The 119,862-nt window shown below is 36.7% G+C and overlaps 3 protein-coding genes across 3 annotated transcripts; 1 reads left to right on the top strand and 2 right to left on the bottom strand.

The window, feature by feature from the left end:
- The first annotated feature begins 20,355 nt into the window (after positions 1–20,355).
- Positions 20,356–72,942, top strand: LOC139123099 (uncharacterized). The gene is made up of 3 exons (XM_070689089.1): positions 20,356–21,966; positions 53,769–54,063; positions 71,574–72,942. The coding sequence occupies exons 1-3, from the start codon at positions 20,667–20,669 to the stop codon at positions 71,749–71,751; spliced, it is 1,773 nt and encodes a 590-aa protein (XP_070545190.1). The 5' UTR covers positions 20,356–20,666; the 3' UTR covers positions 71,752–72,942.
- A 308-nt stretch (positions 72,943–73,250) lies between these two features.
- LOC139122391 (beta/alpha-amylase-like) lies at positions 73,251–82,238 on the bottom strand. Its single transcript, XM_070687771.1, has 11 exons — positions 82,085–82,238; positions 80,885–81,002; positions 80,178–80,352; positions 78,852–78,960; positions 77,613–77,750; positions 77,190–77,393; positions 76,560–76,691; positions 75,981–76,091; positions 75,535–75,645; positions 74,344–74,425; positions 73,251–73,708 (listed from the first exon to the last, which is right to left on the bottom strand). The coding sequence occupies exons 1-11, from the start codon at positions 82,178–82,180 to the stop codon at positions 73,551–73,553; spliced, it is 1,434 nt and encodes a 477-aa protein (XP_070543872.1). The 5' UTR covers positions 82,181–82,238; the 3' UTR covers positions 73,251–73,550.
- A 14,005-nt stretch (positions 82,239–96,243) lies between these two features.
- Positions 96,244–102,856, bottom strand: LOC139122389 (hematopoietic prostaglandin D synthase-like). Its single transcript, XM_070687770.1, has 5 exons — positions 102,412–102,856; positions 100,059–100,151; positions 99,360–99,475; positions 99,065–99,175; positions 96,244–97,039 (listed from the first exon to the last, which is right to left on the bottom strand). The coding sequence occupies exons 1-5, from the start codon at positions 102,548–102,550 to the stop codon at positions 96,869–96,871; spliced, it is 630 nt and encodes a 209-aa protein (XP_070543871.1). The 5' UTR covers positions 102,551–102,856; the 3' UTR covers positions 96,244–96,868.
- Positions 102,857–119,862: the final 17,006 nt, after the last annotated feature.

Below are 119,862 nucleotides of genomic sequence, written 5' to 3'. Positions count from 1 at the left end.
CATCGTTACCATGGCAGCATCGATATTATATTGACCTATCGTGGATACGCTGAAAATACACGCATAAGGAAATCATTGTGGCGTGCCGTATGTTTACAGTTGTCCGTCGTTTCATCAAGGGTAGTTCACGGAGATATATACCGGGCTTCGACGAAATCAATTTTCTTTTCCTTGAATTGGAGTCAACCAATTCCCAAGAAATAGAGCCCCCTGAAATATTAATCGACTTCGATTCATCCACGATCAATCGCATCGATATATTCAGAATTGTTTCATATCTTTGTTTTTTGAAGCGATTGTACTATCGTCTCAGCTGATTGCTATTGTATTCATCTTGATCTATCTTGTTATCATTGTGCAGCGATCTTCAAAATTATCTTATCATTTGACATGTCTTAGACTGTTTTTCTAACACCAACATCGTTCACAGTGTCACTCATTTAACTTCGGCAGTGTGACTTGACAGGCTTCTCAATCGGTCGTTAAGACATATCACTAGTGTACAAATACCAAAGTTTGTTAAGCATAGTATTATCTCCATGTCATAAAAAGAAAAAGTAAGTATCCACGAGAGACCACTCTGCCGCACTAATGTCTGAGCCTATCGTACACATGAAAGATCAAAATACCTTCTCATTCGACGCAGTTTGAGTATGAAATACGAGATTACTATTTGGGATGCTTATCATGACAGAGGAATTTGTCTATCTACAAACCGTACAAGAGTCATTTTAAAAGATTTTAGAAATTCTCTGCTTTGCCGTCTGAGATGAGGGAATGTTCACAGTGAATTGCGTGACCATGTCTCGACTTAACTTTCTGATACACGCGTCTATCAAATTATTTTGCTCCACCTTCAGGTAAAAATCGTGCATTGCTTTGTGATTCGTTAATGACTCTCAATTTTGATTGTGGCATCGCGTCTTTTGTAGCCCTCTCTGCAAAATGCTTGTCAACTATTGAAATATTTGCCCAGCTTGTTAAATTATTTATATTGTGAAGAAAACAGCCAATTGCGGTCTCAAACGTACAGCCGATAAAGAGTGTGTTATAACGATAGAAAATACTCTCCAAGTCTCATTCTAGCTTTCGCCATTTGAAGTTCTACAAGTAGTATTTGTCTTGTTAGCAATATTAGAGGTAACTAACATATCTGTCTATCCATCTATTCATCTGTCTTATATATATATATATATATATATATATATATATATATATATATATATATATATATATATATATATATATATATATATATATATATATATATATATATATTCGCGCTTGACCCTTTGTTCGTTTTGAATATACTCTTCAAAACCGATGTGCTAATTTAGTGGAAAAAATTCTCTCAGCTTACAGTTGAATTGCTACACTGCCATAAACGTAGATTGGAATTGATCCAATTGATGCCGCTGGGTAGAAGGATGATTTGTGGATATTTTTATCAGCCAGACATTCATCTTTGCCAGCCTGATTGCATTACTATGTGAATAGAAGAAAAAGTGCATTGGAAGCTTCAATTTGGTACCACAATGTGTTGCGTACTTTTCGATGGTTATGGGAGGCATCAATACCAGTCCACGTTGAGTATATTGTTCTCAGTTGTTGTGATATGCCAAAAAATAAAGACACCAATTATATATATATGGTCTTGAATGTAGTGTTCCACGCAGGCAGTCAAAACCACTTTGAAAAGGATGGTGTATGCTTTCAAAACACGCTACGCATCCTTTGAAAACGTGATAATGTAGCTTTGCTCGCATATATCTATTGATATATATATGTCGAATGGTGCCGCTGTTGTAGAAGTGGTCTTGCTCAGTACTGCTCGAGGACTACGCATGTTCAGAAAAATATCACGAAGGGTTAGTATTGGTACTTTGACGTATCTGGTTTTCAGTGACAGTCAATTTACTGAGTGGATGATAAAGGAAAATAAACTCACCTCGAGTCTTACGCTTCGTCATCAAAGGAAGATTTATTCACCGCCGACTTTAAGATTCACCAACACGCTTTCCGTTATTAAAAACGCTCATATTTCGATATCCTTAACAGTCATTCGATCACACAACAGTCAAAGAATAATTACTTGTGTCGAACAAGGAGTTGGGACATTCAACCTCTCCGTTTCCAGGGAAACGGCGCACCGCATCTCGCCATACCGAAGGGCGATCTGCTGTTAGACACTTTCATCATGTGCTAGAGAGCAGTCATTGAAATACCGACAGTGTTCCCGCCGGTTTTCATGTTTACGTTTTTGCTGAAATAGTTTCAGTTGATAACATTGGCAATTCTTCAGAAAAACACTAAATTCGGTGACTCCGTTTTCTTTAATCACGTGTACTCGTGAGATAGCGTGTCCGAGTGTTTGAGAAGATCTCAAATGTAAGTTAAAAATAACTTGTAGACTTCATTAGTATACGAGTGACTTGCATAAGCGAAATTCTTGTTTTAATGTCCTGAAAACATCGTTTGACCTTCTTGATGCTTCATGTCGGCTCAGAGTCTGACACATCCTTCAGTGACAGGGCTTTCTCCGCAACAACTTCAATTTAGAGGCTCCCTACGGTAAATGTTTCTGTTGGGCTTTCCGGTCTGTATGAGGAGTGGGAATCAAGAATTAATTACCGGATAAGTAGTATCCCTTAAAAGTCATGAAAAAACATTTTGAAGGGAAAGGTGCATTTTCAATGCAGGAAATTTCTGTCCTACGACGACTATTCAAATTCTCGTGTGCATAAGTGGGACATATCATATTCATACGCCTCGTGAGACCATATTCTCACATGAAGAAAATCGTTGGTTAAAACATTTACAGAGGAATATTATTTATCATTTTAGAGGTCAACTATATCATTCGGTACACATGCTGAAATCGGGACCGACAGATCAGTACTTAAATCTCGGTCGGAACTTCTACCTGGAATATATGCAAATGAGCTTACGATAACAGGTACTCTGCCCGCCTATTGGTCGAAGCGCTACAGATTAGCATTCAGATATGCAAATGTTATCAATAACTGTTGTTTCAGCATGCATATGGTGAGTCATAATCAATTGAAAATGTGCCTCAGATTGAACACCATATGACTCTGACATACTGTGTATAGCAGAGTTAAGCACAGTGAACTAACATTTGACATTTTCCCTATCATTTATCGAACTATTTCTGGGTCAGCCGTTGATTAAGAGAAGGTATTTTTGTTTTTAAAAACCAGGCCAAAGAGAGTAGTTTTATCCCTTAAATACGTCGATCACTATGCAATTGTTAATATTCTTGTCACTGAGTTGGGTTAACTTTGTGTAATGGAATAGCTTCGCTACTGACTGAGTACTGACTTCACCCGAATGAACACATGTTCTGCTCTACCTACGTAGGGTACAATGCAATATATCACCGGGCAAGGAGAACTCAGAACAATGTTGATATTTTTTTCAAGCCTTTGGTTTATCACTCTAAACAACAACAATATTAGACTTGGAGTAATGATGTCGGAGAAACCATCCACCTTTCATCGGACGATAAATAACTTTTCTCATTCAGTGTTATCGTTTCAGTTTTTGACACCGATATCGCTAGTAAAACAACTGAAACAGATGTGAAGCTATACTTGCCAAATTTTCTATGTAACGCTCGCTTGTATCGACGTTCCGTGTTTCCAGCCGCCCGCGGTAAGATCATCAATCATTCTTCCCGCTTAAGTGTTGAGAGTAAACGTGCTTATAACGCTTTCACCTGGTCTAATCTATAACTTGAAGCTGCATGGGGCGTAATGTGGCAGTGATTCATGTTCACAGGGCGAGACTACTAGCCGATGTTGACCAGGCGATGCCACATAACACCGCCAGCGTCTTTTGGAAAGTGCACGAGAAAACCTGGATCGCAAATTCACGTCAGACACGGTCCAACCAATACACTGAAATTCTCAATACGACACAGATATGTTTAAGCTCAAGCACGCCTGTATATAGGTTCAGAAAAAAGAGGCATCGGTCATTGGTAGTTTTCTGCGAGTAGAGCACTGTAATATCTGAATGGTCGGTTAATATTGCAGTCTCTTCATTACGCTAATTATTTATAAATATTTCATATTGGTTAAAAAAACAAACCCTGAAGCGAGGAATAGATCATTGAACACGTGCGCTGTGTGGAAATGCCACATTTCTTACGTCATTCAATAATTGATGTCCTGTACAGCAAGCGCTGCCAAGCACTCAGGTACATAAACGCATATAAATACTCAGGCATCGATACAGGCATTTGCATATTTTCAAATTGTCACGCACAGTTGTTTTCTAGCAGTAGTATATTTCAGGAAGTACAAGTTTTACGAGACGAAACGAGACGAAATATATCGAGTAATCCCGACCAACCTACGCAAATCAATTACTGCCTTTACATTGCTTTCACCTTCACTGGATTAGAGCCATTAAGGGAGATAATACGGAATTTGATAAAACAGAGGTCGGTTTCTGTTTTAATTGGTGAGTACAGAAGCAATACAATGTACCCAGACTGGTCGCGATTTCACGCACCGTCACTCGTCAGGTACGCGCAGCTGCTCGGGCAGATGAAACACTATAGCTGAAAACAGACGAATTATAGCAAACAACCGAACAACAAGATCGCATAAACTAAACCGAGTTCAAATACGTGCCCCGAAACTGAAAGACTTTTGCTAAAACTTTGTTTAAAGAACCTTTAAACTGTTTTCTTTCTAAATCAGGGATAAAAATCCAGGGTCACTGAGCAACTTCTCGTACTGGAGAAACACGTGACCTTAGCATTCAGGCCTATTGATATATTTTAAGGTAGAACGCGCCTCGGGGACAAATATTCGTACTCTCAAATTTCTCCATTTTGTTTCTGATCTACCACTTGTGGGGCTCATTTTAAAGTTCTTGGAGAAAAAAAACTTTTACCGTCTCAGGTTTTCGAAAATCCAAATTCCATTTTTCCCCATAGAGTTTTTTTTTTTGCTTCAAAATAATCTTTATTATGTACTTTGAGCTTGCCTTGCCTTTACAAAACTCAAAAATGCAGCAATTAAGTAAATGTTTTTTTTTGTTTTTTTTTGTTTTTAACTTTTTTTATTGGAGTTATCAAAAATTTTCAAATACATGTCTCATTAAATCTGAGAAAAAAAAAGACATTACGGAAATCAATAAAGTAATGATCATACATCATTATTGTGTATGTCTGTTGTGCTAGGGTCTTGGAGGGACGGCGTCCATTTTGAATTTCAGATATCGGTTTATGTTGGGATATTTGATTCTCTAGTACCAAATTTTGCATGGTTTCCTCCGATTTTTATTCTTGATTTTGACAGAGAATGGTTGAAAGATTCCTCGAGGAAGGTTTAAGCAAAAATTTAAGTCTTTCACTTTCGAGGCCCATACTACCATGAAAGTCAAAATACTGTTTGAGGAAAAAAATGAATTTTCGATTTATACGAAAACAAGACTGCTACACTTAACATACTCAACAAGCTTCGACATAACTCCAGAGTACAAAGGCAGAATATCAGCGAAGTATTATAAATAGTTGAAAGTCATAATATCTGTCCCTGACGCCAGTCAACTTCAATAAACTTTAAGTCATACTCTTTTGTAAATCAAATGCAAAGAGTATAGATCTATTTGATTTGCATGCTATGGGTGTACATACAATCAAGCCAATACCTCATATTACAGGAATAGTAATGTAGAAAACAAATAATCAGCTGTCGTACCGTGGCATTTGTTAAGTCTTTTCAGCATTGATGATGAACAAACTGATAGAGCAAATGAAGTAGGAATATTCTCCGATGCTAAAATAATGTTATCAGTGTCTGCTTGCCGGATATCAACCTCACCCTTATCCAACAAGGTACGTAAGGCAAATTGACTTATTCCCATAAGTCGTACATCGTAAACAAACGGGAACGAAACAGACTGAAAGATCATTTTTGTGATAACGATGTTTGGTTTGGTGAGTCTGACATAATCCGCATATGACATCGCAAGGAAATACGCTTTTATTGCCGGAAACAAATAATTACCAATGCCCTGTATATCTGTCCGCAATGCAACACGGTTTTTGCGCTTTCCTCCTGTAAGTTAAATTATCTCCTGGAATAGGATTTGAATTTCACAGTCCTGGTCCATCCACCATTTTTCTTAGTGCAAACAGAGCAATATTTTAGATTGAATTATGGATTTTAATCAAATTGTAAAATGATGAGACCATATCATTTAAAGAATACCATTTCCATCTATTGGAGCTTGTATACGACTCGCTGACTGCAAATTAATTGCACAGGTATACCTATTTAATCCACTTTTCATCTTCAGGCATAAATTATTGATTTCTGAGTTCAAGTTCAGTTACAGATCCTATGTCACTTATCTGTTTTCCATTAATATGTTTTTCAAGACAGAGCGCTCGCTTTGAACTCATCTTCCATTCTGCACTTTCTCAAAATCGATTTTGAAGATAATTACAGATACCATTCTAAGGTAGAATGCGCCTCGGGGACAGATATTCGGACTCTTAAACCTTTTCAATTCTTTTCTGATCTACTACTTGTGGGGGCTCATTTTGAAGTCCTCTTAGAAAGAAAAACTTTCACGGACTTAGTCTTTTGAAAAGTTGAAAATTTTATTTTTCTTCATAGACTTAACATATGGATGGCGGCCATTTTGAATTTCAAATATCGGTAAATCTTGGGTAATTTGTGTCTCTAAAAACCAAAATGTGCAGTCTTTTACTTTCGAGGCGCATACTACCTTAATATATTCAATGGATGTCTGTGTTCATACGCCATTGTTACTTTGTTTGCCAATCATATCACTGCAACTACTGAAAGCCAGACACGGAAGTTGATCCATATTTCGAAGAAAAAGAACGCAAGTTGCGTCAAGTTGTATCAAATGCGATGGGATATTTTAAGTGGTTTAAAGGTATACAGTCACCTGTAATCTAAATATGCCTATATATGGTCAAGGGGGCGTTCCTTGGTATTCAAAATGCCCATGTGAGGGCGCTGTTTTTAAAAAGGGGCCACCCGCTTAAAATCTGTGATTGGTTAGATTTTCTCTTTCCATGGTAACTGTGGCAGAATTAGCAAAAGTGACAGTATACTTTTAATGCGTGGAAAACGTCATTGACTATCGTACAGAGTGCAAGTCACATCGAAAAAAGTAACAATCATTTCCGTAGAAATATACGAAATATGGAAAAAGTGACTGCAAAAACGAGTCGACTTCTCTCTCCCTTTTAACGCTCTCACATACCGTTATCACAAAAGAAAGTTTCAAAATATTGCTCGAAATTTCCTTCAAAAATTTTTAAGAATTATTTTTCATCACAAAAAAAAAATCAAAAACATCAGAGTTGTCAAGTTTTAGAATAGAGTTATTAATACCTATAGCTCACTGACATCTGAAATTCGACATTGCGTACCGTTATTTGAAATATTAATGTAGTATGCACCTCAAAAGTGAAAGATTTAAAATTTTACTCAAACTTTCCTCCAGCAAACTTTCAACCAGTCACTGTAGTGTTCCACGCAGGCAGTCAAAACCACTTTGAATAGGATGGTATATGCTTTCCAAACATGCTACACATCCTTTGAAAACGTGATAATGTAGTTTTACCCGCATATTTATGATATATATGTCGAATGGTGCCTATGTTGTAGAAGTGGTCTTGCTCAGTACTGCTCGAGGATTGCGCATGTTCAGAAAAACATCACGAAGTGTTAGTGATGGTACTCTGACGTATCTGGTTTTCAGGGGCATTCTGCGTTAAAGTTTTAATTTTCACAAAGGCAAGGTAGTAAAAAGACTATTTTTCCAACGTCATAATTTGAGTGTACTGAAAGCTTTGCCGAGCCGTATTCGACTTTCAATAGTACTTCAATGCCGATGTAATGTTCTATAGCGTTGGCACAAACTGACCAAAAGTTCTGTCGCTAAATACTTGTATCTGGAATGGCCTCATATACTTGCCAGGGCTAGTTGCCGGCGAAAACAACGAAAGGCCTGTCATCTGCAGAGTACCCCCAACCCCCATCCCCGGTTGACAAGTGTCTTATCTTGTCCTGTTCGAATACTTTCAAAAACAGACTGTAGACATTTTTCACCTACCGAGTCTCGATTGACTTATTTTCATCGGCTATGTAGTTTAATCGGACGCAGAACCTGGTCAATGATTAGCTTATCCCACACAAAAAAGGGACTTAGTTAAGGAAGAAGGCAAAGTAACCAGACTTTAAGTGAATACTTCATCACGAGTAAGACTGTCCTGATAAGAATAACTGGATTAGCGACTCCAACCAATTTGTACGGTGTATGGTAACGCATTTACCAGTAATACAACATGATTTCAAGCCAAAGTAAGTAGTTGCCGCCACCGGCTATGTCACAACTTAAACGATGAAATGTCACCGTGCAAGAGATAGAGACTATCGATGTTGCGACACCCTGCAGGCAGCACACATATCACGCAATCCAAACGCATTTAAAAGTATTTATAGAAGCGAACGCGAAATTGGAATGTCTTCACAGTCGCAACAAAATTGAAACACTCGATCACTGCATCTTTCGAAACAGATAAAACGTGTTAATGGTCCCTGAAGAGCTTATTTGCTTACAGGGAGTCCGTGCAGATCAATACATCAAGGGCTTACCTCATCTACCTTGTACCTAGCTACCTAACGATGTACTTACATGCATGTATACATACATACATACATACATACATACATACATACATACATACATACATACATACATACATACATACATACATACATACATACATACATACATAGGCCTACATACATACATACATAGGCCTACATAGGCCTACATACATACATACATACATACATACATACATACATACATACATACATACATACATACATACATACATACATACATACATACATACATACATACATACATACATACATACATACATACATACATACATACATACATACATACATACATACATAGGCCTACATAGGCCTACATAGGCCTACATACATACATACATAAGCTTACATACATACATACATACATACATACATACATACATACATACATACATACATACATACATACATACATACATACATACATACATACATACATACATACATACATACATACATACATACATACATACATACATACATACATACATACATACATACATACATACATACATACATACATACATACATACATACATACATACATACATACACAGTACATGTCCTTTAACTTTATGACCCACACCTAATGGTTCGATGTTGGTACCCGTATAAGTTTTGTGTCAATAAAGATCATCGTCTCAATTTACTATTTTTATTCGAATCTAATGAAAGTTACCATTATCGTTTTAAAGGTTAGTCGATGCGATCATGCCGACGTTTTCAAAGCTCATCGAAGGTTTTTGTACGATTTTATCAGTCATTTGTACAGGAAGTACCATTGCTGTGACAGTTGTGTTTTTACGATGGTTACAAAATTTGCGGGTGAGCTGTTTGAACAGGACACAAAATGAGACAATTTTTTCATAGGTATCTTTACATCTGCCAAAACCATCGTTCATGACATCTCGGAAAAGGTTTGAAGATTTTTGCGATTCCATCGCTGGTAGCTGTTTCATGAGAGTAAATTTCAGCTCCGATATCCTATCCAAATACATGTTGTTGCTTATTATTCAATACCTTACTCCTGATTATACCGAACCCGGCTGTCCGACACTATTTGCTGTCAGTGTAATTACTCTAGTCAGCCTGCTGCGTATTACTATGCACACCGATATATAGATGGTCAAGGAGATGGTACATGGACAATGACCCTTGACTTGAATTTTGCAAACCACTGTCTTGAATAAAGTACTCTTGATCTGCACATATTACTGAAAAATACAATCAGAAACATTACAATAAGAGAATGTGGAAATACTGAATTATTTCATAAGTGCAAATTGATCTTGGATGAGTGATTGCTTTTAAATCCCTATGAAAGGTTAGCCTTACAGCGATATGTTGCTGTTCCCAAGGTTTTCTGAATTGTACGATAGAAGCGGCGAGCGAATTGTTCCTTTATTTTGTGGCAACGAACGGGTAAACTTTCCTCATGACTTTCTTACATGAATGCTAAATCACAGCAGGTATATCCTGGTTAAAAGAAACAAAACAAAGACGTCTAATATACAGTCCCATTTAAAACACACGATCAGCACAATTAAATGAAATAACAAGAATTTGATTGTTAGTCAAACATCAAAGAGCATTGCAGCGATTTCGTAACATCGTCGAAAAAAAATAACGGTGACGAAAGTAGACGCAGTGGTTACCGGCATCCTTCGAATCAGTAGTGTATGGTTCTTGCAGGGTATTAGGAAAAATGCACGATTGAAAATATTGTGTACTACATATACAAGGCTGCTGTGAACACAAAGTTAAAGTGGAATGCGCCTCGGGACACATATTTTGACTCAAACTTTTATAATGCGTTTTTGGTCTACCGCTTTTGGGGACATATTTTGAGGCTGATGGAAGTAAATACCGGCTTACTTTTGTAAAATTTTCCCCGTAGAGTTAGCAAAGAAGTTTTGAATATCTGATATCTGTAAGTATTTGGTAACTTGTTTCATTACTACCAAATTTTGCACGATGAACCCTCGATTTGTGTTCTTGATTTTGAAAGGAGATGGTTTAAACTTTCTCTGCAGAAAAATTGAGCAAAATTTGAATCTTTCAATCTCGAGGCGTGTACTGCTTTTAAGGTTAATGTAAAATGATGATCGGTCTTATTGAATATGAAAAAATGAATCAAATTAAAGACACCAAAACATCGCCAACACTAATTTTCTGATAGGTGCAAATGGTAAACATCATTTAGAGACTCTCGTTTCCAACGTCTTGGTGCTATAACTATACTTCCGGAAAAGTTCAAGTCAAATATGTAAAACCCTATAAGTGTCACAGAAGTCATATCAATGTCCGATGCATCTGAATATATATACATCAGTATGGCGCATGGACGTACATGTATCAAAACAACTCGTTGAATTATGTGCCTAACCTAAAACCCAACAAATCACGTACAATTAACCCTTAAATTGTAACGTTTTCGGTATTAATAAACTTAAGTCAATTATACATAATTGATTGATGATAACGCGTTAATATCCTATTACATAACCCCCTTTGAACTCACCGCGACAATTAGGCTTGTTGACATTCGTTGCACAGGAAGGCGTACCTTGTTAAGTACTTACGTCGCGGATTAGGAGCAAATTTGAGCTTCCTGCGAACTATATTTAAACACTCATTTCCTCCATTTTTTCAAAGAAACTTTCTGGGGATCTGTATGATCGACATTTACGTACAGGTATTATTCAAAACTGTTTTTTCTTGAAGAAGGGCCGTGTTATTTGAATTATTTCATTGTTAACAAAAGCATTATACAATATACCGTGGTCACCAACCAAATAATCCAGGCACATAAATAACTACCAAGGAAGTAAGCAAGCAAGTCAGACACTAAGTAAATGAGTGAATGAGTCAGTCAGTAATAAGTAAGTGAGAACTTAAACAAACAAACGTACATATATACAAACAAACAAAATAAACAAGTAAATAAATAAGTAATAAACAAAGAATAAAAGAAAGAAATAACGAAATGAATAAAGAAATGGCAATGATTGGACAAGCTTTGGCCCATCAACGGAGTGCAATGGCCAAGGGACCAACACTTACTTATTACCAGAGCATTCGACAAAGTGGAGGCGCTTTCATGACGGATCAAAGTATGATCAAAACATCTGAAATGTACACGTTTTATTTTTTTTTTTGTCAATAGAAAAGCCCAAAACACAGAAAGAAAACAGGAAATACCCTTAACAACATTATCATTCTCCCGAAGGTATGTTACAGGAAACAAACATTTTTTAATTTCCTCCTTACCACTTAATTGGATATAGGCCATTATATCAATATCTTGCAAAATGTCAAACGTTGTTAACCCCTTGAGAGCCAAAGTCAATTTTTGTTGCCTTTATAGAATATAACACAAACAACTTTTTTCAATTCTTGACAATTTTTTTTACAGGTTGTCCCCAAAATGTTGATCGAAAACTGTAGTCAATGAAAATTCATGACCTTTTGGTCCAAAACTGTCAAAAAATTTGCAGAAAAATTCATGAAAATTAGTAAAATGTTACTCTTTAATTTGGGGGGAAAATTACAGGACTCAAAGGGTAAGTGCCTTCGTAATGTGCGACCGTTTTTTTGTTACACTGTCTGTTTTGAAAATGTTACCTTCAAAGGCAGATTCCTGAATGTACTTCAAATTTTACGTTTCAAATTTAGTACTCGTTGCCTCGTTATGATAACCACTACAGTTCATTTTGTAGTTTACGTTTTAAGGTCAATTTTAACTATAGGTTTACCAGAATTTGAACGACCCGGATTTATGATGGGGCAACTTGTAATATATCGAAACATGTGGAGTAGGATGTACGGTATTTTGAACCCTTTGAGCGCCAAAGTCAATTTTTGTCGCCGTTATAAAATATACCCCAGTCAATTTTTTTCAGATTTTGGCAAAAATTTTGTTAAAAAATTGTACCCAACAAAACATGATGTCCATTTGGTCCAAAATTATCAGAAAAATTACGGAAAAATTCTTAATAATTGGTAAACTATTGCACTAAAATTTTGATGGGAAAAATTTACAGCACTCAGAGGGTTAAAGCACCATTGCCTACAATTGAAGAGCTGTTCGTATCATCATTTTGATGGATCCAATTGACTTACTTTGAACACGAGTCGATTACAAATGCAGTTGTTATTAAGTTAGAAGTGGAAACGTTATTTCACTACACCGGAAGTCTGCTTTTTAGCCATTTTTTGTGTCGCGCCAGCTCATTTACACATTACATACGGTCTGCACAAGTTAAGAAGAATATATCATATTATCTTGTGCGTTGCCTATTCTAGGATAAACGTTTCCTGAAGAATGAAACGCCAGAAAAACGTGATTTTTCCGTTTTGTACTCATGTCAGTCTTCTGAGGCTTTGTGTAAAAATAAGTAATAATTCTCACACAGCGTCTCACAAAGCGATCGCTACAGCGCCTGATAGAATCACTTCTTGAATTAGATGTATATTTTATATATATATATATATATATATATAATATATATATATATATATATATATATATATAAAAGACACGCCAAGCGAAGTAAATATATGCTTTGTTTAGTGTTAAATTATTGATGATTGTATTATCTTTGCTAAACATTGATAATTGTTTATGTATACCATCAGTATGGGATTACATAGCCGTCTTCTTTATTTTAAACCAAATCACAACCGTATTGCGTAGCTGTGACAGTTCACACGAAGTTCACCGCTGTGATTATTGCATCATTATGTTGAGCAAAACGACCGCACAAATCATGATATTAAACTTTCCACGTGATTTGGCAAGTAAATTTCCGTATTTAGATCTGTGTACCTTGTTGCATACTCCAATCTCCCAGACAGGTATGTTTTCCTTTTCCAGCTAGCGCCATGTTTAATTCCTTGTAGAATGGCGTTCCTCCCCACAGTCTGCTTTATGTGGGTGATTTACTTAATTTCAATCGCCATATTCCCTCCTGAACGAAACGCCTGTTTTAAAACACTCCTTCTCAGAATGAAATTGAACTATCAGTAAAATATTTTCGAACCAAGCGTCAAAAATTTACAATTCGTTACAAAGGTTGGCATATTATTCCTATAAAATATTTAATTCCTATGAAATATTTAATTATTTTATTATTCTGCCTCTTATAAATTTTAAAAACTTTCGTCGTTGTGAAATCGATTGGTGAAAAAATACCATGAAATATCATTTCTTCAATTATTTGCTCTTTATTTTGAGTCGCCGAGTTACTTATTGAGTGGTCAGCAACGCATGTAACTTTCCAGATCTGTGAAGCGTGTTAATTGGTTAATTTGTATTATAATGTGGCAGTGACGTCAACATAAATGGATGGTTGTCTGAACATGATCTCTGACATGGCGACATGATCTCTACAGGGCGAGTGGAATATTTTCTTGGTGTATCGAGTAGAATTTCGGGGGCGGGGGGTTTGAACAAGTGTATGTCTTACCATTGAACAGAATGGTTGTCTTGCTGTCATAGCCGACGATGAATTTCGTTTATTCATGCAAATAACCACGGTCCTTTTGTGGAGGGACCGTGAAATAACCACTTCACCATGAAACAGACTTTGTCAGGTGGCAATTGGAGTAACGAAATAACCCCTAAATTGACGTCACAGTAGTGGCTTTAGTTTCGATTGAGTTGCAGGCGTATTGTTGAGTACAAGTGAATCCCATTGACGCCTGCAAACAATTCTCGTTTGTCATTTATCGTATTTAACGGCGGTCTGTTTTCGTTCTACAAATTTCGCCATTTCGAAAGGCAACAATACTCGACCTTCTGATTACTATCAAGAGGTATTTCGATGCACAACTTACAGTGGGGAAAAATCGATGTCAACCCTGGCCTTAAACAAAAGGGTAGCGGGCAGATATATACGTAGAACATTGCTCTGTCTTTTTGTCAGCCGATATACAGTTGCTCAGAAAGTCATGTCTGATTACTAATTTTAGGTATTTAGAGCAACTTAAGGGGTCTGAAACTAAGGCTAGTTTGGCTGTAAGGAAATGATATCCAGGAGACCAATCAGCTACAATTTTCGTGGACACTGTACATTGCCTATATTTTTTCCTTTGTGGAATAACATATCCCTTGGGTCTTGGCTCTGTCTTTACACTCAGAAATACCAAAAACTACCGAAACGGCTACATTTTAAGAAAAGGCGAATTAATTTGATATTGTTATTGGAGTCATTTTTCATTTTAATTTTCTAATGGAATATGAAAGACATGCTCAATGCTATTTAATAATGTACGCCTTTGAAGTACCGTCCATGCCGAAATGATTAACTTCGATTTGCTTATTAACTCATTTCGACCAAGCCTAAGAATATGCTTGTATCATATCACAGCTCCATTAGATGTTACCTTGAATCCATAGAATACGCTGTTTTTCCCTTTTGAAATGAAGCGTCGAAATTCTTTGGGTTCCAATCGACAAAGAAGAGCCTTTACGGGCGTCTGCGTAACGTGTTGTATTATTGTTGGCAACTAAATTTCCAGACCGCGCTAAAACTAAGTTGTGAATAATGGCGTTGTGTACTGTGAACAGCTTAATGTGTTTTCAGGGCTAAATCTTCGGTAGATAAATAAGGGACTTCATATCTATTTTAATGGACCGAAATTAGAGAAAATGTTATCGAACTACAGATATTACCCTTTTCAAACGAACATGGTGTAATTCAAAATTTGGGGCACGACTGAGGACCTCTTCTGAGCCTCGTTTAATCAAACAGAAATACAAAGATCGTAAAACTACAATGGTGCACGTATCTGACTTATAGTTTCACCGAATAGGTATTGTTGTAGAAAGCACGACGCAGGGAGTCTCAATTAGCGAATCATTATTTTGACATTTCAAGCCTGATCACGATCATCGATGCGTACATTATGACGTTCTATGCTCTCATTTGCATTTTTTATTGTGATGGTTCAACCGATGACACAGGCATTGGTTATGTAAATAAGGTAAAAATACGTAGAAGAAAAGAAATTTTCTGCTTAGTAGATCAAGCAGAAATATACTTCTCTTCCAGGATATTACAATAAGGCTTGTATTCCTTTGTGTGCGATTCGGTTGAAAGAGAAATTCAAAACCTAGTCTCGACCCAAGGTAAACGGAAATGAATAACATTTTACAAATATGTGCTGGTACTCGCAAAAGTCAATATTTACAGTTCAGACTGTACATTCAGTCAAAGAGAAAATCCGGTAAAGTGATATTTCTTATGGGATAACCCTCTCCATCGAGGTGACGCATTCAACTGCCTCCCTATACGTTGATGTTCCGCTTGTGATCACTACTTCGGACAACGCAAAGGTGTCGGCTAGTTCCTGGAATCGCCAAGCAGCGTTATCACGTGACGGAGAATCTCTCATGCCCACTGACATAACATGACGGGTGCATACAAATGACTAAATAATTTTTACATTCAGGCCATAAAACTCCAAGGTATATCCTTCATAGTCATGTATTTATTTCATCTATTTTCATGGCTTGATCGCTTTCTAGGAATGGCTGCCAAAAGTGTTGTCGTCATGGATACATAAGCGAGATCGTGATACGGTTTCAGTCCATGGAATTGAAATGGAGATATATCACAACGACTGTCTAAAAATAGAAATTTCCTTGGCGATCTTGTCGATTAATTAATCGAAAAAAAACATTTCACCTACTTGAAAACTACCTGTAATGGACGAGAAAGGAAATGACGCAAAAGCGTGAAATAAAAAAAAATTAAACAGGTATTCGTGATTGGTCATGGATGTGGGGCTGTATCGTTATATTTGACGGTATAAAAGTGTGCTTTATATAGATATAGAGAATGCATAGTGTCATCCCTTTAAATCTATCATTTTAGTTGGATACACAATGAGGAATTCACACCGTGTTCTCTGTGCCCCATTGACCCACGACAACGAGGGTCAATGGTACACCAAAACAAAGAACAAAGCGATGCATCTGACCCAAGGAGACATAATTGTCTATCAACACTGCATATCATAAAGTTAGTGACACGATAAGCCAATTGACACCATCTTCGTCATTTCAAACACACATGCGGGTCACAAAATATGCACCAAACAGTTGCTATTTTGATATTTTAAGTGTGATGAAATATGGTCTTACCATTGCACACAATTAAAAAATATCGTGCATAAAAACGGTTTTGTATATAAGCTCGCTCTAACGTTTGTCGAGCTTTTCACTTTCTTGAAATAGTTCAGAAACAGTTCAGTACCCTATATTTATGGCGGGTACAAGAAATTATATTATCGCTTTCTTTATCGGTTCTTTCTTGTTGATTGAAGGTGTGGTGATCAAGTTGTAGACCAATCTACTTCCACATTTCATGTGGCTTGCATCAATTTTTCATAATCCAAACTAGACGAAACGGGGCCGAAATCGTGACATTGTGTCGATAACGGTAGCGTGTCTTTGAAATGATCAACCTGAAACATAAGAATGCAGAATTTGAAAGCGTTGTCGGATAAAAAAAATCGCTCATTGCACATCGCTTAGTGGATCGCCCCTAGATTGACACTTTTCCCAAGAGCTGTGCGACCAAGTGAAAATTTAGGTTGTTTTCAGGGTGAAGGTCATCAGCCATATTCTGCTATGTTCTATGACAAGTGTAATGATTTAGTGAGAATGCGCCACCATGATCATGACCATGTGGGTTAACTGTAAGTGAAGCCTTCACTGTCCAAGTTTGTCTTTCGCGCTAGTGCCATCACAATGCCGCCTCGTGACTTTTCGGTTCGAAATGCGTTTTATTGCTTATTGATTGGCGTTTACACAGCACCCGATTGGATACCAACAATGTTTACACACTGAAAGTACTCTTAGCTGTTAAATATGAACACCTGCTCGCCATCCCATGAGAGCTGAAGTCAAATATTGGGCGATTTGTGCACGATATGAATAAGTGTTACATGACAATCACACCGTCCATTGTACCTTAATCCCGGACAACCCGGAGAGAGTTGTTGACTTGCTCGTCTATTTTCTGAGCTCAATACATTAGAAATGATAACATTGGTGTGCAAGGACTTGCGCAATAACACGAAAGATTGTTACAATTCTTAGTAGTGCAAGTATTAAAATAAAAGTTATTAATTCTCAGCCTAAAACTCCTTCAGCGATAAAATGACAAAAAAGTTGTTTAGCGTAGCAAGCTAATTTATGATGCTTATAATCAAAGTAGTGCAAGGCACAGGCGGTACATGTAATAAGACACGATTAGTCGAACTGTGACTTATTCAATTTTAAAAATTGTATTTTGAAAGTTACGCCTAATGGAGCAGATGTGTTTTTTTTTCCTTATTTTGTTAATTTTTTTCACGTCATTATCAAACGATATAGGGCTTTTCATGTTATTTCACCTCATATCCCCAGGGTGTACATGTAGGCATTACATGACAACCTGATGGCTTTACTAAGTATTTTTGATTTACGACATTATGGCGGGTTTAGTCTGTTCATTGATATATCCCCTGAAAATATCAGTTCGTGGGCAGATATTGTTCCGTTTGAGCACCTTTGGCGGAAAGAAACAAAGAAGTTTGCAAGCGGGCCTACCAGCTTATTGTTTCACACAGACAATGAACAGCATTATTTTCACATACATAAACACCGGCTATTAGAACAATTGCCGTGAAAATGAGATCTCTACCCATTGATATCACCTACTATTACTCGGTGTACGGAACTAGATAATCCGATATCATTATGTGTCGCAGTTGTTATTGGACATGATCTGTCAAATGAATATGCCATCACAAACTGCGGCCTCTGTTCCTAATTATTGTGTTGGGTAAAGGTAACATCTGTATCAAGGACAAGGTCTATTGTATTTAATTGCGTGATACACCTTGACACATTTACATCCGTCTGTGTTGTCCGGTGTCAGTTGTGAGGTGCGGGCATTTGCGATAATGGTATTCAACTCTTCATCAGCGTGATGCGCTCCGAATTTCCAATCCATAAAAAATAGTGAACTAATGCACCTTGCTCGAGCTTGCGCATTTGCGCATTCAAAACGCTAAATTTGAGGACTTAATTAAACAAGAGTTCGCCGCGCGCCGCAATTATTTCCTATCAGTATTCATAACGCTGCATGCCATCAAGATCGAATTAATTTAAATATTAATAGAGAATTCAGCGTTTTGGTTATGATGACTTTTCACACAGTGAGCATTGGTGAAAGAGACACCCTAAATTAATTTGTCATCCTGCCAGAACGTACCGGTGTAGTAAAGCAGAGAATGTATGCAAATACACTTGCTTTACAGGTACCCTCATCAGGAAAACGTCCCAGCATGAAGCCTGAAACGAATAGTACAATCTGACAGGGCGGGAAAAAAATTGTAAATCGACGACAAAATATTTCTTTGTGAGTGTTAAATATTTATTAATTACAATTGTATCTCATGATTGATGAACTGGGCGAATCCATTTGACTTTCCATAGAAATATTGATTCTTTTGTCATAGTTTGATTCAAAGGATTAACATTTATACCGACCGCGCGCACAAACAGAATCACTATTAAATTGAGATGAAGAATTATGATGACTATTTGTCACGCATGAAATTAACAATATTACAAAATCTGCCCAGCTTCTTGGGCATCTGCTCTGCCTGTGTTCATCGGCACTGCCGGAGGCCTTAGCGTTTCTCTCATGAAATAAGAAACAGAAGTAGTTTTCGTCCTTGTTTAATCCAAGATGTTCTTGTTGAAGTCACGTCCGCTTGTGTTTCCTTGAAGTAAATGGCTGTTGGCTCTCTTAAAATCACGGACATTATTCCAACGTATGAAACCCATGGGACCGTTGTGCATCCAAAATGCGGGGTGCATGGGCCATGTTTTACGTAGAACTGTTGTCGACATTATAGTAGTTGAATCTGTTTTTCGTCGACAAACGTCTATAATTAACATAACTAATATCTTGAATGCAATATCCTCTACGGAAGCGATACCTCCCGTAATTATCTTTCTACAAACTACCAAAAATGAAAATAACACTTTTTATATCTTCGACACACTGTTTATGACTAAGGTTAATTCCATTGTTTAGGTCCAGATTCGTGCAATATCGACAACAGGATAATTTTGCCAATGACAAGAGCGTTTCATATTACTTAAATACAGATCAACATATTATCGCCAGTACTTTCGAAGCAGTCACTTGTTTCATATGCACTTGGATTACGTAATAATCGATGAAATGTTTATATGAATAATAACAGTTTTTAGAATGAACAACTCTTGATATTTCATCGCCTCTGTTTTTATTTGTAGAATACAACTAGGTCAAGTAACCTTTTAAAACATATAAAAAATATTAAAAACTTGAGACACCCGAATAACCCCTAAATCATGTCCCTGGAAACACCGGACTTTCAAACATGAAAATTGCCAACTGTGTTAGCTTTGAACTCCAGTGTCATTATTTACAACTATGATAACATATTCGGGACGTTTTAAAACAAACACGTAGCAAGCTTGACAGAATGCGGGTAGACTAGAGAGAAAGTGCCTTACATATATTACAAAGGGATCGACCCGTATTTTTGGTCCGACGTTAAACAAGGCAATTCCTTCGTTTACCGCAGGGCATCAACATTTTATTTTGACATTTGAGATGTAAGGGGCTGTCACACGTCCGTGGTGAAGAGATCGAATCGTTCATCGTCTACGGCTGTCATGCTGCCGAAACCCATTCCCGTTAATAACTGAGGAAGTTTGCTTTCTGCTACCAGCTTAGGGGGTCTGGTACACACTGCCGGCGTGAAATAGGAACACCGAGTCATTAGAGTTCAGTAGTCGCTGGTGCTGACGCGAAATTCGGTCGTTTAATGCGTGCGATGGATTGATGCAAGAAAAAAATATTATGGTGCGATGATCTGTTTCCGGCAGAATTCATCTCGAGATCGATGGTCACCAAGACACCCATTCTGAGTGATGTCTCTCACGCGAGAATGTTTCGAGTTGCCGTATGGTTAGCAACGCTCGTTGTGTCGGTATATGCTCCCGCGACGGGCCGATCGAGCTCTCACGGCGTTACCTATGGTGGCATATTTGACACTTCGTACACTGCCGCCAAAGTTCGCGCTACAGCAGCGATGGCGGGATCCTCTATTGCTATAGTAACGGAAAATTTTCAAAGGAATCCTAAAATGTCTCATTGGCCAAACAGAGGTGTCTTACAGACGGTTACACCTACGGATTATCTTTTCAGCGGGGATGCCACCACTTCGATACAATCAGGAGAACTCCAGTCAAGAACCATTCCCCTGCCAGAATGGTCAACAATCCACGCAACCAATGTAGAAACCACCAGCAGGATTGCAGGAAATCCTGCCCGTCAAACAGACACCTTGCGTCCGTTCTTGTATTCCTCCCCCGTCGTTGGGGAGTTCAGCTACGCAGGAAACGATGTCATTAAAGGCAAGATATCACCATCCCTATCTTTGACCTTTTCAACACCAGCCACCGTGCGGTCCCTCGGCGCACAGGGAGATACCATCGACAGCACCCTCCGACTCACCACACCGGTACATCCCGCTGCTGAGCATCAATTCACACAGTGGGATGCACTTCATAGCAATCACAAACACCCACCACCTTGTTCAAAACTGTGCCGCTCAACCAAGATATCATCGAGTTACGAAACACTTGCGCCGTCAGAACAAACGACGCGGACACATACTAATACAGTCAGGGTATCTCAAACACCTGGCTTGTCATTACCGGCTTTGCGTTCTGCCGTTGTGATTAGAAAATCGAAAGCAGTTGAAAATGTTTCAAAAGGTGCTATTCACAGGCGGGAAGCGGCAGACGACAGGAATTTACAAGTTTCTGCATCCACAGAGATCTTTATAGGACCTCACACTACACAGATTGGCATTGATAAGACGACAGAGGCCGATAGCGTTTCAACGAACCAAAGCAGTAAGTCTCTCATTGATATAGAGTCTACAAATATCGCCCGGATAAATACTATCGCCACCGCAATTGCCACACCGACGCTGCATTTGCCACTGCATAGCAACATCAGGGGTTATTCCATGAAAGCTAATGCGCCAAATGATACGAAGAGTCTGGGATTTGCCTTCGATCTCATGACCCGGAGCTCTGTTACGCATATTGAACAATCTGAAAGAAGTCCGCTCCACCCGACCGCAAGCAACGACTACTGGATGATGACAAGCATTGAGGTTGAACCCGAAAGAGGTACGTGCTCACGCGTCGTTTTTCTGTCAAGTATAATGCTACAATAGCAAGTTCAAAAGCTAGAATTCTCATTTCGGTTTCGAATCCCTTTCGACAACTTTCAATTACCGCTAAGAATATCCCGCGAAAAGCAGTATTAACATGAGCGTTCTTTTATTGGCTTAATTCGTCGGAATTTTATTAAACATCGCCGAAACTTGGAATGACTGATCGCATGTCAAGGCAAAATTAGCAAAATGTCAAATCAGCAGAGTGCGAAAATTCTACGAATTGCTTTATTTTCAATGAAAGACCGGTTGACGTCAGGCAACCTTTAGCTAGGGCAACCTTTTGAATTTCTCGGGGAGCTCATCACTACCTCCATATGGAAACAAGCTCGCGTCTCTGAAATGCATAGATAAATACCTCTGCAATCACATTGTGATATTAACGTAGGTGGCGTAAATTCATCACTGTAGGTTTGATTAGATTAAATTATATAATTCTATCGCCATGGACACACAATCATTCACACATAGAGATCTAAAGAGATGTAATATTTTATACACGTTATATATATATATATATATATATATATATATATATATATATATATATATATATATATATACACACACGCACACATACACACATTTATGTACACAAAAGTATGTTAATAAACTCAGTTCGTCATTGTGAAAAATAGCCTTACTTTAAAAGGGACGCAGTTGCTCATATCAATAAAAAATAAATACCCCGCAAAATCACCTCGTACTTCAAATAATGACAATTCATGATATTATATATGTCATAGAAAATCATACCCATCCGTATGTTGGGTTTGTATTTCTATAGATTAGCGATTGGCTAATAAAAATATTTGTGTTTGATAGCAGGTATATCTCCCCGAATAATTGATTTAAATGTCGTATCCGTAAGCTAGGTTGAGGATACCTTTTTGTAGATCACCTTTCAAGATGGCGTACAATATGATTCCTCAAATAATACCACATTGATTAAAGGTATACTGTCACCTGTTCCAATTTTGCCACATTTACCATGGAAAGAGAAAATCTAACCAATCACAGATTTTAAGCTGGTGGCCGCTTTTGAAAAACAGCGCCCTTCTTGGGCATTTTGAATGCCAAGGAACGCCCCTTTGACCATATATGGGCATATTTAGATTACAGGTGACTGTATACCTTTATCGTAATAATCACAGCGAGCGGCAATGTATCTTAATGGTACTATGCTCCTCGAAAACGAAAGACTTCAACTTTTGCTCAAATTTTTCCCAAGCAAACTTTCAATTATCTTTCAAAATCAAGAATAAAATGGGGTTACCGTGCAAAGTTTGGTAATGGAGAAAAAAAGTTACCCAATAGTTACCGATATTTGAACTTCAAAATGACCTCAACCCTGTGTTATCTCTATGTCAGAAAATAAAATTCTTTATTTTCATAATACTAGGGCCGTCACTCCAAGAGCTTTAAAATGAGTTTCCACATTGTCAAGTGGAAGGCCAAACGAATAATGTAAAACTTTGAGAGTCTGAAAAAATGTCCCGGAAGTATATTCTACCTTAAAAATGGATAATTCTAACATAATTGGATTGCCTAGGAAAAATGACGTACATTGCATAACAGATCATTAATCGTCACGAGCTTGCAAATTAATGGCAGTCATTAAATTATTGAGTTTTGGCGTTATTAATTAACACTATCAGCACCAGCATCGATAGCGCTACAGGCACCACCAACAGCAACGGCACCACCGCTACCACTTCTCGGAACGACGACGACAACCATCATCATTCATTCAATCGTTCATACATCATACAGTCATTCCTTCAACCTCTAGATTGCTAGTTGCAGACTTATTTGGAAGGGAAAGAAAACAGTGACAATGTCAGATGACAAAATACTTTTCGGTCATCATCATCATCATCATCATCATCATCATCATCATCATCATCATCATCATTGTAGGTAGCTGTTAGATCGGATTGTGTCAACTTCAACTGAATACTTTCTCTACGTATATGTGTGCGTTGTTCTAACAACTTTTAATCGGTTTCCTATGCAAATGCGACCAGCGTTTCGTGTTACATCAAGCGTTGATTCGAATGTTGGTATATCGTCATCAGTGCCAGCATATCTCGCCGTAAAACGACGAGAATAGATCAGATGTTATGAATCATAACAGCCGGCTCACTTGTTAGCGACGATATGATATCGAAAACAATCCGGTTTTGTTAAACGGATGACAGAAGTACCGCGTGATAGTTGTTTTGAGTTCAATATGCTTGCTGCAACCTCGTAATGATTTTCTACAGCTTTGCTAATGCATTTAGTATCACCAATGTTCAAGCGGTGATCGACAAATGGAAGATGCATTCCTGGAATCAAACAAGTTACAAAAACATGTTTGTGCCAGCATCAAAAATTCCACTCCAACTAAACATACTACATATGATAATAGAAGGCCACATGTACTGTTTGGGCCAGTGCCAGGATTGTCGAACAGTTTTCTCTTGGGAGTGAAACTTGCTAAGCAACTCAGTTGATATACCACCTATGGTTGTTAATGAGCTTACTGCTTTTACTTCAATTTGAAGAGACACGTGCCCTTAATTGAACCATGGGGAAATCTCTCATTTAGCTTTCTAGGAGGTTTAATAGTTCTAGAGACCGCAGCACGACACTTCCCAAATCAATAGCTATTTCGAAATGACAACGTATTTCTTTCGCTGGGAAGCTATAATTTTTAGCACTTTCCCCGCTCTGTTTTTTTAAGTAAGGCGATATTTTTTCGTAATGTATTTCCTAATAAACATAAAAATAGCTGTTTACCGGCCGCTCTTAAGTTAACGAGTACACATTTCATGAACTGTGGTCATCAATATGATAACGTACTCAGTCAGTGCCCGGATGTTAACGTGACAAGACCCAGATATAATGGGCCTGTTGATATTATACTCATTGAACATACTTTAACACTGAATAAAATAATGGGCTACTAAATTAACTATGGGACAAATTACAAAGACAATATTCGAAAAACTGTAATTCTTTGCCTCTAAATAATTTTCAAACCAACTTCTCCTTAAGCCGATCAAAAAAAGTAGGTAAACCTGTGACCTTAGTCAAAAGAAAGGAAAATAAATCTTAAAATACACCAAAATATATTTAAGCAATAAAGCACCCAGCGATGGTATACCACGAGATATTGACCAGTTCACGACATATATGCACGAGCGAAAGCGAGTGCATATATGAAGTGGACTGATCAAAATTGAGTTTTATACCTTCGCTGGATGTGATTTATTGCTATTATATCATAACAGTATATTGAAATTCTGGATAAAACATCAAAAAGAAAGGATTTTTGCACTTGCCGAAAGCTCGCGCGTGTGCCAACAGTGGTATATCGCGTCACGTCTCGACCAATCAGATCGCTGCATTTGCGCCATCAATATACTGGTATGATATAATACATAATATATTAAATAATAATATATAATACATATTATATCATAACAGTATATTGATGGTACAAATGCAGCAATCTGATGGTCGAGACGTGAAAAGTACCGTGGTATATACCACGGCTGGCACACGCGCGAGTTCTCGGCTAGAGCAAATATTCTCTTTCGACGTGCCATGCCAGAGTACACTGTTATGATATAATAACAATAAATCACACCAGCGACGGTATACCACTCGGTTTTGACCAGTTCACTTTATATATGCACTCGCTATCGCTCATGCATGTATGTCGTTAACTGGTCGAAATCTTGTGGTATACCATTGCTGGGTGTGCATTATTGCTTAAACGTGAAATGGTCCATAGTCTGACCCCCTTCTGTGTCTGAATGTGTAGAACTTGATGATCTGGCTATTTCACCGATTGAAAGAAGACAAATTACACGTTTATGAAAACTGATATGAATTTATTGTTTTAAGAAATCTCTTGAAATGTAACAACGAAGGAAAAACGTGTCCTATTGGGGAAATGTTAGAGACTCGAAAAACGGCGAGTTCCGAAAAAATGACTGCCTTTATCGTCCTATGCTAACGCAAGCATTCAGTTTGGGCAAATTGCCAGCCACCGTTTGATTTGTGAATAGATCATCGCGAGTTTACTTCTAGATTTCCTATGACGGGCAATAATTGGCACCTGAATTCTGGACTTTATGATTCAATCCCAGTATCCGATAAACGATGTTGTTACCAAGTTACGGCCGTAGTAATGAACTGTGAATCGTGGCTAATTATGCCATGGCTTCCGCGTTCGGTTTATACGCGCTCAAAGGCGGTTTTGATTAACGAGTTAATTTCGTCATGCTCTATAGTTTGCATGTCGTTTTAACGGATGTATTTTAGACCATTTTTTGTTGAACTTAGTATTCCTCGTGTAACGTCGACGAGATTTAGAGAATAGGGCTCTGCCATTGTTCCCTACGTATGGGGGATGGGTCGGTGTCGGAACGAATGGTAAATAAATAGGTCAACAACCAGTGATCTAAACATTGCTCAGGCAAACTGCTGGATATGTAGTTTTGCAAAGAAATTTAGGAAATTTTAAAACTCTTGATTCCTTAAGTTAACTGGATTGAGCCTTACCATCCCTTGGTACATGAGAATGAGAACAAATGCATAATACACAGTGCACAGGAATAGTGTATAGCCTTTTGACAACGACGCTATTTCGCTGGAAAGTGCGACACCTTCACTAAATCTATTACTTTTTGCATCTTGTGACACATGGGATGCATCGCCGTTGATTGAATTGCAGAAATAGCCTTTCTCAAAGTCTGGTTACCCCAAGCTGCTGACATAGGCGTCTACCTTTCGCGTACGATGAAATATTGTTTTGCGGTAACGTCTGATGCAAAGCCGACACTATTGTTAGGCTTTGTTCGTTTTCTAGCATTCACTGCTTTACAGCACCTCAATCGCTTCCACTTTGTCGCCACAAATCCTCCGCCCAGCCAGTTCCACACAAATTTCAGAAAGAACGCAAAAACCACTTGTCGAGGGTTTTTGCATCGTCAGAAAATAGGCAATACAAAAGAAAATGTATTATTTCTGTCGATTAATGGCAATTTTAAGGTGAGCATGCTGCCAAGAAATATTTATGTAAAGGATAGGTATGCAACACAAAGTCATCTGAATTCAGATATTCAAATATTCACACATATTCGCATATTCACACATCAAACTACAAAGAGAGAAAGTTTCATAGTTGTATGCAGGACCTTACTTCTCTTGGACATAACTCGTTTCAAGTAATGTCATGTATTATTCTGCGCGTGCACTTATTTTAAAACTGAAAAGACGATTTTATTTTAAAAATAATACGCAGATTTGTGTTTACTTAGGTCTTTGGACAAAAAGCAGCACAGGATTAACATAGAAGATAATCACGCTATATACAAAACAAGTATTTATAACTTTCAGGTGAATCGATTTTCATAATTCAAAACTATGTGTACCCAATATGTGTTCGAAAGATGAAAACAAATCTTGGATATTTTATACAGAGAAGTGACAGTTCACTTATACTCACACCGTTGTTGTATTGTGACGTTGCAATTGGTGAAACGTACGTAGAACGGCGGCTGAAACCAACAATAAGGCATGAATGCCGCGTCTGTCCACTTTGAACTTATCGAATTGAGTTTATTTTCCTCATCTGCCGGCATATCTTTGCACGACATATTGAACGAATAAGATACATCGAAGTTTAGGGCAGAGGTTATCTCGCTGAAATAAATCTTTAACGTCGGTTTCGGGTATTGTGACGAACACACATCAGATGTGAAATGGTGTCGGAGATTTCTTTGGTAACGTTCTCAAGGTAATAGGAATTTCTTTAGCACACTATCCAAAAACGCGCTTTCTTCACTTTGCTCTCCCTAGCTTGTGTACCAATATATGTGAACAAATGCACCAGTATATAGAGTCGATCAACGACAAATACATACAGTAAATGATATTTCAGCATTGCCTGACGGTAGTATGTAATCAGATCCAGGCTTACGCGATGATTTATTAAACCATCAACATACATTATTCTACTGCTATTATTAACCTTTGTTGATACCATGAAATGGATAGCAGATGCGTTATACAAAGCAACGCCAATAAAATTGCAAATAATGCAAACAAAGGCGAGGACTGAGCTATACAAGGCGAAATCCAACGTGTAACATGGAAGATGACTAGTAAAACACAATTATGACAATAATAAACACCTCTTAGACACTATTTCAGCCAATACACGTGTCGTTGACGAGGTGACATGTGAAGTTGCAAAATGGAAAATGTGAATTATCAACCAAAGTGGTCTTAACCTTGTGCTAATGGATTTTATATACGCAAGGCAATGATTTGGTGATTTTCGATGCAATTTGATTTCCTGGTTTATTTGGTTCGTGACTTGGAGTGACTCACATAAAACGGCTTTATTCATTTCTATATGGCGTGTTTTCAAAACCTATACTTACCTTGAAGTTCCAGTGCACCAAAGCACATGCATGCATGCGTGTAGCATCCATCCATACACAAGTTCACATGCACATCAATAACTGGAATTCGTTCAACTAAACGTATTTCCATCCTTGACACTGATTTAGTCCATTGTATGTCATTGGGCATCCGATAGGTGTTCTCAAAGAAGTGACTTCATATACTGATTTCTCGCACACTTGTATATACACCTTTGTATAGAGTATAATTCTCACACATATATCTAGGTATATTCATATAAATGTACATTCAGGTATTCGTGTATGTGTGTACATAACGCAGCACGTTCATGCAGGTATGAACACATACGTAGATAGGTAGGTAGGTAGGTAGGTAGAGAGAGAGAGAGAGAGAGAGAGAGAGAGAGAGAGAGAGAGAGAGAGAGAGAGAGAGAGAGAGAGAGAGAGAGAGAGAGAGAGAGAGAGAGAGAGATACATACATACATACATACATACATACATACATACATACATACATACATACATACATACATACATACATACATACATACATACATACATACATACATACATACATAGTGGAGAGAGAGACAAAGAGAGAGAGAGAGAGAGAGAGAGAGAGAGAGAGAGAGAGAGAGAGAGAGAGAGAGAGAGAGAGAGAGGAGGGGATAGGACATTAATAGAAAACGATCTAGTAAATGCAATGTTTACTATAGCCTAAAGTTCTTTCGTCGAGCGAGGCCTCGGTACGAATCAAGGAACGAATAATGCACTTTAGTACAGTTGAAAGCAAGGTCATAGGCCTATACTGTATTTAAGATATCCATGTACAAATTGTGTGGACCACCTGCGACTCTAGGCCGACACATCGCAAAGGGTTTGTGTACGGATTTAAATTCGATGCAGGTGTAAATGTAAGTTGTGGAGGTGCTCCGAATATGAAACTATTTTCGCTATTCCTACTCCAAGATAACCAACTGTGCTAATCGATCAATGGACGACTATTTCCGACATAATAAAAAAGGATCTGATTTCAGAAAAGCTGTCAACATTTTAAAAGGAACATCTTTTATAATGATTAATTCAGCCTTTTATATGAGATAAAATATTACGCGTAGTTGCAAAGGCCAGCTTACGTAAAATCTTTTTTCTTTTATTTTTTACGTGAAACCTTTGTCCCCAAATGGAATTTCAATGGATGAATCATAAAAGCGTAAAGTCCTTGTTTCCAAGATTTATTACATCAAGATGAATTCTCAATCGATAAAAACTCTAGTGTTAATGGAGACATTTATGACTACGCATTTGACGTGACATAATTTTTTAGCAAATAGCAGAGATACATAGTGCATGATGCGTGGGAGTGATTAATGGCTACTATCATTTGAAGCCAAGTAAACCGAAAAAGCAAAAATCTGTAAGAAATGTATTTCTTTATAAAGTATTTGCTCTCTTCTTTAATCGCACAAGTTTATGCAAATTTGTCGTCTCGTGTGTCCTCAAGCGCAAAGATTTCTGCCCCAGTATTTTATAGTCTTTCTTATCAGACTTTTTTTGTTGTGTAGTAAAGCTTTACGATATCATTGTTTTGTTTATCGAGGTTTCTTAAATATTTGATTGAGAACACAATTTTTTCATGAGTAGTTTGGTACAAAAGATAAGTGCACCCCTTGCGGCCAAAGAAAAATTGCTAGAGTCTGCCCGCTTCAAACGAAACAACAGAGGACGCGATAAAGTGTTGAGCTCGAAATCAATGCGCCTTTTGGCGCCAAAGCGAATGCCTGTCGTCTGCTGATAACACCACTTGATACCTGTTGACTCGTCAGCGTATAGCTACAGATGGCAAGCGTACTTGGCAACACCAAGGGCCGAAGGAAAGTCGTAATAGACATGGGGTACTTTGATTCATTCTCCGTCAAAAAAGGCTCATTTTGCCGTTGTGCCGTTGCGTCAAAAGAAGTTTTCTTAGCCACTAATATCGGAAAGTTAAGCTTTAGTTTAAAATTTCGATACATTGAATTTGTGGTTTAAAAAAATTATCGAAGGATTCTGATGCAAAACGAAAATAACTTAATCACAGCAATGTTCATTCCTGATTAAAAAACTAAGTCCATTGTAATGTTTAAAACACTGCACAGGCAGGACTATTCTCTTAAAAATTGTTAGTTTGCAAGAAATGACAGTCAATAACCAGCGAAGCTCTTGTTAACGGTGCGTAAGTTGCTTGCCAAGTTGCTAGAGTCTTTAGATTTTCAGTTTTCCCCGCGAGTTATAGCCGAGACGGACAGCTTTTTAGATCAGATAGACAAATCCTTTCCGTGCTCACACGTAGGTTTCAAAATCAATAGGTTGACGTCACAAAAATCTTTGCCAGTTTTGTAGAATGCGTCAATCACAAAAGTTTATAGTGTTATAGTGAGAACTTATAATATTAATGAAATGTTCATGCATTCATTCTATAGTCTCTTGACACGGAAGGGCTTGATATACCTGAAAGCAGATATATATATATATATATATATATATATATATATATATATATATATATATATATATATATATATATATATATATAATATATATATATATATATATATATATATATATATATATATATATATATATATATATATATATATATATAGAGAGAGAGAGAGAGAGAGAGAGAGAGAGAGAGAGAGAGAGGGGAGAGAGAGTCCTTGAATTGTTTCAGGACGGATTACTAACGACATTTTAATCTCACAAAGCGTCGTCCTCCGATGTAGAACTTAGTGTAAACCCATAAATGAGTGCTTCCGTATGGCTGCTCAATGTCAAGTGAAGGCCGTATTGTTGAATTCTTTTCGAGATAATGACGAACAAGAGCTATTGGCGAATCAAGGAAGATCAAGTGCATTAGATTGGTCATTAGACATGCGCAACTCTACGGTGCGTACTAGGTTTACGTCAGAGTAGCAGAACGTGAACTGTGGCAGTTTCATTGATACACAGGCTGGTTTCTATAGTAGCTGTAATGAAAACTATTGTTTTGATGTTATTATTTAAAACAATCATTTTAGATTTGCAAATTAAATAGAAATTAACCCTTCATTAAAATTTTTTAAAGGCTTGCTGACAGACAATGGACTTTCTGGTATATTACAAGCATGCAAATAGCATGATGTTTGTTATGAAATTTTTAATTACCTGATCTTGAAAACACCACCGAGAAAAACTTAACATTTAGCATGTACTTGGATTTTAGCAAAGGTCATGGACGGTTGCAAATGGCCATTAAGAGGAAATGTTAAGAGATCGCAATATCTGAAATATTGACAATTTTGTTCTTAAATGAACTGAATACACTCTTTAAAAGGGTCATTTACCTAACGTTGCATGTTGACTAAGCGCAGCATTTGATCAGCTGTCGACAATTAAAATGAGAGCTACAATTACCTTCAATTTGCTTGCTGTATCTGATCGCCATATTCGTCACTTTCTATGAAAAACAAACATTTTACACTTGTGGAAATATATGTGAAAATAGACCTGATGCGCATGCCCGAACTCGCGCTAACTTTCCTGGAGGCTCTCAATCATTTGTGACAGAACACAAAAAAGTGTAGTCAGCTACAAACGAAAACGTATGTTTCAAGCGACACGCTAGTACCAGCAAATGGATCATATAATGTTATTCTTGATCTCATTAGTTGAATTTGCTTTCGCTAGAAATGTCATCATTTAAGAGGCAAAGGGGGGAATTTCAGGCTATGCTTTGAGTAATCATCTTTGCAATGGAAGGTCATACGGGGAGTCAGCCACCAACCACATCGAATTATGGTTACACCTTTAATTGCGTGACATGTACATAAAAGGTCTTAATTTGTATAATTATAGCATAGTCTGTTTTGCTGACCAGGCTTTCGTTATATTTACACCTAACTTCACCCCAAGGTTAATTAAGTCCTTACGGTTCCCATAAACGGCGCACTATTTTCTGACTTCACTGTGTTTTAGTAATAACACTACTCCTTCACTTTTTTTGAAATTAGATTTCACACCTGGGCACCATAAATATAGTGTCAGATCTCATTACTGCTGCAAATAATGCACATTTCAGGGTATTAATCACGCTTCTGGCGGACCGTCCGACGCATGCGCGGTTAGATGAAGCCTATTACAGTGCCAAGGTATTAGCGGTTATCAAGAAAAGCATTATTTGAGAAATAAAATCCCTGCTCAGCGAATGTTTGCTATCGACACAAGCATTCATACATATAGCATCCGGGTATTGTCGATAGAGTAATAATGTACATCGGATATATAAAGCATAAAGACACATATATTCCCACATTTCGACGCCAAAGTTGAGTTAGCCAGACAAGGTTTTCTACAGGGATGTGCATAAACAACAAGCTGACAGCGTGTTCGAGCGCGTTGCTTCCATACGTTAAGTGCACGGGTCGGATACCGTAAGCGACTATTGTCTCCGACAGAGCGTATTAATGAAATCGTCGGAGCAAGACATAATCTGCGAAGTTTGTCTTAAAATGTTCATTTTGCCTTGAGTGCTGCCTAGAAGGTACCAACACCAACACATGGGCGATGAATTTACCGAGCAGCTGCCAATAATCATGTTCAGGCGAATACACCGTGTGCGTGAGCGTACTGCAAAGTCCACCCGTGTTTTGAGTAATCGAGCTCAAAATTTTAGTCTCTAGCGTTCCATTTCAAATCAATACTACGCGACATCTTTTCATCATTTGCTGCTGACTTTACTGTAGTAGGCTGCATCGCAAAGTGACGATGGTGGAGCCACTCGCACAATGTGCTGCAGACTTCATTCAAGATATAGCATTTACATAAAATATAGAAGCCAAATGGCGAAAATATATCAGCTGTCAGCAAATTGTTCATAGTCATCAATGTTCTGCTGTTTTCAATGAGTACTTTCTTGTTACCACGAATTTATAAAGAAAAATGCAATAAGGAAATTTTCCCTCTGGCCCTTCTATTTGTCTACGTACTCACCTATCTTTCCAGGTCTATCTATCTATCTATCTATCTATCTATCTATCTATCTATCTATCTATCTATCTATCTATCTATCTATCTATCTATCTATCTATCTATCTATCTATCTATCTATCTATCTATCTATCTATCTATCTATCTACTGGTATCTATCTATCTATCTGCCTGTCTGTCTGTCTTTCTGTCTGTCACTCTGCCTGTTCAATTACTACTATCGTCGGTTTCAGTATGAGAATTTTAGATATCACGTACATTACATCAATTTACATTGCATTTTTTATATTTTATGATGACTAAATCGTCTTATTTTTGCTTGTCTCATTGCATTCGTTTCTCAATTATTGGTAGTTGTTGGTAGTATTCTAATCCAATGAAAGTAGTGTGTGTCTAACATATGTATCCCCGTAGCAATTTTATATTTGAGATAATCGGTATGCTCGAACCAACAGACGTTGTCTAGCTTCCCGTCAAATGTCTCCAATTCAATTGTTATACATATCGTTGACATAAAAATCAAATAATTTCATTTCAAATATTGAATAACTGACTGTCTGGCTGATGTTTACCCTTCCAAAGGGCTCGGCTGTCAGTTAAGACAGATCGAAATTTTGAAAAAATCAACTCTCAGGAAGATAAAATCGGAAAGGTGATTTTTGGAAAGAGTTTTAAACATCGATCGGAACACTTTTTCTTCTATAATTTTGACAGTTTAATGCATAATTGATTCTAGTGGCTCTGACGCGAAAATGGCGCAAAATACAATGAATACCAGAAATACAGGAAACAGTTGTAAAACATTTATTTCATTAGCTATTGAGAGCAGTTGCAAGACCAAAGTATGAAAGTAGGTCATGACTTTTAGTATTCAGATATTCTATTTTCACTCGCCTTAACTCACGCTTCGCGTTGAAAAAAGTAGTGGAGCTTTTATTTGTAATTCTGATTCAAGTTTTTGCTCTCTTTGATGATCCGACGGGCAGATTTGTTTATATATTCATTGAAATTCGTTTAGCGTGCCGCTGCCGACGGCTCAGGCGAAGTGTGATCATAATACTCAGAGTCGTGTTTTCAAAGCGTCGCGATTACATTCACGATATTGTTTGCCAAGAGAGCTTTTTAAGTGTCAGTGGCATGAACAGTTTTCTCGACAGAACATAGATAGCTTTTGATTGTAATGGGGTCTTTATTACGATTCTAAGTCAGCAAACCCTCCGCTTACACTTAATTGTATTTGGTTAAACAGCACCGCAGACACTTAAAACGTCAACGTGATGTCAACATTGATTTAACGTTTTCATTTCACTGCATGTAAAAGGCGACTATACGTCGTTATATAACACCAGTCAGAGAAGAAAAAAATCAAATTTGGTTCACTTGTTGTTTATTACGTCTTTTCAAGGCGTTAACGTCGTGGGTAATGTGTTTTCCAAATGCGTAATATAGAACAAAATGCGCCACATTTCAAGAAGCAGCGACCACACGCGCCGCTTAGGGCGATAGCACACGGCGTAGATAATTTTGCGGTTGACATAGTAGAGTCGAAGGATTCCTTCAAAGTTCGCCCTACGCTAAGATATTTTTTTTTTTCGGGTTGACTCAGCTAAGCTTGTTGGAGAGAGAGAGAGAGAGAGAGAGAGAGAGAGAGAGAGAGAGAGAGAGAGAGAGAGAGAGAGAGAGAGAGAGAGAGAGAGAGAGAGAGAGAGAGATGGAAATCGCAATGTCTTGTCCGGTCGAATGTTTCAAAGATTGTTTAATACATTTTTAAAATGTACATGACGCAATCACATCTTATCACTCGGTATGTGAACGAAACACATCTGTTATATTCGAGTGCAGCTAGCGAGTGATAAATCGAACGGGGCTACCTTTATTCTACCAACTCGTGTTCAATAAACGGCAGCAGAGCCACTACGCTGTATGCACGTGTTATGTGCCATTCAAATGTGGTACAAAGCCTACATATGTCCCCTGACAACTGCTTCCTTAATCGCCGATTACTTGTCACCTGTCAACTATAGACCCCAGAAGATCGCAATATGCTGTATCTTCTTGAAGACGCGCTACTTCTTCTTCAGTGAGTAGCACCTGTCAACTGTACACCCTGGAAAAAAACGCAATATGTTGTATCTTCTTGAAGACACGCTACCTATTCTGCAGTGAGAAGCAGATGTTTTAAATGTGATCTTTTTTACTTTTCTCTAAATTTCATAGCCCTGACGGCCCCAAACGAGGAACATTAAGTCTACTGGTCTGATTGAAAACCTCTTACTCCATGCTGGCTCGGAGGGAAAGTATTTCCAATCAGCTTTATGTGCGACGGAGCACAAAAAAAAATGCCTCATGCCGTTTAATGTGACCTAATTCTTAGCAAGAAGTTGTCAAAGTCATAATCACCTACAGTTACTCGCTCTTCCGTCAATGAAAATTTTTGTGGTTTTCCTCAAAATGAAACGTACAGGCAAACTGGCAGTGTAGGCACACCGTATGGAAAATATAGTATCATCTCCTGTTCTGTCTTGTCCTGTCCTAGCAAGTCACGTCGAATCAAATCAAATCAAATCACACTAGATTTTTTCCCACCATGTCATATCATATCATATCATATCATATCATATCATATCATATCATATCGTATCGTACCGTACCGTACCGTACCGTACCGTACCGTATCATATCATATCATATCATATCATATCATATCATATCATATCATATCATATCATATCATATCATATCATATCATATCATATCATATCATATCATATCATATCATATCATATCATATCATATCATATCATATCAAATCATATCATATCATGTCATACCATGTCATATCATATCACATGTTGTCTTGTATCATATCATATCATATCATATCATATCATATCATATCATATCATATCATATCATATCATATCATATCATACCATGTCATATCATGCCATGCCATGCTGTACCATGTTATGCCATTTCATGTCTTCTGTCAATACTAATCACACCGATCACATTTTAAAATGTCATTCGTTGCAAATTAACATATAACACTCGATTCCAGATGTATGTCATTCATTCAAAAATCGTGAAAAGATTGTTACTATCGACTCCACGAGTAATCTCGTCAAATTATTTGTGAATGACCTGGGGCGTTCTACAGTACTTCCCCGTCTAATATCTGCAAGATAATATTTTAGCTGTCATATCGATCATTTTCAGGAGACCTCGAATGAGAACTTATCACCAAGGCCATCCAATTTGCCGCTAGCAGTTTGGTACACACCAATTTGCAAAGTTTGTGTGTTGTCGATATTGGTGTAATGACGTTTTTCAAGACATTATCCCTCTGTTCTTGGTTTGCCCTTCAATTGTACACCACGACATGTACGTGCAGTGGGCTGCGACAGGGAAACGCCGCGGGCTATTACTTTCAACTAATAACAGGGAAAGTAGAACATATGCGCCTTTTCACAGCGCCAGACTTCAATAAAAATGTCAATGTCATCGACCTGTCATGAATCAAACAATGTCACGGATAGTCACAGATCGATGAATAGAAGTCTGATGAGTGTTTTTGTATGTTCCACTTAGAACTACTGCAATCATGTTCACAGGCGTCTTTATGAATTACAGAATGGTGTGTTACATTAGCCACGGTAAATTAGTGGAAGATATTTTGCGTCAGTCAGATACTTTCGAAGTACGAGCCGCTCTCAGAACATTCAAGGTTAGTCAGGAGACATTATAATCTGTGTGCGACCCACAGGTTGTCTCGAAAATGGAATCAAGCGAATAGGAACAAGGAAAGCCGATTTACTTGGTTTCTTGAAGATTCAAGATGCGACCATTTGAGCTTGAATCCTGACATATTACTTTCTTTGATCGTGTTATAACGGTGTACCAACCTAATACAGGCATTAGTATTCTTAAGAAGGTCTACCTATAAGCGTATACTGCAGAGTTGTGGCTTATTCAAATACTTCCATATAAGGCAATGTATTGTCCAGGTGAGCTAATGTAATGTACGGTCCGCTAAAGCTACTTTGATATGTTTTGTGCGTTTTGCACATTGTAAGCTTCAGTCTTCGGTAACATTTGCTTTCTGTGTTTAAACACCTCGGGTTGTTAGACGGTTTCCCCCTTCCGGTGTTCTATTAGCAACGCTTGATACTGTCACTAGGTTTCCGGCGACATTATGCATCCAAAAGATAAATATACACTTCGAAAGGATACAACGTTTGTAACGCAAGGTTCAGCTGACAACAGGGTTTTGCAATAATTCAACTTTCAATGTATCGGTAGGTTTTAGCCGAAGGGAAAAAGACGCTGTACGGGTGTTTAGACGAATACGTGATATTAGATACATGATTGGCGCAGTAATTCACTATTTCTTCTGTAATGCTAGACAATGTCCTCCAAAATACCGTCGCAAAACAGAACCCCCATTACGTCTTGCACAGCACTAATTTCAAATCTTCTTTTAGTAATTACAATAGCGCGTACGGTGGTATCATTATATGAAATGTTAACTACATCGGAAACACGACGTGTCGCTCCGCGTTTGACTTTTTACAAGAGAATGGTGAGCTAACACAGTCAGTGTGAATCAAAGCGCTATACTGCGCTATAGAAAAGTTGAGTCTATACTTAAATGCACCAGTGCTTTTACAAATGTTGTATTGAAACGGTAACAGGACGATAAAAGTTGTTAACGATATCAAAAAATATAGTAGAAATAAGGCAAGTCAAACGATATAGGGACAAATGTTTATAACCGTGAAGAACATATAATCCGGGTCAAGTTGCAAAACATCCCTCGACTTTCAATGTGTTCTCGAGAGAACGCTCTTAATTGACATCACTCGCGCTGCAAAGTTACCATTAATTACAATGTATTCAATTTCATAGAAAATTTGTCGTAATGATATAATCATTCGAATTCACAGTGCCTCAAATTCATATCGATCGAGTTTATCATAAACTTTCGCTTTACGTTTTCAAGCTCTGAATGTGTATTACCAAAGCAACAAATATACCCGATCGCCATATTTGCATATCAGTGTTCCTTTGAATATATTTCAGTTAAACTCATTCTTCATTATACTATGTTTGCTTTTAATCCGGGATTACTACACATCACTGTTATTATTTGGGGACAGATGAGAATTGATAATCCCCCACACTCTTGTTATTGTAATTTGGTCCATTAACATTATTTATGTATCCCAAGTGGTTTACAGACAGTGATGTACATCGCTGATCACAAATAAGATAACTTATGTGTCTATTGTCGGTCAGCCATTATTGGATTTGACAAAACATTGAGGTTTTAGTAATTTATTGAGTCAAAACTAATGCCTATCTATCAATATCTCTGTGTATCTGTCTGACGGTGTAAATTCCCGTCCATCCAATCGTCCATCAACTCATCCTCGGTCTCTCTCCCCTTCGTCCGCCATTCTATCCATCAAAAAATAAGCAAATCAATCCATCAATCAACCAATCCACCTATCCGATCTGTCCGTAAACCCATCCACCCATTTATTCATCTTGATAACGAGCTGTCTTATTTTATTGACATGTAACATTCGTATTTCTATATTGTGGACTCAATTAACAAAAGTCTAGTCTTCGCAAGGTAACATGTGTCACTAGAGAGGTGGTAAGTAGGACAAATATGAGGAAATAAAAAGATTAAGAAAAAGCAAAACTATCACACTCACCAAAAGGACTGTGATATGACACAATTGCTATCTTATACATACATACATACATACATACATACATACATACATACATACATACATACATACATACATACATACATACATACATACATACATACATACATACATACATACGTAAATATATAATACATACATAATATATACATACATACATATATACATACATACATACATACATACATACATACATACATACATACATACATACATACATACATACATACGTAAATATATAATACATACATAATATATACATACATACATACATACACATACATACATACATACATACATACATACATACATATATATAATACATACATATACATACATAATACATACATACATACATACATACATACATACATACATACATACATACATACATACATACATACATACATACATACATACATACATACATAACATAATACATATACATACATACATACATACATACATACATACATACATACATACATACATACATACATACATACATACATACATACATACATACATACATACATACATACATACATACATACATACATACATACATACATACATACATACATACATACATACATTTGTGCCTCTCTGTCTGTGGCTATGCTAATATCTCTGTGTGGGTGTTTTTATACATTTTAGGTTCTCTACCACTCCCTACTTTAAAACCAACAAACAAATAGTGTGGAAGAATATTTGTTTTAGTCTTCTTTCCGATCCTTTTGTGTCCGATTCGTCTTGATGAATTAAGAGCTAAAAGTATTAACTTAAAAGTAAGGAGCTGAGGAGTCTCCGGTAGTGTAGTTACAGTTGCAGGAAACGTATCGACATTTCGACATTTTGAGCAGCAAACCGACTGACGCACACGAGAACTTGGATTAGCCTTGGCTTCCACAAATCAATTTCCTGAATCATACTTAACGGCTTATCCACAAGAATCTGGGTTTTACCAGACTAGCCCACATATGAACTCGTCAAAGTTCTATACTCCCTGGTTCAGAGAAAATGTCACTGGAATAACCAAGTTCATAAATCAATACTACATGATTGAGCTCTACCTGTGTAAATTTCCTGACTTTCTTGAATGGTTTGGCATTTAAATGTTTCACGTTCATTGTTATGTCTGATGGAAAAGCGCTTAATTGATCGAATCATCCAACCGTTGATCCGTCGATAAATCATCGAGGAAAACAAACTTGTCGATGAACCTAGAAAGAGGGCAGATACTTAAAAAATACCTGAAAGAAAATTGCCTGTACGTGGTATAGCAATAATAATATTAGATACGTGGGTGCTGCGTGGCGACACATGAATGCCAAACCCTAACACAATTCACAGTTTTAATATCGTCCTCGACAACTGCAGAGTTTCTCAGACACTATTTAATCTCCAGTAATTCATACATGCTAACCGAACCATCTGTGCCTTTAATGCAGAATCTCGATGTAATCATTCCCTTCCATTTTGAGAGAAATTTAATCTTTCAATTTTCGTGAAGGGCCTATTATTCCGTCGGTACACCTGATACTCTCCGTATGGGCTGGTGCCCTTTTCAGGAGTTTAGGGGATACATCTCATTTTAGATCGAAAGACCCCCTTTCTTGTTATTTTTCCTTAATTTATAATCTTATCTGCCATAATGCACTTTAATACACGTGGGCGGAAACCAGCCTGGGAGATCAATGTGGAAAGCCAAGCGATATGAACACGGTTTCTTTTTGATGTTTCCTTGTCAAGAGAAAAGGAAATACCCGCGTACAATAAAGTGGACCCGAAAGTGTAGGTGGATGACATTATTGAGTGCCAAACGTAGCCATGTCCTGACTTGCGCTGAGGTTTCTAATTGTTAGAGTAAACGCTCCATTTGTCAGCATGACTTTTGTACTCGATACCCAAAATTCCACCATCGTCTTCTTTGTCTCGTCTATCTGTGAGCAGATGCAAAGCTAAGCATTGTGGACCATTATTTCCCATGGAGATTGAGAATAATCATAGTCACTTTTCTTCCACGACAAAAATGACAAAATCTTGTCAAAGTACGATCCTCCGGTGCTCATTATGTGTGAACCCTGTCAGACCTATAGTTTGGAGACTAACAATTGAATCAGTTTCTTTTTAAAGCGAACGAAGTCTTTATGTATACATATATGCATATATGTATGTATGTGCAGATGGATATACGTGCGTGCATGCCTTTTTGTACACAGATATGCATGTATGTACAGATGGACATGCATGCGTACATGCACGTTGGATATACTTGCGTACATGCCCTTCTGTACACAGATATGAATGTACAGCTGGACATGCATGCGTACATGTACGTGTTCATGTACACAAATGAGTGATATTATACCCTCAAATTGCTTACACGCTATTTTTGAGTAAGATGGCCTAGCCCTTGGATGTAGTAGATAACCCTGGCATGCCATATATCACTTGAAGAGGGCTCATCATGTTTTTATGTACCACTGCTGCACTATGAGTACAATCGCAGGAAAGCAGGTAATTGCTAGAACAGAGGAAGGAGAGCGTTTTTACGCATTGACTGCCCTTTCCGATATTCACTTCGTGATGTTTTACGACGCAAATATACATTGGCGAAAGTGGGTGTTGCCTGTTGCAAAACGGCCTGCACGCAATATTTGACAACAAGAGGGTACGCGCCAGAGGTAGTATGCGCCTCGAAAGTGTAAGTCTTAAAATTTTGCTGAAACCTTCCTTAAGGAATCTTTCAATTATTCTCTTGCAAAAGCAAGAATAAAATTTGGGGGTCATCGTGCAAAGTTTGATACTAGAGAATCAGAAAACCCAAGATTCACCGGTATTTAAAATTCAAAATGGCCGCATCCCAGTGTTAACTGTATAGAGAAAAATAAAATTTTCGAATTTCGATAAACTAATCCTATGAAAAGTTTTCTTACACCATGAGCTTTAAAATGAACCCCAACAAGTAGTGTATCAGAAAAGAATTGTGAAAGTTTGAGAGTCCGAATAAATGATCCCAGGCATGTTCTACCTTTAGAGCGTACTTTTGACATGGGATTATTATAAAGTACATCAGTCTTTCGATTTTGTCATGCTCATTATAGTCAGCTCTACGTTGTTGCCTCATACTTTTTTCTGATTCAATCATGTAGTGTAATGTTAACTTTGCTACCGTGTTAGCTTGCTAAAATAACGACGGATTCATGGATATTCCGTCGTTAGCCTCTTGAATGAAACCTTCAGATAGACACATTCCCGGAATCTCATTTAGGTTTCGGCATCTGTTGAAAGTTTTGGTCTGTGGCCCTTTGCGTCTTCGGTATGTTAAATATGATGCATCAATATCCAGAATACAAACTATATAATAAATGAAACACTATGACAACAAACCCGCTGATTAAAATTGGAATTACTATTCACCCGAGCATACCTGGGGCTTTTATTTGTTATGATAATGAAGAAATATACGTTTCGAGCACATCAATCACTGTCAGTAACTATCCTTCCTTGCAAAGTTCTGCAATACTAACAAATCACCCCGACGCTGCTCATCAATCTTTCTGACAAAACATTGAATTATTCTATAGACAGTGTATGATTGATTGTGTCTTTGAAAAGTGTCCATACTATTTTTTTCAGTTCATATTATAAAATCGAAATTCAAAATACGATCGAAATGAAAATCCGTCAACGATACCCTATGTCAGCATAGTTCGAGATAAGTTTCGATGAATGGATTGGTTGATATATGTTTAACCGTCATATGATTGATGAGCAGAATATAATTACGTAATCAGTGGTTTTTCTGCCGGTGTTCTCATTTCACAGAGCATGTCACTGCATCTGCTAAACCTACCATCAACAGCGTTCTCTTTGAGAAAGCCACAGGTGGCTTCCGCTGTCTTAAATGTCATTTCATCAAGTCATCTATACTTTATTTACTGCCTTTCATTTTATTCAATGGCGATGAAATAAAACATCCGATGGAAAGCAATGCAAATTCAGGTCTACGTGTATGCAGAATGCAGGATTGTAGTCGTATTTCTTAGTGCGTGTTTTGCTATAAGTCTAATTTTACAGGATGTATGAGTATAATAATATTTAATGAGGTTAGGCGATCATATTTCAGTTAAGCGCAGAACACTAACAATTTGAAATCAAATTCATTTATGAAAATTGATTCACAAATGTGTTCAATTTAACCATGTGTTTTAATTAAGTTTTAAGTAAATCGAAAATTTCATGATTAGAGTCATATCGAAAAAGTCTGTTCATACAAAGTGTTGAAATATGTTTCATATCTAAATGTCATATTTCATGTACGCAGGTACATCAACATACATAACTCGATCACAAGATATTACAAGCACTTGACCTGTCTATGTATGTATGTATGTATGTATGTATGTATGTATGTATGTATGTATGTATGTATGTATGTATGTATGTATGTATGTATGTATGTATGTATGTATGTATGTATGTATGTATGTATGTATGTATGTATGTATGTATGTATGTATGCATGTATGTATTTTTATTTTTATTTATTTATTTTGCACAAAATGATACATAAAACACCACAAAATGAACAAAATTGTGCATGGATTACACAGAAAAGTCTAAAGACTTATTTCCACTGTGGTCCAAAATTGACAAAAGACTAAAAAAACAATGGAAAAAAAATGCAAAGTGAGAAGTCCGACAACATAGAGTAAAACAAGTACTTCCAAAAGATAAGTAAAACGGACTCATACCCGCTGAAAATCTAATAAGTATAAGTATGTATGTATGAATGTATGCATGTATGCATGCATGCATGCATGCATGCATGTATGTATGTATGTATGTATGTATGTATGTATGTATGTATGTATGTATGTATGTATGTATGTATGTATGTATGTATGTATGTATGTATGTATGTATGTATGTATGTATGTATGTATGTATGTATGTATGTATGTATGTATGTATGTATGTATGTATGTATGTATGTATGTATGTATGTATGTATGTATGTATGTATGTATGTATGTATGTATGTATGTATGTATGTATGTATGTATATGTAAGGATGGGAGGATAGATGGATGTGTAAGGATGGGAGGATAGATGGATTGATGAAGGGATGAATGGATAAAGTGACAGATAGTTTGATGAGTGACAGTGTTTGTCTGTGGATACATGCAGGGCTTGCTGAAATTGATATGTATACGATTGTGTATATGATTATTATAAGATAAACAAGTGTGAAAACATCAGAAATGAGTCAAAATTGTCTTTTCTAATTTGTTTAAGTTCACCAGAGCCTGAGCACTCTAGACCGCAGGACTGCTTAGATATCATGACGTTGTATCTACTTCCATATTTGGAGTTGTATCGTTGCGATATGGCAGCGTGACCGTTTAGTTCAAACACACAGCTGTTCACTGTTAACTAATGACAGGAAACACCACCAATTGAAATTTAAAGTTTGGACAATTTAACAATTTTACGTATTTATGATAAAATTACAGGAAGTGGCTAATAGTTTGTAAATAATACTAAAGTCGAGGACGATAGTTTTCGCCAAATAATGTTTACCTTTACTTATGTACAAGGAGTGTACTTCTTTATTTGTCAGAAAAATGAAAGATTGCACCCTTGCTATCTGTTTCTTATATTTGTCTAATAAGACAGTAACATGTGGCATGAAATCACTATGTGCACTTATACTGACATGAATACATACTGTCGTTGTTTGATTTTGGTAATTTTTTTGACTACGCTTTAATAGATGCTGAAAGGAAAGACGGAATGCGTATATCTCAGGTAAAAAATAGTAATATGACGGGCCCGGTAGAATATATTCTATTTTTAAACGACAAAAGTTCAGGTATCACGACAGATTCAGCATAAGCTAAAGTAGTGCTATTCACGAAGAATATTCCCCGTGCACATTTCCATTCTAAACATGCAATCGCTACCACTAGCAACGTATAGAACATTTTTTTATACAGATAGATGCAATAAAGGCTACTTATTTTGTTCATTGCATGTGAAAATTACGTCGTCCATCTTCTTAAATTAAGGTGCCTTGTGCAACGAAGGTGAAGAGCGTACAGAGATAGCAGTTGCGAGCTAAAGTTTGAAAGGCACAAGAATGAAGGAGGGCAGAGAGATGTACTGATTAATGTGGAAATGTGACTTTCACTTTATCGTATTCATCAGACATAGCAACCATTGGTAATGCTGAATTCTAATTTTGTATATGTTATTATTAGAAGAAGGTGTCTTTCAAAAGTGTATTCGCAAGAATATCAATTTATGCCCTTTCATCGAAGGTTCCTGTCAGTAAACAAATATGCACCTCCTATCTCTTGGGATTTTTTGGAGCGTAGCATCGTTTAGAATAACCTTGCATCGCGTCTAATTATCGTAATAATTGTTTGACGATTGGTTTAACACGACAAAAAATCAAATTTAAGGCACAGATCAACCATTTAGGAGAAAGTCACTGCATTTTATCTGGCACATTTTTTAGTCGCATCTCATGTTGCGATACACATATGTTCAATGATCGGAATACAAAACCAAAGGTTTCATCACACAAGAGTCTCATCTCATGTTGCGATACACATATGTTCAATGATCGGAATACAAAACCAAAGTTTTCATCACATAAGCAAATTACTTTTCGAATGTAAAACTATGCGCTCAGAAAATCTGTTTTCATACGAATGATTTTATTTGAGATATTTATAGAAGGGTTTGGTCTTACTTTCGCTGCGTACTTTCCATGTCTTTGAAACGAGCCGACGTTTGAAAAGCGCGACCGTCTCTAAATATAAATATTGTCTAATGCATTTAGCAGTACTATTTCGAAGACATTATTGGATCCTTTCCCTAAAGCAAGTGGTTGAACTCCTTGGTATGTGAATTTCTGAACTTTTTACCTAGTAATCAGCATAGCTACCGGTCAATCCGCTCTAAAACTATAATACCCCTGACGTGATTGCGATGGTCTCGATGTCATAGGTGTGAAAACAGATACATTGTATCTTTCTGCATACATTTGTAAGTAATGAACAGATTTGACTTACGCCATGAACGCTCTTCATAAATCTAATGTATCGATTATCTGAAGCCGCATGTATGAGAAGGCCTGGCTGAACTCTGCTAATACTTCTAAACTCGTGTATTTTGAAGGATAGTTGTATATGCGATCAGGTTCTAAAGTGCGTCACACGTGATATATTAGCAAGTGTGCTGAAACCCTAACCTCCATTTAACACTACATGATTTGATCTCCGTGTCAAGATATTTTCTGATTGAAGGTATCAATCAATGTAATCCTAAGTCTTCAACTCAATTTTCTCACATCAAATTCAGAATAGCCTACTCGAGTGTGCTAGACTTTTTATGAAATCCTTAGCTTGTACCTCGAAGAGCTCGTATAAGTCGAGTGCAACAAACCGGCGAATTAGTTCTGCTCCTTGCCATTGAGATGTGACTCTTATTACAACTAAGCAGCTGTGCTTTACGTTGGTTTAAGTGCTCTTTGCGCGTCTTGTAAATATCGTGAAATGCTCGACAGCTGACATGATCTCTTCTCTAGACGTGAGGTATATGAGATCCAGTTAAGGTCAAGAAATCCCTCTCGTTCTCTTCATCCTAAGTCATACTTCATGTTGCATGACTTGAATGCAAACATCTATAAAACTATTGTAGTGTGACTGACAAAACTTCAGACTTCTTGCAATGGAGCATTCGAATTATGCTACATAAAAATATCGACAATAGTGGCAAGCTTCTGTGAGACAATGTCAATACGTTCGAATAGAGGTGCACTGGGATACATCTACTTGCACAAATATAGCCTCAAACCTCTCAAGTAAGCCTTGTTGAGCTTGACTCTACGCTCTGTTGTAGGGACTTCAAGACGTCAACGTCATATCGTAACTGAAAGCAGAAATTCTTCTGCCTGTCAAAAAAAAATACAAGAACAATTCGAATGCATTGGTTCTTGACTCTATAGAAGTCGGATAAAAATCATTCTTGCGTACACATCTCGTAGTATCCCAACTCCTTGTTACCTAAATTGTGTCATCAAACATAAAATCCAATAGGATCACTCGTTCAAGCAATGAACCTGCACGTAATACTCCACTCATAGCGTCTGAATCGTCCGTAATCAATCAGTGTCACGTGGCCTCTGCTTGTCTGTTGAATTAAGAAACGGAGCGTCTAAAGTTCGTTCAATGTCTGGCGTTATTATTTTCAGAGCTACACTTAAGACATGGCCATTTGCTGTCTTTTAAAAATGACCGCTTGAACAGCTCCAGTGAATATAACTCAAAGGTAGTATGTGTGTATTAACGTCCTATCTCTACATTTCTAATCTCGTATTTTTTTCAGCGAAAAATATAACTCAGTTGCCCCGAGTTACGCACGATTGTTGCTCCGAGTTACCCACGATTTTGTGCTACAGCGGTAGTTGCATTTTGTATTCATGACTTGCGTGCAATGCAATGGAAAATGAATATTATACAGTAACTCGATAGGAATCTCTATAACTTAAAGACCTTTAAGTGGTATATATCGTTACTTTTCTCCTTTGTATTGAGGAAGCCTTTTCTTGACTTACGATAGTTATGAAAAACTAGAGATCAAACTAGTGGAATATTAAATGACCAATTAATTTATGGCGCCACTCGCTATCAATACCATGGCAGTGCACTTTCCCGACGTGTCCTAATATGATATCGTGTCAAAAATGGTCCAAGAATTACATACACATATTCATACATACATACACACACATACGTACATACATACATACATACATACAGAGAAATATATATTATATAAATATACACACATACATATATGTGTATATATATATATATTATATAAATATACATATATATATATATATATATATATATATATATATATATATATATATATACACATTACTGATCGGATATTGTTTTCATGTTAATTTTCAAGTATGCCAACCGATAAAATATTTGAGGTTGATCTCAGATAAACGAGATTGCTTTTTAATAAACCTTTCATACAAAGAGATGATATGACCATATCTGCAGGCATTGCTACTCTTTATTGACGTATCTCTGATAGTCTATTAAAGGTCTACAGCTTGGCTCCCTCTCGGGAGAGATTTAATTGCACCGCGGGATTCGTGCCAAGTTTACTTTGGAAAAATCCTAATTGACTCGTTTCAGTATGCTATATGAGAATTCTTAACACTAGCTATACAAACTGCGCACACATGAATATAGCACCACACCTTTATTGATGTTTACCCTTTAATTCATTGGCCGGTCATAGTTTTATAATAAATGTAGTCACGTTTGCTAAGGAAGTTTCACTATTATAACATTAACATCACGTATTACCAGCACTTTGCCTTTTTATCATGTACAATTTGACCTGCGACTTTTTGTATGTTATTTTTGAAAGGGAACATGGAAAAGAAACGTTAGGAGCGCATGAAATGAAATTGGTGGTTAACAATTTATGACCATTACGTACGCAAGAGTTTAGATATGTAATACCGCTTTCAAATGTCGTCTCCAGAAGCGTTGAGCGCATTCACAGTCACAAGAAGTGATTTATCGATGCCATGAAGGGTCTACTCTTGCAAAGGATGCCAATGATTGCCAAGATATAAAAACAAACCGTACACTCACCCGGTGGAGACGATAGTGTCATTCCCACCTAATCATAATATGATCCATATTTCTGAAACCCTCTTAAGTTTAAAGACCATTGAAACGGCGGGGAGGGGGGCTGGCTATAGTTAGAGCTGCTAATTGAAATAAAGTTTTGACTATACTACAGGGTTCTCATCTTAGTGAAATACGGATGGCATCTATGTTTTCAACCAAATATGGCGTCGATTATGTTAATGGAATATCATTGAATTATACCTCACTTCCTTCCGATTACTGAAGAAGGTTACAATAAATATAGATTTTAAGTTACATTTAATATAAATTTTCTATATATCCACAGCGACTTACACGAGAAATACTGATTATCTTTTTCCTTTGAGTTTCATTAGGCATTTGCTTCTTCTCCTAGTTTCTGTAATCCAGGGCCATTCATATGAACATCTACTGTAACGGCTTACAGCCGTAGCTGCGGCAGTTAACATCTACCGGCTGAAAATATACGAAGGTTACTGCAGATTTCAAAGCTCTTTGATGTTCAAGCCTTCTTAATTCTAAAGAAAGCGGTGCCTGTGTTCCCATGTGCGGTTTATGATCGTCAATGCGCTGTGTGCACGAGTTTTATCAAAGTCACGGGTAATTGAAAGAAAGGATTGCAAGGTTCCCCAATATGACGTTAAACTGGTCCAATAATCATTTTCATTCAAGGTAATACATTAGCAGGTCCATGGAATATTTGTGATTTACAGAGTAAAGTACGACCATCCTGAACCACTGATAGTGGTGGTACCAGGTGTCCGGAATGGGTAAAGCGTACTCTTTTAGCATGCTACGCCCGTCAGGATTAGTCCGAAAATTGTTTGAATTGTATTGGATACAGTATATGAATCACTGTAATAAGTCAAAGTCGGGAATGCTGTCGCTAATCATTCAAGTGACCGAGGTATCATATTTGGCCACAATGTCGTCATATCGACCGTAGAACTTTTTGAAAGTCCTCACTGGTCTTCTGGTGTGTATCCCTGTCTCACTAGTTTTGATACCAATGAGCTGTGGCTCATTTGAAAATCAGCGTAGGAATCACAAGGTGCAGAAGGAATGTTACTTGACAAGTGGGGATAATTTATGATTTCAAAATCGAAATCATCCCTTTTGTCATACAGCTTAGTATGTAGCCCATATGTACCCACTTGTAGGAACAGATCAAGATATGCAGCTTAGTTCTTACCCTCGGTTGTATCTTAAATTTGATATGTCTGGATCGTCTAGTAATCAGATCATCAATATCAACAAAGCAATCGCTTGGTGTTCACTGTCTCTTTGTACTCCTTTGATATGGGCCTATGTGTGCCTGAAATAAACAATAATAATAAAATAATAAAAAGTGCAAACTTGGTTATACGGCACGATTGCCATACAGGTCATGCTAGGCTGTCTATGCGTCATATTTGAGAGTCCTCAAACCATACAAGAATTAATAGATTGGAACAAATGCTGCCTCGCAGCCTTATCGATATTGGGTCATATTTCGAAATGAACTAACATGCAGATGTTGGCGTTTTTGTACATGCTATGTTTTTGAGACATCTGGTGAATAGTATTGCTGAGCAATTGCCTTGAGCATGGATGTTTGGCCAAAATGTCCGTATCGGTTTGCAAACCGAAGAAAATTCACATACATAAAGTGTGTGTGTGTGTTGGTCTTTTTAAACCTTTGGACGACATTGCCGAGAATACGACTATACAGTAGAGAGAAATTTCCAATACAGTATGTAACAGAAAAATAAGATTGTTTATCTTTTTAACTTCCCTGGTTCTTTATCGAGGTTAAAAGCCAGCGTTGGCAAAGACGGTGTGAAGCTTACATCTAACATTCATCAGATACGTAACACGTACTCCCGGTGACCAGCAAGTTTGCCCGTCACTTAATATTAATGGTGATATCCTGTTCTTACTCATGTATAAAACGCTATCAGAATACGAGCCTTAAGTCGTGACAATCCATGTAAAGACAGACAGAGAAGCGGTAAAATAGGTTTATGGAGATCTCTTCACTATGTGTTATATGATCAGGTTCGCCGTCAGATCTATCCATCCATCCATTTATATTCCATCTATCCATCCATCCATCCATTCATCCAGCCAACCAGCCACCCAGCCATCCACACATCCATCCCTCCATCCATTCATAAACCCACCCACGCAACAATCCATCCATCCATCCATCCATTCATTTACCTACCCGTCAATCCAGTTGGAAGTGAGGTAGGAACTTAGTTGTTAGATAGGGTAGTTGCACATGCAGGCAGACAAGTACATATGTCCGTATATGCATGTACTAATGTATGTAAGTAAATACGTATATTAGTTCATAGCTGTAGATATGTAACATATATCTAACAACCTGTGTACCAATGCGTATACTGCAATTATCTGTTTATATTTCTATATATTTAAAGCAGTTAGCAATATGGTTTGCACTGTTTTTCTCTTTGAAACTTCAAACAGGCAGTCATATAATTTACAGTGCGATCACTCAGAATAAATTGAAGGTCGTTAACTGAACAGTGTACATCCCAATCCAGCCTCGAAAACTTCAACACTTCTCTTGTATAATATGCTTTAGCCTACTCCCAGGTTAACACAATTTAGAAACTATCTGATGGATTTGTGTTGTAGTTAGATAACATATGTGTTACGGTAAGATTTCTAACAATGTAATGAGCAACGTATTAAATAACACATCACATCATATGCTGCAATTCTAAAGAATGCTATAGAAACCAATATTTGTAAATTCATAGAATGACGTGAGCAAGGATTTCCTCAAAGGAAGCTCGTTTTCTGTTTTTTCACATATTGAGAGTACATATGGTGATCTGTAAGGTGGGCCTGGAAGGAAAATAACATTATCAGGTGTATGTGAGGACATACGGGGATGAATTGTAAACACATACAATTAAATTTTGTATGTCTGAATAGGGAGGGAAATAATATAGACAGGTACTATACAAAGGCTTCCCTCTTCACGCAGAGGTTAATTTTCATCGCCGCAAGAATCCTGCAGTCTGCCAACCTCATTGCATAAGGGAGGGCGGCACAGACAGCACGGCTATGACAGCGAAGCATTGGTTATACCGCTGTGGCTCTGATGTCGTTTGTCTCAAGCATGCAGCGACAACGCCATTGTTGAATTTAAATTACCCTGTTTTTCGAGACACGTTTGCTGGGAGTACTTGGTTAGACCCTGACAGCACTTTTCCGGACATAATCTTGTGGAATACCGCTGCGTTTTATTCTTCGTTGGCGAGAACTTTTGAAAAGTATAAAGGGTACTCCTTATACTGTTCTTAATAAAACCATTGTAATTGGGCGTTCGAACGCGACGCCTATTCTTGCGTTTCAAGTAATGCAGCTAGCAACAAAAAACTAACATATATTTTCCCTCGATCGACAAAGCCGGTGACAATTACCTTAATAGCACGGTATATTTTTAAAATGTGACTTATGGAATCGTGTCGTTTGGCTCTCGAATTAATCTTTTTAACGCACAAATATGCCAAAATTTCATTTGTGCCGAACGCGTTCAGGTAATAACTCCAAAGTAATTATATTATCGTTCTCCAAAAACTAATAAATGGAACAAAAACGTCATGCAAAGTTGACCAGAAACAATATAGTTAATATAGCGAACGGAGTTTCATTTTAAAATTCTTAAATAGCGCTGCGTGTCGGATCTTGTCGCAGTTCGACTACTTTTTTCAATTGCTCCACAACTGTTATGTATTTAACTCGTACCTCGATTGTATATCTCCCCAGTCCCACCCTATTGCTTCGTTATCTCATCAGCAACAGGGAAGGTATTACTCCATATATCGTCTTTTATCCTACCTGGATTATGCAAAGAGTTATTTTATCAGCAGCTTTCCTTGTATTTGTTGCAAAGAAATTGGCCGGGCAACCCAATCGACGAGGGTAAACAAAATTGAAAATAAGCTCATGTGATTGAATTCTCTCGGGTTCCCATCTTGTGAATGACATTAATGAAATCCACAAACATTGCCAACCAGCGTTTGCGTTTCTACGTTTATTCAAAGGTACTCCCTGTTCACAAAAGATATTTAAATCACTTAAAATGAAACAAGTCTCGTTGAACGGTGTTTTTGAAGTAAGACGACGTGTACATACAAGTCCAGCTTTGAAATTATGCATTCTCACGCATCTACAGCCAATATGGACGCCAGCCATGCTTAAAAAACGGTTATTTTTAGCGCATCCTTAGTAAAGTAGCTTGGATGCACATTTTTTTGTAATTGGCTTTGCATCACAATTCCCTTCTATCTCAATGGATTTAATGTTGATAATAAATTGGATTGTGTTTACGAAGGAAATATCTATTTTTGCAAAGTGCAATAGAGCATAGCTGCTCTCATCAAAACATCTGACCCTGTGCCTCCCAAAAATGAACATTTTTTGCTTAGCATCGCTAGCGCTAGTGTTTGCTCATATTTGTGTAGGATCATGAAAACTATCATGAAGGGGAAAATGTGTTAGATTGTAACAAGTTACAACATGTCAACAAAATACGTTGATTTACACCAGTTAATATCAGTTAGCACAAACAGTTTTGGCAATAGCTAAAATCGTTTTCCTTGGAGGCCTTTAACTATATATGTGTGCTCTACTCCTAACCCAAAGCCTAATGACGTCGAGGGTATTAGTGATTAATACGAAATGCTGAGAGAGAGAGAGAGAGAGAGAGAGAGAGAGAGAGAGAGAGAGAGAGAGAGAGAGAGAGAGAGAGAGATGTTAATGAGGCATTCAGCGTTTTAATTTCTTTCACTTTTAAAGCCTATGGCGATGACATCTTTATGATTATGCTTTTGCTCTATCTATCAGCTGGATCTGGTGGGAATAGGAGACATGGCCTTAGCGGATACCCACGTTCGAAGCTCACCACCGAATCCGAGCCAGACTCGATTAACATCCTTATGCCAATACTAGTATTCGTATCACTCGTTGCCGTAATCGGAAAGTTGATTCATCGGTGTTGTACGCATTCGAGAACTGTCCGACTGCGTCAGGGCGCAGGGAGTGATCCAAACACTGCGCCGTCATCACGACGGGGACAGGATACCATCCCAACCATATCAGAAAGGACGGAGAGTACCAGAGATATCATGAAAGAAATGAGGTAAAGAATATACTTTTGGGTCTTTGACCCTTCAAAATAAGTCAACTCACATGCAAACATACTAGCCAAAAGTCCAACAACACATGTTTTTGAAAGGCCAAGGTCTTGTTTCAAAGATATGTCTAAAGCCAACAGACGTATTGGCATCATTGATCTTCTACATATTTTAGGGATGGGCCATTAGATCTTGGGAGGGGTGGTCAAAAACAGAAAAAATATCAAAGCAAAACATAAGGAAAAATTTTCTGACTAGTTTGAAAAATAAACAAACAACCAGAACGCAAAAAATGGATAATCTGACAGTTTACTGAGAAAAAAATTAGCACATTATGACTCAATTGGGTAAAAAATCATAAATTTACAACTGTAAAAAAAAATACTCACAATCAGTTTGTGACCACCCTCACTTCCCAAGATCTAATGGTCCGCCCCTTAGTTGTTTTCATGCATGAATATTGCACTTGAATTAGTTTTAGTCACCTCAAGGCAAATAGCTGTGGTGCCTTGTGCAAATCCGACTAAAATATGCTCCTCGGCCCCATTCTAGTTGTTTTGCCATTATATGCAATGACATGCTTTAACGCGTTCGCAAGAAGGGCTCACGTGACAGAGGTAGATCTCCATACTTGCAGCTAAGTCGTCAATATATGGGAGCGGCATTTAGCCACCCGAGAACGAAACCTTATGTTGTGTGAACGTGGTAAATTTTCAAATGTGCATCACGCTGATCGAAAAATATTCATTGAAAACAAACCGATTCTTCGTTCAATTTGCCAAAGTACTGCACGTTAACTCTGTGAAGCTGAGGTGCAAAGGTGACCCACATATGCAAACCGCATTGATCTTTCCGGACAATTTGTATGCATCTACGTGCAAATCGTACGAGAAAGCTAAGAGACGTAATATAAGCGCATCTTACATATTGGCAATCGACGGAACCCCATGATATCACATTTCTTAGACACTTTGGCGCCTGCATTGTGCAGGAACATGGATAGTCTCAAGCACGCAAATGACATACGACTTTCAAGCTTTTATAGAATCGAAAATTCAGAGGCCCGCAAGAGAATTAAAATGGAAATTGTCTAGTCTCGACAATTCAATACCACAGTGGCCCGGGTTTCTACACGAGGTGGCGTTTCCCATTCTAGTCAATCACTGCTTGCTGAGACTTGCTAAACACACAGAACACAGCTTGTCGTTTACTCTCTCTTAATATTTCATAGAGACGTGTCGCTGTGCAAAGAAAGTATTTGGTACATGTTTTTCAATGAATCAATATACTTCCAATACCTTAGGGAACGTGGATATTTAAGATACGCGTATTGCAAACGAAAGTCATTACATTTAACCTCTAATCCCTTCCCCTGAACTTGAACTTTGGTGGCGCAAAAATCCGACGACGAAATTATAATTTAGACCTCCCCAACACGATAAGCTGCTGAAATACAACACTTGAATATTAAAATGCTAATTCAAAAACAAGATCTGAACTATGATTTAATATCACGATCTGCTCAATATAATTGAAATACAATAAACAAGTAAACCCCACCTCTACACGAAGTGCGCTTCGTTCATCACACGAATGGTTTTAATAATCCTTACCCATCAGGTTATAACATCCGGTGCTATCACTTGTGGACTTCGCTGCGGCTTACAGAAGATTGCTCCCGGAGAAGGCGACCATGAGAAATGAAATGAAATTGTGCCAAGTAACTCTCTTTATCACTGTGAACTTGTACAGCAAGTGCTGACGAAGATGTTATATGTACCTGGTTTGCATTTCGCGAGGCATAAATATATCGGCAAGACTGAAGATTTGTGTCCACAAAAATAGCTTTACTTGTTAGTTTCCTAGGGAGTCCACTCCTACCATCACTTATAACAGAGCTCTGTAAAAATTATTTACTATGATTTGTTTTTACTGTGACTAAAAGATAAAAAGTGTACCATACACGGAAATACACCCAGAAACTATTTCAAAATCCCCAAAACTAAGAACACGGTACAATTGCAACAGACAGCCTAAAATAACATTAAAAAGTCTGAAAAATACATATCGTTGAGAAAAAAGCAACCGCCTTTGCCATGGGAAAGCAATTTTACTTCACTATATTAATATTCAAAAAGCATGATGTTAGTGATCGATTCTTTAGATCTTCCTTGGGTATAGGTAACAAAGGCCAAATACCATGGCCTAACCCGTTATTTATGTTAGAATTACCAATTGACAATGTCGACGTTCTACCTCAGACGAATAATTTAGCTAATTTGCATAATCATCGATACGCTGAACATCAAGGAGAGAGACTTTAGAAATCGTTCATTTGGCATCTTGATTTGACTTGAGCGTAAAAAATATATAAAAATCATTGAATATGCCTTGAAGGGTCTCGCAGTTGCCTAAAGTTAAAATAAGTTGTTTCAACATAAATTAAATGATTCCTGAGTATGGATCGTGACGTCGATAAAGTACTCTGTGCCGTTTGAATAGTTTATTCCATTGAGGCCTCGCAGTGAACATCACGGTGATAAATACATGCACTTATTTGTAGCGCATGAATTGATATTGTGCTATTATCAAGTATATAACAAGTATTGGATGACATTCCTCAGCCAAAATGTCCAGTTCTATCTTTACTTTCAAATAATCGCAGAGAAAATGCTTACAAAATATGCAGACTCAACAAGGTACCTCTGCACATGACAAGAGTGAAAAGCAATACATGTTACACAGACGTTTCTTCGAGTACACTATTGCCAAATATTAGACCTGTAATGGCTTTGTTAATGCTCCCACTAACTCAACATTAGATCATCAATAAAAGGCCTTTTAGGCGATATTGTAACTTCATTTCAGAATGGACTAGAGTCATAAATGTCACAGTGCCAGAAGTTAAGTGGTAACTGTCCGTCTGGATCTGATAATTGAGAAAATTATTATTGCGCCGCCACAGAGCAGTTGTATCCTTATAAGCGCGTTGCACTTAAGAAGCGACCCTTTACCCTACCGCCAAAGGTATTATTAAAATCAATATTGCTCGAAAAGCAGCCAAACATGTAGGGATCTTATGAGCTGTGCCGCGTTTTGCTTGCTCTTTTTTCGCTCTCAGTTTTTTTAAGCACACCGCTAGCAATTGGATTTTGAACAGTCTACAACTGACGGGAATCGCTGGCTTCATTTCAACACTTGCCTTTGTAAGGCAGAAACGGAAATTGAAAAAGAAATTAAAAACATGGCACAAAAGGTTATTAAAGATTTAAGAAATACAATTTCCCTTTTTGCATAATGCTGTGGATTAAAATAAAAGTGTGATTGACGTAAGGTCAAGATAATTTCCTCTATTTAAACATTAATATATGTAATAATACTTAAAGTTCAATCTGTATAAAATGTTTCATAATGGCATACATACATAAACACTCTTAAGTACGTCATATATACATAGACAGTGCACCACCTTACCAAATTATAAAAAGTGACACCTGATTTTAATTCTTGATTTTGGAAGGGAATGGTTTAAAATTTGAACGATATTTTAAGATCATGTTCATTTTTGAGGGGGCGTTCTATCATATTTCAATATGATAGTCAGTGCAGTATGCTAAAATATCACTTATTCTGATTGGTAACCAAATGTTTTAACATGTTTAAATCTCCTCAGTCAAGATATAATGGAAGGTGTATTTGATTCAACCATTTATGAGATATGACGAAATGTAACCCGTGGCGCGTTATCTTACTAAAGGTGGCGGTAATTTATTCAGACAGGAGAATTTAAAAGTTTCAAATAGGCATTTCAAGTTATGAAATTAATTTTACAGCTGTACATAAGTGTATTTTATCGACTCACCTATCTTATTAATTGCCCATCCAGGCATTTCGGATGGGAGGGTATACTTGGTAATGACATTTGAGTAAGGATCAGGGCATCTTGGCAAAAATGTCACGTACCATTTCAGGTTGTACAAAGACTGTACATTTGTATGCGTAGGATGTTACGAAATCATTTTAATAACAACACCAGGCTCTGTTGATTGTATTGAAATCGTTTAACTTTGTATCGAACATTTTGACGAATTGCATTGAAGCGCCACAAGGAAATACATGAAAATATCAAAATCAGGTTATGGTAATAGAGTGTGAACTAGCAGTTTTTAAACGGTGAGGACAGCGTGTTGTTGAGGTCACTGTACTCTTTACCAAGTATTGATCCTAAAGTAAAATACAAGCTAACAGTTTTTTTAAATGATGTGGACATCATGGCTTCAAGGTCAACATACTATCTCATTCAAATATAGATTCCCATACAGTATATGGTGTTAGAAAAGGCATTTAATTGTATTCAGGTTTACAGTTTTCTTTCTAAACTCAACGACTGAGGTTTGCGATCATCTGAGGAAGACACGAAGTGAAATTTACAAACGATCAAGATTTCAATTGCGCCAACAGTTCCACTTTCGTCTGTCCTAAACTAAAATGTCTAACGTGCATAATTGACATGTGAATTAAACTGATGGTAACGTAAGTACAACTTCATGAGAGAGCGGTTTCGAACTGAGTAAATTGATCAGTCCAACTGTATTTAAGGTAGTAAACGCCTCAAGAGTGAAAGGCTGAAACTTTTTTTCAAACATTCCTGAATGAATCTTCTAACCATTCTCTTACTAAATCAAAAATAAAAGTCGGGGGTCAGCGTCCCACTATCTGTCCCCGAGGCGCATTCTACCTTAATTTATCGATAGTAAATTGTTAACTTAAAGCAGCAGTTGATTTTTATGTTTCTTTAAAGATACATTTGTACAATGTGACTGACAATTAGGAATTGCTCGATAAATTCAGTCTATGGCGCAAATGCTGACAATAAGTGTAAACCTAGCTCCTTGGTAGTATAATCGGTAATTATACGATGAAATCACCTCGGAAACAAAAGTTTTAAACTTTCACATATAGCTAGCTTATCAAATCTTACAAACTATTCCCTACACTAAAAGAAGATTTTGTTCCACCTTGGAACATGCCATAATTACAGAAGTGAAAACCCTCTACAGAAATTTGAAATTTAAAGTAGTCACAAATGTCTTTTGACTAATACAAGGCAATGCGCGCCTCAAAATTGAAAACGGTGGTTTCAATCGGGTTCGTACTCACAACGAACAGTACCCAGTTCTTCTAGCGGAGAAGCCACAGACAAAACCGCTTGGCCAAATCCCCAATCTCAAATAAGATTGGTTCAATAACCGGTCTAAGTTGTTACAATTTTTCTGACTGCGACCACTCCACACGCTGTGTGAGTTCGTGAAGCACTCAAGCACGCATGCTCACTATCACACATCGCACACAAACTTTATCGAAGTGAAGCAATGCATACATCGCGAAAGACTGCCTCGGGGACAATTCTGTCCACCAGCAGAGCTATCAACCCAGGAGAGAAAATATTGTGGTTTGAATTTTTATCCAAACTTTCCTCAAGGAAATTTTCATCCATTCTCTTCCAAAATCAAGAATTAAGAAAGGGGTCACTGTACAAATTATGATATAATGGAATCAAATTAACCAAGAATTCCTGACCCATGCAATTCAAAATGGCCGCTATCGCTGTGTTTAACTCTCGGGGAAAACTAAATTTTCGAGTTCCACAAAGTTTAGTCGATGATATGTGCATACTGTACCCGTCACGATGTAATATTTGCACTGAAACAGCTCCATTTGTTGTAATTTAGTTCATCAATATTCTGCCGTCCCTGAACATGTAATCTGAAAGAAGCACATGCCTATGTTTCCCAAAGAACGATGAAAATCACGGTACCTTAAACATCGAGTCTAATGCCTATTTAGGAATTCTCAACAGGAACCGGTGCCATTATTCCATCTACACCATAGGGCATAAACTTTTGTGAAAGGAGAGATATCTAACTTCCCGGTTTTTTAAATCAACACAGCCAGACGAAATTGTTCTACTCAACAGCTATCCCTTTATTATTGGAAGTGTTAAGCACGAAGATCCAAGAGTTTTGCTCCACCAGGAGCCAAGACGCCGGGATATCATAGAGATTGCTGGCTGCTGATTGTTGGGTGATAATTAAAAAGTGACATATATCGACAAACAAACCATTACAGATACCAAAACACGATCATTCAACAACGAAGCGATGACAAGTTGAAGCATATCGCTCTAATGATGAATTGCAATCACAACGACGGAAAAAAGAGAACATTTTCCTATTTCAATCTGCAATACCCTAGCTCAAAATTAGATTTGGAACGAGTAATTCAAATCCCGTTAAATTACGTTAGGGTAATAATTGAGTTAGGAATTCTTCGGGGATCACTACGTGTACACCTACTTGCCTAATTTGACTTTGTCGCACGTATTAAGATTCCTGTTAGTATGTTTCTGTGTGTTCTGGCAATGAGATTCCTTCGTTTTTAAGCTCACTAATTTGATAAATATGCCTCTCCTTTGTTTGAGTCGTCTGTGAACTGACATCATCGGCGAATTGGATACCATTAACTATGTAACTGGGTACCGCGTCTGTGCGTATAACCCACCCTGCGTTTTTAGCTGAAGGGTTGACTTTATGCTGTGTGGCGTCTGCGTATATTACATTACGGCCTAAAACTGTGTCCAACAGTTTGAGTCTGAACGAAATCCCGAGAAATCTCCAGGTACCGCTTTCATAGGGAAATGTCACATTCACCCGATAATGTAAGATAGCATCTGTTGTATTTAACGATGCAAAATTTCTTCTTTTGAAATGTATACAGGGTATGTCAGTGTAAACAATCCCATACAGCGATCTGTAAAGGAAAATTTGCGTTGTTGCATTTCGCAGTTTGAATACTATTTTGTTACTGTAATTGGTTTCGGTGACGTGTTTTCCCGAGATAACCTGAATTCTTGTCATGCCGTCTCTGCCTCGTTTTATGTTGCCATACCACGTTATTGTTCAGAGTTGATTTGTCATTCAGTGATTTGAAAACCTACTGACCCTTGTCAAGTAAGATTCTGATAGATCTCTGTTACCAGAAACTTTACACACAATTGTCGACGAGGAAAAATCCTGGACGATAAAACAGTCTTGTTTTCTTATGGTGTTTAAGCGTTCACCAGCGCTAGTTAACTTGCTTTGCCATTGTCGTAGCCACCAATAATCTACATTTTAGGACCTGATATGAAATAGTATACTCTTCTTGAAAAGTAAAACTGGCGTAAACAATTTGTCGACGAGGAACGAACTGACTAAACTGTAATGTATTTACGTACACAGACGAAGCACCTTTGAGAGGTTTAGGTGTAAACACAGAAGGAAAAATCTAGGATAGTAAAGATGCGTTTAGTTTTCTCCGAGTTGTGTTTGCTACGTTGCGTTCACTTCGTTAGGCTTAGAGCCGCTTTAACCTTTCAAGCTCTTTCAAAAATTGAATTACGCTAATAAGCGTGATTTCAAACGTCTAAGTATTTCTTACAAATGATTTCCGCCACCTTCTCTGCTGGCCCTGCTGTCTTTGTTGCGTTGAGTTCGACATTTTCTCACTCGAAGGTTAGCCTTTAATGGAATACCAGCTCCAGTCGAGTAGTCTTACAATAAGCTTGTTGAGTTTGTTTAGCCCGCAAGGCCAAACTACAGTAGACAGCCATAAAAACAGTTAATCTATTTGCGCCTTAGTGCGATATTGAGTTACAATTAACATCGACAAAATTCGAGACTTCCAATGACCCCCAAGATTTAATTAAAGATTCGTTACAAAAACTGCAGCCAGAGTGTCATATATCACCAATATAATATTCTCGTTTAATGCTACTCTCAGATTCAAGCTATATATTTATGTAAAGATGTTGAGAACGTCCTAGTTCTTTGAATGTCATAACCCCTGTCAGGCAGGAGATGAAACTGAAATCATATATATATATATATATATATATATATATATATATATATATATATATATATATATATATATATATATATATATATATATATATATATATACGGCAAAAACTGTTAACAAGTAGCAAACAGGACTTAGGCGTTACTCAGAGTTTAACGCTACATGTGTACTCTGTAGTGATCATCAGACAACTATATATATATATATATATAATATATTATATATATATATATATATTATGTAACTGATTAATAAATGAAAACATCATTGAAAAGAAGCACGCTGACACTCTGGTTAATTCGTTTTTGTCGTCGTCAAGGGAATATAAAAATTCAGAAATATTCGCCATGTTTTCTCTTCTTTGTTCTTAATTATGTTTCAGGCGTTTATCAGTCGAAAGACTTTTACAAAATATCGACCACCTTTTTATACATTTATTTCGAGTGCAAAAATGGCAATACAGAATTTGCAGGTGCGCCTTCTGAAAAAGTACATTATGCATAAATGTTGTAAAAGCTACTTCAATACGTCTGCGTATCACTCGTTAGTCAATTTTCAAATCAATGGGTTCCCGCGCATCATACAAGCCATTGCCGCCTCCGTCTGTAGAGGTGATCAGTTTTGTATTTGATGGTAGATGCTGTAAGCTCAAAGGCAAAATACTACAAGAGTAGGCAGGTGGTCTGGTTTTATCGAAGATGGAACAATTCTTTCGAGATAAATAGATAATGTAATCCCGTTAAACGAGGATACCATACTATGCTCAGAGGAGATCATGAACTTACATGTCCTATCTGCATCTCACGACCTACAGAGTAGAAAAAAAAAACTCTTAAAAGGAAGTTGGCAACAGCAAACAAAGGAGTGAATACAAAAATAATGCGAAAAACCAGGTGACAGACCGTTGACGACGAACAGACGCATACATACAATTTTTAGAGGTGTTAAACGAACATTTCCATTGAAAGGCCAAGTAAGATATCATGTTTACTCGTAAGGTGAAATACTGATAATAATGACTAGTAAAGCTGGCAAATTGTTTGACATGAAAATGTAAACCGGGAACAGATTTTGAGGAAAGAAAGGAAAGCTCTTTAAATAATTCTGTGTTGCCACTGGTGTGGCGTTTTGTTGCTCTCTTTCAGGGGGAATTTTCATTAAGACTCGGTTCTAACTATTTTCTCACTGAGAATGAGATTTGTTTTTTGTAAATCGTTTAATTATACCCCACAGGTGAGATTGCAGGCCATTTTAAATTTCACTTGTTAGGTAATAAGACTCCCTAATCCAACATTTTCATGATGACCTGAGATGTTTGTTCTTGATCAGAAATAAAGAGAATACTCAAAGTTTCCCGGAGCAAAATCCCCAATCAGTGCCAGCTTGAAATTTCTATTTTTATCGGTACCCCTTGCCTTTGTTTTGCCCCTACGTCGCCATTAATACCGCGAGTGTGACGAGAGATCCGGCTGAGGTTCAGCAGGCTTAAGACTCACAATACGGGTCAGGCTTGATAAAGTAATCAAATGTGACTTGCATATACAAAATTTAAATTAGCTCACTCAGCATTTCAGCTTTCCATTTGAACATGCTGATCCGGGCGTTAGTCGATTTCCGTTTCTGCGTCGATGCACGTTTAACCCGGCAAATACAGTTGAACGTGTACGCCATATATCCAAAAGTTCATTGACATGTTAACTAGATCGTAAAACCGTCTTACGACTCAAAACCGGCGGCCATATTTTTGTCTTGTATTGAGTAAAATATGTTTTTGTTGGCAACAACCGAACAAGATTTTGGTGCTTTCTGCAAAGCTGTAAACGATGCAATACTCAGTTCATTGGCCTAGTACAAGAGGGGAGTAACCCATTTCTTTACATTTCTAGGATGGGAGGAAAATAATGTAACGTGTAATGTGCAAAGATAGATTTGATCACTACCTTTTATGCGTACCACGGGTTTTTCACTTTTGTCAAAGGTGATTTCTTAAGAGCGTGACTGAAAAACACTTTTCTCCGAAAAATTGGTTTCATCAATTTACATGCACTGCGCCATCCAGTGGCAATATATCTTCTTTCATGGCAATACATACTCTACATGTAAGTTGTATTTGACCTGCCACAAACAAATGGCAAATGGTGTATTCTCTCTTTTCATTTTCGTATCAATTTTACTTTTCATTTTGCACCGACAGCACGGCAGACAACAAACGCCGTTGTGAGTACGATCCCCATAACTGCAACCGTATAGCACTCAAAATTGTAATTTATGAAATTAGAAACATGGAATCATATTCATACCGATGGAGGGAGATCGAAGGCAAATTAGGCTATCCCGTAAAAATTCCAATTTATTAGATATTTAAAATGAGCACATCTTAAGAAGAAAAAGTCAATCTTAAATTAACGTTTCTGCATTAATTAATAGATGGAAAAGGGACGACATTTTCTTTAGGTAGAGATGATTAATAGATTGAGAATGAAAACCTAAATGAAACTTTGTATTTTACATGTCATTTGATGCTCAATATCTTCGTCATTTTGATTTGTTTGTGATTCAAGGAGTAATAAAACAAGAAAAAAGATAATTCATATGAAATTACTCCCGTCGTCAATTTAGGTAATACTTGCTCAAAAGGAACGTTATTGATTTATGCTCAAACTTTCATAAATGGAACTTTAAAACATTATCTTTCATAATCAATAATTAAAAAAAACGAAGTCAGCATGCAAAGTTTTGAATTGGAGACTAAATTTCCCGATATTTGGAATTCAACATGGCGACTATGAAACCGTGTGAACTGGCGTTGAACAACTTAACTGTTCGATTTTTTGAACAATATCATGATGGTGCAAACTGCGTATACTCGACGTAAACAGCAGACCATAAAATGTATCGTAGAAACTGCGGGTTCCTAAATTTATCCAGCGGCCAAATCTACCTTGAACGCATCCATTTGAAAATAGAACGACCTGAACGCATTAAGAAGAAGGTAGGTACACTAGAGATTCAAAAAAATAGCTAGTCTGATTTAGAACGCTGTGTCACCACGATTCTTAATGCCTGGAGCTTCTCTGATTTTGTTTACTCTCAGATGGTTGATGCAGTGCAGAACCTACATAGTAAATGAGGACAGTGGCATGCGATTACATCAAAACCTTTTGTATGCCTGACCTAATACTCACCATATGGCACTTTCTTGGTTGCTTCATAACCATTGGCAGGTCTAATTGATGATTCGTGTAAGAGTTGTTCCGAGTAAGAAATGACACAATCGGTGCAGAGTATTGACAAAATTGTGTCATTTCAACAGTGACAGTAACTGATAACCTATTCAGTTTTCGATATACCGACACTGTGTATTCCACTGTCTTGAGACCTATGGGTCATCAAGTCACCATGGTGACCGATTAATTATTCTCGACTTTTATCGGTTGACGCTATGGCTCTTTACCTAGTAGCACAAACAGGCCTGAAACTATTTCGAATTTGAATAACCTGCACGGCTTCTTCTGTACTGTACGCCTTTCGGAAGGATTAAACGCAATAGTTACATCTGTGTACCTTTTTAACAACCAACTTTATGAGTTTTCACGAACTGGACATCGGTACAAGATATGGGGTCACCGTGGTAAAACAAGCAACACTCACTTCCTCATCATACTGACATCTGGTTATCTTACAATTTTTTTCACGATACCGCGGCAGTGAAATATCTGAAAAAGCAGTTATTTTAAAACATGACATGTAATTGATCGAAAATCCAAAGTTACAAAATATTGCCTGTACTTTATTAAAAATTAAAATCAACAGTATTTTGAATTTGACATTTTTCCTTATTAGGGAGCCCTATTCAGATCCAATTTTCATGGAAACGAATATTATAACCCCTGCTTTTCATATCATATTTAAATGATTCTATATCAGATAATACAGTTGCCGAATTTCATGAAAATAATGTCATTACTTTAAGTTTTGTGTTGTGTATATATTATATATATATATATATATATATATATATAATATATATATATATATAATATATATACATATATATATATATATATATATATATATATATATATATATATATATATATATATATATATATATATATATATATATATATATATATATATACAGATGTCCGCGTGGTGAATTACAGTGCTCTTACTACTAAAAGCAGAGTGTTATAAATAATAATACAAATTACTTAAAATAAAAAGTAATGATATCAATAATATCTGTTACTTACGTTTCATGCATCCTGCAATCTTCAGACAGAGTTGAAAGGATTCTTCACTCTTTCAGTTATATTTGTTTTGAGTTGGTTTCAAAATGTAGCCATAAAAACAAACATTATTTATCAAATTTGAACTTCATCTAGAGATTTAATGGTAAGTCCCAACCATACAACTAAGATTGTAGAGCTACAAATCCTTTCATTTCTGTCTGAAGATTGCTGGAGAGAGCGCGCATTGAGACTCATGATGTTGTATGAAATGTTCATGAATAGTCGAAACGAATATTACCAGTTGTAAGGGAATGCACAGTCAAGGCAAAACTCAATAACGTTCTTCTAAAATCTAAAACATCTCGGAGAAAGCAAGTGACGTCATTTGACCTGTATCCAGTCATTGCCGTGAACTGCTTCTATCGTAAAAGATTCCGCGCTTCAGAAAGAGCGGGAAAGGAATATAGCGAAACGTTCACAGCGAGACTGTCGTATGTTCCAACAGTGCTTGCTGCAGAGGGAAAGCGATAATTCATACAGAACTTGGGACATTTTCTTATCAGAGGAGTTAATCATCGTCGACATGGTGTTAACTGCGGGGCAAGGGGATCGCTATTTTAATCCTAAGGATCATGCAGAGATAAATCACGGGTCAATACGTGATACTTCCCGCGCTTTCCAATGACACGATTTTCGTCATTGCATTCGCAGTATTTTCCGCCGTAACGTGACTTGCCATAAATGGCGTCAACTCCTCAAGGTCATAGTCATTGCCTTAGTCGATGCTGTATTTCCCGAAAAATGTACAGTGATTCGTGAAAGTAAGCCGCATATTGATTTTTCCCCATGGATGTTTTTCTTTTCGGGATCTGCACTTGACACTTTGTTAGGGTTGTACATTTCACTTGAATCCGCTGTCATGTTGAATCCGCGGCAAGCAACGCAGAGTTACCATCCACACTGTTCTTGACAATATTATAGTAATATATTCAAATTAAGTGTATCGAATTATTTTATTTATCGGAACTGTACTCGTAAAAAAACCCATCATGACACCAGTTACCCATTTGTTCTGTTTAGTCTCTGAGAACAAGGCTTAAAGTAACTACTCATTTTAAAGCCGTTGCATTATATCACCAGGCTCATCTTAGACGGTACACTATAAATCATACAGCTTGCAATGGGCAGAGACCTCATTTTTGTGTCGTCGATCGAATTGGTGTATGGGGAATTGTATAAATGTTACCCTTGTTCTTCAGCTGGGTTCGCAGGTTGTTGTTGCAGTTTTTACGTAAAAGAGGATTATTCTTTATGGGTAAAAATCACCAGTTGTCCATTAAAGGAATACAGTCACCTGTAATCTAAATATGCCCATATATGGTTAAAGGGACGTTCCTTGGTAATTAAAATGCCCATGTGAGGGCGCTGTTTTTAAAAAGCGGCCACCCGCTTAAAATCTGTGATTGGTTAGATTTTCTCTTTCCATGGTAACTGTGGCAAAATTGGAACAGGTCACAGTATACCTTTAAGGTTAAGTGCGCCGAATTCCAAAGCGCCCTGTGCTCATGCGCATGAAAACTGCCTAGACTTATACAGTAATATAAATGACAGGCTGGTCTCATTTTACATCATTGAGCACAATTTGCATGACTGTAGTTTTGTCTGGACATTGCAGTTCGGTGTCTGTATGAAGGGACCACATTGACCTTTGATCCACTCACTGACATGACCCTCTAGGTTTCTCACTTTATATAATATGGGCATTTAAATCATATCTAGGCATTATTATATTTAGTCTCGCCAAGTGATTAATCAGGACGTATTTCGAAAACCACCATGGTGACACCCAGTTCTTGATTTTTCTAAATGGTTAGTGTGCAGATATGGTTCATTTTAGAAATTTTCAAGAATTTGACATCAGTACAATATATAGCGTGTTACAAATGAAATTTTTGCTTCCCCACCATACTGACATCCGGTTATCGTATCATTTTTTCACAATGTCGTCTATAGTGAAGTATCTGAAAAACACAGTGATTTTTAACATGAAATGTAATTGATCGAAATATCCAAAAGTCACAAACGATTGCCCATCCGTCTTTTATACGATGAAAATAAACAGTATTTTAAAATTGACATTTCTTTCATGTCTTAAGGAGCCCCATTCGGATCCAATTTCCATGGAAACGAATTTGGTGACCCCTGCTTTTCATTTCATGTCTAAATTATACTATATCAAATAATACATTTGCCAAATGTCATGAAAATGACATTACTTTTAATTTTAGTGTGAATTTGTACTGCGCCTTAATGCTCTAAAGGATTATCATTGTCTCACAATTTATCAGAACCCTTTGTATTTTTTCTCGGAATGTAAGATGGACCTCGGGGACAGATTCAGACTCGTCTTCTGTTCTTAATACTCCGTCTCGTATACTACTCTTATGGATTCATTCCGAAGCTCTCGGGGTAAATAATGTCGGCAAAGTTGACATAATTCGTTAAAAAGTACAAAATTTGCACAGTGACCCAGTTTTTTATTCTTGATTTGAAAGAGAATGGCAAGAAGTTTCCTTGAGGAATGTGAGAGCAGAAGCTTAACTCGTTCAGTTTTGAGGGATACCTTAGTATGTTTAAGAAGACTGCAGAACAAGGCTTTTCAAGGTCATTTTTCTGGCACCTGAATTTTTGCAACACTATTCCGGTCAGCTGCTTGTCTTGACTCATTTTGCAGCCAGGGGAAAAATAAAGTTTACGCTTTCTGGTTTTTGTGAAAACGGAAAATCGCATTTTTCCCTGTGGAGTTACACAAGGTAAAGCGTCCGTCGGTATTTAGTTTCGAATATAGAGTCATTTTTAGTTACTCGTTTTTCAAATCCCACATTTTACCAATGACCCATGAATGTTAATTTTTGATCGTGCATGTAACAATTTAAAGTAATAGATTTTATTATCGGCAACAAAGTACGACATTCTAATAAGTTGCACTTTTTCCATACACACAAATAATTGCAAGGGCAGCCATGCTGCATCTCACTGGGTGTCCATATAGCCCCCATGAAAATATATATCTCCAGATCTGATGACGCATTTCGTGTCCGCTAAATATTCATTCGTTTCAATGTCAACTTTCAATGGAGTACAGTGAAAGCGGCATATAATGCCTCTTGTTAATTCTCCCCGAGGCTGGCACAGATGTTCCTAAAGGTAGGCACGGAAAGATTGAACTAAAGTCGGTTCGTCGTACAAATCAATCCCTCCCTCTTGGCCGTACATGCATTTGATAACAATATAGGGTTCAAGGTTTGACCCGTCATGGCGAAGTTACTGTATGCGTGTGCGACAAAAGGCAAGATAGATTTAGAAAACTTAACTCCTTTTGATAATTGCAGCAATATCTCAATCCTGTTTATTAATGAACTTGTTGAGTTACTAAATAATTTCAGCAATGTAATTCTACCAAACATAGCATAAACCGCTGACAAGTTAAATATTTCACACGGATAAAAGGTGTTCCGCGATTAAACTCCCATGACAAAAACTGCAGATAGATTAATACACACATACTGGCTCATACCTACCTACATACATACATACATACATACATACATACATACATACATACATACATACATACATACATACATACATACATACATACATACATACATACATACATACATACATACATACATACATACATACATACATACATACATTTGTGTCTGTCTGTCTGTGGCTATGCGTATATCTCTGTGTGGGTGTTTTCATATCTTTTAGGTTCTCTACCATTCCCAGACAGACAGACAGACAGACAGACAGACAGACAGACAGACAGACAGAAAGGTATGCATGCATGCATGCATGCATGCATCCATCCATCCATCCATGCCTGCCTGCCTGCCTACCTACCTATCTACATATCATTTCCTATTTATTTCCAAAAACTACATGTACAGTGTACACGTGCAGTATAACAGTAACACTTGTTAAACACACTACACCTTTGAAAGATGTGGAAATGGCCAACGTGAACATGAACAGCGAACGCTATTTAATTGAAACAGAAACCTTACACACTGTATATCTTGCACCTTAATCTCCAGATTTTGTTAATACCCTTAATGGCATTCGGACTGTACAATTTAGTGATGAATTTGGTATCACTTTTACTTAACCCATTTGAAATGAGACCAGCGATGAATTTCTGATGAACGTTACCGAGGTTACCTACAATTAGTACGACGATCTTTGAACGAAATTCAAAGCTATTGATTTCAAGCGTTAGGGGATAATACTCATCAAACTTTGACTGGTGACATCTTGAGATATGTGAATCAAAAGGGACATACATACATACATACATACATACATACATACATACATACATACATACATACATACATACATACATACATAGTCATACATACATACAAATATTACATTATCTTGTCTTTACCTGCATTTTTGTGATAAAAGAATATCATATTATATTCCTAGTTGTTAGCTTTCCTTATGTGAACTCAAGAATGCCCCTAGTTCTTAAAGATGTTACTGTCTAAGGCTAGTGAAAAGAATGATGACTATGTGTTATGTTAGATTTTGATCATACGGAAATCATGACCTCTTGTCTGTATTGGCGACCTCCCTTCCACAAAATACTGCGAACTGAAAGCTAGACGAAAAGAGAAGACCAATCCTTTGTTGTTGCCTAGCGATACGCCTTGGGCAGTCATTGAGAACCGTCCTTTTTAAAGCGTGTAATTTGTTTTCGTGTATGCTTGAAATATCCATGCGCTGTACAATGCATGCAATATCATGAATCTAATTGGCACCTCCTACAATCAAGTGACATTTTAATCTGTAATGGACGTGAAACTGGGCCGGGCAAGTAAAATATGCTTTCAAGGAAATTATTTGCGCAAATGTCCCGGTGTGATTGATGATATATACACATTTATATCCCATTTATCGACAGATTATATTCGATCCTTTTGATTTTTAAAGTCCAATAAACGAAGAAAGATATGTATATATGTATGTATGTATGTATGCATGCATGTATGTATGTCTGTCTGTATGTATGTATGTATGTATGTATGTCTGTCTGTCTGTCTGTATGTATGTATGTATGTATGTATGTATGTATGTATGTCTGTCTGTCTGTATGTATGTATGTATGTATGTATCTATGTATGTATCATATGTATCTATGTATGTATGTATCTATGTATGTGTGTGTATGTACATGTGTGTATGTATGCATCATTGAACGTAAATGCATCTTGTCAACAATTATACAAAATATGTACATTTTTCCCCTCTCCCTCTCTTTTTCATCATTAACAATAGTTAATCAGTTTTTTTTATTCTATTTAGGTATATTTACCGGCGGCAAAAATTCCAACGTCACTGCCACTGCTGCTGTGATCATCTTCATTCAAGTCAAAATCCACTCCTCCGCACGCAGTCCAGGGATCGACCCTTAGCCCTCTATCTAGGTGAAAATATCAACGATGAGGGCGCTGATGTAGAAGCACAAGTGACAAGACTTTGATAACGCGAATCACAACAATTTCATTTCTGTGTGCTGGGTATTTCACGGTGGTGCTTGATCACGAAAAAGACTGAAATGCATTTTTTTTGTATTTTCTTACATCAATGGCCGCCGACTAAATCTCGCCGCCCATGGTTTCGTTTGTTAGAAAGCTGAGCTGTTAGACCCACGATGAAAGTATGCAGAATTTCAGTTCTCGTCGGGAAAATGATTCGACACACTTCTGATGCGCAGTTATCGATAATTGTACCTTTCAGCTTGTTATCGATTGGTCAACATTAGTCAAACTCAGTTGACACAAGGTGTCATCGTCGCAGGTGGCCTAGCATATGTATTACAAACTTTAATATGCAATTTCGAAGTTTTAGATGCTTAGGCCAACTCATACTTTTGCAGTGCATCAAATTTTGTCATTGACACTTGTTATATGATGCACAAGTTTGTTGAGTTTGTTTTCAATTTGACGTTGTCCGCATAGGTTGAGAGTTAAGTTAATTAATTTTCGTACCAACAACAACTAAATTGATCAACTTAGGGTAGTTTTCAGATGCAGAAACACGTAACGCCCTCAGTGCAAAGACGTTGAACCTCTGCATGTCTTGCCGAGTTAATCCTTTTGTGCGACTCTAGTTCCGGCTTATCCGAGTCAAAGTTTCACGCTGTTAGACTTTGTGCAATACATCTGCAACTACTCTGGGTTGTGGCATAGCTATATCCTACGGTGGTATCAGAACATATGTGATTCACAGGGCTTCACGACAGTAATACATCTCCTTCACAGAAAAAAATAATCAAAGGACAAAGTTCGGAGAAAGACTACAATGTCACCAGCTCGAGGCTCACTTTACTGATTCATATTACCTATAGGCAATCGTTAAAACCCTCGAAAGTTGCTTCCTTTAAGATGATATTTTTAATGTTTCTAGTTTTAGGCAATTTTAAGGATCGCACATTTATTTCTTTTCTAGTTTCTTTTGATTGTATATTTGTGCCTTCAGAAGAGAAGTTTTGTATCGCAAATTTATTATATTCCACTTTCTATTTACATGAGTCGTTGCCAAGCAATATTATGAACGATGAACATTTCATCACTAAGAGCAATGTTTGTACGTTTTTAGGGTGTAAATCGATGTAAATCTAAGACAATAATTCTTTTTTGAGAAACTTTTGAATAAACTTTTCACACTTAAAGTATCCTGCGTTTGGTAGTTTATATTATCACTGCCGATGCTACCGATCGATATTATCATCGTCACCTCCACATCCATCCATCCATCCCTCCATCCATCCATTCACCTCCTCCTTCTCCTCCTCCTTTTCCTCTTAATCATCATCATCATCATCATCATCATCATCATCATCATCGTCGTCATCATCATCATCATCATCATCATCATCATCATCATCATCATCATCATCATCATCATCATCAATATCATCATCATCATCATCAATATCATCATCATCATGCAATAATCAACTAAACAACAACAAAACTGTTCGAGATGCATTTGACTATGGCATGCAGATTAGCTATTGCCAATTTATTTCATTATTCATTTCCGTCATGACACGCAGTAACACTGCTAGCCCAGAGTGTATCAAGTGAAGATTTCACACCATATTTGTTCATTTCCGTTAAGAAGGAACAACAGCAAATATTCAACAATGGACTAAAACTATAGATATTGCCAAGGGTGTTGTCATGCTTTTTGGCCATAGAAAATCTTATAAGACAATCAAAAAAAAAGAATATGAGTGTTTCGATCAAACGGAGCCTATGAAATCAAAAACTTTCTTCACTCTGATGCTACGTGCTGGGCTGGGGCATTGGCAGCGTTGGCACTGATGTAACTCTGTGGGAGATAGAGTTTAGGTTCACCACCTGTGATGGAGATGTCGATGCCATAACTTTGAACCGTAACTCTGTCGTTGGTGTTGTAGATATTGACAAGAACTGAAAAAAAAACCAGATAAAAGAACCAACGATAATGTATCTGTATTTTGAAGGTTAACTCTTTGGGTGTATAGTTTTTCCTATGTTTCGATGGCGTCGTTTAATTCAATATCAAGATCGTGATGTCTTTTACTCGGGGAAAGGCTGGAGATAAACTGAATTTGCCGCTGCTGGTTCATCGCATCATTGGCAGAAGTGAATGCAAGTGATTGAAACATGCCTTCTGGAAACACTATCAAAGTGGAAAGCTTTAATGGCGATATTTCAGTAAATTATAAAGCATCCCCTCGACGTGTATGTACACATGTGAGATAAGAAAACGTAAACTTGAAAGAGATTTCGATTTTGAAAAGAATTAATGTTTAATGATGTGACCGGCTTGACTATCAGTATGCACAGAAACCCGTAAATAGGTATTATTATTCATTTCCACCTTAAATATATCTTTAATTATTAATGGTTGCACAATTGCTCCTTCATCTAAACTGATAAATTCTCTACCTTGAAATAATCCGGAAATATTGTCATTTAAGCTTTTTTGCCTTGAAGTCTCTCAGGTTTCCGTATCTGTGAATGCAAGAAGTCCTGCAATCGTCAGTTATTTGCATACTAATCCCCGTCTTTGTTGAACTTACCTGTGCCAATTGGATAGTTGTGATACGACACACGACGGGAGAGGTTGCCAAATTCTCCAATCTTAGTGGCGCACATCATGGCCTGTTTTGAGAAATAAAAGACGAATCTATCATGAATAATAGCTGCTCATTGAAAATAATCTCCATGGTTTTAACTATTAGAGTGGCCTTTCAACGCCGACATTATAGTCCTTCTACTTGTAATTGATCAAATTTTTGCTTATAAGTTACCCGTCTAGTCTAACACAAATAGTAATTTCACGACCTTTCCAACGGTTAGAAATTGGGCGTGTCATGCTTTGCACGTTGCAAGCAAATTGATTCTGAACTTGGTAAATCCAAGGTGAGCTACAATTTGCTTGAAATTTCTAAAATAAAATATGTTATTTAAAGTTGATTTTTTTCTACTTGCAAGTTCAATGTCAATGTGAATATGGAAATGGACAGACTGAGAACCATTTACTTGCAACCTTAATACAGAATCAATGCTGCAACCTCGTATCCCGTTCTCTGGGGAAAGCTAATCTCAACAGAATACTCAATGTTTCCCAGATGTCAAGGTCAAATGAATGCCTCAAAACGGACAAGTTTTAAATTTTTGCTCAAACGTTCTTCTTGGCAAGAAAACTTTTAAGCCACAATCTTTCATGATAAGAAATAGGGGTCATCGTTCAAAGTTTGGGATAGGAGAAATAAGTAACAAAATATTACCGATTTTCGCCGTTTAAAATTAATGATATACCTTGTAGTTAAAGGTATACAGTCACCTGTAATCTTAATATGCCCTTATATGGTCAAAGGGGCGTTCCTTGGTATTCAAAATGCCCATGTGAGGGCGCTGTTTTTAAAAAGCGGCCGCCCGCTTAAAATCTGTGATCAGTTAGATTTTCTCTTTCTATGGTAATTGTGGCAAAATTGGAACAGGCGACAGTATACCTTTAATCCTAAAGGGGAAAATGTGAATATGAGGCTTGCATAAAAACGTAACGACACTGTGGAAACTCCATTTGCTGCACAGGCTTCCAAACGAGTCTCCACAAACAGAGGACCACAAAATCATTGTAAAGATTTGACTATCTGCCACAGGGCGCATTCTACCTTATATGAGGGCGTTATTCTAAATTCAATCAAATTAAATGGCAACGTTCTGTGTGTGGAATGCTTCTAAAACACTGAAAACTGTGTGCTTACATCGCCACGTGTGAAGGAGTAAAAATCATCGTCAATCCATCTTTCAACTTGATCAGCGGCAGTGAATGAAGTGCCGAGTACACCACGCCAATAATTGGTGGTGGCAATAAACTGAAAAACAAGTCAAGAAAACAACCTTCAGTAATTTTTTTCCGTTTCCAGTTTATTCAACTTGTTAAAAACGAATTTGCTTTTCCAATGGTAGGAAGCTTTGTCAGAAGTTATAGGGCTTTATGTTTCGCTCTTTCAGAGTCAAATTCATCAACAAAATAGATTGACTTACTCAATATTGACATTTTGATAAAGCTCGTTTTGTAATGAAGTCAGATATACCACTTCGACTTACCTACGAACGGAATTTTTAATCATAAGGTGCCACAGGGGATACACCTTTATATTGCTTCTGAGATTATCACATAATTACCGACTGAGGGCAGGCTACTTACCCAGTAGAGATGATGGTCTGTGTTGTAGTTGGGATAGAGTGACTCTCTGTTGTTAGGATCAGCACAACCTGTGTAACCTTGTTCCGTACCGTAGTAGACGATTGGGATACCCTAGTACAAAAAACAACCACGGAGGCAAACAAGGAGATTTACCAGTGTAACTCCATAATGCACATCATATATTTGAATGTCAAATGTCTGAGCCGAGTGCCTTTCTTTTCTTATATGGCCAGATGAAATCAGATTAAAGGTTCACTGCTGAGCACACTCCTTGATAGCTCTCGTACGAGAATTGTGACGTTCGTCCGAGGGCGCCCTCGAGCGGCGAATCTTTCATTCTTTTTTTACAAGATGCTCTCACTTCGTGGTTCATGAAAACTGACGCTCTGGGTCAAACACTATGGTCTACATTAATTACGAATAGACAGATATATAACTTAGGGTCTGCTAATGTGGCAATTGATGAAAGTCAGACTTTCTTTGTACATTACCATGTTTGTCATTAAACGTGAAGACAGGTTGAACGATAAGCTTAATAACGCCCGGCGATATGGTGCATGCTCTGTAAATTTCACTTACCTCCATCGTCAGTACCAACATAACGTAGTTCTTCAGCAGTGTCCATGAGTTCCTGTCACATAGGAATCTCGCTTGGTCGTGGTTGTCGGCGAATGTACCCATCACGTGCATTGTAGCGCCAAAACGAGCTTTCTGGAAGAATAAGCAAGGTAAGAGAGGACTAGCGAACCGCCATGTTAAACACCAAGTGAAATTGTTTTACAACTTCAAAGTTGCAAAACAGAAAGTTGTAGAAAATTGAGAGTCGGACTAACTGACATTGAGACGTGTACTACCTTAAAGGTATACAGTCACCTGTAATCTAAATATTCCTATATATGGTCAAAGGGGCGTTCTTTGGTATTCAAAATACCCATGTGAGGGCGCTGTTTTTAAATAGCGGCCACCCGCTTAAAATCCGTGATTGTTTAGATTTTCTTTGTCCATGGTAACTGTGGCAAAATTGGAACACGTGATAGTATACTTTTAAAGCTAAGCAGTAAAATTAACATGGATGCTTTGAGCACTGTCATTTTCCAAACACGTACGTAGAGGTGCTGCGCTTTCACGAGATGAATTCGTGTAAGATCCCTATAATTACTGAAATTAAGAAAAAAACTTTTCCGAAAACACCAGTGGTTTATGACTTACCATTTCGTTGTATTTGTTTGCTAGGTCTCTCATACTCTTTCCCCAGATGAGCACGTCCTTCATGGTCCAGTAGAATGGGTAGTTGAGGGCAGCATCCATTGGTGGAATGTAGTACTGAATCTTGCCAAGGTCACTAGTGTAAATTTCACCGACATCGTAGACGTTTGCGGCAGCCTTGAACTTCTCCCAGAACCACTTGGGTACCTGAAGACAGCAAAAAAACACACCGTCGCGAGGTCTGATTTCACAGTGTCTCTGTTTTCTCAATGAAACAACTGGTTTTCAATGAGACCCGTTTCAGTGCAACAGGGTAATTGTACTATGGCATCAACTTTAGATTTTGTTCGAGAGTCAAATGGGGCAAAATGTCACTAGAGCAGCACTTTATTTTGGTGATATGCTGAAAAGTTTCATTCTACTCACATGGGACACAGTGTCAATTCTTATACCGTCAATATCATAAGTCTTCAACAGCCAGTCTATCCAATAGCAAAGTTCATTGTCGACATATTGGTTCTCTTGTGCCAAGTCAGGGAGGCCAAACAACCAACAGTTCTCAACCTGAAAAGAAGGCAGGCAAGACAAGGCAGACAGACAGATAAAAAGACAAAACAAATTGATAGATGACAGAGAAATAGACGGATAGATGGATAGATAAATAAAAGCGAATAAAACAAATATTAAATAAATAAATGAATGGAAAGTAGATAGACAAGAGACTGACTGGTTTAAAGATAAATTACATTGAAAAACAATGATAAAAAATAAAACTAACAATTAACTAACTACTGACTGACTAACTAAACAGACAAATTAATAATTAAATAAATAAATAAATGCCTCCTTATGGAATGCCATAATAACTTAATAGACAGAGACAAAAATTGTCCAGTCATCGCGGCTCGCTTCGAAGTCATTGATTGTGCTTCAGCAAAGTCTGCAAAATCTTTACGTCCCGGAAGTGAATGTTAACGAAGACTTGTTCAAACATACATATGTTATATTATCTGCTTAGTATCCGCTGTCTTTTCATACATGTATGGTCCGGAATATTGACACATGTGAGCTGGAGAACCTTTCGTATTGAATCTAATTTACCATTACCTTTCTACAGTTATTCTATCCTGTTATTGCGCATGCACTTTTTATACTCAGGTCATAGGTATAAACCTATAGATACACACCTTTCCCTTATTATGACGGTACAGTACACTAATATAACATTTTGTAGACTTAAAGTAAACTTTGGCCTTATATGAACGTAAGGACAGAAACCACTAGTCAAACTATACTGCTAACCATCTTATCAAACGATTCCGAAGTTTGTCATGTGACCCAAAGGCGTTTAATTAGCTGCTGTTATTTTTTACTATGGCAAGCACGAAGATCGAGAATTTAAAAGGATTAAGTAATCCATGATCTTTACACCATGAGACGAAATAATGAAGAGTTTCTTCACAGCAAGCGAATAGAGCAAGGGTGTTTTTTTTTCAGGTTTGTAGCGATGGATGCGTGAAAGGTATTAATTCATCGCTTTTGTCTCCTGCTTGCATCCGTATGATTGACAATGCCAAATTTATTTGAAACTTTGATCTCTTTCCTCCCTCTGTGCACTGTTAAAAAAAAACATATGACAGAAAACACAAATCTCTTGTTTCTCACCTGCCACGCATCGTTCCAATCATGGATCTCACAATACTCGTGATAGTGCTCGGTTTTGTCAAAGGGAATATACGTTGAAACGTCACCAATACCCATGTGGTTGGCTACGCTGTATAAACGAAAGCATCAATACGATACAACTACAGATGACGTCCTTCGCTTAACTATAGCCTAAATTACTAGTAGATACTGGATCAAAACGTTGCAAGTGGTACTAGCGCAGTTTCCTAATCACATTAATAAAGATAAGACTTTAACCCAAATAGCGTGTGATTATTATTATTTCGACAAGTCGTAGGAATTTGGCGGAACAAAAAGCATTTGTTGTTATACTGAAGTGTTTTTTACAACCATCCCACGACGCAGAGTATTCATGTAGAAAGGGAAATACTAGATGATTGTTCACAAAGTTTTGACAGAATTTTGAAGGTAGGGAAGTCATGACGAAACGATTTCTACGACATTATAGGTATTGCAAATAACGTGGATTTGCTCTCTATGGTTGATTCTACAATTGCCAGCTTTTCAGAGGGCAAACTTGACATTGGCAACTCCATTAATATTCCCCCTTGCTGAAGTTACATCCAGCGACTTTCAACAAAGAGTCCTAATTCAATGCACGCCACTTTTTCTCTTTCCCTTGTCATAACAAGATAACAACACACTTTTCCCCTCTTTTGACGATTATACTTATAAGTTATTTGATGGATTTCACTTTTACATGAATAACATTTAGACCTAGTGGAAATTACAGTCGACGTTATAATATTTATGTTTTCGGTTGATCAGTGTCGATATGTTTTTAGAATAGCACCTTTTCCACCCATATTTTCGAGGTCCTTTTATTTCAGAAGTGTCAAATTATATTTCATGCCACTATCTTATCAGTTGAACTGTTCCTATGGCTGTTTATGAGAAACACGTGTGCCAGCCTCACTATAGATGGTGTTTATAATCTATTACAATGCCAAAACCCTATATTCCAATTTTGACCCATAATTTCTGACCAGTTTATTGACAAAAATAGAACGTGTCAATTCGCAATCTCGAATAATGTCAATGGTCATTTGAAGAACGACATTCACTTCTCTCTGACATTCATAATGGCGCGAGTTTCTCTGGTCACACTACGCACAAATTCGATTTTCTTGAAGGCAAAACGATATGGTTATTTTCATTCTTTCTGTCAAAGGGAAATCCAAAAGTCTGCTTTTTACATTCGCATAGATTATGATTTTTCGATGGGTGAAAATAACAACGTGGCTAAAGTAGACAGACGGATGGCGCATCGATGACAACACGCTACACACGCTTGGGAATACTTACACATCAACCATAATCCAGATATCTCTGGCATGCGCCGCCGCTACCAGGTCGTTAAAGTCTTTTTCTGTCCCCCAGTGCCAGCTGATAGTGTACATATCGATCGCTGAGTAGCCATGGTAGTCGCCCTCGGTGTGTTGGGGAAGGGGTGAAATCCAAATTGCGTTGAAACCCATTCCTGCCGCAGCAAATATATTAATTTCATTTCTTTTAACCGAGGAAAAAATACGGAACATCTTCAATAATCATTAGAAACTAGACACAACAGTAGGTATTGATATCGATGATATTAAAATATTGACATACAGATCAGGTTTTTTGCGCAAAGCATCTTTTTCACCTACTATACTCTTGTATTCAGCAGTTCAATTCAATTTCTCATGGTTAATTTTTGTCTGTAAAATGTTTCTGTGCAGCTACAAATTTTAAGGGATTCACATTTGTCATCGACAGATCTGTGGCAACAAAAATACGTAGAGCCTAATACAACACGGAGTACACTCTTAAAGTAACCGACATGTAAGAAATATTCATAACGATAAAGTGATGAGAATCGACGAAACACCGACGAAATCAAAAAGTTAATTTTATACCGCCATTGACCGTTATCAACATCGCCTACAAGTCCAATGTGTAATAGTTATTTATAGTGGGTCAAGGTGCTATGTCCCCTTGGGAAAACACGCACCCCCACACTAATACTATCTCACCTGCGATATAATCCAGCTGCTCAATAATTCCTCGGAAATTTCCGTTACAGTAGCCTCTAAGGTCTCCACATGAACTCCAAGATGCTGAGCCAGGAGCGGCGAATCTGTCTGTCAATATCTGACGAAAAAACAGGACAGATAATTGACAAAGGCAAATAGCGATATGAAGCTATGATATCTGGAAAGGTTATTTTTAAAGTCCCTGCAATTGTGATGTCACAATTTTTGACGCAACATATTTCCTATGAGAAACAAAGAATATAAACTGCTACAAATTGAACGAAAAAAAGCTGAGATGGGGAATTTTATTATTTTCTCATCGGAATAATAACAGACTACATGCTACAACTGTAGATTTTTAGAGACATTTCTGACAACTCTGATCTACTTCGCACATTTGTGCTATACGTTGAGCAAATAATCATGGATGAAGATACAGTTTGACGCAATTCGATACTGCACTCTTTAATAAGTCATCAACACCCTGCTGTATTCAATGTCATTGTACTCCATCCATATATGAAAATCCCGAACTCTCTGCTACTTTGGATTGCAATATATATCTTTCGATAGTGTCGAATTCTTTCGGACAGGATTTGCATGCAGTTGTCCTGGTTTGCCATTCCTCATTGAATGTTACTTTAAAATCCTGTGAAGGGCAACTTATTTCACCGTCTGTATATCATAAACAGGTCTGCATTCATACTTTTCTAGCTTAATGTTCTGAACTCCATTCTTCCAAGGCATGTCGCGGAATAAAGTGATGCGACATGGCAAGTAATAGAATCCGAAAACGAGAAAGAATCTCAAATCAAGTTTTGTTTTGAAGATCGCCGCAGCCACTAAGGCAAAACTAACATAGGTCTACTATGTACTAAGCGGCGACGCTGTTTTGAAAGTTTACTTAATTTTTGCGAAGTTCGTCGACATGACAACAATAAAGTTAAAAGGAATGTTTCCATAAAACGGAAATGCTGATGACACGTAGAAAGACGACAGCTACGGTCAAACTATATGTATCAGATGTATGCGACATTTTCTGTCCGTGTAGCACACTGTTCTTTTTCGATATTTGATTTTTTTTCAAGTAAAAGTTTAAAAGGCTGACACAGCCGGCGACGCATGCCAGATTCATCAACAAAACTTATCAGCTAAATCAAATTATTGGGATAGGGAGTACATTTTGTTTGGTCTGCTTACCTGGTAGATGACCCGATCCTTCCATTCTTCGGCCGATCGGCGACAAGTCGCGACCGCGAAGAGAGTGAACACAGCAAACGTGGCAAGCAACTTCATGATTTAGCCGTCCGGGCGTTACCAGCTAATATGAGGCGTGTGAAGAAACTGGCGCGATACTTATTCGGACAATTGCGTCTGGACCATAAGCGCTGTCGGACACCTGACAACGAAGGATGATTTCCCATTGAGATAGGTGATAAAATTACCACAAGCTAGAGATGCTGTAAAGTTAAATATCAGTATGGGCCCTTTTATTTTGTGTGCTTTATCAGTATTATTCACTGTTTATTGTGCGGCAAAGCTTGTTCAGTGTTTTAGCTGTAACTGCACGAAAATATTCTCATGACACATTTTGCCGTCGCCGCAAAACTTGCGTGAAGGACGAGCTCCTAAATTGTAACCACGGGGTGGGAAACGGTCGAGAATCAAATTTGGGAAGCATACACTTGCCACAAATTACCGGTAGTGCTGACTCAGAACTTCCTGTCAGGACGCAGGAATGGAAGGTTACAAAAAAAGTACAGAAAGCACGATTAGAAGCACCAAAGTGTGCGCATGCGTGCATCCTCGTACGCGGATGTCATTTCAAAGATCAAAGCAACGTGCTTCTTGAGATACTTGTTTTGTACCTCTAGAACCACAATCGTAGTGAAATCCACATGTGATCGTATCGTCCGTGCTCTCTGTTTGCAAATACGACTGGTGCTTCTTGCGAGACATATTTCGTATCCTTAGAAGCACACTGTAAAAAGACATGAAAATAAAGAAATTGCACCATTTTCCACTGTACTCAAAACACCCTTTTTCCCCATTAAGTTATGACTGTGCTTCTTGAGAGACATATTTTGTGCCTTAGAAGCACACTATTAAAAACATGAAAATATAAAGAAATTGCACCATTTTAACTTAACTTGCTGATGAATTTCTTTCACAAGTTATTAAGCAATTGTGACGTATCTTCTACTGACCATCTTTAATTAAAAAAACACACTTTTTCCTTATATCTTCCGATTTGTGCTTCTTGCAAGACATATTTTGTGTCCTTAGAAGCACACTATTAAAAAAAACATGAAAATATAAAGAAATTGCACCATTTTACCATAACTTATTGATGAAATTATTTCACGTTTTATGAAGCAAATGTGACTTATCTTCTACTGACCATCTTTAATTAAAAAAACACACATTTTCCTTATATCTTCCGATTTGTGCTTCTTGCAAGACATATTTTGTATCCTTAGAAGCACACTATTAAAAAAAACATGAAATATAAAGAAATTGCACCATTTTACCATAACTTATTGATGAAATTATTTCACGTTTTATGAAGCAATTGTGCCTTATCTTCTACGAAGACCACTTTCAATTGAATAAAAAAAAATTCCTTTGATATTATGGCTGGTGCTTCTTGCGAGACATGTTTTGTGTCCTCAAAAGCACACTGTCAAAACACATGAAAATATAAAGAAATTACACCATTTTAACTTAACTTACTGATGAATTTCTTTCATATTTTATTAAGCGATTGTAACTTATCTTCTACTGACCATCTTGATTAAAACAACTTTTTCCTTTTATCTTCCAATTTGTGCTTCTTGCGAGACATATTTTGTGTCCTTAGAAGCACACTATTAAAAACATGAAAATATTAAGAATTGAACCATTTTACCATAACCTATCATGAAATTATTTCATGTTTTATGAAGCAATTGTGACTTATCTTCTACCGACCACTTTCAATTGAAAAAAAAACTTTTTCCTTTGATATTATGACTAGTGCTTCTTGCGAGACATATTTTGTGTCCTTAGAAGCACACTATGAAAAACATGAAAATATAAAGAAATTACACCATTTTAACTTAACTTACTGATGAATTTCTTTCATATTTTATTAAGCAATTGTGACTTATCTTCTACCGACCACTTTCAATTGAAAAAAAACTTTTTCCTTTGATATTATGACTGGTGCTTCTTGCGAGACATATTTTGTGTCCTTAGAAGCACACTATGAAAAACATGAAAATATAAAGAAATTACACCATTTTAACTTAACTTACTGATGAATTTCTTTCATATTTTATGAAGCGATTGTGACTTATCTTCTACTGACCATCGTTAATTTAAAAAAAAACTTTTTCCTTTTATCTTACAATTTGTGCTTCTTGCAAGACATATTTTGTGTCCTTAGAAGCACACTATGAAAAACATGAAAATATAAAGAAATTACACCATTTTAACTTAACTTACTGATGAATTTCTTTCATATTTTATTAAGCAATTGTGACTTATCTTCTACGACCACTTTCAATTGAAAAAAAAACTTTTTCCTTTGATATTATGACTTGTGCTTCTTGCGAGACATATTTTGTGTCCTTAGAAGCACACTAGAAAAACATGAAAATATAGAGAAATTACACCATTTTAACTTAACTTACTGATGAATTTCTTTCATATTTTATTAAGCGATTGTGACTTATCTTCTACTGACAATCGTTAATTTAAAAAAAACCACCACTTTTTCCTTTTATCTTCCAATTTGTGCTTATTGCATATTTTGTGTCCTTAGAAGCACACTATTAAAAACATGAAAATATAAAGAAAGTGCACCATTTTACCATAACTTATTGATGAAATTATTTCATGTTGAATGAAGCAATTGTGACTTATCATCCACAGACCAATTTTAATAATTCAAATTAAAAAAACACACTTTCCTATTGAATTATGACTTGTGCTTCTTGCGAGACATATTTTGTATCCTTAGAAGCACATTGTTTAAAAAACAAATATAAAGAAATTGCACCGTTTTACCGTAACTCATTGATTAAATTCTTTCACAGTTTATTAAGCAATTGTGACTTATCTTCTACCGACCACTTCAATTGAAAAAAAAAATTCCTTTGATATTATGACTGGTGCTTCTTGCGAGACATATTTTGCGTCCTTAGAAACACACTGTGAAAAACATGAAAATATAAAGAAATTACACCATTTTAACTTAACTTACTGATGAATTTCTTTCATATTTTATTAAGCGAATGTGACTTATCTTCTACTGAAGATCGTTAACTAAAAAAAAAACACTTTTTCCTTTTATCTTCCAATTTGTGCTTCTTGCAAAACGTATTTTTGTGTCCTTAGAAGCACACTATTAAAAAACATGAAAATATTAAGAAATTGAAGCATTTTACCATAACCTATTAATGAATTTATTGCATGTTTTATGAAGCAATTGTGACTTATCTTCCACAGAACAATTTTAATAATTCAAATAAAAAACCACACTTTCCTATTGAATTATGACTTGTGCTTCTTGCGAGACATATTTTGTATCCTTAGAAGCACATTGTTAAAAAACATGAAAATAAAAGAAATTGTACCATTTTACCATAACTTATTGATGAAATTATTTCACTTTTTTTGAGGCAATTTTGACTTATAGACGAAATTCTTTCATGGTTTATGAAGCCATTAATATTGTGACTAATCTTCTACAGACCATTTTAATTTTCAAAAGCTAAAGATAAAATCTAGGTAGACATCCTGAAACATACTGAAAACTGACTATAAAAAGTTGAGAGGTGTAACAGCGAACAAAAATGAAGGATTATCCAGACCTAAATACAGATTTTTTTGAAGATATTTTCACCTAAAAGCTTTCAAACGTGAAAAAAGATATCGATAAGGTTTTGCCCTCCTAACTTTAATGGAGCAAAAACTGATTGATTTGGTAACCAAAGTTTTCCTTCCTTGCGAGAGGAAATCAAGAAAATTATGTTGAATTTCATCGATGATAAAAGCAGGAGGACAAAGGCAAATCAAAAGATGGAAGAGTTTGGTTACAGCAAGGGGATTACTACATGACGCGGCCTGGGAACTGCATAGCTGAAGCATATCTATCCGACCATTATTAACACAGTCAATCCAGTTTGTTTAAATACTCACTGATGTTACCCAAATAAGTACCAAGGACCGTGAGACAAATACTATTCCAAAAATTTTTTTTTGAAAATTATTTAATTTCTTTGTAGTTAAAGTTTGAATGCCTAGTGTGGATCACTAACATGTAATGCTTCTTGAGATACATATTTTTTACTCTTAGAAGCACACTGAAAAAAGATAGGAAAATCGCATCAATTACACCCTATTATGTCAAATTCAGTTAATAGTTAAATATAGAATGCCTAAGTGTGGATCACAGTTTAAACAAAAAACTTTTCCTCCCCTCTGTTATGGCTCTTGCTTCTCGAGATACATATTTTGTACCATTAGAATCACAATGAGAAAAATTAGGAAAATTGCATGTTAAAACTAATTTTTAAGCAATCATGCCATTTTGTGTTCAGTTAAATTAATATGCATATTTTAGGTCACAGTTTAAACACAAAATCCCCCTTGTGATGTCTTGTGCTTGTTGAGATATATATTTTGTACTCTAAAAAGCACAATGAGAAAAAATATGAAATTTGAATATTAAAACAAATTCTGTCGACAATATGTCTTTTCCTGCTTAGTTACATTTAGAATGTCTAAAGTGTGTGTCACTTTTTAAACATAAATATCTCACCTAGCTACCCTCTATGAATACATGTGCTTCTTGAGATTTTTATTTTGCACTCTAAGAAGCACCATGAGACAAATATACAGAACATTGAATGTTAAAATCAGTTTTTAGACAAAATGATGTCTTGTGTTTCTTGAGATATGTATTTTATATTCTAAGAAACACAATGAGAAAAAGATAGGAAAATTGAATAGTAAAACCAAGTTTGTAGACAATATGATGTCTTTTGCTATTTAGTTAAATTTAGAATGCCTAAAGTGCGGGCCACTTTTTAACCATAAAAATCTCTCCTACCTCCCCTCTATATTTACATCTGCTTCTTGATATATATATATATATATATATATATATATATATATATATATATATATATATATATATATATATTGTTCTCTAAGAAGCACAAAGAGACAGGTAAGTATAAAGGGAACAAAAGACAATCCATCTGTTAATATATTCATAAACTTTTGACTTAATTACAAAAATCTGATAGTGTAAAAACGTGGCAATTAGTAAACATTGAATGTATATTCTCTCTTGTTTTTGCTTTTCTGGTGATGACAAGTATTTCAGTCATTTCTTGGAATGTGAATGGATGTCACGCTCTTTATAACGGTACAACTTTCTGTCTTCACTGAAGTGTAACCATTGCGCTGACTTTAATTTTCTACAAGAAACCCATTCTACAATGGCAAATCAGGCACATTGGAAAGTTGTTTGGCGTGCGCCTATTTACTTCTTGTATGGAACGAGCAATTTTGCTGGTGTTGCGGTGCTGTTTCTGCGAAACAAAAATATTGATGTTGTTTCTGTCAAGGTCGTTTACTGCATTTGCATGTTAAAATGGATGATACTTCCTATCATTTGCTCAATGTTTTTGCTCCTACCAATGGAGATGGTCGTTGCATTTTCTTTCAAAGGCTTCGTACAGATTCATGAAATATGACTAAAACTTACCCATACCCCAAAGTTTAGCATCGCAAATTACAGTGGATCGCAAATTCTACCAATTATTTGCTAGACATAATAAGAAATGCAATGCTTTGTATAAAATCTGTTTTATTTGCTACAGAATCATACCAGAAATATAAAATTGACTTTTAATAGAAAAAGTATTTGGATTGTATGGCTGTAATAGCCATATTTGAAGAGTAACACATTATCACAGTACTGCAGACTGGCACCTTTTTTCAAATCGTTAAGTATTCTTGTGAGTCATCTACTGAGCTTAACCTGGCTTGTTTAGTATTAGAAAGGCAATTTATTAGTCTTCAAAATGACATATTGTAATGTTCAATATTGTCTATCTTTGTTTCTGAAATAAGACAAACATTTACCCGATACCCTAAAGTTTGTATCGGAAATTACTGTTACAGCTAATCTCAAATTTTTACAATACTTTGTATTAAATCTGCTTTATTTGCTGCAGGGAAATGTCATAAATATATTAAGACTTTTAATAGCAAAAAAATTGCCATACTTTTGCTACACATGATACAAAAGGCAGCGTTTATATAAAATCTGATTTGATTGTTTGTTTCAAAAGTACGTCACAAATATGAAATAAACATTTAATGGGAAGATAGTATGATTTAGTAGCCATTTGGATCATTTTGGTGGGGCACCAAGATATAGCACATGTATGTGTTTCAGCAAATTTGCCATGATACGTGGGTACCCTTCCAAATATGATCCAAATGGCTACTAAATCATATCATATTCCTGTTAAAACTTATTTCATATTTGTGAAATAATCGTAATCATACCAATCCATAATCCGATAACACTAGGTCAGAATTTGTATTTACGTAATACAACAGTTGTAACATAGACACAAAACAGCACAGAACAGAATAACCAGTATTCAAACAAAGTCAAATTCATGAAAGAAAGATATATGGACCTCTGGCCAAAAGACCAAGAAGTGCTGTCAGATGTTTCGAAAATACTAAGCGCATTCTGCCCCACATGTGGTACCCGCCATATATCAATCGCCAAGTTAAGCTTATTGGTAACGAAGGCCCAATGTCACCGATGCTATCAGTGATCATTTGTCGAAGAGAGATATAATTGTATTTGTCTACCAGCTTGCGATACCTGCCAAAAAAGCGTTTGACATAATTCTGGAACAAAAACAGATTTCATATGAGCATAGCCTTCAGTATAAAAAGTTAAAGCATTGTAAAAAATGGTAGAGTTTGAGATTCGCTATTGCCTCCCTATATTTTTTTCTGTTAAAATTATTTCTTATTCTAGAGATCCCAAGGCTTGTTACAACCGATAACATAGTAACTAAGCGATAACGTAGTAATTTTTCCTAACCGACAATGTATCAACAAATTTACCGATAACGTATCAAATCAACTGAGAATATATTGGATCAAGTGATTCCTGGGAATAGATTCATAGGGATAGATCTATCCTCGATCGAACGATCAATCCATTGATCAATCGATTGATTGACCGATTGATCTATCGATGAACTGATCTATCAATCGAGCAATATTTCTATCGATTGAATGAATTGATCGATTACTCGACTAATAGAACGATTGATAAATCTATATATGTATATATATGATATTATATATATATTTCGATGGATAGATAGATCGGTCGTTGCTTAGATAAATAGAAAGAGAGTGTATCAAATCAACCCATAATGTAGCCAAGTGAATAATAACGTATCAAATCAACCGATGTTGTATATATTGAATCAACCAATTATATATTGAATCAACCAATAACCTAAACATTCCAATCAACTGATAATGCATCAAGTCAACAAATAAATTATTAATCGACCGATAAAGTATTAACAATGGAAACCAACTGAATATAGATTTAGTGGTGTATCTTTTGTTTTTTTTCAAAATCAATCAGTTACACCTTCAAAGTTACATATACTTGAAGTATACTCTTTTCGTGATATTACTCAGACATCACGAATCGAATTTCATCAATTTGGGAAATGCGAACTAATTGATAAGTATTCCTGCAGGATGAACTAAAGATACAACACACATGATGTGAGTGTCTTTATTGACACACTTTCTAAGTTGGGAGGACTTTGAAAAAAAGTTTTCAATATGACCGATTATAAAATTCGTTACTTACAACGTCAGTATATCAAAATGACTATAAGCCTTTACAAAATAATTGCAATCATACCCATCCGTAATCCGATAACACTAGGTCAAAATTCGTAATACACAAGTTATAAAACATAGACTCTTGACAGAACAGAGCAGATAATAAAGTACCCGTACGCACTCTTGTAACTCTCATTCTAGGGCTGAATTACAGGTAAATCTGGACTCATTGCTCAATTGAATTCCTTATAATCAAAATTCACTCCTGTATAAGCCAGCCAACAGATTTTGCAGACAACATATTGCTTTTTTCTTTCCTTTTTATCCTTTCTGTCGTTATTCACGTAAATAACTGACGCTAACATTCCATTCAGAACTGTACATATATTTCACTGTTATATTAAGCTGGCAAAACTGTGCGTTGCTGCACTAAAAGTCAAACAACAGAACTGTTGCTATACAAAAATACTAAAACAACACTGCTGTGCATTAATGTCTGCGTGCATTCCTATGTCGTTTTCATGTTTTTTGCGCATTCCTGTTGGTTAAAGAGTAAAAAAGTGAGGAGAAATTTAAAAAACTGCGTCACCGCATCATTTTTGCAATATGTCTAGTATTGGAAACAAACTTAAATTTGTAACAATTTACGCTTAACGGAAAAAAAATCAACATAATTTTCTTGATTTCCCCTTGCAAGGAAAACTTTGGTCACCAAATCAATCAGTGTTTGCTCCATTGAAGTTAGGAGGGCAAAACCTTATCGATATCTTTTCACGTTTGAAAGCTTTTAGGTGAAAATATCTTCAAAAACATCTGTATTTAGGTCTGGATAATCCTTCACTTTTGTTCGCTGTAACACCTCTCAACTTTTTTAAGTCAGTTTTCAGTATGTTTCAGGATGTCTACCTAGATTTTATCTTTAGCTTTTGAAAATTAAAATGGTCTGTAGAAGATTAGTAAAATATATAAATGGCTTCATAACCATGAAAGAATTTCGTCGATAAGTCACAATTGCTTCAAATACGTGAAATAATTTCATCAATAAGTTATGGTAAAATGGTGCAATTTCTTTATATTTTCATGTTTTTCATAGTGTGCTTCTAAGGACACAAAATATGTCTCGCAAGAAGCACCAGTCATAATATCAAAGGAAATTTTTTTTTTCAATTGAAAGTGGACGGTAGAAGATAAGTCACAATTGCTTAATAAACTGTGAAAGAATTTAATCAATGAGTTACGTTAAAACGGTGCAATTTCTTTATATTTTCATGTTTTTTAACAATGTGCTTCTAAGGATACAAAATATGTCTCGCAAGAAGCACAAGTCATAATTCAATAGGAAAGTGTGGTTTTTTATTTGAATTATTAAAATTGGTCTGTGGAAGATAAGTCACAATTGCTTCATAAAACATGAAATAATTTCATCAATAAGTTGTGGTAAAATGGTTCATTTCTTAATATTTTCATGTTTTTGTTTTAATAGTGTGCTTCTAGGAAACAAAATATGTTTTGCAAGAAGCACAAATTGGAAGATAAAAGGAAAAAGTGTTTTTTTTTTAAATTAACGATGGTCAGTAGAAGACAAGTTACAATCGCTTAATAAAATATGAAAAAAATTCATCAGTAAGTTAAGTTAAAATGGTGCAATTTCTTTATATTTTCATGTTTTTTAACAATGTGCTTCTAAGGATACAAAATATGTCTCGCAAGAAGCACAAGTCATAATTCAATATCAAAGTGTGGTTTTTTATTTGAATTATTAAAATTGTTCTGTGGAAGATAAGTCACAATTGCTTCATAAAACATAAAATAATTTCATCAATAAGTTATGGTAAAATGGTTCAATTTCTTAATATTTTCATGTTTTTGTTTTTAATAGTGTGCTTCTAGGGACACAAAATATGTTTTGCAAGAAGCACAAATTGGAAGATAAAAGAAAAAGTGTTTTTTTTTTTAAAATCAACGATGGTCAGTAGAAGATAAGTCACAATCGCTTAATAAAATATGAAAGACATTCATCAATAAATTAAGTAAGATGGTGTAATTTCTTTATATTTTCATGTTTTTCATAGTGTGCTTCTAAGGATACAAAATATGTCTCACTAGAAGCACCAGTCATAATATCAAAGGAAAAAGTTTTTTTTTTCAATTAAAAGTGGACGGTAGAAGATAAGTGACAATTGCTTAATAAACTGTGAAAGAATTTAATCAATGAGTAATGTTAAAACTGTGCAATTTCTTTATATTTTGATGTTTTTTAACAATGTGCTTCTAAAGATACAAAATATGTCTCGGAAGAAGCACAAGTCATAATTCAACATCAAAGTGTGGTTTTCTATTTGAATTATTAAAATTGTTGTGTGGAAGATAAGTCACAATCGCTTCATAAAACATGAAAAAATTTGATCAATAAGTTACGGTAAAATGGTGCAATTTCTTTATATTTTCATGTTTTTTAAACAATGTGCTTCTAAGGATACAAAATATATCTTGCAAGAAGCACAAGTCATAATTCAATATCAAAGTGTGGTTTTTTATTTGAATTATTAAAATTGGTCTGTGGAAGATAAGTCACAATTGCTTCATAAAACATGAAATAATTTCATCAATATGTTACGATAAATGGTTCAATTTCTTAATATTTTCATATTTTTAATAGTGTGCTTCTCAGGACACAAAATATGTCTCGCAAGAAGCACAAAGTGGAAGATAAAAGGAGAAAGTTTTTTAATCAAGATGGTCAGTAGAAGATAAGTCACAATCGCTTAATAAATATGAAAGAAAGTCATCAGTAAGTTAAGTTAAAATGGTGTAATTTATTTATATTTTCATGTTTTTTGACAGTGTGCTTCTGAGGACACAAAACATGTCTCGCAAGAAGCACCTGCCATAATATCAAAGGAATTTTTTTTATTCAATTGAAAGTGGTCTTCGTAGAAGATAAGGCACAATTGCTTCATAAAACGTGAAATAATTTCATCAATAAGTTATGGTAAAATGGTGCAATTTCTTTATATTGTCATGTTAAAGGACAACAAATATGTCTTGCAAGAAGCGCAAATCGGAAGATATAAGGAAAAAGTGTGTTTTTTTAAATTAAAGATGGTCAGTAGAAGATACGTCACAATTGCTTAATAACTTGTGAAAGAAATTCATCAGTAAGTTAAGTTAAAATGGTGCAATTTCTTTATATTTTCATGTTTTTAATAGTGTGCTTCTAAGGCACAAAATATGTCTCGCAAGAAGCACCAGTCATAATTTAATGGGGAAAAAAGGTGTTTTGAGTACAGTGGAAAATGGTGCAATTTCTTTATTTTCATGTCTTTTTACAGTGTGCTTCTAAGGATACGAAATATGTCTCGCAAGAAGCACCAGTCGTATTTGCAAACAGAGAGCACGGACGATACGATCACATGCGGATTTCACTACGATTGTGGTTCTAGAGGTACAAAACAAGTATCTCAAGAAGCACGTTGCTTTGATCTTTGAAATGACATCCGCGTACGAGGATGTACGCATGCGCACACTTTGGTGCTTCTAATCGTGCTTTTTGTACTGTTTTTGTAACCTTCCATTCCTCCAGGACGATGCCTACAGCGGAACCACGATACCACGTCTGTGCGGACGATCGCCACAGCGCACTCTACCGACCTGGCTGTCACAGTATTGAGAACAATTAGTGGGCCAATGGTTAATTTGTTTCACCATAATTTGTTTTTTAAGTTGGTTCCCCCCTCGACGCAAAAAATCATGCTTTGGCTCAAACTTGCCTCAAGGAAACTTTAAACCATTCTCTTTTAGAATCAAACATAAAAATCGGGTCAACATGCAAATTTTGGCTCTAGAGAAATAAATTGTTTCAAATTTACTGAGAGAAAAATGTCAACATCGTTTTTCAAAAAGATAAATCGGTGAAAACTTTATTTACCTGCAAGTGCTTCAAAGTGAACCTCCTCAAGCGGTAAAGCAGAAAAGTATTGTGAAAATCCGAGTTATTGTAAGAGTCCGAATGCCTTTCCCTTATAGGCGCATTCTCCTGTTATGACAACCGTATTTGAGATACACTGCATTCGGCTTGGTAAATCAGTCTGACCGTACACGTGACGTGTAAACTGTATCGTTATTGTTCACAAATTAGTTATGGTCCGAACAAGAATTCCAAAGTAAACCCTAGCTGGGCATTTGACATATACAGACACAATTTGGATAAACTACATGGTTGGTGTTTCAACATGTTTTGGGGAGTACGAGTAGTGCAATAACTTGTAATTAATATACAAAACAAACTTTAAGAGTGCAAAATCATCTAAAGTTACAGCCACTAGCCTTTAAAGCGATTTTTTTCAATACTTTTAAATCTGCAGTAAAATTTCTAACTGTGTAATTTCCTGTTGATTTTACATTGATCTTCCGTCTATATGTTAATAATGGACTGTATTTTTCAAACAAACCCCCCAATTTACACGGAATCGTAAATTGACTTGACGTATACACTGATATACTTACGATCGTGACAACTATACAAACTGTGAAAATCGCACCTTGGATAAATTGAAAATCCAAAATGCGGAGATAAATTTCATTTGAAGTCCATGTTTATCGTATATGTACGGTATGAAACACATTTATAGCACACCAGAAGGTTTAGTGTTAAACGAAAGAAAAAGCTGCAAAAATGAATTCTCGTGGTAAGCCTTATATTTCCACGGTTCCTGACCACGCACGAATACATATCAAACATGTAAACATTTTATACAGTGCCTCATATGTTCATCATCCTAGGTGCCATGACGTCAGAAATCCATCAATCCATCAATCAACACAATTTAATATACTTCTAATAAAGGGATTGCTTTTTAACGATGTTTTATTGCACGATTCAGGAAGACAAGAGGAGATATTACTAACTGATTACAATTTATGAGAGGGAGACTAAACTGTTGGCAGTGTGGGTAAGTGACCGGTCGACCTACTTTCATGATCGTTACCAAAATTTTTCATCATTTTGTCATCATTTTAAACGACGAATCATGAAAATGGCACATAAAGATGACCCTGTATGCTATATTATTGAAATAAAGTATTCGAACTTAGCGTATCAGGTATTTCAAATAATATTTTTGAATTCTACACATTCAGACCTTAGCGTTTTTTAGTATCTCGGGGATTAACTCTTCGATATAAGAAGCGTTTTTGTGTCCAACTCATTAAAAGTCTGAGAAGTCTGGGCGAGTACCAAACGTGACACACAAGAGGGACTGTGCATATGTAAAATCCTTCCCACACGCCGGGCGAATATATGCGCTTGCGCGGCTATAGAGCGCCCCCATTAACCTTTCCCACTTTACTGCAGTCGTGATTTGTAATGATCTTTACGGCCCTGATACGGATTTTTGCGGATCAAGGTTGCACGGCGGAAGGGCAGGGCTTTGGTAAAGCCCATATGCAGTACGCCCATATGGCTAATGGCATAATAAGTATGTTGTAAAATAATAAGCTACAAATTTTTGCAAAATTTGTCGCTAAATGTGTAGAAATGACGTCACTAAACTGTTATGTATCGGAATCGTTCATTGTAAGTGCACTTTTAATAATTTTCGAAAATTAAAATGATTGGACTACAGTGGTTGCTGTCTCCTGCACTCGTACCGTCGAAGGCCTCCAAGGGTCAAATATTGTAGGATCTACAGGTAAGTCTGTGATCGAAGTATTTGCTTTCGAAGGGCGCCTCACACGGTAAGATTATTATAGTTGTTCTGAGACTTAGAATATGAATAGATTATGTAGAACAAGGAAGTCGATAGTGTAGGTCATTGACTGATCATTGTGTCTTATGTAGGTCGAATAATAATAATATACCTTTCTTCAGAGAGAGCTTTACTTGCCCACACTGAGGTCATTGAACGAAAAAGTCACTTTGCACTCTCTGCCTCCGCAAAATTACCAAGTTCATCGGTTTGCCACAAGACATTTTGTCTCACAGCAGGTGAAATTAACGCTCTTGGAAAGTTAAAAAGGTTTTCAAATCGCTTACTTAAATTTCAAGGCATACCTCTGAGCATCCTTTTATCATGAAAACTATGTCGAGTAAATGCAAATGAGGAAGTAATCACTCAATTTGAGGCAGTCAAATTTCACAGAAGGTAGCGAAATGCAATTATCGTATGGTAACATCCGAACTCCAAACTTCGACAGAATTGATTACTCTGTATTTTTTAGACTGGAATGTAACCATGTTCACTGTTTTCGGGATGTGACGGGAGGATTTTGTGAGGAAGCTCTTAGCCTGGCCATCATTACCTTATTGACCGACGGAACTAATGCGACGACATCTCTTCGAGAAGGGGCACTCGCCGACCCCTTGCCCTACGAATAAAAACGCTCTCTATAGTCCACAAAGAACATTACCTATTAAGTAATATAGCTATCAACAACCTCGTACTTGAAGAATTACAATTTCGAAGTCACTGATTTTCTTCGCCTTGGGCAGTTTAATAGGACCTGTATGCCAAGTGAATGATCAGTATCTTGTTGAGTATTTCAAAATTTCGCAGACGATGAAAAGGCTTTGCAAAGCGGTTTGTTTCTTAAAGTTTATTACTGAATAATGAAAAAAAAACCCCACTTAATCCAGATAACTGCTATGCTGTTTTATCTCCGGGAGTACTTAATTCCTAACTAGGTTAAGAAATGGTAGGTTTTTACCAAATGCTTTTAATCCTGCATAATGCGTTCCAGCTTTTACGATATAAACTGGAATAAAAACTCGTAAGGCATTAAACTCAGAAACCGCATTAATGAGGGCGTCAGTAGTGACGTCACTGATGTCGTTAAGGAATTGATGTCTGTTTTTCAGCTTTAGATTTCTCCTCCGCCAACGAGCAGAGACTTGAAAAACTCCCTTTGTTTCTAGCCCAGCACATACATTATGAATATGTAGTTGACAATTAATGAATCTGTACAATTAACAATTTTATTATGTGTTCAAGAGCTTGTGTTTGCTTTCCATGGCAAATATATTCTCCGACTGATTAAAATCATTTAGTTTCTTCCCTGTCTATTGGTTTCGTTATTGCGAAAAGCCAGATTTTAGATATCGGTCTTCGGTCTTGTTTCCACCCATTTTTTGATATTTGGCTGCTCCAAGAGGCGTTCCCTGAGCGCTTTCAATTTCGGGAAGGCCTCGAGCGTGCCTGCTGCTTTCATCTGGTCTGCATGGTAGTCTGAGTGAGCCAAGAAGGCAAGATCTGCCCACGTTATCTGGAAAGAGAAGCAGCCGTGCAAATGTGAATGTCAACACTGGATCATCGCAGAGATGCTATGAACAAAGCACTGCAAGTTCATGGTAGTTGATGGCTTATAACTAACTAACTAACTAACTAACTAACTAACTAACTAACTAACTAACTAACTAACTAACTAACTAACTGACTGACTGACTGAGTGAGTGAGTGACTAAGTAAGTAAGTAAGTAAGTAAGTAACTAACTAACTAACTAACTAACTAATTAACTAACTAACTAACTAACTAACTAACTAACTACTAACTAACTAACTAACTAACTAACTAACTAACTAACTAAGTAAGTAACTAAGTAACTAACTAACTAACTAACTAACAACTAACTAAGTAACTAAGTAACTAAGTAAGTAACTAACTAACTAAGTAACTGACTAACCAACTAACTAAGTAACTGACTAACTAACTAACTAAGTAACTAACTAACTAACTAACGAAGTAACTGGCTTATAACTAACTAACTAACTAACTAACTAACTAACTAACTAACTAACTAACTAACTAACTAACTGACTGACTGACTGAGTGAGTGAGTGACTAAGTAAGTAAGTAAGTAAGTAAGTAACTGTTATTTTTTGGACATCGTTGCAACTGTAATATTTTTTCAACAAGGAAATGTACTTTTTACATCTTCTTGAATTCAAACTGTCTTCTACAGAGAAATCTTTAGGATTTATTGCTGATACTGTAAAGATCCTTTCAAAATACGATCTGACGCGCTTTCTTGATGAATTTTGCGCTAATGGCTATTTCCCTCCAAAAACTTTGGAAAACAATTGTGAAAGATGCCATCCATGCGAACGAAAATCATTGTTGGAGACAGAGATTAGAAAGTATAGATGATATCCTGGTTTACTCTCGATTACACAAAGTTAGCTCCATTTCACCTGTACATGTATTTACGCAATTTTTCTTAGCGTCGTCAAATTGTTTACAGTGTTATGCAACCGCTTGCTTTTCCCAGAAACGAAGACTGTTTTAAGTGTCAAGATACAGTTAATGATATTTTAACTCATTTGTTAACTTCCTGTTTTCATACAACAATAGCAAGGGACTCTTTTTTGAACTTGCTTTTTGACAAAATAAGCATTACTTTTCCCTGATACCTCTGTGATTTAGTGTGTTGATGTAACTCTTCTCATATTTTGAGGAGGAATAAAGGAAGAACAGCGACAACAACAACAACAACAACAACAACAACAACAACAACAACAACTCACTCACTCACTCACTCACTAACTCACTAACCAACTCACTAACTAACCAACTAACTAACTAACCAACCAACCAACCAACTAAGTCACTCACTCATTCACTAATTAACTGCCGAACCAACGAGCTAATTAACTTAGCAACGCACTAACTACCTAACTAACTAACTCACTATGACACTAACTTACCAACTAATAACTAACTCAAGATTTAAAACTTTCCAATTAGAAATATCACATATAATATAGCTAAGGTTCATGGCTTGAACTCAAGTTCAACTCTACCGTTAAAGACCCATGATATATACTTCTACTTGGAAACTGAGTAGAAAATGTATGTTCATCATACTTTCAATGTTATTGTGTTGGGATTTTACAGTGAATCTTCCAATACACTCAACGCTCTCTGTTCTTAAGCTTTAATTGCAGAAATAAATATATGCGGAATTCGTTCTGCTTATGAAATCTTACTTTGATTTTCTGTGGAGTCTTAAACCGTTACGATTATGGAAATATCGGCATTCCCCATTGCAGTTTTGCTTTCTTGCCGATCTTGAAAGTAAACGCTAAGAAATCAACCATATTCTCAGTATTATATGAAATGTTTCACTGACAACGTTTTACGAATTAGCACACAAGAAAATTAACACTATAAAACCGCCTCTGGACGTGAATACGAGGAAAGCCATGGAGGTTGCTTTACGCAGAGAGTGAAAAAAGCATTTTCCAAAGCTGAATATCGCACTTGCGAGCCCACAGATCACCATTTACCCACCTTATCGCCGACAAAGAAACCATCGCCACCGTTGTTAGAGATGAGCAGCTTCTCAAGGGCAGAAAAGTAGGTCGGTATAGTCTCTTTCAAGCATTTGTCTCTAATTTCCGTCTGGAGAACATAATAAAAGCATATCTTAACCCAGATAAATGTGACGTCACCGGTCCTAGGGAGAACTTAATTCTTATTTATGGGTATAATTACCCGCACTGTTGATCCGAGAATAAAACACGCTTTTGAAATTGCGGTTACTTGAAAGGAAAAAAAAAAGACAACGTGAAAGCAGGTTACAAACCTTCTTTGCTTCATCCTTTTGGAACCACATTTCTTTGAGCGCGTTAGTGACATCACCGATCGCATCAACGACCATATCAGCTTTTGCTTTTTCCAAGTTACTGCCGCCAGCCATCCCTACCAGAGCAGAGTGTTGTTTAAATACGAGTATTATTCTCTCATGTTTATTTGGTTTTTTGGTAAGGTGTGTAGGCGAATGTATTGCAGGCGAAGCTGGACAGAGGAGGACGAAAGTGTTTTTTCCAATAAACAGAACATGTGCAGGTTCATTAGGTAAACCATAGATAGTGTATTACATTCACCTACATCGACAACGGGCACAACGGCAGCATCAAAGACAGTAGCGCCGATGGCGGCGATGATGACTATGATCACGACGACGACAACGATAATGATGATGATGCTGCTAATGACGATGACGACGTCACGATGATGCTGATGATGCTGATGACGATGACGATTATGATAATGATTGTGATGATGAAGATGATGATGATGATGATGATGATGATGACAACAACATCGATAATGATGATATGACGATGATGATGATGATGATGATGATGATGATGATGATAAGACAGAGGAGGAGAAGAAGAATAAGAGGAAGGAGGATGACGACGCCGCCATTGACGACGACAACGACGATGATGATGGATAAACACTAATTACCACTTATAAGTTCAATGTGACAACTTACCAAATTCAAGGGCCAAGTATCGAGCTATAGAATTGGACTGGGCTATCGTCTCCCCATCAACCTCCAACACTGGCATCTGCCCGAAGGGATAATCTGTATGCAATGATATCGATCAACAATTAAAGTCTTACAGAACATCTTACAGACATTTTCTACGCGCGATCTAATTGTAAACGATGGAGCATCCTTCCCACTGTTTAATAAACTGAAAAAGAGGGATCAAACATACACCGCCAGGGCCCACTTGCCTATTCTCGTTATGTCAGATTATAGGTACCAATGTTGGATAGAGAGTCAACACTGGCCACCTGTCTTCAGAGAAACGCAATAATTTCATCAGAGTAGTAAATGGTATCTGAAGTTTTGACAGATAAAAAACCTAAAGAAACATTTGTATTTTGTTTTATAGTGACGCAGACATCATTTTGAGCTTAGGGGCATACGTGACATATGAGTAGTCAGAAGATATCAAGTACACATCGTTTGGTTGTATAGGGCGTAACTTGGGGTGTCTCAGCTTTCTGGAGGGTTATACGCAGCGCAAGGGAGATTTCACTATGCAAATAATGGCACTGCGCGACCTTTTCAGTCACTTTAGGTCCCAAGCGTTTTTTAGCATTGTACTCGCCAGGGGGAAAAACTATGGATATTAGGAAAGAATTAATGAGGGTGGACGTTGTTACATGCTCTGTAAGCCGGAAATGTTGCAAGCGCTTGCGTTCACACGAGTAGCTGGGGAGGACGAGCACAGGGAGATCAGCGAGTGGACCCATTCTTGAAAGAAGAATGCACTTCAGTACGCATGCTCATACAGCTCGAACAGCATTTCGCTTTTCGATCGAATTCATCAACGTGCAAGTTTGGGTGTATGCAAATTTTCGAGGACAGGTTTGATTGACGTTTCTGCATATAAATGCCATCTTACGGTACAGGTTTTCAAACTTCATAAGGGAATGTCTCCCAAAGAAAAGAGACACGATGGGAAAGATAAGTTAACTATTATTAAGGCAGTGCGCGCCTTGAAATTAAAAGACCTTAAATTATTCTCAAACTTTCCACAAGGAAAATTTAAACCAGTCCCTTTTGAAATAAAAATAAAAATCGGGTCACGGTGTAAAATTTATTACTAGAGAGTTAGAAAATTACCTAATATTTACCGACACTTGAAATTCAAAATGGCCATTATCGGTCCTAGTGTTGACTTGACAGGGAAAAATACAATTTTGGATTTTTCGCAAAATAAGCCGGTGAAATCTTAAGCTACTCCAAAAGCTTCAAAATGAATCCCATAAATCGTATATTGAAAGAGAATCGTTATAAGTTGAGAGTAGGAATATCTATTCGTTTCGGTATCAGGTTAATCAAATTTTTTGGTGTCCTCCCAGTCTGTTTACTTGACACGTTCACAATATCAATCCAACAATGCTTTGCCCGGTACACCTCTATCATCTGGAACTGGCCTGACTTAAGCGCCACCAAGCGATGAACCAGACAGGAGAGTTTTGGGTATTTGCTCTTGAGGTCATATTGTTAAATTGGTGCCTGGTATGGGAGATAAAATTTTGCACGCACAGAAGGTCATGTCTGTTCGTTTTATGACCTACATATAATATACTCGGTTAGAGCGTGTGGTTTGGACACACTCTATCCGTACTTGTGCTGTCATAACCGTCAGTCCAGACAGCGAGCGGAGAAAGTGACCGTGTAAGAAGGGATGATATACTTCAAACCTCCATAATAACATATACTTGATATATTTATTATAATCATCTAGTCACGCATGCACTATTTAGGGGCATGTTGACAGATTTATAGGTCGTAAAAGTTGTAAAGTAGTTCTTTTTATTGTCCCCTAATAGAGTGTCTTGCATTGAGTATCCAACGCAAGCTGGTTTCGTGCGCCATTGGAAGTAAACAAATTGTTAAATTATTGTGATGGATTTTCAAGATATTCAGATAGATAAAGGTCAGAATACGTTTCATTTACATTTTTGCACTATTTCAATTTGAATTTAAGTGTCCTAGATTTTCACACCCTTTCTGTTGAGAACTCAATGCCATAGTATCAATCTATGACATTGAAATTGAAATTCTTGGCCTCTTTAAAAGTTTAGCGATGAATCGATCAAAATTGAATGCACGTCGTTATCATTTGACCTTGATACCGTTAAAACCGTGATAATGATGATAAATTCATACATGTATTTTCAAATATTTATGAAAGTTCTATAAGCTGCACATTCTAGTAACTTCAGCTATCCTTTGCTTCATTTACACATCCCCGATGGCGACACTGAAACCTTACAATCTCCAGAAATACTACATGAAGGTGACATCAAGGCAGCCGACTTACTTCCCGAGGCCTTTTCGGTTTGCCATTGTTCGCTTTCATAGCGAACGTCTTCGTAATCAACTCCCGCTGCCGCAAAGAGTAACCTGCTCACCTCTGCTCGAGCTCGGAGGTTGAAGTACTTCAGTTTATACGCTGGCATGGTTGGAAAAATGGAAGGCAGTCAGTCGTTGGCGTATGCAATATCTTAACGACGAAAATGGACAGGGACGCGCTCAGAGAGGTGTTATAGGTCGTATGATTTGATCTGGCAACCTTTGCCGCCTAAACTTCGACCGTTACTGCTTGTTCAGGCGTGTTTTTGGTAACATCGATTGCACTCTTGGCGAAGTCCAAAAGATCTAATACTAAGTGCAGGCTTCTGAAGTTGTGGTTAATCTTATCGTCTGGGAGAGATCTCCGGTTGTCTCAAACGAACACAACTTCACCTATGTACCAAGTGTTGTTTATTTCTCTTCGTGGACGTTTTCAGTGCAGCTATAGCTTATCAGAGTATGCAAAACGCGTCAGCGCATGACAACTGAAAAATGTAATAAAGGTTCAAACCAAACTATGCCGCATTCACATTCACAAATACTGGCGTATGAGGGGTTCGGGGATTCAGGACACGGCATAATCAAGTCATCCTGAGAGCGTAAAGAAATTCAACCCTCACTCAACATGGTCAAATATTCTGCCGTCCCCATTTACGATCGTCCACAAATGAGAATAAATATACAAACACAGCAAGTCTATAAGGCAGTGGATACTTGTATTGCTGACACAAATAATTGTTATTTTTGTCAGAGTACAGCAGCGTGATACTGGACTGATTGTCGACATTGCAATCTTTGACAGTCCTGATCTGACACACTTTCAGGGAAAAAGCCCGTTGCCGCTGATATGTGCGCATTCTTCAGTGTCATACTTTGGTGTCTAGTTTACTGAAGCTGTTATAAACAGCCTGTTTCAGAGTACCTAACAACCTAATAATTCCTGGCTGATCCATAAATTGTGTTAACTACTGCGTAAGCACTTTTGACAAAATAAAACCTTAATTAGCTGAAACGTGTGAAGTATTTACACGGTTTGTCTAAGTCAAAACCATGGCGAAATCCTTCGTGTTCAACTTGTCAAAATATATAATAGCCTGTACATGTCTGTCAACAACGACTGTTACTATTGAAATTTGAATCTTCGTGTGTTCCCGTGTGAACTAGAATCAATTTGTTATACTGTATATTGTATACAATTAGTTTAGTTTACAAGGCTTATATGCTGCATTTCAACATACTTTTATGGGAAGATTAGGAATATGCACTTGTTACGTTTTTCGGGAACAAAACAATGAAAATATAAGGGAAAGAGAGCTGTTGTACCTTTAAGTTATTAATCTTTTCCTCATTCAATTTTCGCTTGTAAAATATATTTATAGATCATTTAGCTTGCGCACCAGCCAGCTTTCTCGCTTTTCGTCTTCTGCCTCACTTCCATTGTCAAAGCCATGTTCGAGTCCTACATGTCACATTGTTAACAATTTTCGCTCGATGGTGCTTGATTTCTGTTCGGCGATCGCCCAATTCATTAAATAATCCTTTGCTCCGATTTGGATGCTACAACTTCGGAGAAAACTACTTCTAAAAGCGAGAAACACAACAGTTGATATACCTCCTCAGAATCGCATACACTCAATTTAGGTAGATTTCGCTGCGCATAGCATTTGCTTTGCGTGCTCGATGTACCCAAATCTGTTGTATATACGCACTTGCGGCTGGAGTAGATACATTTACTAATATTTAGAATTTGTATTTCGACGTGACAACGTGTATTGCATGGATAATAAACTGGGATTATGAAGTCAAAGGACATAATTGTCGGAGAAAGGGAACCTGCGTAAAGTTTGGAAATACCTATCTGGCCTTATCTCAAATTGTAGTATGAATACTGTAACTCATAGCGAATAAGCTTACTGGCATTTAAAGCGATTTTACAGCGCTATAAACGTGTATCTCAACTTTAACATTTTAGCTCTGATTCTCGGCTAAATTTGCATAAGCTTAGGATTATTTGTTTCGTCACTTGGAAGACTGCAACGAAATAGATAGTTAAGGGGCGATTAATCTGCATATCAACGTATAATTTTTGTACCGTACCGACAACTTTACGCAATTCGGTTCCGTGACCTTTCATTTCTTGATTTTACGGGAACTGTTCTTACGCGTTTCCTCGGGATAACGACTGATACATTTCGTACTAAAATTTCATTTCTTTAGGTAAAATAACCTTGACAAATAAATGAGTTCGAATCACTTGGCGACATCCACTGGCCATTGTTTAACATCTTCGCTAAGACGTCTATCAATGCTGCTATTGAGAGAATAAAGAGAATTCGAAATATTTTGTCAAGGTTTCCATGTCTCGAAAATTCGTTCCTTCGAATTCCACATTTTCCTTTTTCTTGTACTGATGACCCAGTAGTCGTAGCCAGAATTATAGGAGCATTGATCGCGATCAAAACTCTTTTACGATAGCATCATGACTGAATTTTTGCTTCCATGTAAAATCCATATTTAAATGTAGGGGTTACGCTATACTGGTAATGAAGGTCACTTTTGTTGATAGACGACAACTATGCTGAGTCATCATTTATTGTCAATATTTCCTTTGCTCACAAATTATAGACAGTAGTTTACATATTTGCAAATTGAAGCTGGTTGACAGTAACATTTTATGACATCATTGAATGAAATTTCTTTTAGAACATGATTGGAACTAATTTTGGAAAATTGGATGGTGAAGTAATGTCGATTTAATCTACAAATGTTATCTCATCTACTTTTCTTTCATAAAACTTGTTTTTATGAGTAATTTTGCGATATTGCAATATTCAGCTATATGGCACCCAACACTTTTGAGAAATTTGCAAAATATGAAAATCCAATTATCCCAAATTAGTCCCAATCGTGTTTTAGGAAAAAGATGTACCCTTTTCATGGATATGAGAACATTCTAGAGCTTTTTGGTGTTACCCCTCTGAAAGAATGAAAATGGCGGATTTTGTATTTCTTTTTTGCTGACCATCTTCAAGTGAGTTGAAACAGGTAATATGTAGCCTTATGTAACATGGCTCTTCAGTTTAAAGTAAATTCGTTTTCAAAAGAAATTGATATACAGAGAGAGAGAGAGAGAGAGAGAGAGAGAGAGAGAGAGAGAGAGAGAGAGAGAGAGAGAGAGAGAGAGAGTTTACAGGAACATCATTTTATCCCGACATGTGGGCAACATATACAAAACAACAAGACGCTGAAGCATATAAGAGAACTTTATAATCACATTTATTTATAAGATGTGATTAGTAAAATGCTAACAGAAATGTCGTGAAATGCGTGATATATCTTTTTACCGTTCAAATCCGGCAATACCTTAGGACGCTCTTTAATTCAGACTGTTGGCGGTCATTTGAAGCCGTTTCGGTCAACCGGCTGTACATCTTAGCTGATATGATCTTGAAGGACACAGATGAAGCCTGACTACATCGAGGAATCAAATTATTTCCTAGTAACACGTGTAGACTCATGCATTTGGCTAAAACTGAGATTCATCTTCAATAGTGTGGCCTCTGTTGCACGGATGTGCACGTGATCGATAAATATTTCGTAGAAGAGCACGTGTAAGAAACTGTCGCATTTAGAAAATTTACATGATTTGTATTATTCATATAGCGGATATCGGATTAGAAAAATAGTGAGTCACATGAAGGAAAATGCGATACTCAACATCTTTACGCAAATGAGCTTGGCCAACAAGAAAATTTATCTAAATAATTATTTTGTAAACGTTTGACAGTGCTCCGTGAAGCAATTCGACTTTATGCTGTAGCATTCTACAGTGTTGTGTACTTCACGTGGGTTAGGAATCTGTATAATCCACAATCACTATCATTTTAAGGGGGAAACCGTCGTCGGAACTGCGCATGTGCGAGTTTCTTGTTTACAAACAATGTATTTCGTCCACGACATCTAGATGCACCTCATCATCATAGCTGCATCATTTAAACTTTACAATGTAGATTATGACAAACATGTTTTAACTTTCATCAATCACCATCGTACATTGGATACACTGTTTGCATTGGTCGTATGGGTCTCATACGACCTTTGAACGCAGTTCCGACGACTGTATCCCTTTAAAGGCAATGAAAATATTGGGCATAAAATACTGCAGTAAATGAGAGTACAAACTGCCTCATTTGCATATCGCTTACAAAAGATTACTCTCCAATATTTCTGATTCTCATCATTATTAAAGCCATATTCCTTTTGAAAAAATCAATAAGCACGATTGGAACTAATTTGGGATAATTGGATGGTGAAGTAATGTCGATTTAATCTAAAAATGTAGGCTCATCTGCTTTTTAATATTTAGTTATACACTTTTATGAGTAATATGTAATATTGCAACATTCAGCTGTAGGGCACCTAACACTTTTGAGAAATTAGAAAAATATGATTATCCAATTATCCCAAATTAGTTCAAATCAATTATATTTCATTCCTTGGCGACGGATTCCATCGATTATTGACAAATATTATGTACTCGCTCGCTGCTGACTCGCAATTATCGCAAATTGTTAAGAAGTTATAATTGAAGTTGTACGTTCGTCACGATTGTTTGGAAAAATTGTGACCACAATTCGGTAAGAATTTTTACGTAAATTTGCTTGATTAAATAGTATCTTACGGGAAAATGTATTAAAGATACAGCTAATGCTGTTCCAAAAAGAACTTTATTATGCACTATAGCCCAAACAAGGGACCATGTGCCCGAGGACAGGTGACCATTTGCCCGACGTTAGGAGGTCAAATGGTATCCTGCCTCGAGTGTACACAGTCCGTTGTTTGGGCTATAATGTTTATTTGCAAAAAATGAAAATCATATGCTTTCTTTCCATGTTACACGAAACTCCATCAAACATAGAACAGTTTCATCGATGAATGGTGCATTGGTCTATTTCAATCAGAGTGATGTAGTTTATCTACTTTCCATGCATAATTTTCTAAAATCTAGGTAAAACATGTAATTTGAACACGAATAAATCCCAAAGTTGTCAAGTTGAAAATATTTCCGATTCACTTTCAGTCAAATGATCACTGCGTGTGCGGCCCGTGACGTCATCAGTGAGTAGCCATTGAATAATATGCAACGCGCGATGTTCGATATACGAGGCAAGCAATAACAAGTTTTTCGCCTATCTATGCATCTACGACTCTCTCAAGGTTGACGCTCAGTGAGGATGGTAAAGTCCCATCTGTGATTTTATGTTGTACTTAGGGAATTAGTTTTTATAATTGCAACTGATAAATTATTGTTTTTTGGTATAAATGGATGTTTTAACTTTTGACAAGATCACTGACACCGACACCTAAAACATACACGTGAAAAGGCAGATACAAATCAATATCAACAGTTCATTAACATTTCGTTGGTGGTAAAGTGTCCATTGTCTCTCCCTACATTATGATAATAACAACAACGAAATTCAATATTTGGTTAATTAGCCGAGCGGTTCTCTCTGTGGCCTCTCCGCTAGGCGACTGATGCCGTATGTTGTGGGTTCGAACCCGATTGAAAACTAGCAATATTACGTTAATTGGGCTGTTCGATTTGCAATAAAAAGAATTTTTGTGGACAGACGATGGTTTACACAACGATGTTTTCACACTAAAATATTGTTATCCTCAGGTCTAAGAAGTTACATTCTATAACCATGGTAACGGGCTTTGCTTTAGCCTATGCCCACAGGTTTTTAAATTGTTTGTTATATTACTAAAACAGGAGTGACGGTTTCCGAGGTCAACGACCGACCATGTAGCAGGCGAACCAGAATTGGCGGAAATGGATCGCCTCGACCTAAAATGAAATCATGTTTGTATTTCACCAGTGTGACAGAAAGAACATACATCAGTGAAAATCTTTTTGCTGCTTCTCTGCAATGTGAAGATTCACCTTGCCGTCGACGAGCTATGGTACAGACATTGACTTTTGGGGTTACCATGGCAACATGTTTAATATCTATATGACTCGTCTTCGTCATTTCGCGCTAGGGCCTAATTTAACATTCATTACTTCTTATTTACGACAGCAACGGTAGTGTCAAGCGGATGAATTCAGGACATTCAGGAGGCAATTGGTCCCATACCTCTAGGGTAAATAGTCCTTAGTTTGGAATATAATGTATTCAGTATAAATCCCCCTTACATAGTTTTCACTTTAAATGTTTTGGTTTATTTACAATTAACGATCATATCAATATTAGACGAAATTCAGTTAAGAATAGAATTACTCTTATGACGTTTATCGATTTGTATCCATAATTTTCTAAGAAACCTGGATTTTCTATGTAAAACAGTTAATTTGAGCAATTTTAATTCCAAAAGTTTTCAAGTTGAAAATAGTTCTGGTTCACTTTTAGCTGATCCGAAATATTTCTTATTTAAGACAGCGACACATGTTTCTCACGTGGGTGTATATTCAAAGATTCCGCTACGTTATCCTGCTAACATTTAGACTTATCTGTACATCCCCGTTTACTTTAAAAAAGTGGACAAATTGCAAGAAATTTATTTATAACTATGGTGCTACCCCTAAAAATTTAAGAATTATATGCCGGTAGAACGCAAGCTGCTCTTTCGAGGATTCCTTTCAGTTTCTCATTTTTGGTCACGTAAACCAAACAAACTCTCTTTGGTTCTCTTAGATTAACCAATTGTTGTCATATTTATGTGTCACGCACCTTCAAGGTATATTATTAGTTTTAGGATATTACTCTACTTTCATCATGTAGCCTATCTTGATCATTTTCACTGTAGAATGCAAGCACAATATCTCAACCTCCGAATTCTCTCTAGAATATGTCGCGATATAAATAAGGCTCGAGCCTTGTAAAAAGAACGCATGTTCTATATGCTATGTCAGTGTCAATATATGAATTACAGTCCGAGCTAAAATTTGGTCGTCGAGAACGTAAAAATGCATAGTAAACAAATACAGGTTTTATTGAACGAAGATATTTCGATTTTATTTTTGGAGTAGAACAAGAATAACTTTAAAGAAAGAAAGTAGCTATCGACCTACAAAAGTTTTGAAAGAAAGAAAGAAAAAAAGGAATCGACATCGAAACCTAGCCTCTATTGTTATAGTTATTGCTTTTGTAAGACGAAAATGTGCTCTATCATTCAAAAACTTCAAACATCTCCTTGTATGTTTTTTGCGTTTACCAGAAGGTTTCTCCGAAGTTTCACATTCAGAATGATTTCGTCATTTGAAGCCCTTTGATCAACCAGCCGTACATCCTAACCGATGATGATACTGAAGGGCACGGGTGGAGTCGGACTTCATCGAGGAATCAAATTATTCCCCATTGAACATGTGTAGGCTCGTGCATTTAGCAATCATAAGATCCACCTTGAGTAGTGTGGCCTCTGCTGCACGGATGTGCGCGTGATCGATAATTATTCGTAAAAGGGCACGTGCAAGAGACTGTCGCATTTAGAAAACCGCTATGGTTTGTATCATGCATCTAGCGGATATCGGATCGAAAAACAAATGCGTCACGTTGGGAAAAGGTGATTTCTCAATATGTTTACACAAATGAACTTACCAAGGAGAACGAAAATTCTTCTCAATATTTTTTAAAAAACAAATTAGAGCTTTCCAAATCCATTCAACTTTATGCTGGAGCACTCTAGGTGTTGTACGCATTAGGTTGGGCTTGGACTCGTGGGGAGAGACGATACTTATTGGGCAATTTCTAAAGAATTGCACAACAATGATTTGACTAAAATATATGATCGTTAGGTTTTAGAAGTTACATTCTATAACCAGAGTAACGAGATTTGCTTTAGCCTATGGCCACAGTTCTTTTAAAATTGTTTGTTATATTATCAAAACATGCGTGACAGTTTCTGAGGTCAACGACCGACCATGTAGCAGGCGAACGTGAATTGGCAAAAATGGATCGTCTCGACCTAGAATGAAACCATGTTTGTATTTCACCAGTGTAACAGAAAGAACATACATCAATTAAAATCTTCTGCTGCTTTTCTAAGATATACACTCTACTGGCAACGACAAATGGTACAGATATTGACATGTGGGGTGACTTTGGCCACATGTTTAATTTCCATCTTACTGACGTCTTCGTCATTCCCTGCTGGAGTAATTTGTCATTAATTATATGTTATTTATGACGGCGACAGCAGTGTCATTTTGATAAATTTCGAAAGGAATTCCGCGAAGTTAACATTTAGACTTACCACTTTTAAAGTAAAAAAGCTGGACAAATTGCAAGAAATTAATTTACAACTAAAGTGCTACCCTTAAAAATTTAAAGATCACATGCAAGTTGAACTGGAGCTGTACTTTCGAGGATTCTTTTCAATATCTTAAATTTATTATTTTTAGTTGAACCGAACAAACTTCCCATGGTTCTCTTGGGTTAACCCATTGAGGACATATTATGTGTAATACACTTTCAAGGCATATTAGTTTTCGGATATTACCATACTTTGATCATGTGCTTTGATCACTTCCGTTATAGAAAGCAAGTACAATATCACAGCCTTCGAATTCTCTCTAGACTATGTTGCGATATAAATGTGACACACGCCTTGTAAAAAGAATGCATGGTCTGAACCATGTATATTAGTGTCAGTATATGAATTCCAGTCGAAGCTTAAGTTTGCTTGTCAACGCAAAAATGCATATTGAACAAATAAAGTTTGTGTTGACTAGTTGAACAAAGATATTTCGACAGATTTTAGGGTTAGAATAAGGAACTGTATTAAGGCATACTTCAAGCAAAAGCAAAGAAAACACATTTGCCACTAAATGCATTGCAGTAAATCACCTGTGGTTTCAAAGACAGATTTTTGGCGAAAAAAAATAACAACTATCGATATTGCAAATCAACCACATGACTATAAAACATACAGTATCAGATCAATTCCAACTATATTATTAATTTGAAAATATAAGTGTTCCGAGTACACGTGCTTTGGTCACATGCCTAACACATGTGATGTACATGTAAAGAGACAATCTGTTCCGGTAAGTAAATTTTCACAGGGTTTCATCTTAATGACATCGGGAAGGGATGTTCTACTGACAGCTATATGACCTCGGTTGAAGAGGAGGATGAGCATCTTCAGTAATCAGTATCGTTTACTTGAATACCACTTCAACGGTATAATCATACACCTTTGCCAATCAACAAACGCACAATCACGCTCTATTCAAGATTTGACGATTGCGGGGTTTTGTAACCGTCTTGCAACTTCAAGCTGTCACGAAACAATATGATGGCCCGCACGACTCCGTTCTTGTGTGTATTTTGTACCTTTTGCGTTTCCTGAGGAAATTCGGTTGTGTGATACATCTGTTTAATTGATGGAATGGAAAAGATCTTTCTTATTTTAAGACAATTCTTGAAGTCAACCTGGCAACCAGCAGCAAACAGCAGACATATCTATCAATTATATATAGTAAGAAATGTTTTGAGGTCATAAATGTTGCAGCAACAATTTCATATTTCATATAGTAATAAACATGATAAAGGGGGACGGTTTCAATTTCGATTTTTCTTTCTTTTTTCCGTCAAAACTTTTGTAAGATGGATAACTACTTTCTTCATAGTTGCATATATTTTACTCAGCTGTGAAAAGACAAGAAATGTGATGATAAAAGTGAGGTTTCCACCTTGCCTTTTAACATTTTTTAGATATATCACATATAGTACATTTTACCTTTTGTTTAATGCAGTTCAGATACTTTATGAAAGATTCGCTGACGGGAGTTGTTTACGGCCGAAGCTTAACAACTTTTTTCAACATAGAACGCTAAAACAATGACTGTTAGGTCTTGTAAAGAAACGAGTGGGTTACTGACCAGTGATTTAGATAAAATGACATATTTATCGAAAGCATGAAGAAAAGCTCGTGAGTCGGCATTATAACGCGAAACCATTCGTGAAGAAAGAAATATTCGTTTGATTTTATCTTAAACACAACTTCATGACAGTTATATATATATATATATATATATATATATATATATATATATATATATATATATATATATATATATATATATATATAATATATATAACAAATAACAATTAATTTGTCGCTTTGGGTCGATCTTGACGGGTGCAGCTAGCTGGCAGGGTACGCTTACCCATTCCGGACACCCCTGTACCACCAATATTTCGTGGTTCAAGATGACCCCATTGCCTTTGCCATTTTCGATATCTTCCTCGGACCTGGTAAATTTCAGTTACCTTGAATTATAATGATTATTGGACCTGATTAGCACTGCTGCATCGTATCACCGTAATTTTCAACGAGGACATCTGTATACTTCGATATATATATATATATATATATATATATATATATATATATATATATATATATATATATATATATATATATATATATATATATATATATATATATATATATGTATATATATATATATATATATATATGTATGTGTGTGTGTGTGTGTGTGTGTGTGTGTGTGTGTGTGTGTGTGTGTGTGTGTGTGTTATTTATGTATGGCTTCTCGTTCCTTGTCTTGTGTGAAAACTTAATGCAAATCTATTGAATCGGATGCCACTACCCGGCATTTCCTTCCCATTAGTTTTCAATTAGATCCCATTGGATCTTTATTGGGTGGATGGGTGGTCAGAATGACCACCAGTATTTTGTCGCTTCCTCATGTTTGGCAAATTTCAAAATCTTTTAGCCAAGAATTCCATGTTCCAGTCATACTAAATTTTTGTAATCCTGCCTGAGCTGCATTTTAATCACATGTTTCTCTGCAGATTTCTTCATCATTTTTATATTATCCCCATAAAGAACTTAAGATCAATTATCGCAATGGCAAGTCTTAAATGTTTGGAGTTTCGCAGTGACTATAATGGCATAAATCCAATATCACGTTGAATTATTCGATGTCCCGGCGTTGTTATCCATTCGATAAAAGGACATGGCAATGTTGTTTCAATAATTCACCCATGACATTTATCAATATTGTTGCGAAACGAGGTTTGAGGTTTCACCATATGTTAATCCCTAACGAGAAGTGCAGCACAATCAGCATCGTTGAAGACAAGAGTATTTTCGTGTCAGAAGTATGCTTGATCTCGCTGTTATATCTTTGGTAACCTTGTACAATATTGTTAACGGTGTCACGACACTTTGTTAATGTCTAATTTTAGATCGTTCGTTTCATTCGGTTGGTTGACAGACATATCACGCTTGGCACGCTTTCTGACTTGTTGATTATCGTTATGACAAGTACAGTCGTTGTATAAGTCAGCGGGGACGCAAGTGGCCATCATGCAAATTGATGTCATCTCTTTAGTAAGTGCACGTGGCACTCATGTGTGTCAATATGTATGATTATGAAACGCTCATATCGGAGAAGGGTGTCACCGGACAATTCAGCTCACATTTATGTTGTAAGTTTCTTTGGAAGTCACGATAAGCATTGAAACTTTATTTTACTTGCAGTGAACATGTACATCACAAAACGCAGAGTTGTTTGAATCTGCGAAACCAACAAAGGTCAAAGTTTAATTCACAATAAATTGATCTTGATTTTTTTTCTATTTTGTACGATTTCACCTTTAAGCAGCCAAAAGAAACATAGAATAAGGCTAAGTCATTATTTTTAAAAATTTATTGAAGCAAATTTATGCTTAGAGGTATAAAAGAGGGTATGCAAGGTTACAAGGAGGGTTATACAATATATTTTAGCCTAGGCTATCTAATGCTCCCGTCGTGGTTTTGTCGCTTTGACGTCGAATGAAATAAACGAGGTATTCATAATAGACTGATAATCGACACTAGGTAAATTTTTTCTCTCATGTAATGAATTCTCTCCTGCAACGCTAGTAATGAAATCATCATAAATTGTTTTATTTTCAGTCACGAAAAACGTTCGCGAATCATCATTTTACACCTAACATTTCAAGCAAAAATATCGTTTTCCAAAACATTTCTATTTTTTCATCTTTAGCACTGAGCTGGTGGGAATATTGGCTACTGTTCGTGATTTAGAAATCCAAATAGACATCCGTGGAGAATATCAGGAAATCAGCTCCTCCAAGAACAGTGAAACTCTCTCAGTATGTGCACTGCTGGTGGCTGATACTATTACGCAGAAGGTTAACTAACAGTTCTTGGCAAATTACTTCCTTGGAAAATGGTGTCAACCTCAACAGCCAAGGTTCGTACATGCATCTAACGTTTGGATTGCCCTCCTTTATCTATATCTTGGCCTTGCGTTTGATTAGCGCCTTTTCAAGGTTTTAAGTATTGTAATTCACGTATTTACACACTACCATTTAATAAATCAATTTATTAATTTGACTGTTGTATTTCACACTGTCTTAGATTAAAAAGAACAAGATTACATAGCATATGGCAATCCAACCTCTGTCAAATTTCAAACAGAAATCAAAGGCCATCATTAAAAAAGTACATATAACAATATAACATTAAATTGGTCCAATAATCATTTCCATTCAAGGTAATACATTACCAGGTGTATGGGACATTTGTGATTTACAAATTTAAGTAGGACCATCCTGAACCACTGATAGTTAGTGGTGGTACCAGGTGTCCGGAATGGGTAAGCGTACCCTGCTAGCATGCTACACCCGTCAGGATTGGTCCAAAAATTGTCTAAACACTGTATGAAAAGAGACAGGACATGAACCACTGTAACAAGTCAAAGCCGGGAATGCTGTCGTTAATCACCCGAGTAACCGAGGTGTCACACTTGGCCACAATGTCGTCATATCGACCGTAGAACTTTCCGAAAGTCCCAACGAGTCCTCCCGTTGTGCATCCCTGTCTCAGTAATTTTGATGCCAATGAGCTGTGTCTCATTTGAAAATCAGTGTAGGAATCACAAGCCCCACAATACCTGAGAAGTTGAGACACGTACACACCATAAGCAGGTGCAGATGGAATATTACTTGACAAGTGTGACAAGGTATACTGGACAAGGTATATGAAGTAAAATTTCTAATCTAAATTAAGGTCATTCCAACTTTCCCCCATACAGAAACTTGCCTGGTTGGGATTATAACACATCCATTACGTCTACTGTTCTCGATATTTTTTTCACAAATTTTAGACCAGCCCAATGTCATGTTAATAGTTTAAAATGATTCAAGTTAATTTAGAACATGTTGTCAGCTAAAAGGTATGGGGTTACCAATCTAACGAAAGAGCTACCCTTTGACTTTTCGGGTGTCATTAGTGTGATAGCAGAGAGGTCAAGTAAACTTATGAATATTATTAGACATGGCCAGTTGTGACTGTTGGCTCTGATAATCATATCTAGCCACGTCTACATCTGTGTGGGGGAAAGCTGCCATGTAGATTTGAATTGAATTAAAATTTAAATTAAAAATATAAAAACGAATAGAAACAAATAAAGTGATAAATCTACATTGAAAATCGGGATTGTTAGTCGCATACACAGATAGCGTATGCCGAAGGTAATCTGTATGGAATAAAAAGTCATAAAACGTTATTGATATAATGAACATTATGGTTAATAGGTACGTTGTGACGGTGAGCAGTCATTAAATAAAACGATTTACCATATGCATGGTGTATTTATAATGATTCTGCGGACGCGTGGTTGTATGTTTTCCGTAAGATGGCGTTTTCAAATTTGTGTGGAGAGTCGAAAATGCTATCACTATTTTACGCAAAGTTGCTGATTTGAAATAGATGGAAATGTGATCTTTATGATTTCTGATGTTACAGTATTTGATGTACTTTACACGACTATGGCTGTTGAAATCGACACCCCCCTCCTAATCGTTGAGGTTCTGTGTGTCATACTTGTGATTTTTTATCCTGTATTTTTGCATAGGCTTAGCAGTGCTTGTACCTTGGATTTTAGTATTCATCGCATTACTATCTTTCTTACTTCACATAACATGCCGTTTAGTCTCATACGACACTTCAAAACTGCCGATTTTGAAGTAATCTCTGCGCTTGTATCTCGGCAGTTATCAAATGCAAACATCGAAATTGTGCACGTGACCTTAGTATAAAAATACAAATAATATTTAATAACATACTTTGACAATTTATTATATTCATAAAATATCGTTATGATTCTCTCAATCTACCAGATGTAGGTACATGTTGTTTGTGAATAGTTTACCATCACGATGAATGAAAACCCGTCGCAAAATTTGATTTATCACGATTAATCTGCTGACGTGGAAGCCTAACAAAACGAGTTTGGCCTTAATTTCATGCCATAAAACTTTGAAATAATTAATTGTTTTCCAGTGGCTGCGCATGATATTTTCTCTTTAAATCTTTTTATATTTTCCACCAAATGTCTAGGCCCCATGGTGTAAAAATGTGCATACTTTTCGTAGAGAAGTGAACGGCATTAATACTTTCGGGATAATGTTTTTAGGACACAGGTGTAATCAAGAGTTCGACTTCTAAAACAAAATGGTAGGACTTCTCTCCTACCATAGCTATTCACGATGAAATTATTCTTCCTAGCAATATTTTAGTGTATTTATGGAAATAGTCAAACCGAATGGTCTTTGTCAGCGATTGGCAGGTGGCGTAAGAGTGGTACTTTAGTAATAGCGAAAATATATTTCGCAAAAATATGACTGAAAAATCTATAAACCGCATAACAGTCATTTAAAAATATCAATGCGCTATTATACGATGAAAACATTTTAATTAATTTTTGCTCGAATTTCCGTCATGCTTTGAAAAAAGCATACGGTTGCCATTTCCAAATGAATCCAAACATTTGGATTGAAAACTATGTAAGAGAGATATGTAATATAAATACATCATAGCCCAAACAAGGGACTATGTACCGTCGAGGTGGGAGACCATTTGCTGGACGTCAAGAGGGTAAATAGTCTCCCATCTCGGGCACATGGATCCTTGTTCGGGTTATAATATATTTCACTGGCTTTAACTGATCAATTTTAATGAACCGTGGTGTCTATACGTACTACCTATTACTCATGCAAACTAGTGTATATTTGATAACTCTAAATAACCACGTGGTCAAACATATGCCCTGAACAGAACATAATAGTAATGAACTAACTGAACTGAAAAGCTAAAGACAGCACGTCTGTCCTTTCCTATCCTTGGCTATTTTAGGAGTCGCTGGTCATTCCCTCTAACAGCAGAACCTTTAAGGTCAGAATGTTTATCCGGAAAGGTTTCGAAAGATACATTCCACTCTTCAGGATATGTCCTTTTGCCTTGTAATCGCCCTTGCTTCGGGAAGGGAGAAGCGTAACGTGTGTATACCAGTATTCTTAAGCCTTGTTTGTGACCGTAAAAAAATTAACTATAGTCACCAAACGACCATGCAAAGCAGGGGGAATCTGAAAGTTCGAGATATGGGATTATTTTCCTACCAAGAATGTAGTGCGGCCAACAGAAAGCGAAGAAGTAGCTTTTTGTATAATAGCTTAGCTTGTCTACAAATTGACAAATGCCTTCTTAAGACAATACCAAATTACGATGTTATCGGTAATATAGATCTTCAGTATATATATATATATATATATATATATATATATATATATATATATATATATATATATATATATATATATATATATATATATATATATATATATATATATATTCCCATTATTTAAATATCATCATGATTGTTTTTGTTGTTTTTATCTTTGTTATATATTATAGTATTTTTTTCGCTTATGTAAATATGTCGACTTTTAAGGGATGTTTGCTGTCTTTGTGACATCGCTTGTGTTTACAACGAGTTATTTTACATGTCAGTTATACCATTATAATATGCAAACATGCAGAAATAATGGTCGACATATTATATCATCAGCTACAATCACAGGGCAGGTGAAAAAAAATAACTATGACATAATCTCTGATATCTAACAGAAGTACATGCTATAGCTCAGTTGTCGTTTAAGCAATTGAAAAGAGTTGAGACACCAACCCTAAAGACTTCTTTCCTTCGTAGCTTATAATGACATGGAAATATTCAACAAAGGCCATCCTTTGTATGTGATGAAGGCCTAGGAACTGCTTGGTATGTTGGCCTAATATATGAATTGTTGCTTTTTCGTTTCTTATCGTGATGACATTGCAAGCAATATGTGTATGGAGCACCCTGGTCAAAATCGAGCGGTATACGCACCCTTCATTGGGTTGGTTTGATGCTATTATACTATGACAGTACATTTAAATCATGGCATAAAAAGTTTTAAAGCGATTTTTCTATAGCTAAAAGCTCAAATAAACTTCGTGTGTTGTTTACATCCCGAAATAGAAATAATTGCAATCGACAGATGTTCTGCACAGCTGACATGTCTTTTTCTATGCTGAGATATTGATTGCGGTCGCAAAAATAGCAGTGCTATATATAGTGATATAACACAGAACTGATGGAAGATGGAAAGAGCCTCTGAACATGAACTCATTTTCTCCGATATCAATACTTGATCAATGTAAAATCTGAGGAAGTTATTTAGAGATAGATTACTGTCATAATAGCTGTAATTAATATATAATTTGAGATACATAAATTAAGGTAAAGGTGTATTACTTTTTTACAATTTTTGACTCTTTGCGAAGTCCGCAGCGGCGAGTCTTACAGTCATAGATTTGCGTACAAAGCGACTGTCAACTGTCAGAATGTACGTCAACTGTATTTATTCATATTTTCTTAGGGCCATTATAATATGCTGTATTCGAACTTTTAATTTAGAACTCGCACTTCAAACTATTCATTTCAGTATTTGGATATACTATTATGATTTAATTGCAAAAAAAACCCACCAAAGCTACAGCTCGCGTGTAAACGTTGTGAACTGCTGGTTAAAATATCGTGGTTTATCGTTGGCAGGGGTTGGCTTATGGCTTATATAAACGAGTTGTCACATTTGATGTGGAACTTAAACTAAAGGACATAAGACCTTTGATGGAACTAGTCGAGGAAAACAATACCAGGATGAAGAGATATTCGCATGAGTATATACCATACCATACCATACTGTACCACACAGTACTCTTCCGATTCGTTCTAGTGCCATTCCGTGCTGTGCTGTGCCATGCTCTACCGCACGGTACCATAGCATACCATACCATAGCATACCATACCACGAAGTTCACATCACCGAAGCTCAATTGCTCTGCCAAGCGTTTGATGAATTTAATAACGCATTCGTATTCACTTCGCAGCATAATATCACACATCATTATTTTTACCAGAAAAATCCATGATCTCTCTACGACCTCCTCAATCAAGTTTATGTGAAGAAAAGCGACATCTCCTGAGCATCGGAAATGTACTGAGTTTTCTACTTGGTAAATTGTTGACAGGCATCTGTTTATAGTCTGTTCTTTC

Source organism: Ptychodera flava, chromosome 22 (genome assembly GCF_041260155.1).
Source record: "Ptychodera flava strain L36383 chromosome 22, AS_Pfla_20210202, whole genome shotgun sequence".
Classification (NCBI taxonomy): domain Eukaryota; kingdom Metazoa; phylum Hemichordata; class Enteropneusta; family Ptychoderidae; genus Ptychodera; species Ptychodera flava.
This window is presented reverse-complemented; position numbering and strand designations above follow the sequence as displayed.

Excerpts from the sequence above, each read along its gene's own strand:
- LOC139123099 (XM_070689089.1), top strand. The coding sequence starts at position 20,667 with ATGGTCACCAAGACACCCATTCTGAGTGATGTCTCTCACGCGAGAATG. Across the intron at positions 21,967-53,768 it reads TGAGGTTGAACCCGAAAGAG|CTGGATCTGGTGGGAATAGG; the intron begins GTACGTGCTCAC and ends TCTATCTATCAG. Across the intron at positions 54,064-71,573 it reads GATATCATGAAAGAAATGAG|GTATATTTACCGGCGGCAAA; the intron begins GTAAAGAATATA and ends TATTCTATTTAG.
- LOC139122391 (XM_070687771.1), bottom strand. The coding sequence starts at position 82,180 with ATGAAGTTGCTTGCCACGTTTGCTGTGTTCACTCTCTTCGCGGTCGCG. Across the intron at positions 81,003-82,084 it reads AGGATCGGGTCATCTACCAG|ATATTGACAGACAGATTCGC; the intron begins GTAAGCAGACCA and ends TTTTTTCGTCAG. Across the intron at positions 77,394-77,612 it reads GAATTGACACTGTGTCCCAT|GTACCCAAGTGGTTCTGGGA; the intron begins GTGAGTAGAATG and ends TGCTGTCTTCAG.
- LOC139122389 (XM_070687770.1), bottom strand. The coding sequence starts at position 102,550 with ATGCCAGCGTATAAACTGAAGTACTTCAACCTCCGAGCTCGAGCAGAG. Across the intron at positions 99,476-100,058 it reads ATACTTGGCCCTTGAATTTG|GGATGGCTGGCGGCAGTAAC; the intron begins GTAAGTTGTCAC and ends CTGCTCTGGTAG. Across the intron at positions 97,040-99,064 it reads GTTTCTTTGTCGGCGATAAG|ATAACGTGGGCAGATCTTGC; the intron begins GTGGGTAAATGG and ends TTCTCTTTCCAG.